This window comes from Panthera tigris, chromosome B4, assembly GCF_018350195.1.
Source record: "Panthera tigris isolate Pti1 chromosome B4, P.tigris_Pti1_mat1.1, whole genome shotgun sequence".
Classification (NCBI taxonomy): Eukaryota; Metazoa; Chordata; class Mammalia; order Carnivora; family Felidae; genus Panthera; species Panthera tigris.
In genome coordinates, this window is record NC_056666.1 from 47,961,834 (window position 1) to 48,106,012 (window position 144,179).

A 144,179-nucleotide genomic window follows, 5' to 3' on the forward strand; every position below is an offset into this window, starting at 1 on the left:
TTTCCATATGGCGTAAGATTAATTATTCAAACACAGAGCAGTTGAAGAGCCCTAAGGCATTTTAATTGTCCCGAAAGAAAAGAACAAGAAAGGAAAAGATACTGAAACATGTCAGTGACTCTCGAAATAAATTTATGCAGGTCAAGGCATGGAGCCTATTATTTAAGCTATGTTTTAAGGCCTTAATTTATGGTTTGTGGAAACATAGGCCTTAAATTATGTTTAAAAATTCACTAACAGTGTGTACCAAAATTGAAAAAAAAATACATGCATAATAAAGAGACAGTTCTTATTATTCTTTAAAGAGGACCAGGAGTAAAAGGCAGACAAACAACTGAACAAATCTATGATAAAATTCACATATGCCTACAAAATGCAAAATATAGCCTGAAATATTATCTTCATATAAGGAATATAATTTTATTTATTTATTATTTTTAAAAATTCTTATTTATTTGAGAGAAAGAGAGAGAGAGAGTAGGGGAGAGGAGCAGAAAGAGAGAAAGAATCTCAAGCAGACTCAATACTCATCATAGGGCCTGACATGGAGCTTGATCCCACAACCCTGGGATAATGACCTGAGCTGAAAGCAAGAGTCAGACGCTCAACTCAGCCACCCAGGTGCCCTTAATTTATCTTTATAAAGTTCTTATGGGAAAATGAAGGCTTAGAACTCTCCACTGACTTGTCTAAACGATACCAATACCATGGGCTTACATGCCTTGGGCTTTACCTGATTAGAACGATTCTATGTGTGCATGTTTATATGTTTGTGCATATACCATTTGTACTAAATTACAGTATATTAGATTATGGATATTTAAAGAGTGAAGATTATGTTCAACTCCTGTCTGTATTGTAATGTAACACATGGCACATGGCCTGGCAAGTAGAAAGCATGTTATAATTATAATACATAAAACAAGTTAAAATAGTGACAGAGCAGTTTTTAAGCACAATAATGATAATTCATTCATTTGCTCATTTATTCTACAAATGCTTATAAACTGCCTACTCTATCTAGATACTGTATGAATTAAAATTCATCTTTTCTCAAGCAATTAGAGGGGTAGGAAGATATATAAACAAATAATTATACATACTGAGAGAAAATCTTTTACCAGTTGTATAAAAAATTATACTGTAGGAACTAATCCTAATATAATGGTAATTTTAGTTAATGTAAATGAGTCAAGCTCACCAACTAAAATACAGACTATTGAACTAGATTTTTAAAAAGAAGTCTAATATTATGTAGTCCTTACGGGAGACATTTAAGACAAAAGATACAGAGAGATTTTAAATAAAAGAATGGAAAAATTATTTCAAGCAAATCTGAACCAGGAAAAAGTGGGGTATCACTCTTAATGTATGACAAAATAGAAGTTGAGAAAAAATATCATAAAGGACACTGGAGTATGTTCTATACTGAAAAAAAAAAAAACAAAACAAAACACCAGTAGAACAGAAAAACATAACCATCATGAACATGAGCGCGCCTAACATTTCACTGCATGCACACTCAACCTGGCAACCTAGGACAAGATCAAGCAATAAGTTACAGAATTTCAGGCATAAACAAATTCTAAAACTGGATATTTAACACATACACCTTTCTTTGAAACTCAGAAACTGCTCACCAAAGAATACTTGTTTTTCTATCCTATTCTGAAAAATATTATACTTCATGACACAAAGGAAGCTTCAATAGTTCCAAAGTACCAACATTATATAGACTACATTTTCTGATTATAATCCAGTAAAATTAGAATTTAATATCAAAATGATAGCTAAAAAAAGTCAAACGTTTGGAAATTGAAAATATATTATCAAATAATCTTCAGGAAAAAAATGAAATAAAGGATTCAAGGAAATAAAGAAATGCTTAGATCTGAATAATAACACTATATATCAAGTTTTGTGAGAGCCAATCAAATTGGTGTCGAGAGGGAAATGCATAGCTTTACAGGCATTAATCAGAAAAAAAAAAAAAGAGGCTGAAAGTGAGCTAAGCATGCAGTCTGAGTTGGAAAATGAGAAAAAAAGCAAGAGAAAAACCCAAGAGAAGAAGGAACAAAACAATAAGTTATACAATAAGAAATCGATAAAATATAGAGCAAAATGTAATATAGGAGGTATTTATCCAAGCTTATTGTTTGAAAGATAAATAAGAGAAATATCTCTGCAAACACAAAAGTAGAAAACCCAAAACTGGCACGAGAAGAAATAGAAAATTTGAACAGACTATTAAACATCTAAGAAATGAAAATGGCAACCAAATATCTCCCCTCCAAAATACCCCCTGCCCAGATGGCTTTTTAGTTCAGACATACACATCCTTTGAGAAATAATTTCTGTCTTATACAAGTTGTTCTGCCAAATTTTAAGAATGTTAAAGATATATAGTTTGTTTTATGAGACTCGTAAGTTCTTCATTATAAAACCAAATTAAAAACGGCAGAAGAAAACAAAATTGTAGGTCTAGTTTATGAATGTGGATACTAGAATCTAAAATAAAATATTAGTTAACATAGTCTTAAAAAATATTAAAAAGTCTACATACTGATCAAGTAGGTTTGTACCAGGAATGCAAGCATTTTTAACATTAGAACATAAATCAATGTTATTCACCATAGTAACAGATCCAAAGACAAGAAGTGTGTAATTATCTCAACTGATGCAGAAAAGGCAGCTGGTGATGTATAGCTTTTGATTTTATATATATTTTTATACTGATTTTGTGTTTATGTATTTATAACTATAAACATGATGTAATTTACATATAATTACATATATCTTACCAAATTAGGGATATATTGGAAATTCGTTAAATTGGTAGTTATATGCCAAAAACTCACAGCAAACATTCTTCTTCTTCTTTTTTTTAATGGTTCATAGCTTTTTTTTCTTTCATGTTTATTTATTTTAGAGAGAGAGAGAGAGACAGAGCGCAAGCAGTGGAGGGGCAGAGAGAGAGGGAGACACAAAAACTGAAGCAGGCTCCAGGTTCCAAGTTGTCAGCACAAAGCCTGATGCGGGGCTCCAGCTGACAAACTATGAGATCATGACCTGAGCCGAAGTTGGACGCTTAACCAACTGAGCCACCCAGGTGCCCCCACGAAACATTCTTCTTAATGGAGAAAGTAAAAACGCACTTCCTTTAAAACTAGGGATAAGAAAAGTATGTTTACTGTTATCACTATTGTTTGTCACAGAACCGGAAGGCCTGACCTGTGTTATACAGAGAGAAAAGAAGTAAAACAAGGACTGGATGGGGAGAGAAAGATAAAGAACTTTATTTTTTTTGGAAACAATGTTACCCAAAACACATAAAAAATAATCATCCATTCAACAAACTATTAGAATCCATGAGAGGTTAGCAAACTTGCCTATCACAGATCAATTGACAAAGACAATACCATTTCTTTACATCAGAAATAACTGAAAAATATAATGAAAATGGAATACATTTCATAATACCAGCAAGAACTGCTGGATATCTTTGAATTAATATAATCAAGACTACATAGACTCTCTATGAAGAAAATGCCAACACTCTAGCAAGAGTGATGGAAGATAATCTGAATAGATGGAAATAACTTCCATGCCCATGGATAGCGTGATTTTCCGCTATAAAGATATCAGTTTTCCTGCACTTAATCTATAAAGTCAGTGCGATCCCAATAAAAATTCCAGTTGTAAATTTTGAGATGTCATAAAGATAATCTCTTAAAAATTTCACTTTTTATGTTTCACATTTAAATCTTTAATTCATCTGGGAATATTTTTGTCCTGGCTTCTTTTATGTAATAGTACATCCTTTCCTTATTGATTTGCAATGTTCTCAAGCTGCCTTCAAAGAGGAACTGTTTCTGGTTTCTGTATTGTTACATACCTGTTTTCCTTGTGCCATAACAAATCTTACAATTTCCCAAGACTTCTAATAATTCTGTTGTCTGGAAGACTAAGTTTTCTCCTTTTCTTAAAATTATTTTGGCTATGCTTGGCTTTTTGGCTTCTCATATACTCTTGATTAGCCTTGTCAAATTTTATTTAAAAAACTTTTTGGGATTTTTCTTGGAATTTTATTTAAAATGATTGAGAAATTTGAGGAGAAATGACATCTTTAGAAAATTGAATCTGTCCATCCATGGCCATGACATGTTTTAAAACTTCTTCAGTTGATTTTATATTTTTTATACAAATTTTACATTTTTTCCCGTAAAGATCTTGAACATCTTTTGTTTGATTTATTATGACTTTCAGTGTTCTTGTGAATGGCATTTAAAAGGTACACTTAAATATAATTTCTACTGGTGTATTTAGGAACACTGAGGATTTTAAAAATATCCTTTATTTTATTTTTATTTAATTTTTTAAAATGTTTATTTTTGAGAGAGAAAGAGACAGAGCATGAGCAGGGGAGGAGCAGAGAGAGAGGAAGACACAGAATCCAAAGCAGACTCCAGAAAAAAAACCTTCTTTTTATAACACGGTAATCATATTGATTATCATATTAATTAACTCCCATATTAATCTAAAAATTTGTCTATAGCTTCCTTCAATTTCTATGTAGGCAAATATAAACAGTAAATATTGACAATGCTGTTTTTGTATATTCTTTTCAAAAATATATTTTAGATTTTTTGTTTGTTTTATTGCATTGGTAGGAATAAGGTAGATAGTAGGTATCTTTTCTGTGTTTTTAACTTGCAAGGAAATGCTTCTCACGTTCCCCCTGATTATGATGTGATATATTTATAGATTTTTAAAAAATGAATATCTTTTATCTGGAGAAAATGTTCTCTTCAAATCTTAGTCTGCTAAGAGTTATTATTTTTAAAACCAAGAGGGGTCTTAAATTATACATATAAGGTTGTTTTTTCATGTGTTGCAATATCACACATTATCTTCTCATTAATCTCTCAATATGATGGGTTACAATAATAGATTTTCTAATGTTGGCCTTATGAAATTATTTTTGTTTGCTTGATGATTAAAAGGTTTAATGCCAATTAAGTTATTCCCATGATTAGTCACAGTCACCATTAATGTTTTAGATACCCACTGTTTGTTTTGACTTACACATTTGTTTTCCAATCTCCTTGCATTCAATTTCACCTCTCTTTGTACAACTTTCTGAAGTAAATACATTGCCAACAAATTACAGTATTCATCCAAAAATATATTTGTGTATTTTGTCCTTCCTCTGAAGTGATAGTTTACCTAGAAATAAAAATTTTAGTTTGAAATTTGCTTTCCTAGTACTTTCAAATGCTTTTCCATTACCTTCTGGCTTCTTCCGATACTGTTGCAAAATCTGAGGTCAGTCTAACAGTTGCCTTTTCTCATCAGTGATTTTAAGATTTTTCTTTTAATTCTTTGGTGGTCTGTGTTTCACTATGACATGGGTATCTGTGTTTATGTTTCTATTTACATGGCTCAGGACTGCGCTTTGGCCATGTAATGAATTCATGCTTTTCTTCAATTCAGGCATTTTCAAAGACGTTATTTCTTCACATACTGCCTCTGTCTCACTTTCGTTCACGCCTCTTTCTTCAACTTTTACTAACTGGTGTTGGACATGCTCAATTTATCCTCCATGTGTCTTAATACTCTTTCATACCAAATTCTTAGTAGTTTGCTAAAATATTTTACTGAATTCTTTACTGAATTCTAAGTAGCTTACTAAAATATTTCCCCCTATTCACTAATGTCTTCTTCTTTTTTAGTGAATTTTTTAATGTTTATTTATTTTTGAGAGAGAGAAAGAGACAGAGTGCAAGCAGAGGAGGAGTAGAAAGAGAGGGAGACACAGAATCTGAAGCAGGCTCCAGGCTCAGAGCTGTCAGCACAGAGCCTGACGTGGGGCTCGAACTCACCAACAGCAAGATCATGACCTGAGCCGAAGTGGGCCGCTTAAGCGACTGAGCCACCCAGGCGCCCCTCTTCTTGATTCTTATGTCTGTTGATGAGTTCCCTCATATATTTTGTCTCTTTGAATAATGAGTTTACCTTGTTTGGGCTACTCTTTGTAGGAATCCTAATCAGCCAAGTCATTAGATTATCTTTCCAGAATTGTTTTAGTTTCTATGCAGTTGCCCAAGGGGGCAGAATTTTGTGCTAATTCATCAACTTGAGAGTTCTTAGATACAAAGGTAGTATACATTTAGAGTTCAAACCCATCTTCAGAGTAGACCTAACTTTTTGATTTCTCATGGGAGACATCTTTTGGATATAAACCCAGATACCAACAAGCATCCACGTAATCCCTCTATGCTACTGCATGAATTTCTTTCTGGTCATTTATTGACTCATTTATTCAACAGTATTTGTCGCATACTAACTGTGTGCTACATACAGTCCTAGATGCTGTCTACTCTCAGTACAAAGATGTCCCTGATATACTTTTCAAAACAAACAAACAAACAAACAAACCCAGAATACAGGGGTGCCTGGGTGGCTCAGTTGGCTAAGCATCCAACTTTTGACTTCGGCTCACATCACGATCTCATGGTTCATGAGATTGAGTCCCACGATAGGCTCTTTGCCGATGGCCTGGAGTCTGCTTGAGATTCACACTCTCCCTCTATCTGCCCCTCCTCTGCTCTGTCTCTCTCTCTCTCTCAAAATAAATACGTTAAGAAAAAAAAAAAGAATGTAAAATGGTTCAGTTAGTCACTCAAATGTCACAGTAGCAGAAATGTAGGCAGTCCTGCATTTGAAGGCAGTAGAGCCTCATCAGGAGTTAGCCAGGTCCAATCTGTGCCAGGGCATAGACACTGCACTTCCTACTTCAGATTCTAGAGCCAGGAAGCTTTGCTGATTTGTTTTCACAACTTCTCAATGGAAAGAATGAGATATTGGCATGAGTCACCATGGTCAGTCTGTGCTGCTCATGTTTCTAGCCTCTGAAAAGCCTCAAAGCTCAATCAAGCCTAGAAAAATGGCCCCAACACTCTCACCTAGCTCATAGATCTGCCATAGTGGGGTTTCAACATTTAGGCTGCTTAGAATATATAAAAAAGGCAGAACAGGTATTAGAGGCTCATTCTTCACTGAGGTGGTGAAATGGGGTGAATACAACCAAAGATTAATTAATCACATCCTTCCTTTGTCTACTGGTTGTTAGTTTTACCCCTTATTAAAATAGCAACAGCAACAACAGAGGTTTACGGAGATGCATTCAACGTCTGTAATAATGTAACCACATATCTCACAGCCACTTCCTTTATTTTATTTATTATTATTTTCTATTCTCAAGTTAGTTAACATACAGTGTAGTCTTGGCTTCAGGAGTAGAATCTAGTGGTTCATCTCTTACATATGACACCCAGTGCTCATCCCGAAAAGTGCCCTCCTTAATGCCCGTCACCCATGTAACCACCCTCCACAATGAACCCTCATTTTGTTCTCTGTATTTACGAGTCTCTTATGGTTTGCCTCCTTCTCTGTTTTTATCTTATGTTTCCTTCACTTCCCCTGTGTTCTTCTGTTCAGCTTCTCAGATTCCACATATGAGTGAAATCGTCTGCTATCTCTCTCTGACTGACTTATTCACTTAGCGTAATACCCTCCAGTTCCATCCACGTGGTTGCAAATTCCCACAGCCACTTCCTATGCCCAGTGCTCTCTCCAGAGCTACCTTTCCAGATATTCATTTCCACTTTCCAGTCATACATGTTATTCTGAGACACTGACCACCCTCACACATTTATACTGATTTGTAATTATAGACATAATTTCCTTCTTCCCTGGGGCACAAATTCATTTTTGTGGCATGAGTTATTTCTTTCAAATTGATTCGTTAAAATTTTTTGTTTTAATGTAACATTCACTTTAATTCATTGTTCACACCATCCATTTGTCAAGCTAATACTATGTGTAGGTACTAGCAGCAGAGGAGACAAATAATAAACTAATAAAAATAAGTAAATAATTTGATATAAGATAGGGGTAAATGCTAAGAAGAAATGGAAAGATTATAGGAATTGCTTGGAGGGCCTGTACCTGTACTGCAAGATGTGAAGCTCATTTGCTCATTTTTTAAAAATTCTGTTGAAAAATTTTTTTAATGTTTATTTTGTAAGAGAGAGATAGAGCATAAGCAGGAGAGGGGCAGAGAGAGAGGGAGACAGATAATCCCAAGCAGGCTCTGCACTGTCCACGCAGAGCCCAACGCAGGGCTCAACCTGTGAAGACCATGACCTGAGCCGAAATCAAGAGTGGGACCCTTAACCTATTGAGCCCCCCCCCAGGCACCCTCACTTACTTATATTTGAATGTTCCCTTGGACCAGCCCACCCCCATCTACTCCCAACACTTGTTTATCACAGTGTGGTGCTATGCGAATGAGCAAGATGGATATATCTCCATCCTGTGGAACACACAGTCTTATTGAATGAGAGAATCACGAAAAATGCATAATTATAAACTTCAATAAATGTTATGAAGGAAAAGTATTTCAAGTTAAGAAACTACATGACAATGGATCTAGAGGTTGATTTAAGAGGTTAGGAAAAATTTCTTGAATAAGAATGTTTGGTCTGCAATTTGAAGAATAAATAAATAAAAGGGGCAGTAAAAATAGGAAGAGAAAAACTGAACTACAGTAACTATATACATTGTAAGGTGGAATGAGGCTTTGTGCATCCAAAGGCATAAGATCTTAGGTGTTCTCCTTGCACACACGCACACCCAAATGTAGCTATGTTAGGGGATGGATGAGTTAATTGACTATGGTAATCATTTCACAATGCATATTTAAGTCATTATTTTGCACACATTAAAAACACATTGTACAGCCTAAATAAATACAAATTTTATTTGTCTGTCACGCCTCAATAAAACTGGAAAAAAAAGACATAAGTCTTGGGAATTAGGCAGGACCATGTGAAAATGCCAAAGGTCTAACATTTAAAAAATTTTTTTTTAATGTTTACATATTATTGAGAGACAGAGACAGAGTATGAGCAGAGGAGGGGCCGAGAGACAGGGAGATGGGGAGACACAGAATCTGAGGCAGGCTCCAGGCTCTGAGCTGTCAGCACAGAGCCTGACGTGGGGCTCGAATTCACAAACCGAGAGTGAACTCACAAACCGAGAGATCATGACCTGAGCCGAAGTCGGACGCTTAACCGACTGAGCCACCCAGGCGCCCCTAACACTTTTAAATCTTAAAACTAATTGAAAACCACTGAAGAAGTTTAAGAAGGAGAAGGAAGACATAATAAAATACTGTTTTAAAAACATGAGTCTGGCTGCCGTATAGAGAATAGATTGAGAAGGGTCAAGAATTAATTCAGGAAGATCTATTTGGAAGACCATTGTAGAAACTCAGTGCTGGGTGATGGTAGCTTAATATAAGATGCCGTTGGAAAGAGGGAAAGGAGGAGGGACATAGAAGTTACTTAGAAGGTAATGTTGAACCAATAAATGTAGAGGCAAAGGCGTGCGTCAAAGACGCACGCCTTTGTTTCTAGATTATACAATTGTTGCTGATCTGGAGCAGTTCACAGTTTTAGGGAGAAATGAGAATGAATTGAGATGTTTTTGTGATATCTAGATAGAGATGTAGAGCATGTGGTTGGTGTTCAGTGTCTGATCTGAGCCGGAAATGCAAATTTGGGAGTCAAGAGCCCATTCAAATAAAACACGTGTATTTTTCAAAGTAAATGAAAATATACCTTTCCCTAAATGGGTTCCCACCTGTCTTCCTCCATAAAATGAGCTGCTTTGTACTCAGGGATGGAGGAAGGAGATGAGTCTTTTTTTTTTTTTTTTTTTTGCTTACTATTTCCTAACTCCTTCATGAGTTATAATAATAAAACCAAACAATAAATGTATTGCACAATATCAACAAAATAGAGTTATAGAGAGAGAGTTTAAACACACAAGTTCATTGGGATGATTTGCTCAGAGTAGGCGATCGATACATATTTGTTATTTGACCAAGTCACACTAAAAATATTGCTAAATCACTTTTTAAATGATGGCTTACAATTGGGTTTGTTGTAAAAAACATGAATATGGCCATAAATACTCCCCTTTAAGAAGACAAGAGAAAGCCCTTCCCACTCTGGAGATGCTGACTTTGGCTGCCTAGTTCAGTGACCTGACATAACATCAGACCCAAAGTTTCAGTCTGTCACTTAGCCTTTGGTGGACCATGGGCCTGCTCAGCTAATATAATTTGGCAAACACAAAGTGTTTTATGAGAGAGGCAGTGTGGAAAGAACTCTACAATTTGCAAAAGATTTTGCCAACGTTTTTAACCACTCGTCTTCCCAAATGCTCTCCCTCAGTCAAATTAATTTACAAATATTTTGTATTTTCCATGTCTTTTTCCATTCCCTCTCTAGGGACCAAGTACTTGGCATTAATTTGGGCTATAATAGCCTCATGGGATCAGGCTGAGTAATCATCTGGAGGGACCAGAAAAAGACACTATGTAAGGGCCAAGTTCAAATTACTATCAAGGAAAGGGGAGCAAGAGATAGCACCAGAGGAACAACGTTAAATGTTGGGTCCTAAGGTAGAGTTCCAGGCTGTACATGGAAAATGTACCAAGAAGTTAAGAGATTAGCTTCCCAGGTCTCTGAGCCTAGGATACAAGAATATTAAAAAAGGCCCCGAATGTAGCTCTGAATAAAGTAGGGTTGTCAGAAGTTTCTTCCACTGGCTCTGGGAAGTAGGTGTTTAAAGGCTCAGGATTATCTCAGACACCTGTGTCCCTTTGCCCCACACCACTCCCCTATTTTAGAATGCTTTCCTCTCTGTCTACTTAAATCCTGCTTGTTTCTTTTGGACCAGCTCAATTCCCATGTCATGTGTCACCACTGATACAGTATTTATTTGGCCTGAGACTAACTGAGCAAAATCTATTTCCTAATAAAAATGCCCAGTCATTGTAGTATGTTTGTTTTAGGAGGTAAATTTTGCAGCCTTTAACATCTTTAAGCATTTTTCTCTCTTTTCTCCAATATTTTCAAGAAGTTTTTCTGAATTTTTTTCTGAGTTTAGTCCTTTTAAACCCTTCTGAGAGTAATAACCATGTTTTACTTATATTGCTTTATGTACTTTATAATAATAATGATAATAAGGGCTACTGGTTGGCTCAATGGATAGAGCATATGACTTTTGATCTCGCAGTCATGGTTTTGAGCCCCACATTGGGTGTAGAGATTTTTTAAAATGATAGTAATGATAAGAAAAATAATATCTATTATATATCAAGTACCAATTATATTCTAGATATTTCACCTACATTATTTCTAATTTTCATAAAAACCTTTCCAGGTATGTATGTTACACCCATTTCGGGTTTAAAAAGGTTAACCTGCTCAAAGATGGAACCAGTGAATGCTGGAGTTGAGACTAAAACTCAGATTTGGTTTCCATCACTCCAGGCTCCCTTTGAATATCTGTTGAGTTGGTTAATCTGAATTGGTTGCACAGTTTATGTTACCTATCTTCTGGAGCTTCTGTGGCCATTCTTAGAGCCATTGCACATGGGAACCAGAGAAAGAGAGAGAAATAGATAGATAGATAGATCGGTAGGTAGCTAATAGCTAGGTGGCTATTGGAAAGGAGGAGGCCCACATTTTATGTCTCCTCATTTCACATGGGAAAAGCTCCAGGTTCTTTATTGGTTTTTGGTTTTCATCTTTTTTGTTTGTTTGTTTTTGCCTTCACTGTTCTTTTTTTCTTTCTTATTCACAAACTTTTTTTTAAAGTTTATTCATTTTGAAAGAGAAAAAGTGTGCACACAAGCAGGAGAGGGGCAGAGAGAGAAAGGAGGAGAGAGAAAATCGCAAGCAGGCTCTGTGCTGACAGTGTGGAGCCTGACACAGGGCTCAAACCCACGAACTGTGAGATAATGACCTGAGACAAAATCAAGAGTCTGACGCTTAACCGAATGAGCCACCCAGGTGCCACACACCATTCACTAAAAAAAAAAAAAAAAAAAAAAAAAGAGTTTTCTTATATCATACTTCAACACTTCTTCCCACGTCCCTGATTTAATTTTCCATCAGTAAAATGTCTAATTTATATGTATAATTTTCCAAAAGCTTTTTAGGTAAATAGATAAATTCCAAAAAGTTTATTTGTTCAGCAGGGGCTAATTTGTATGGTCTTCTTGTGTGTGTGGGGTGTGTGTATATATATATATATATATATACATACACACACACACGTATATATGTGTGTATATATATATGCATATATATGTGTATATACATATATATATACACACATACATATATATACACACACATATATATATATATATATATACATATATATATGGTTTTGAAGTTTTTAAGAGGAGAAAATCTAGAGGTTCCAACAAATTTATTCTTGGAGGCAACCAAGCTAGTTTTCTAAACTAAAAAGACAAATTCTGTGGATTCTCTTTCTGACTTGTCACTGTTCTACGCTCGTACATTTTCAGATTACCATAGACATGGTGGTGGAAAGAAATGTAGAAAACAGGTTTTTGGATGTATCCCAGAGATCTCTAAACTATGTTTCAATTTTCTGTGTATGCTATATGCTTTTAAAGGAAAGTTAGTAAATTAATAGTGGCAATAAGATGTGATCAATGCTGTATTGGTTAAGGCCAGTATCATGCACTCAGATTGCCCAGAGGCCCAAGGGGACCTCTAAAGAGACCCATTTGAGTAGGGCCCTTGGTGGCTAATGACAGGCTTCCAACTAGGGAAGGTGCAGCAGATATTCTGTGTAGAAATAGTTGGTACCTTAGTACAAACTAGAAGAGAAAAGGAAAAACAAAGAAAGCTTGTGAAGTGTGCGTCTGCCCCCTTTGGGATATTCCTCGGGGATAGTAATTGATGCTCACTCTGTTGCCAAGTGATGTTCCAAGTCCTTAATTTGTGCCATTTCATCTGATCTTCACAATAAACCTACAAGGTTAGTGCTGTTATTATTCCCATTTTGCGCTGTAGGAGACGCAGAGGAATTAAGAAACTTGGAGAAGTTCACACAGTTAATAAGTTGTAGAATCAGACTGTCTGACCCCAGAGCCCATGTGCCTAACTGTCATGATACATTGCCTTCCACCAGGCTCTTCCAGATATTTGTTTCAAATGAAGAACTAGAAATAATTATTAGTGTGGTTTCTTTGGCAAGTCCCTTGTGAACTTCACTGATCACAAACCCCTATATTTTAATAGCACTTCACATAATCTCCTGAGGAGAAAAGGAAGAGGCAGATTCGAGAGGAAAGGAAAATCTCTAAAAGGTGGAAGAGAGAGAACTGAAAGCAATCTCAATCCTGGGTCGCGTTACAGAATCGAGTGCCCTGTTGGAACAGGAAGTGATGAAGACCACCATCCTTAATTAAAGCTAGAAGGGCAGTGAGTGCCAAAAAATAGACTGCAAGATGCAGATAAAAATGGGTCTCCCTCACTGGGATTCATGTGCTAACTTTTATAAACGGAAGATAAAAGATCCTACCAGGGTTCAGAGAATTCATCTTTTATCGTGTCCAAATTGTATTATTGTTAGCTTCTGTTAAGAATTCCTTGTATTGGGGTGCCTGTGTGGCTCAGTCGGTTAAGCGTCCGACTTCGGCTCAGGTCGTGATCTCGCAGTCCGTGAGTTCCAGCCCCGCGTCGGACTCTGTGCTGACAGCTCAAAGCCTGGAGCCTGTTTCAGATTCTGTGTCTCCCTCTCTCTCTGCCCCTCCCCTATTCACGCTCTGTCTCTCTCTGTCCCAAAAGTAAATAAACGCTAAAAAAAAAAAGAATTCCTTGTATTGTTGGTGATATTATTCATGAAGGGGTTGAAATGTTCTTCAAGGATCTGGAGCAATAATCAGATAGTGGAGCCCCATATTCTGAGGGCTTTGGGGAGCAGATTTGTGAGAAAAGAGTGAAAAGGAAGAAAGAGGGAGGATGTTTATTTTTAATAAAGAGACCCTGCCCAAACTTCCTGAACTCAAACCAGTCTAGACTTGTTTTTTCCATTTTACACAATGTCCGCAACAACAGAATAAATTTATTAAAACCAAACAAACTGGGGGTTGAGCTTTGGCACTGAAAGCCAGACAGAAATAGAATCAGCCGCTTTTGAGTTGAGTCTAATGGCTGATTTACAAACCAGTGGGAGATGTAGGCTGTGTTGGCCTTAACTGAACCAAAGTTATTTTCATTATGAGGAGACAATGGGGAGGTAGAATGTCTGGCCTGGCGCCCAGGACGTGAGCTAGTCAGTTCTGCCCTCCTTTTCCTTCAATTTTCAAAACCCAAAATGTCGGAGTTGAAAAGAACCTTTACAGTCATTTCCTTCATCCCCTTATTTTGTGTGGAGGAAATTGAGACTTGGAGAAGTCAGATGTCCTCCTGTGCCCATGACAGAAGTACATTCGAACCACGTATGCCTGTGCTGTCGGACGGCACCTACAGATGAGGAGATTCCATTCTTGGCTCTTCTGGGCTGGGAAAATAAATGTGGAGACATTTCAGTCTGCACACCCTTGACCATAAACTCACAGAGCCAAGTCTACCAATTAGATTAACTGTGTGTTGGAGGATTGCACAGCTCTCTCCCTTTCTTAGCCATTGAGGCTGAAGTGTTTCAGCATCAGGGACGTGTGTGTGTGTGTGTGTGTGTGTGTGTGTGTGTGTGTTTGTAGAGCGCTTGTTCAGAGGAGTTTCTGGGTCCAGGCCAAAATCAGTGTGTGTTTTTACATCTCAGAGTGCTTTCCATTCCTCACTTCATTTTATCTTTGCTATGTATTTGTGAGGAGATAGAAAGTTAAAATTAACTCAATTTCACATGTTAATGGAGTGGGAAAGTGATGGGAATGGGAAAATAAGACAGTCACATTCCCAGGGGGACGTGCTAAAGTTAATGGAGAAATCGGAACTGTTTCAGCTTTCCTAATGGTAGGGCCACACTGTCCCCGCTCCTTCCATTAGTATGAATTAGACCAGTTGTACAATAAATGGACGCTGGAAAGTGCAGGTGCTCCTACGTCCGTTAGTTAATTTTCTTCAACACGTTGGGTCAATTTTGAAGAGATGTATGGCATTTGGAATCCTAAGAGTCACTTTTTTCTGGATGCCTTTATTTTAAAATCTAAATCTTCACGTCTAAAGAGGCAGATCCTTTGACAGTCCTCTTTGTGATGAACAGTACTCCATACCTTTCTCCTCTTATGGAAAATCATTTTACTATGACAGATGATAAAAGACGAGATGCCTTAAATAAATGAAACCTCATAATAGTCTCTTAAGTGCAGAGCAGAGAAATAACAGATGGAAAAGATAGTTGCTTAGAGAAGTGACTTTTTCCTTAGATTTCCCATTCACTTAAAATTTTTTCTCTTTCCTACAACTATGGCCACTTCTCTCCGACCTTAGAGGCTTGATCTCTCTAGAGGGAGAAAAAAATGAAATCTTTTATCTTGATGGATTTCTTAGTATCTGTTTAAGGGATGTGTCCTTTACAGAATCACGGTCAAGAATTCTTAGAAGTGCGTGAGAAATTAATATTAGCTCCACAAACACAACAGCCTTTGCTGTGGTTTGGGTTCTGTTGTTTTTGGTGACTAATAACTGTAACTGATATATGGCCTATTCCAAATGCATCTCTTTTAAGATCCTGCTGGATGGTTATCACAGCTTTCCTCATTGACTCATTAGTCATCTAGCGACAAAGTCCTTTTAAGTTTATTCTTAAAATGTCTATCTCTTACTGGGAATTGAAAACATTGTGCTTAAAAACAGACATTTGAGAACTATGTGGAAATTGTGTTTCGTGACTTGAGCTTTTCAGAAATTGTTATGCTAAGATACTAATATATACTTAAAATCACACAGATTGGAAAATGGTGAATTTCTCCTTCAGGAAACCCTGATGAACTTGAATATTCTATAATTTAGCAAATTGGAAAATAAGAAGGTGGAAGGAGAACTAGAAGGTCATAAGCTGATGACAGTTCTAAAACTGTAGCCCTAAGTAAATTGCCATTTTAACACTTGGTGTGGCTTCCATAATTATATCCAGCCTTAACCTCACTGGCTACCATTCTTTCCCAAACACGAGCTGACCCCAAGGGAGCAGAGGTTCTTTGACCCTTGGCCCTCACCTTACACATCAACATCACATTATTGGTCACTACCATTCTTGCATTTCACAGTCATGTAAATACGTACCTTACCACAAACCACCTGCCTGCTGTGAACACCTAATATTTCCCTTTATTGACTGACTAGCTTCTTCCATCTCCAGCCCTGGCATATCATTTGTGGTGTGAAAGGAAAGAAGCATGTGGCGTGAACAGAATGAGTCAGTCCAAGAGAGGCTGCAGGTCTAAGGAATTAGATCACAAGTAATTATTTCCTACCTTCATTCTGTGGCATCGTTGCCAAAGTGTGGTGGAGTGAGGGTTACTCTTTCTGTGGTATATTTGCCAAAGTGTGGGGGAGTGCCCTTGGGGAGCAGTGAGATTCTTATGATCCTGATGTAGAGTGTAGAGATTTCAGGACAGCGCCAAAACTTTCGATATACTGTTCAGTGTATACCACTTCCCTCCAGATACTTCCTTCCCTGACCACACTCCTTTGTACTCAGCCTTGATACTATAACTCCGCCTGATTCAATGTCTGCCCCATCCAGTGACCTGGAGCAACACCCTAGGATGAGGTAAGGATAGAGGAAGGAGTAAAGACAGAGGCCATGAGTTTGTAGGAAAGCAATAAAGGATGGACTACTGGGTGGTAATTATTAGCAAGAAGGTTGATGTGCCAGAGGAAGTGAGCGGCACTCCAAGTGCCAAGCGGCACTTGGAGATAGCAAGATAAGGTACTATCAACTTTGGATAAAAAAGGAAGATATGTAGCAAGAAATATGATTGGGTGCACAAAATTTAGTTGGTACAAATAAGCATCACGGTCACAATTTAGAGTTAAGCCTAACATCAATTTTTGCACAGTCACTAATTACTGTTCAAGTTTTCACTTTCTCTTTGCTGATATGCATTATGACCACCATCATCAAAATATTTGAATATCTACTAAGTATATTAGAAATTCAGACCACCTCTCAAATTCCCAGTGAACTTCGGGTGTGTCCTGTAACCCATCTGGGGAACCAGATGGTGAGGATGGGAAGAGGTGAAGTTAACATTGTGCTTTGGGTGTCTCATCTGTTTTCTGGTCCATCTTCATGTCATGGCAGAGGTACTCAATCAATATTTGATGAAGGGATGAATGAGTGAGTGATCATGTTGTACTGCCGCTGGAAGCCTACTCTAATCCTTTTAGTGAAGACAACATGGTCATATGTTCTGCCCCAACCCTGATTCAGTGAAGGTACTACGTATTTTATTTGATAAATAAATCCATTCTTTTGCATTGCATTGGTTCAGTGATTATGGTAATCTGAAAGAAAACACTGTTCCATCTACTACAGTAGGTACTATGGTGAGCCACACAGATCACCCCCAACTTCTTTAGATCAGACACACTCTTCACCTATGTCTTAGTCTGTTTGGGATGTCATAATAAAATATCACAGACTGAGTGACTTATAAACAAGTGAAATTTATTTCTCACAGTTGTGTAGACTGTAAGTTCAAGATCAGGGAGCCGTCATGGTCACGTGAGGCCCCTTTTCTGGGTTGCAGACTTCTAATTGTATTTTCACATGGGAGAAAAGGAAGGAATCTCTCTGGAGTCTCTTTTATAAAACACTCATTCCGTTCATGAGGGCTTCACTGTCCTGACCTAATCACTTCTCAAAGACCCCCCATCTCCTACTAACATCATATTAGGCATTATGATTTAATAAATGCATTTTGGGGACACACAAACATTCAGACCATGACCCCCCCAGCTGCTGGTTGTATCGATTCAGCTCTTAGCTGAATCCCACTCACCGACCTCCAACACAGAGATTTCCCTCTGCTAAGGTGAGCTGCCTTTCCTGTGATCACACACCTTTCCTGTGTGCAGCCTGCATCAAACGATCACTGTGAGGGTATAAAGGCCTGGCCGCACTCTCCAGTTTTAGACAACTCTGCAAGTACATCCCAGCACTAAATATGCCCATGAGTTAATCTGAGCCCTTGTTGTGACTGTGTCATAGCCCAACTTTTCCTTCTGCCCAATCCTACATTCCTCATTTCCCCACAGGTCCCTAGGGTACTCTCCAATAAACTTCCTGCAAGGAAATTTAGTCTCAGAGTCTTCTTCTTGGGAAACATAACCTCTAACACAACATGTTTTTTAATTTCAAAATTCTTACGTCACCACTGCTAGAATTATGTCAGATCTTTTCTATTTTTTTCTTCCTCAAGCCTAGGCTAACACCATATGTTCCCATATTAAGACCAGTGGGCTTAATGTAGAATTGTATCCTGCTATTAAGACTTGGTGGAACCAAAATAACAAGTGGATGTGGATGAGGATGTGGAGAAAAAAGAATGCTCTTGCACTGTCAGTGGGAATGTGAATTGGTGTGGTCACTAAGGAAAACAGTATGGAGGTTCCTCAAAAAATTAAAAATAGAACTACCATACAATCTAGCAATTCCACTTTTAGGTATTAATCCGAAGAAAACCAAAACACTAATTTGAAAAGACAAATGAACCCCTATATTCACTGCAGCATTATTTGCAATAGCCATGATATGGAAGCAACCCAAGTGTCCATTGGTAGGTAAATGCATAAAGAAGATGTGATATATATAAAATGGAATATTACTCAGCCATGAAAAAGAAAGAAATATTGCCATTTACAACAGCATGGTTGGACCTAACGACTATTAATTACATAAGTGAAATAGACAGAAAGACAAATACCATTCAATTTCACTTACCTACATATAAAGGATGGAGTAGATTGGGAGACAAGGTAGATGAAGGAGATTACGAGGTACAGTCTTTCAGTTATAAAATAAGTAAGATATGGGATGTAAGGTATAGCACAGGGAATGCAGTTAATAATATTGTAATAACTCTTTATGGTGACAAATGATAACTAGACTTCTTGCAGTGACCATAATGTATATAAAGATCAAATCATTATGCCATATACCTAAAACTAACACAATATTTTATGTCAATTGTTCTTCAATTAAAAAAAAGACTAGTGTAACTAACTGTTTGGATAATGAAGCATTCAAGTTTGGATTCCACACTTTTCATAACCTATAGAAGTAACTTAACTCCTTCGCCCTTCACTGTCCCCTCCTTACCTTCACTCCTGGTGTAACTCAGACGTTTCATTGTCAAGCCCATGGAAGCAATGACAGAATGGAAAGAAAAGAGGGAGACACTGGGCTATCGTGGAAATGATTTGAAGGGTGGGGACTCCCCTTCAAACTTACAGGGGTAGAATTTTAAAATTCATTTGTTTGATTTCTAGAGTACTTTTTCTCCAAAGGTTCAAAACTCAAAACAGGTTTTTAATTAAGTTCTTCCTTTTTCTAAGCTCTAGAAATGTAAAAGTACTGTAATTAGGAGCATGGGTCAGATACATCGCACTCCCTGTTTTATTTTTCTTTGCTTAGAAAACCAGATACTTTCAGAAAGGTAAAATAAATAAATAGGGCTGGTTCCAAACGCATTGTGAAATAGTTTGTCCATGATGAGCCTCTTCCCTTTTGCGGCAGACTATTTTTCTTTGTGGCTACTCTTCCCCTAACATTGAGACTTCTTGGTTTATTGCCAGTCTCCTGTCCTTCTCCTTCTCCTCCCTCTCCTGGCCATGACCTACAGTCAGTCTGATGGCCTCCCTGCTACCTGTTGTTACTATAACTGAAACGTCCCTATTGTACAGCTAACTTTTCTCTCTTAGGAAGCAATTTTGCTTGGCACACTTAGTAAGTATTTAAATAGCTGGGTGAGACTATGAATCAATAAACTGCTCCTCACAATACACCACTTAGCACCCACCCTGCCCCCATCCACTCAAGGTAAACATGTATAAACAGGGGCCTGAAAGAAAACAACATGCCTTCCCTTGTAGCAGGATCAAACTAGGTGAGTTGGGAGAGGAGTCCTATGACAGATGAATGTTAGAGTATTGTGTTAACCATGTGCTTCTGATGTTTTGATGTGACGTCTGGGGCCTTGCTGACCCTGGAGAGACTGCTCCTCATAAGGCTAGCTAATTCGCAGAGATGGTGAACAACTCACCCAGGGCTGTCTTTCATATGCAAACCAACCAAGCCAGAGACCATACCCTCCCAAACCTGCTTTAACTGAGCTCTCACTGGGCTCTCACACTCTGATCCACCATTCACCTGCTCTCATCACCTCAGGACCAGATTCCGGACGGCTAGGGACAGATGACATTATTCAAAGCAGCCAATCTTAAGCCTGCTTACCTGGCCTTGACTGTTCCTTCCCACACAAAGCACAATAAAGGCTATTGCCTATATTTTCCCCTTGGTCCCTCTGCCTCCTGACCAGCCCTGGTCCTTCCCCATGGTATGGCATGTTCCCCCCTCTCGGAAACCATAACAAACTATCTTTTCAATGTCAATTGTCTCCTGGTCTGTTGGCTTCACCATGCCTGAGCAACAATAAAACCTACATTTTATTATTTATTTATTTATTTATTTAATTTTATTTTTTTTTGAGACAGAGAGGGAGGGAGAAAGAATCCCAAGCAGGCTCCACACTGTCAGTACAGAACCCGATGTGGGGTTCGAACTCAAGGAACCGTGAGATCATGACCTGAGCTGGAACTAAGAGTCCGATGCTTAACTGACTGAGCCACCCAGGTGCTCCCCAAATCTATATTTTAAAATAGTTATTTCAAATACTTCTCTAATCTCACGTGTGAGGCCTCCCATGCTAATTCTTTTAAGACTCCGAAGGAAGTCTCTCCTTTTTTAAAAGTTCAGACGATTGGAGAAATAGCTGTTTTCCAGAGAAGGCAGCGTAGTATTCTGTTAAAAAACAAAAGCAATGACACACTTTACCTCATACGTATTATCAGCTTGGGGTCTCAAAAAATCCTGTGAATTATTGTATTGCCCTCAATGAACTGAAATTTAAAGATAGGGTTTTCCAAGGTCACAGAGTCCCATACACAGAAGACATGAGACTCACACACCAATTTTCCTGGCATTCCTTCAGTCATGCCCTGTTTCTCTACTTCTTCTATCAAAGTCTTCTATCTTCTACTCTTCCGGTCCAAGGCGCTTCGGGAGCCGCGGGCTTTGGTGCAGATATGGCCAAGTCCAAGAACCACACCACGCACAACCAGTCACGGAAATGGCACAGAAATGGCATCAAGAAGCCCCAGTCACAAAGATACGAATCTCTTAAGGGGGTAGACCCCAAGTTCCTGAGGAACATGCGCTTTGCCAAGAAGCACAACAAGAAGGGCCTGAAGAAGATGCAGGCCAACAACGCCAAGGCCATGAGTGCACGTGCCGAGGCTATCAAGGCCCTTGTCAAGCCCAAGGAGGTCAAGCCCAAGATCCCAAAGGGTGGCAGCCGCAAGCTCAATCGACTTGCCTACATCGCTCACCCCAAGCTCGGGAAACGTGCTCGTGCCCGCATTGCCAAGGGTCTCAGGCTCTGCCGGCCAAAGGCCAAGGCCAAGGCTCAAACCAAGGCCCAGGCTGCAGCTGCAACTCCTGAGCCTGCTGCAGCTCAGGCTCAGGCTCCCAAAGGTGCCCAGGCCCCCACAAAGGCACCAGTGTAGAGGTTTCCATCTGCCAGTGTGAGGGTAGAAGGACTGGTGTGACCCCTGGGCTTCTATCTGCATGGGGCTGGTGTCCTCCTGTGCTATTTGTACAAATAAACCTGCGGCAGGATCTGTCAAAAAAAAAAAAAAAAAAAAAGGCTTCTATCTTCTAGTATCTTTTTACAAAGTTCTATTGTATGGCATCACCACTTCCTTCAAACTTTAAACGAAAGTATGGCAATTTCTTGCCAGCTAGGGCTAAAGAATGAGTCCATCATGAAAAGTAGCTAACATATATCTAGATGTTTCAACAATAACATGACCTTGGGGAAAGAATGCAGAGTCTTAGGAAGATATTATCCAGAGACAGAGAAGATCTAGAAACTGTAGAACTTTATAATACTAAGTCTGATATTTAATGAATGAATGAGAAATTTTAGAAATTTCTTCTTTCTGAAAGAGTTCCCTTCTTTGGTCATGAGTTGCCAGAGCTACAAAAACCAGATTGGCTGTGACACAGACAGGCAAAAATCTCTCACAGTTCTGGAAAACCATAAACTGAAGGAACAATTCAATACAATAAAGATAAAAGATAAGCATTAAAAGACAATATATAATAAAATTTCTGTCGCATGTCATCAAGCAGCAAAATGCACTATAAAGATGCGGTCAGTGTTGACCAATGTGGAATATTGGGTGAATTCATGGGAATTTATCTTTTGACATTTACCAAATTCTCACAGTGGTTTGGAATCTGCTATTTTTTAAGCAAAAAAAGAAGGAAATTTGAGAAAGAGGGAAGAGGGAAAAATAATAAAGCCAATTAAGTGCCTTGGAAATAAAGCAAATTAGCTGAAGAGTTGGATTGTAGGTAGGGAGAAAACAAGACTGGATAAGGAGGTTAAGAACACCCAGTAAGAATTGGAGGTGCCACTTGGAGATGGTGATTGGCAGCTATTAAGAATTTCCATGGATTGCAGGTAAGAAGAAACGGGTTTGTGTGGCCAGAGGATTTCAGCTGAATATCAGGAAGAATTTCCTGACTGTAGACGTCAAGAGCTCTGGTTTACAAGATCAAAGAGAGGCTTCTGGGATGTGCCTACCCTAGGAATATATTTTAGCCTCGAGAGAGAAGATGGGGTGGTTTCCTCCCCATGGGTGAACTGGACGGCCTCCTCACAATCCTTCAGTCTCATGTTGCTGAGGGAGCATGCCATACACTGCTGCTTTCATAGCGTCCTTGCCAGCTGTCCACTCCCAGCTCAGAGGCTGTGGAGTTTTCCCCACAGAAAGAAACAACTAAGTCTTTCACTCCCTGTTCCGCACTTGGACCAATCCTTAAGGTGCACACTGTGGTTTTTCAACTCTTCGGCACTTAGGCCCTTTCCTTCTGAGCCAAGGGCCTCCTGGGAACAATGCAGCATCTGTGTGTTGACAGTAACAGCCTGTAGGCCAGAGACACTCAGCCAAACTCTCCCTCTGTTTCACATGGGCTGGATTGAACACCTTACCTGCAATAATCCACTCCTAGTCAGCCCGCGCCCAGAGCCAAGTAACCCCCTCCTTACCTATTCCCCAACCTTTTACATAATTCGACTCCTAGCTCTTTTGCCACATTTACACCAATCCTCATGGAGGATGGTCTCTACCCACTCTCCATCCCACCCACCAAGTTAACAATAACACATTAGTGGCTCATGGCCGGACGCTAAACAGTGGACACCGAAGGGTGAGGTGCCTACTGCTTAATTGGGCATCTGGGTATTTACAAAAGGTTTGGCCTGCAAAGAGATGCCAGTCTTTTCTTATAACATTATTGCTTTTTATTTATTATGCGGTTGTTGATTTACATGGGGAGTTAGGAATGCTACACAAGCATAGAGTTTTTACATAGTCTGTTTCTGCTGAGTTTAGAGACTTGGAAACACCGGTTGACCCCGGCAAAAACGCAGTTCTGCAAAGGTGTTTAAAACTTCCTTTTGTTCTCGGCTGGGAGTTAGACAGGGACTTGTGCTCATGAGGAAGGTAGAGTTTCAACCCTTAACCACTAAAGAGCAGAAACTATGTTGCATGTACGTCCTGTGCAGTGTAAAGATTCAATATTAAATGACAAATCAGAATATCCTCCCTCCAGGAATGCCTTTCCTTCAAAGAAATATCACAATATTTCTCTTAAAGGCTCCATTCAGTGATGTGTGTTGCTGTGTATGGGACTACACAGTATGAATGCGTAGAAGAAGATCGGATGGGTAGTGAGAGAGTGTAGACAATTTAAAAGAAAGGATAAGGAGAGTAAATGAGATTTTAAGGAACAAAATGGAGGTGTGTGTGTGTGTGTGTGTGTGTGTGTGTGTGTGTTTAAGGCCTGTTCATCCTGTTGGTTAGCATCTCTGAAGTTTGAGTTGCCCTTTTGTTATATCGTGTAAATTCTTAGTAGTATTCGGGAGTATCAGGGAGAGCTCAGAGTTCCACCTTTGGAGTCTTTTCTTCTGATTCATGATTTTCTCTCTGAAAAACATCACAACACTATTATTTAGATTTGGGGCTCTTGGTTTTGAGAGATTAGCAAAATGAGTTATGTAATGACTCCTGGAAGACCTAAATCCATCTTTAAGTTTTATTTCACGAACTCTTATATATGGGAATCTTATTTATTTCCCATTACTAATGCAAACAGAATGGTAAAACCCCAAATTCAGCTCCTTTTCATGTGCAAGACATCTTCCAAAGATGCATATGTAGTTCTATTCTCACGATTCTATCCTAACAAGCCTCCTGATCCTGTCCACCATATCCTCATGTACTTTTGCTCTTAGTCAAATCCAGTAGAGCTTAAAGAATTTTTATTCAATAGGAAATGAGAAGACACAGAGAGTGACACTCAACTTGCTCTTCCTGAAGTCTCCCACTTACCAGCCGTTTCCCTCCCAGGAATCCATCACAAAAGTTCTGCACATTCTCCACTGAAATTTCCGCTCTGGGTAGTGTATCCCACTCCTCATCTAGAGTCCGGTAAATTGCCAAAGCGGGCACTTGAGACTCCTTTAGTTTGAAAAATGAGATCACCTTCCCATTGGCCTTCACACCACTGTCCACCAGAACAAAAAGAATCTGCAGTTGGAGAGGTTTGAAAGGGAAACATCTATCTGAGGTCCGGAAGAGAAAGAGACTTTTCACGATTGTTGCAGGTTATACTGATTGAACTTATGGTCTGTGCCATCCAATTGAATGGATTGCTTCTTATTTTTCACTGCTTTGGTATTTTACCCCTTTGATCAAGTTTATTTAATTTTAAGAACAGAGAATTGGAAGCAACTTTAGTGATTAGCTAAATAAGCAAGGATAGCCTAATGGTTAAAAGCAGATGATACATTTTAAGTTTTGTGTCTGGTACTTTCTAGCTGTGTGACTTTGACACATTACTCAGCCTTTCTGAGGCTCAGTGTTCTCATCGGCAAGATAGGCTTTTGTTGGGGGAGATTAAATGAGAGGATCCATCTAGTATTTTCAGTACAGTTTTTAGCATGTGATAAATGCTTGATAAATGTCAACTATTTTATATTATTAAATCAAACCTTCTACCCAAAGTAGAAATATTTAGAATATTCTTGTTAGAGGATCGTCTACATTTAGAAACACTGAAAACTGCCAGTGTTAGGGAAACAACCACCAGAAAGTCAACTTATGTTACTACCAGACAGATGTCAGTATTGAAAATGTCTCTAGTTTAATGCAGTAGCCTTGAAGTGGTTGAAGTTTTACTATTTCAGTCATACCAAACAGAACTGTACAAAGTAGAGAGGGGACAGAAATAAACATTTATGGGACATCTAGTAGGCCCCAGGTATGATAGGTGCTTTATATGGGAAATAAGTCCTGAGTTTAAACTTTAAGAGGCAATGGCAAAGAATAAATAAATTGTGACTAAAAAGTGATTTTTATTTTCAGCATCTTTGGGTCTCTATTTTCTTCACTTTTCAATACAGAAAAAAAATAGACTTCCCCCCAAGGGAAGATATGGTTATATAGGTCTTTAATAGTATGAAATACACCTTTAACTTAATTTAATGTATTTTTTTTTGAATTTGCAAGCAAAAAGGTTTATCCTTATTGCTTCATTTTATTCATATTGAAAATATTTGTACCTTTTTTAAGTTTTAATTTTTTTATTTTTAGGAAACCCATTCATCAGCCTTCTTTGTTTGTTGTTTGTTTGTTCTTGTTTTTCAGGAGTAGAATTCAGTGATTCACCACTTACATACAACACCCAGTGCCCATCACAAGTGCCCTCTTTAGTACTCACCACCCATCTAGCCCACCTCCCACCCACCTCACTCTGGCAACCCATAGTTTGCTCTCTATCATTAAGAGTCTTTTGTGGTTTGTTTCCCTGTCATCTCTTTTATTCCCTCCTTCCCATATACCCATCTGTTTTGTTTCTTAAATTCCACATATGAGTGAAATCATATGGTATTTGTCTTTTTCTGACTGACTTATTTCACTTAGCATAATATGCTCAAGCTCCATCCACATCATTGCAAATGGCAAGATTTCATTCTTTTTGATGACTAACATTCCATTATATATATATATATATATATATATATATATATATATATATATATATAAATTCACATTTCCTTTATCCATTGATCAGTCGATGGACATTTGGGCTCTCTCCATAGGTTGGCTATTGTAGATAATGCTGCTATAAACATTAGGGTGCATTACCCCTAATTAATCTGTATTTTTGTATCTTTTGGGTAAATACCTAATACAGCGATCGCAACATCTTTAATTTTAAAAAGGAGTAATGTGACTTATTATGTCCCAGTTCTTAATTCAAGATCTCTTAATCATACTCACTTTCCTTATTTATCTAACCTCCCTGGACCCATCTGCTTTTTTTAGTGTCCTAGTACTGAGTATTCAAAAGGGTATCTGCCATTCCAGACTTACCTTCCCCTGGAAGAGCTTGGCAGCATTTTGGTATCTATGCATGCTTTCCTCATACTCTGGGGAGGCCTTGTTCATCATCAGTAGAAGATGAATCTGAATCATGCTATTAAATAGGCCAATCGCAGTCTGGCAAATTGAAGTGTATTATAGTTAAATGGAATAGACAAGGAACAACAACAACAAACCATTAGTGGCAACCCAGTAAATAGGTAGGCTGAAATATAAATGAGAACTATCCACCCATAACACAAATGATAACTAGCCTCCATCTCGGCCCTCCATAATTCTCCCCTTGGGCAGTCATGCAACTGTGTAGATCCCTATCATCCATGATGAAAAAGGCTGAACTGAGCAACCATTGGGATATTGCAGAAATGACAGAGTGTGACTTCCAAGGTTAAGTCATAAAAAACATAGGGGCATCTGCCTTCTCTCTTCTATCACTCATGCTGGGGAAAGCCAGTCCCAGTGTTGGACACACAAGTAGCCTTATGAAGAGATTCACACAGCACAAAATGAAGGCCTTCTACTAATAGCCAGCACTGACTTGCCAGCTATGTGAAGCAGATCCTATAGCCCTAGTCCAACCCTCAGATGACTGACTACCTCTCTGACCAATGACTACAACCTCACAAGAACCCCCAGATCAAAAGCACCTCGCCTAGCCTCTCCCAAATTAACCCACAGAAACCGTGTGAGATAATCAAACTTTACTGTTTAAAAAAGCTGATAAATTTTGGGGTAATCTGTTATACATCAATAGACAACGAATATATCATGTGACTTATCAGTTACTTCTTCTCAGTCCCTTTCCATGTCGCAAGAGCAGTCAGATACACTTTTGAATGCTTATTATGTGCTGGACACTGTTTCCAGGTCTTTACATATAATAACCAACTTGATCCTCAAAGTTTCAGTTTTATACATGAGGGAATTAAGGCATAAACTCTCCCAAAGTTACATAAATTGTGGACTGGGATTCACACCAGGCAGTCTGGCTCCAGAGTCCATGCTCTTTATTTTTTAATTTTTTAGAGAGATAGAAAGCAAGAGGGGAGGGTGAGTTGGGGAGAGAACTTAAGCAGCTGCATGCTCAGTGTGGAGCCCGAACACAGGGCTTCATCCCGTGACTCTGGGATCATAACCTGAGCCAAAATCAAGAGTCAGAAGCTCAACCAACTGAGCCACTCAAGCACCCCAGAGGCCATGCCCTTAACCATCAGGTTGTCCTGCTTTATACATAGTTAATTGCAAAACCCCATCTAAACCAACTCAAATGAAAGCCATTTGCCTGAAACCTCAGCAATAAGATAAGCTCTTCAGGAGGCCAGAAGCATTGGCCCTTTTTTGCTGATTAGAGATGGTGATTTCCCATGAAGTTGTCAGTGACGGAGGGGAGTAGTACAGCCATGAGCCAGAGTGAGGAGAAGAGAGAGCTTGAAACTATGGCACTGGCTCTCTTCACTTTTTTTTTTTTCTTTTCCTGAAACCGTGCTCCAAGAGTCTCTTTTAAATAAATCCTATCCCTTTTCACCACTCCCGCTTAAATACAGAAAGCATTTCTATAAAACTAGCATGTGTACATGAAGCGAGAGTATGGTGGATGAATGAACTGTAAGACAGAGTCCCAGGATGCTGAGAAGGGGAGCCAGCTAGGTCGGATTCTTCTGGAAGCTACACACTACTCCGTAGAGATTTTCCAGCAGTATTGGCCAAGTAGGCAAGGAGTGTTCAATGAGCTCTTTTCCAAAACTTTCTTCCTGGAATTAATTAATTTATATTTTAGAGAGAGAGAGAGAGAATGAGCAGGGGAAAGGGGCAGAAGGAGAGAGAGAGAATCTTAAGCAAGCTCCACACTTAGCATGGAACCTGACGCAGGGCTTAATCCCATGACCCTGGATCATGACCTGAAGGTTGCTCGACCAGCTGAGCCACCCAGGCGCCCCTCTACCTGGAGTTTAAAGCCAGTTCTTAGATTTTAAATTTGGGAGACTGGATGTTAAATAAGAGTCTCTTGTTTTACTAGATCCTGCTACCTAAACTTAAAGCATACATGTATCCTCCTAGAGCTGAGTTGGAGAATAATTTGGGGGAAGTCAAGAAATCAAAGCTAAAGAGTCAAAAAGTACAGCTGTCTTACTTTTTGGGTATACCCAGCTGTCTTGGGTATATCAGAAGTGATTAATTTAATCTTAACAGACAGTCTGATTTTCCACCTTGAAGCTAAGTATCAAGTGTGGGCATTAAACGTATACAGCTGGCTTAATACATGATTGTGAGTTTCAGCCTCCTCATTGATACTGGTGCAAACCTCTGCATCCACAGCAGATGAGAAATAGCTATAGTAGAGGAGGCAGGTCTCCAAATGAGAAAAATATCACCTTTGGGAAATGTAGAAGTCACAACAAAAGGTGAACTTGCTTTTCTAAAGAAATTCTTACCTAATTTCTTCTTGATGTGATTTGCCTTCACTACTAATGTGGAATTTAAAGTAATATGTCATTACTTTGTAAGATAAGAGATGAACTCGGCACAAGAACTCAGGAAGGCCAGTCCTTGTTTAGTTAGCCCGCAGAACTCCAGGACCCTGGGGCCATAAACCTAGGGACTCTAAGATCATCTTTTCTTTTCCCACAAGCACTCCCGACCTCTACAAATATAATCATGAGAATGATGATGGTCTAGGAGAAAACTGCCTTTTTGATTATTGCTGCCAACACCCCTGGGGTGCGTGTGTTTGGAATCTTAACAAAGGTGGAAATGGAGTCACCACTCTATGAAGACAAACGTGGTGTGAAAGATGGACAGGAATTTAGTCAACAGGAAAAGGGGTGTTTCCTATTGAAGGCTGTGTGGGGCAATGGAAAAACCACAGGATTCTGTCAGACTAGTCATGAAAAAAAAAGCAGGGACAAGTGCAGAGAGCTGTTTCGGAAGCTCAAATTGCTAGTCATATGGCCTTGAGGAACTTCCCTTTTCTGAACTCTCTTTTCTTTCCTGTGAAATGGGAGTAGACAATATGAGCTAATCCATCAGGAGTTAAAATTTCTGCCTTCAGTTCTACCTTTCTGACTTAGTGACCTTGAATAAGTCACTTGGATCTTAAATGTGCTCCTTGATAAAATGGGCATAGTAATTTTCTCTCTTTGGCCTCAAAAAATCAATGTGAACATTAAGTGAGAAAACGGATGTGAATTGGCTTTGTGAGTTCTAAAAACCATGATGTGCTCTAAAGTACTGTTATTAGAGAATGCACAGCATTTCAGAACTGATGAGATCACTGGAAATTAATACTCTATCACCTTATGTTCTACACCAGGGAAAAGAAAAGACAGGACATAGAAAGTAATCAATTCACTGTGTACGCTGTAGAATGTTAGACAACCAAAAGATGATCAGAATGGGTGGGCTGATGCCTTCACCCAGGTGGCATGCAGTGTGCAACACCATAAGATAAATCTAGAAAGAAAGCTACATCACCATGAGGGTCTAGGCATGTGTAGGGGGTGCCAGACCAAGAATTGTTAGTTACAGGTCCACAAGGAGGAAGGACGAAGTTTTAAAAACTTTTGTAGAAATTTTACATTGCTGTAACATCCAAGTATGTGATCAGTGGGCTTTATTTTTTAATACTTAATTTTTCCATTAAATTGTATTTTGCAAGCGGATTGGTCACTGATGCCTTTGGAAAAGTGGATCTTCAGCATCGATTACAATTTTGTTTGAGAAGTGTGGTCTAGAGTGTTGCTTAGATGAGTTGCTTTTAATGAACACTCTCAGACAGCAAAGCTCAAAAGTGTTTGACTCGGTCACCTTGACTCTACATTTTGGCTCTCTTCCTTACTAGTCGTCTGATGAGTGTTTAAGTTTTCTAACTCTGTTTCTTTCTTTGTTGAGGAGGGACAAGTCTATCATACTTAAAGGGTTGGAGTAAAGTTTGCAACATAAACAGCTGAGTGTTCAGTTAATATCAGTTACTGTTATTATTGGTCAAAGGATTAAAACTCCTGGAAGGAGAGATCTCTGTATGGAGACAAGTACCCTCCCTGACATAGGGACTTAAGGTTCTGGAGCCAAGGACTATTGTTTACCGCAGGGTTGTACTCTGTCACCAAGTGGAGGCTGTTGATCTCAATGAAGCGGCTTAATTTGGTGGCATCAATGCTTTCAATGTCTTTGCTCTCTAAGTCCAATTGTTCGTTATCCACCTGGGTAACACAAAAAGGATAAAATTGTCACTGTTCTGATTTCTGGACTATCTACCACGTGTCAGGCACTAAAACTCAAAAGACATAAAGGGAAATAAGAAATATTCTCCACCTTCAAAGAACACACTGTCCTGTGGGATACAGAAATGTCATCACAGGGGAATCATGGGCCCATATATCACCTAAAGGAAGAGCAGAGAGGTTTCCAGGAGGAAGTAAGTCTTGAAAAATAGCTAAAATTTGGTTAGATGAATGAGGATGGGGAGAGAGTTTTAATTCAAAAAACAGTATTTACAATGGACAAAAAGATGAGAGATCCTATGTTCTGGAAGCTGCAGTTAGTTTGTCGTAACTATAACAGTAATTCTAGTTAAGTATGAGTAGCAGAGGGACAAGGTTAGTGGGGTAGGCTGGGGCAAACTTCTGAAGGGCCTTGAAGTCAAGCTAAATAGATTACACTCTAAGAACCTGAAGTCAAGGGTTTACATTTACATAATCAGATTTATGTATGTACCCTTTTAATGTGAAATAATATGCACATACAGAGAAAAGCATGAAACATAAAATGTAAAACTCAGTTTTTAAAAAATTATCACAGAGCAAACAACTGTGGAGCCACCACTTGGATAAAGAAGTAGAATATTGCCAGAACTCCTGATGCCTTCTGTCTTCCCTTCTAATCCATAATTTTCCCTTGTCTTTTTTTTGCCAAAGTTGACCATTACCTGACTTTTATGGTGGGCATTTTCATCCTTTTCTTTATAGCTTTAGATGCACTTAAAGATGCACTTTTTAATCCTATGGTTTAGTTTTCTTTTTTAAAACTTCATGAAAATAGAAATTAACAGTATATTTTATGTACACATATCTCATTTCTTTGCTTAACATTCTGTATATAGTCATTCATGTCATCACATTTAGCTGAAATTTGCTCATTTTCCTTGGCATATAATACTCCATTGTATAAATATGCAAAACTTACTCATTTTACACTGATGGATATTTAGATTATTTCCAGTTTCTGATTATTAAAATAATGCTGCAGTGAACACTCTTGTTCATGGGACATAATCGTTGTCCATATACCTTGGATTGGGATTTTTCATTAGAGAGTGTGTGTATTTTCAACTAACAACAACTGCCAAGCTATTGGGGCATCTGGGTGGCTCAGTTGGTTAAGCATTGAACTCTTGGTTTTGGCCCAGTCATGATCTCATGGTCATAGATCCAGCCCCATGTTGGGCTCTGTGCTTGGGATACTTTTTCTCCCCCTCTCTCTGCCCTTCCCATACTCACACACACACACAGTCTCTCTCTCAAAATGGATAAATAAACTTAAAAAAATGCCAAACTATTTTCTAAAGTAGATAATAATTTATGCTTACACCTATATTGTTTGAAAGCTCCCATTGGTCCAACACTTGGTATTACCAGCCTTTATAATTTTATTCATTCTGGTGAATGTGTGGTAATGTCTTATTGTGGCTTTAATTGCAGTTCCCTGAGTAACCCCTTGTATGTCCTCTTTTACGAAGTGTCAATTCAAATCATTTGCTTATTGTTCTATTGAGCTATCTTTCTTTCACTGGTTTGAAGATGCTTTTATACGCTTTGTTATGTGAGCCTTTTGATGCTTCTGTATGGCATACCTTCCTTCACAGGGACCTTCCCTTTTGTTGGCTATTGCTCATGAACGGAAGGTAATTTCAATGTAGTTGAGGTTATCAATATTTTCCTTGGTAACTAGTGTGTATTTTTGTTTTGTTTTGTTTAAAAATCTTTGCACCAAAGTCATGAAGAAATTCTCTTATCTCCCATAAACATTATTATTTTATCTTTCACAATAGATCTAAGATCTACCTGGAACTTATTTCTCTCACTTTAAAATGGATGCTTAGATCCTTGATTTTTATCATCATCCTTCTCTAAAATATATATTAAAATCTACACATTTCCTCCTTACCGGGCTATAAATGTATCCATAAATTTTATATGTAGATTTCATTATCATTCAATCCAAATGTTTTCCAATTTCTCTTCTTATTTCTTCTCTAACCTATTGGCTCTTAAGAACTTAATTTAATCTTGTATTGATATGAATCAATATTAATCTTGTAATCAGTATTAACCTTGTAGCTTAATTTCTACATTTTATTTATATCATTTGTCAACTTCTGCATGTGTTATATATGTCCTTAAAATTATGTATAATCTGCAGTTTTTAATATAGTATTCTGTATAAACTAATGACTCACTTGGTTAATTTTATAATTCAAATTTTCTATATTCTTATTGAATTTTTTAACCAATTTATTTTATCAAGAGAGTAATATTAAAATCTCTGGGGTGCCTGGGTGGCTCAGTCTGTTAAGCGACTGACTTTTGGTTTTGCCTCAGGTCGTGATCTCACAGTTCCTGAGTTCGAGCCCTGAGTCAGGCTCTGGAAGCCAATTCGCAGGCTGCTTAATATTCTTTCTCTTCCCCTCTCTCTTTGTCCTTCCCCCACTCCCAAATAAATAAATTAACTTTAGGGGAAAAAAGTATTAAAATCTCCCAACATGATTGTGAATTTAACAATTTTTTCTTATAACTCTGTTAGATTTGCTTATATATTCTTAGGCCATGTATTAGACTCTATCCTTTTACTTTCAATCTATCTTTCTATTTTACATCTACATCTTTTGTCCCTATGTTTTAAAATATGTCCTTTGTAAAAAGCTCAGAGTTGTATTTTTTAATCCAGTCTGCCAATCCTTGTCTTTGCATTGCATTATTTTTTATAGAATGTAATTACTAATATATTTATTTCCATATGCATTTCCCATTGTTTCTGCCTGTTCCAAATCCCACTTTCTTCCATTTCTGGACTACTTTGAATTGATTGAGCACTTTATATTATTCCTTCCTTCCCTTGATTGGCTTAGAAGTTACACAAGCTACAATCATTCTTTTGAAGATAACCAGCATGCACTACACAACATGGATTCTTTAGTTGTCAGAGTCTAATTTTAACTGGCAATTTTGTCTCTTCCTGGATAATGTAGAGATTAGAACAATTTAATACAGTTTTCCTCCATCCAACTATATACCCTGACCCCACACTCAAGGCTTACAGATGATTATTATTGTGTATTATAATTTTAAATCTCATATTTTTTGGTGAGATTTCTTCATTTCTTCCTGTACTTTTGAGCTTCTATCTGGGATGTTTTGCCCTCTGTCTAGAAAGCACCTTTTACGATGAGTCAGATCTTTTGGGCGACATAATCTCTCAGTTTGGTTTCTGAAAATATCTTTATTTCAGCTTTATTTTTCAAGCCTATTTTTGCTGGAGGTAGAAGTCTATGTTCACAATTATTTTCTTTCTGTTTTTGCAAGATATAATTCTTTACATGTAACATTCCACTCTTTCCACTGAGAAGTCATCAATGAAATTTAGTATTGCCTTTTTGATGTTGCTTTGAGGGTAATCTCTTCTCTGATTTAAAATTATTCTCTTTTTTGGGGGTGCCTGGGTGGCTCAGTTGGTTGAGCGTCCGACTTCGGCTCAGGTCATGATCTCACAGTCCATGGGTTCGAGCCCCGCGTCGGGCTCTGTGCTGACAGCTCAGAGCCTGGAGCCTGCTTCAGATTCTGTGTCTCCCTCTCTCTCTCTGACCCTCCCGCATTCATGCTCTGTCTCTCTCTGTCTCAAAAATAAACAAACTTCAAAAAAAAAAATAAATAAAATTATTCTCTTTTTCTTTGAGTCAGCTATTATACTATGGCATGGCTTAGGGTAGATTATATATATGATACATAAGTATAATTATATATGTGTAGAGGTATATGTGTGTATATCTATGTGCATGGGTATGTATATATATATATATATATATATACACACATACATATACGATCATCCTAATCCAATTTCAGGGATTGAGATGATTTGTTGTAGTCCTTGGGAAGGATGATTTACTTATGGTAAATCCTTGTTCTTAGGGTACTGTTCTTTAGGGTTCAAAGTGGGGCAAAGGCTGTTTTACTAAATCTACCTCCTACTTCCTCATCTGGGCCCTGGATTTCAACATTTACTTTTCAGGTTCCTTAAGTGTCACAAAAAAGCTATTACACTTCTCAGACTCTTGACTGCTTCTTCAAAAACTAGTAAGAAGAGCCCCTAGACAAAAAGCAGTCCCAATACAGGGTTTTCCTTTTGGGGTTTTATCTTCTAGATCTTAGTCTAGTTATTTCTCTCTCTCTCTCTCTCACTCTCTCTCTCTTGCTAGTTTTCCAAAGACTCTTGCCCCCTTTACTATTTGCCTGGATTTTAAAATAAATTGTTATTGGTGAAAGGGATTATTTGGTTACCTAGTCTGTAATCCCAGATTAGCATTTTAGAGCTACCTTTCCACCATACTCAGATACATTAAAAGATAGGACTTCATACTGTCAATTCTTATCCCCAGAGTTTTCCATTCCCATCCCCCAATCTACTCCTGTCCATAAAGCACAAGATAATACTTCCATCACCCAGAGCAACTATGCCTACAGACAAATGCTAGCTTCTGAACAGTTCTGTTTCTTAAAATAGTTTGAATCACTTTTGAGATCCTTGAGCTACCAACTCTTGGACATCTCAACCCCTTTCCTTTATGTCTGCTTTCTCATATAGGTCCTACCCAATCTGCTCTTGGTCTAGATCAGAACTATCCTTTTACCCCCAAGCTCCTTTCTCTTAGTCAACCCAGCAAAGTCAGAGATAAGTGTCGTTTTAGTTTATGCAGGAAGGAATTCGTTTAAAGGTAAATTAAAGGTAAATTAAACACTAGGAATCCAAGATTGCTCATTATGCCCTTCGCATGATGACTCCCAGTTGCATATTTTTCTCTTCTTTTGTTCAAGGCAGTCTCCCATTGGTTGGTTAAAGGTAATATGCACCTTTAAGAAGTCCAAGGCACGCTATGGTTAATATTATTAATTCTGGATATATCTCCTGTAATACATTTGCAAATGAATCATTTGTTGAGTGCCTGTTGTATATTAGGCACTGAGGCACAGGAGTGCTGACATTCACTCAGATAGCGATTTAATTATTTTATGACTGTTTTGCACAACTCAAATTTAAGAAATAAATAAATGCTGAGGTACAAAAATATGTATTTCAAAATAAGAATTTTGAAAAAAATTCATCAAAACCATAGGATATTTTAATTTTTTTTTTTTTTTTTTTTTTTGACGGAGAGAGACAGAGCATGAGCAGGGGAGGGGCAGAGAGAGAGGGAGACACAGAATCAGAATCCAAAGCAGGCTCCAGGCTCTGAGCTGTTGGCACAGAGTCCGACCTGGGGCTTGAACTCATGGACCATGAGGTCATAACCCGAGCTGAGGTCAACCGCTTAACCGACTGAGCCACCCAGGTGCCCCCAAACCATAGGATATTTTAAAATGTGAAGTCGCGGGGCACCTGGGTGGCTCAGTCGGTTAAGCATCTGCCTCTTGGTTTTGGCTCAGGTCACGATGTCATGGTTTGTGAGTTTGAGCCCGGAGTTGGGCTCTGTGCTGCTGCTGGTGCACAGCCTGCTGGGATTCTCTCTTCTTCTCTCTCTCTCTGCCCCTCCCCCCTGCGCATGCTCTATCTCTCTCAAAATAAATAAAAATAAAATGTGAACTCTCTCTTTGTATATTTAATTGTTTTAATATTCACAAAGTGGAACCGAGTGGAAGGTTTGGGGCAGAAATCTAAAAGCAAAAGGAAAAGTCTTCCTAGGGGGAGTCCTGGCCCAGCCTCTCTTATCCTCCTTCCCAGGGCACTAAGAGTGACGAAAGAAAGAAAATGAGCCCACAGGATCTTTGAGGCTGCTTAAGGCCTGCTTTGCCAGCTGGCATGTGTCCTTCTAACTTAAGGCTTTGCTAATTGCAAACATCAAACTCATCATTATTATAATCACAATCAGGGTCCTTTTACTATTTCATATGTCTGACTACTTCCTGATTATTTGTCTAGGAACTCTAGCGGCTGTGCCTCACCTAACAGAGCTGTGCTGCGGTCAGGAAGCCCCTCCCTCTCTGCCCTTTTCCAGGCAGTCCTTCCCATTTCCCAGAACAGGGAGAGCAGGAAGCCCAGTTATTCCAGGTGTTTCTGGGCTTAAGGAATGCGGCTTACTGGAGGCGAAGGATGTTAAGTGGTGATAACATTCTCGAAGTAGCAGAGTTTTAATAAAAACCACTCTCCTGAAGTCTCTCCAGTTTGTAGTGCTTCTTTTAATAAAACATGGCCGACTGGGTCACTCTTTCTTAAGCTAATAAACTCTGGAACGTCATGTGTAGGGCTCCTGGAAACAATATTCGAACAGGAAATCTCCCTCTGTAAAGGGAAGTATTTGCATAATGCCCTGGACAGAAAATCTGATCCTGAAACCAAGAGCTGGGGAAAGATTTTTTAATATATTTTTTTTCCCCAGTGTTTGGAAAGAATTTTACTTGAGATATCATGTTATTTTTCTTCCCCAAGAAAGAAGTACCAGAAGAAAAACAGAAACTGTAAACCAGAAGAGTTTCCACCTTAAAATACAATTTTGAGACTCCCCAAAGAATATTTGAAGTGGATTATTTTGTTTTAGACACTACTATCATACCAAAAGATTAATCAGGGTTTTTTTTTTTTTCTGTTCATTAGTACTTCAGCAATATTCTTTTGAATTTCTATGTATTTCTTTAATTAACAACCCAGCACTTCATAAAGTATATTAAAGTTGTCTTAGTTTACACCACAGTTACAGTATTAAATATCTTGAATAACACTGAGAAATCATTTGTTAAACAAAATCCCTCATGTCCCTGGGTTTGTTTTTATAAACCATTTAGCTTGCCATATAGTTCATAAAACTATACTTTAGAAAAAAAACTTAATAATTTGACATACCTTACTTCCTGCATTTATTAGTTTATTTTTATGCACTCATTCCTTTTGATTCTCTTTGTTGGGAAAGGTGCATTCCTTTTTTTTTTTCCTTCATTTCCTTCTTTCTTTCTTTCCTTCCTCCTTTTTCTTTTCTTTTCTTTCTTTCTTTCTTTCTTTCTTTCTTTCTTTCTTTCTTTCTTTCCTTCTTTCTTTCTCTCTGAGAGAGAAGAGGAGGGGCAGAGAGAGAGAATCCCCAGTAGGCTCTGCACCGTCAGCATGGAACCCAACGTGGAACTCAATCCCATGAATTGTGAGATCATGACCTGATCCAAATTCAAGTCAGAAGCTTAACTGACCTAAACCACCCAGTGCCCCAAGGTGCTTTTAGTATAATAAGTAGCCAGCACATAACCATGTAGGGAATGGAAGAATGCTTTTACTGTGTTTCCATTACTATCCTATTGGGTCAAAGTCAGGCTAATTATATTTCTTAAAATAGAGGTGATTGAAGAAACCCAAAGCAGGATAAACATTCAAATAATATCTGAAATTCCATTTTAGAACAGGCTCATGGTTTATTCAACCCAGGATTATACCTCCATTAGGGCAACAATGAGAGCACTTGAGAGAGTGTGGAGGGTCTCCCTACAGTCACACTCACAAAAGACAAGCTGTCGTACACACTAAACAAGTTGTCATACACAACTTATTTTTGTTCCACTTAGTTCAATTCTTCCTGATCACATTTATATAGTTGTCCTGCCTGTTTTTGGAGAGTGGTGTATTCCATGAATATAACAGTTGCTGGCTTCTTATTGCTCAAACATTTCAAAGCACCCAGTCCTGTCAACTCATTGCAGTCTTACTGTGTTTTCACCCATCATTATCCCAGTTTATCTCCAAATATGTTCTTACCATTGAAAACTCTCTATGTCTAAATCCTGAGATTTCTTTGCCAAAATGTGTAGTGCCTAGAGTAAATCTGGAGAAATGATTCTAGGGTTTAAGTAGTGCAAAGGCAGGGGTGGAGGTGGGGTTGAGGAATCGTTTAGGAGCAAGTGCTCTAAATAAGTAGGCTTTAGCATGAGAGGCATTAGAATAGATAGAATCTAGGAGTAAAAACAAAGGTTTTTGTCAGGGTTAAGTACTTTGGAAAGTCACTATAGTATCACAGAAATGGCATGATTTGGAGACAGCTATGCTGGGTATGAATCAGATGTCTGTTTACTCTATAGACTTTTTCTTAATTATTTAAAAAAAATTTAACGTGTATTTATTTTTGAGAGACAGAGAGAGAGGGAGCATGAGCAGGGGAGGAGCAGAGAGAGAGGGAGACACAGAATCCGAAGCAGGATCCTGGCTCTGAGCAGTCAGCACAGAGCCTGACGTGGGGCTCAAACTCAGGAACTGTGGGATCATGATCTGAGCCGAAGTGGACGCTTAACCAACTGAGCCACCCAGGCGCCCCTACTCTATACACTTTTGACAACTGAATTGATCTCATGGAACTTTAGCTTCCTTCTTGATAATGCAGGGACCATAATAATGATTGCGTCAGATTTGTGTGAGAATTAAATGGTAGAACACTGAAAAACACCTAGCATAGTGTCTATGATAAATTAGGTACTAAAAACAAACATAAAAACAAACAGAATGAACTATACATTTAAGATGAAGGTAGGTACCAAGAAATTTGCAACAGGTCCCCATTTCCTAATTGAAAAATGCATAGTCTTGATGTTCTTTAAAAAAAAAAAAAAAGTCATCCCAAACTCCTGAATAATAATCCTGTTAAAATATGGACCAAATTTTTGAAAGTATAAACTGAGAAAAATATGTTTATCTAAAAGTTGGCGCAGCACAAGCTGAACCTCTCCCAGGCCTGCCAGTGGAGTAGGGCGGAACCGGTGTGTTTGTTTTTGGTATGGTACAGCAATAATCTCATCCACAGGGTTCCCAGGAGTTCATTCAGAGTGGGGCTGCCCTTCGCGGTAAACAACAAGCAGATGCTAAGGGAGCATGAACAGCTCTGGGAAGTCATCTACAGGGCTTCACAAAGGATAGATTGTAAGCAAAGCTAATGTGCCTATTAGGGGTTATAAAATCTGTAGAGACATTGGAAGCAACAGCACTTGTTTTTCTTTCCCACATGTGTATCTTGGTAGTACTAAGACATTTACTTATTTATTTATTTATGTATTTATTTTAGTACCAAGACTTTTAAAATCAGTTCTTTATGAGGGGCACCTGGGTGGCTCAGTCGGTTAAGTGTCCAGCTTCGGCTCAGGTCATGATCTCACAGTTGGTGGGTTCGAGCCTGGAGTCGGACAGCTCAGAGCCTGGAGCCTGCTTCGGATTCTGTGTCTCCCTCTCTCTCTGCCCCTCCCCCGACTCCCTCTCTCTCTCAAATGAATAAACATTAAAAACAAATAAAAAAAAATCGGTTCTTTATGAGACTTAAAATAACAAACTGGGAAAGAAGTACTTGTGGAGATGTAGCTGATTAGAATTTTTTTATTGAAGGTTACTACCAGTGGTCCAACAGTCACGCAAAAGGCATTAGCCTAACTTTCCGTCTTTCCTACCAAAGCTTTTCATTGGAAGAGCTTCATTTAATCCAATTTCACAATGGTGAAATGCACACCTGCAACTACTGTCCAGGTGGGAAAGAACTTGTGAAGGGACTCCGATGTGCTTTTGGAGGTGAGTCAGTTTCTCAAGTACTTCTGAGGGTCTTTGTGACCAGAGGCATATTGTGGGCTTTGGAAAACAAATGTGAACAATTCGTGGTTCCTACCCTTGAGCTGCTCATGGTCTAATGGAGTAGTAGGTGAGACAGACACAAAGATACATGACACGCACTATAAAGTGATAAATATAAATAGAGATATCAAAGTATAGAGGAATAGGCGGGCCAATTTGAAGATTCCTTGGAGGCTTTGTGTGGGATACAATGTCTGAACTCATTCACTGGAATCTGAGGAGTTAGCTGGGTGAGGCTAGGTGAAAGGGGGCATTGAGGGTGGTGGCATTTTAGGCAGAGGAACAGCCTGTGTGAGTGAAATCATGGAGTTGTATCATCAAACTGTGTATACTTGGGAAGTGAGAGGATAAAGCCTATGGTAGAAGCATGTTGGAAAAGGGACTAGAGAAGCAGATAGTGGCCAGGTCATAAAAGACTATATGTAACATTAAATATGTCAGTTTTTCATCTTGTAAGAAATGGGGAATGTTGAAGAGGTTTTAAGAAGGCAGTACCATGGCCCAATTTCCATTTGAAATACAGCACTGTGATACCAATCTAGAAACTGGATATGAAGTAACAAAGGGAGAGTAAGAAGCTATCGAAATTGTTTATGTCAAAGATGCTAAGAGACTAAATAGGAAATAAGGTAGGAAAAGTAAAGGGGAATATAGATTCAATAAGATTGGAGGTGCAATGGGCAAAAATTAGACCAAATGAACATAACCATTCAATACAGTTGTTTTAGAGGAACAAATATAATTTCGTAGGTGCAGATGATAAATTCAGTTTTGGACATGTTGGGATGGTAGTGCTTATGAGTGTATCCAAATAGTTATATACAACAAGCATTCGAATCATGAGAGAGGTCCAGGCTAGAGATAAAGCACTTCAAATCCTCAGCAGACCCATGATAGTCAACAATAAGAATTGTATTACCTAAGGAAAACTCATTCATTCATTCATTCATTCATTCATTCAACAAACACTTAATGAGCACCTGCTATATGACAGACACTTTTTTTGGGCTCTGTGGTTGAAATAATGGACAAAATAGTCTCTGCTTCTACAGAACATGAATTCTATAAACCAGATTAGAAAGAGCACTGGATCAGAAAGCAGTGTAGATGGAGGCAGAGAAGGTCTCAAGGAAACTAAGAAAAGCAGAAGAGGACCAGAAGTAGGCTCCTAGAAGTAATGGAAAGAAAGAATGTTGAAGAGACAGTCAACAATGTCAAACATGGCAGAGATGTTTACTTAAGTAAGACCTAAAGAATGCTCATTGGGTTTGGAAATATGGAAGCAATGCTGACCTCAGTAAAAGCAGTTTTGAGGGGGTGTGGGGCATAGATAAGATAGCAGTGTATTTAAGAGCTTAAAGAAAATTGGAGACACTGAATATAAAACACATTTAAAAGAGATGTGGATGAGAAGTGAAATATATAGGATGGAGGCTGCAGGGAGAAGGCCATTTGTGCAGAAATCTTGAAAACTTTATCTTTTGTCCCAATTTTGCATTTCCAGTGGATTCTGGACATCTTTATCTTGATATGCCACCAACAATACAACCTCAACAACTAACTAAAGCATCAGAAAACCCTATTTTTTGTGTATGCCCTCACTATTTCTACATACCCTGCCTTTAAACTTTGCCTCCTTTCCACAATTTTTATATTTAATCAGCAGCAGGACCTGCCTTTTCTTCACTTTCTATTGCTACCTCTGTACTGCAGACCCTCAGTACATGATTGATTTTGTCAGCCTAACCAAAGTCCTCTCTAACTTTTGTGTTCTTGCTTAACAATCCATCCCAGCCATCACTGCCAAAATCATCTTGCTAAAAACACATTCCTGTTCATGTTACTCTCCTGATCTCAAGGCTTTAAGGGTTTTCTAGTGCCAACCCAGTTAAATGCAAACCCACTAAATTGGTATTCAAGTTTCTCCATAATATGGTTTCAATCAAACTCCTCTGTCTTATATTTTTTTTCTCCAAACTTGTACCCTGAGATCCAGTCAAAGTGGCTTGATCATTGTTTCTTGAGTTTAATTTTTTCCCCACCTTGGACATGAATGCTCCTCTACTTCGTCCAAATTTTATCTACCCTTTAAATTCTAGTTCAGTCCGGTTCCTCATTAAAAAGTTTTTTTTAATGTTTATTTATTACTTTTGAGAGAGAGAGAGTGAGAGACAGAGACAGAGAGAGAGACAGAGACAGAGCAAGTGGAGAAGGGGCAGAGAGAAAAGGAGACACAGAATCTGAAGTAGGCTCCAAGATCTAAGCTGTCAGCACAGAGCTTAATGTGGGGTTTGAATTTGTGAATGCGAGATCATGACCTCAGCTGAAATCGGACACTTGACTGAGCCACCCAGGTGCCCCTCGTTCCTCATTTTTTTTTTTTTGTCAGAATTCCTGCATTGCATTTATCCTTTTAACCATTATAATACTTTATCCACAGTGATGTTTTTTGCATTGTAGATACTTATAAATTATGATTACATTCTCTACTATGTCTTAAGATCTATTGAAAGCAGGGGACATATTTAACATGTTTTTATCATCCGTATCTTGCAGATGACACAGATATTGTTTAACGCATGTTTGGTAAATGTAAGTGAACTCCCACTGATATAAAAATATAAAATTTTAGAGCTCAAAATGACCTTAGAGATGATATGGTCAAACTCTTTTATTTTATAGATGAAGGAATTAAAACTAAAAACTGTTAAGTGACTTGCCCATGTCGCATGGCTGGCCAGTGACAAAGCAGTGCTATAATCCTACCTCTTGACTCTCAGTCCAGTCTTCTTTCCAAGTCATGACAGCACCTGTTCGGGAAGCTTGAGTTGATCCACCATCTTTGTCATTATCGTCCCTGACTTAATGGTCCCTGGCACCATCATTAGTGTTAAAGTCATAGAGCCCTTCCTAGTTGCACAAATTTGTGAATCCACAACCAAAGGAAAAACTGGAAGAAGGCTCGAGCAGCCCACCCAACTTACCAGGCGGAAGAGGGAAATGGTGTTCCCAGTGATGTTGTAGTGGGCCAGAACCTCAGAATCAGTGCTGATTCCAAATGACACGGCTTGGAATTTTTGCACCATACTATGGAATAGGGACACTGCTGGGATTTCTAAATCCTGAAAACAAGAGGGGGGGAAAAAACCCACAGGGATTATTTTGGAGAGGAGACACATAGAAATAGAATAGGGAGTAGAAACGTGCTCACTCATATAAAAAAATAATAGACTTGATTTAATGTCAAGTGAAACAACATTTACCTCTAAATTTGCCGTGGTGTTGTTGAATTTTCCAGGCTTGGTGGGCTAATAGGTAACTACAAAATTGTAGCTAAGCCTGAAACTCCTGTCTGGCCTTACCATAAAATTTGCAGTTTATTAGCAGAGAAGGGCCTCAAAATCATAGATGCCTGTGGAGTTTGGCTGCACTGTCATTGATATACCCGAGGAGGCAAATGTCTTGGGAACAATTTGTGAAGGAAAGAAGGAATGCAGAAATAAATAGGTACTGTCAAAGGTCCTGAAAGGAAAAAAAAATAATAATAAAGGAAATTAAAATGGAACTTAGAGGTTTTATTAACAAAAGTTTGTGCCGGATGTGGAAGAACAATCCTCTTCCCCTGCATTGAGCCTGAGGTATTGCCCATGAAGATGCTGTTTCTGTGTTGTTCCAACTCTAGAACTCAGGCCTGCAGCAGACAGAAGGGAAACCACATCTAAGTAATGATCCAGTCCTTCTACAGCAAGCTGGCATCATTTTCCCTGCTGTCACAGGACCTTTGCCCACAGCAGCTCCAGGCAATAAACAGGAGGGAGCATATTCTTTTCTGACATCCTTCTGGGCTGGAGGAAGAGATGTGCAAAAAGAAAGAAGCTGACTAACCTTGCATCTGGGGTAATTGGAAAGGGTGTGTGGAGTTCATCCGAGGCTATGAACACTTGCTAATCTAGGCTTGCCCTTTTTTAATTCCCCTTAGAGTGGAATTACTCACGGATCAAATGACGGACGGCATCTGGTGGCTGTTTAAGTTATTGCAAATTCCTCTATTCCCACTTTCTTTGCTTCTCCCTGCCTTTCTGAAGGTGGCCGTTTCTGTCTACTGCTCAGATCTCTCATCACTGAGAAGCATACTCCCCTGTCTTCCTTCCCCACATGCATCTCACTGAAGCTATTTCCAGCTGTGTACACAGAATTGACAGGGTGATGGTGACTAATTAGTGGAAATAGATAAGAAGGTCTGCAATAAGAGTAGGGGCTTGATCTGTGAGAATAACCAGATGTTACCTTCAAAGAAAGATAAAAATGCTGGAATGGTGCCCTTTCATTTATGGCTGCTTTCATTATTCAGGCAGCCAATCTGGAAGATGGAGGCTAATACCTCAAATATTCAAAATGTCATCCTTTTTCAACATTTCAGAACAAAGAGAAGGACAAGTGAGGGACTACCTACTTGGTAAGGCTTTAGAAAGAGATTAACTATTGACTAATGTGTTCCCTGAATGATAGAGGTTGGGTTTACTCTGGTCTCTGCCTCAGCAATCCAGATACTGACTTAACATTGAAAGCATTTATAGATGAAAAGATCCAGAACTCTTTTTTGGGGGGATGGGGGGAAGAGAGGGACAGAGGGAGAGAGAGAGAGAGAGAGAGAGAGATAATCCCAAGAAGACTCCACACTCAGTGATGAAGCCCAATGAGGGGCTTGATCCCATGACCCTGGGATCATGACTTGAGCCAAAACTAAAAGTTGGATGCTCAACTGACTGAGCCACGCAGGCACCCCAAGACTCAGAAGTCTTGAATCAAGTGTGAGAAAGACATAATTCAGAGACTGGGAATGTCTTGAAATTGAGAGGTCTAGATTGATAAGCTGAAAGTGAAGTCTGTGCCCCTTGACTTCTAGTGCAGTGGCCAGCAGGTGACTCTCATGTCTGCTCTGAGGTAGAATGTTTCCGGTTCTTTGGGGGAACAGAAATGGGGTCACTGGACAAACCTGGAAGAAACCTATGACAGCCACCTCAGCAGCAGCAATGAATTCCATGGCAGCTGGGACATCTGTGAGCTGCACAGTTTCCCGGGAAGCACCAGAATCATCTAGAGAGAGAGAGAGAGAGAGAAGCAGAAGGTTTTGGGGTATCATGTGCAGAAGAAGCGGTTCTATATGCTGAGGGTATCCATACTTTTTCTCTCCAAGGCCAAGTAGATCACAGTCTCTAAGGGCACTGTCATCATTCTAAGGCTTTATTGTTTTATAAGGAAGGTGACTTCACCTCATGGTCTCTCTCTGAAGAATAATGCTAGGCTTCTCTTGCCTCTACTATGGAACACAAATCTTTATCCAGCATTTCCTAGAAGATGTTCTACATCGGGAGGAACAACACCCAGATCACTACCATATTCCCTTTCCTTCACAATACTTTTGCCCTATGGTCACCCAAGTGCTTTTTTCTTTTACCTGAGGATTCCTGAACTTCTGCAGCAACTTCTGGAGATAGTTGGCACATGAAAAGAAATAATAGAAACAGGAATCTGCATTTGTCAGCTTCCATCCTTCTTTTTCTGCTCCTGTTCCAAGCCCTGGACCTGTTATGGGAGGCCAATTCACAGCAGCCTACTCCAGTTAACTGGCCATAGTGTTGTTAGTGTTCTGGGAACTTTGCAGCTGGTTCTATGGGAACCTTCAACTTCTGAGATTAAAGACCAGGTTCAGTGACAAGATCTCAGAACATAACCGGCCAGAAGAAAGTCAAGTCTGTTCATTTATAAATTTTTTTTTTAATTTTTAATTTATTTTTGAGAAACAGAGTGAGACAAAGCGTGAGCGGGGGAGGGGCAGAGAGAGAAGGAGACACAGAATCTGAAGTAGACTCCAGGCTCTGAGCAAGCAGTCAGCACAGAGCCCGACGCAGGGCTTGAACCCACAAACTGTGAGATCATGACCTGAGTCGAAGTCGGACGCTCAACCGATTGAGCCACCCAGGTGCCCCAAGTCTGTTCATTTAGATTAAATAAAAAGGAAATATTCTCTGCAAGTATTGATCTAAATACTAGGGATACAAAGATAAGTATGATCTGATCCAGCCTTTCCCAGATTGTTAGTGTGAAAGATGAACAAATAAACAGATCATTTAAATATAAAATGGGAGGTGATTAAAAATTGAGAAACTCATAGGATACTATGAAAATACAGACTTAAGGACACTTAGCACAATCGTGGGGTTCAGTGAAGGTTTTCTTCCTACAAGGGATGCCTAAGCAGAGTTGTCTATAAATAGGATTTTTCCAGGCAACAGAGGTGGAAAGAGAGTTTCATGTAAAGAGCCCATTCATGTAAAGAGCCCAAACACGGAGATGCAAATGTAATGTGTGAGAGAATTATTAGTAATTGAATTTAGGCCAGATTGTAGGGGGCATTATACAATAAGTGTAGGATCTTATTCTCAAAGCAACTGGGATTATATTGGAAGGTCGTAAGCAGGAGAAAAGCAGTGGCTGATTTGGCCCACACGTGCCCTCTGAAATCCAAGATAGGATTCCCATAGGTAGTAAGATATATGGGTCTCAAGCTCAGGAGAAAGTTCCATATGGTACTACTATAAAATAAAATATCTCAGGACTTCTACTATTCACATTCTGAATATTCATTGCTCATTGCACTAGAACAGGGAGACTAAACATTTCCTAGTGATGTAAATACCGTCTCTACTGTGTCCAGCCCACACATATGCTCTGAGGAAACTCACAAATGTAAACAATGTAGTTATCATATTTGTTCAAAGAAAGAAGGCAGGGAAATGAGGGTCTCAGTCAGATCATACAACTGTTTTATTTATTCTCTTGTGTTGTTTACAGTGTCTCCCATAAAAGAAGAACCCCAACTGGTAGGCAACGTGATTAGGGACCTTCACTGAGCCAGCAGCAACCACAGAAGAATGCAGGGATGGGAATGAGCTACTGGAACCCAAGGCAAAGGACTATTAGTGATAGTTTGCCTATTTCCTGGCCTCTAGTTGCTCGCATGGGAAAAATAGAAGGAAATACTAAATGACCATGTATTGAAATGAAGAATTTTGAAGATCTGGCCATGATGAGGATTGGAAGGAATGGGCAGGATTAAAGTCTGGGTGTTAAGCATCTTGTGCTAGGGACCACTTTGAGAGACATTGCGGGACAAGAAGCATTGATAACAGAATGTGGGGAGTATTGGGGAAAGGACCTAGCTCTGAACAGGGAGGAGGGACAGGGTGATGAATATGACAGAGAGGGTACTTCTGAGTGGCAAGGTGGGGAAAAGGAAGGGCAGATGCACTCATTCTGTCCATTCCTTCTTAATAGACAGGTTCCACTCCCAGGTAAGGTGGTCATGCTTGTCATCGTCGGTGAAGAAGGACTTGTTGTGGTAAGTGCCTCGGGCCAGCATACCCTTGGGAGCCTCCTCAATGGGAGTCAGGAACTCATACTCCTCTGGCCGAGGCCCATAGCTGCCAACCATAAATGTCGCTTTATCCACTAGGAAGAAAGGAAAGTTCATTAGGGTAAGAGTCTGAAAGAGAAAACAAACACAGCAAACTGGAAATTTCATAGCACAGCTCACAGTGATCAACGCCAAGAGCCACAGTTTCCAATACTGGCAAAATGTCAGATTTATATGGGGCACCTTTTTAGTTTCTTTAAAATATATTTTTTTTATCGGAGTACCTTTTAATAATACAGTTTTCTTTGACCCACTCTCAGATACTATGGACAAGTAATCTTCCATGGGTGGTCCCAAGAATCAGTGTTTTAAAAAGCATCACAGCTGATACTATCAGGAGAGTTGGGAAATCTGTGCCTTAAAGCTATGGGGATCAAGACTCTTTTATGGTAGATGTAGCAGATTATACCATAAAAAAAACTCCACATTAACGGAAACCTGAGTTCTGATCTTAGCTCTGCAACTATTTAAGTCACATAACATTTCTAGGCCTCTGTTTCTTCCTATATGCAATGAACTTCTTCTAATCTACAAACTATCGTTCTATGAACATATCAAATGGGGGAGACAAGGTAACAGAGGGTGATCAGAATGAACAATACTCATGGATGGAATCATTGGATGGATGGGGAAAATCAATAATTTGGTAAAAAAAAAAAAAGTCTTCACAAATGTTGAAAATAGCCAACCCAAATTATTAACAGGTGAATAACTGGGATATATATTAAGTAGAGCATTAGAAACTGTAACTAAGGCTAGGTAGATAAACAGGCAGGCAAAGTGTAGTTAGCTGTAAAGTGTTGTGAAGAAGCTTGGAGGAACAGCTACAGACATATCATCGTCCTCTTGCCTAACTGAGGCAACATAGTCTCTATACCCAAGGAAAATAGGAAACAGAAGTATTTTTTCATGAGACTTGGTATTGGAAAGACCAGTTAAGATCTTCCAGGTCAATAACCTTCTGTGGGGTTTGAGTCATTGAGTGGTTGTCTGTGTCCTGCAAATTTATCAGACAATTCTCTCCTAATCCTTTGATGGAACTGATCTGGGCAGTACCGTCTCACACCCCTGGAAGGAGAGAGCCCCCAAGGTAAGATGGAACTGTAAAAGTACTTCCATCATCTTTCCAAGTGTCATTTCTCCCTGCCCACAATAATGGAAGGAAACTGGAGGCAGTTCCCCAAGGCATGTACAGGTTAGGTACAATTTGTCAAGAGCAGCTGCAGATCGAGTAGTGTCACATTATGTCTCAATCACAGCTTTTCTCAACTCTAGAAAGATTCTATTTCTTTGTTTAAAAAATTCAGTGCTGCTCTCTGCTCCCTTACCTCCACTCCACAGCTGCCCACATGCTACTTCCGTCTCCCATTTCCAAAAGACATGCATAACACATACCACTAGATAGATCTTTCTGGTCTTGGATTTCTCTGACACATGTATACCTGTGAACTTTTTTTTTTTTTTGAGAGTATCTTAATATACTCCATCTTTATTCAAACTTATCTTGGTTACTCTTCCCCTTTATGAATAATAAGCTTAAATTCCAGAAACTGAATGCTGAAGGTTAGTGGTGGACCCAGTCTAAACTGGATCTCTGGACGTAGGCCTTACCATTGGTGTCGAGGTCAGAGGTACATATGTGCTTTTTCCTAGGGGGAGCGCCCATAGCTTTTAATCAGATTCTTACATGAGCCTATGATTAAAATTGTTAATAAGCAGAAGATTAAGTATCAGTGGGGAGCAGAGTTTGGGACAATGTAAAGTGTGGGTTCCTTACCTTTCACCCCAGTCCGGTAGGTATGCTGAACATATTTCAGGCCTGACACAATATCTCTGTTCACCTGTAGGTGGGAAGGATCCAAGCAGTTCAGATTAAAATAGGTCTTTCATTTTCCCTCATCTTTCATGCTTATCCTACCTAGCAGTTTTCTCTGAGGACGGAAGAAGATTGAGATTTAATTCAGAATAAGTGTTACTATTATCATTTCATGTGATGGTGAGACAGAGATTGGAGAGATCACAAGACTCAACATTGCCAATCTGGTTCTAATCATGGAATACTGTGCTGTTTGGTTTGGGGGAGAGGGGTGCTTAATTAAAACATTGTCTCAGTGTTCTTCATTACATTTATCCTTCCTCCAAAGGTCCTAAGAACAGTCTTGAGCTTCCCCTCCCTGATACTACTGGCCAGAAGACTGTCCTTGTCTTAGGAAAGGCTACAAAGGTACCAATGGAAAATATTATGTGAATACCTGAAAACCCTAACCTCAGAAATGATCTATCTAGCATGAAAAACAAACAACAAGGAGAAAAGCCGTAATGGAAAATCAGATTTAAAAGATGGTTGTGCCTGTAATGTCACTGAGACTGGAGTCTAAAGATGGGGAGATGGGCCTCATGGAAACATAGGCTTACTAAACTGATAAATAATGGGTGAAATCCACTCGTGTTTGGCAAGCATTTTGGATGTCTGGTATTTTCACATGTTGTCTGAGATGTCACCACTTTCCCAAACCTTTCAGAGAAAGTTCACTAAAGTAGGATGAAAATATATATAGCCCAAGCACTTTGTTTTTCCATGATTCATTTTGCCTAGGACTGAACTGCATTGCCCATTAATTTTATACAGTGCTCATGTTTATATAAACAAATAAAGTGGACATTGCGTCATTAGCTGGAGGGCTTGGTTAATTGTTCACCAAGATGAAGAATGAAAGCATCTTCAAATAATTTCTCCCAACAGTAATTATGGCTGCCTTCCTGTTTTGGACAGAATAATTAAACCAATTTATCAGTGCTATGTTTTGTTTTATTGGCAATGAGGTAGCTCAGCCATGAACCCTAGCTTAGGTTTTAGATGGTCACTCAGTAAAATCTGTCATTCAAATCTATCAAAAGCATACAGAATGAAAACAACTCCATGGAAGAAATTGTGACAAAGTGATGCCCTAACTTTCTGATTACTCTGCCAGATGTGGCTCATACAAATAGAAAAAAGTGAATGCATTTTTCTAGAAGTCTCTAAGTTAGTCCTTTGGTCTTTGTTATGAGATGTGGTCTGGTGGTAAAAAGACTGGAAAACAGTAATGGTGATTGCTACTCACCATAAGGACTTCAGAACTGAGCCTCCTGTTTTTCTACTGCTCCATAGAGGGTTCATTTAGTATAAATATGTTTGAGATGGGTAATAGAGAAGTACGAATATTCATAGAACTCTCTTCCTCTGTCTGCATGCCTTCCCATTGTTCCTCTCCACTCCCAGAGGAAGAAGCCTTGGTGACCAGAGGACTGTGAAAGTCAGAGATACTACGTGTCCTTGGGAGCAGAAGGAAAAGGGGGAGAAACTAGAAGAACCATGCCCCCCCGGCCAGGTTTTGGGGGAAGAAAGAGAAGAACACTGAACACCATTGAAAGACAGATAATGGAATAGCTTGAGAAGGATAGGTATTATCTCTGCTTTAAACGTCTGCTAGAACTCCCCTGGGAAGCCATCTGGTCCTGGATTCTTATTTGTTGGGAGATTTTTGATAACCGATTCAATTTCTTCGCTGGTTATGGGTCTGTTCAAGCTTTCTATTTCCTCCTGATTGAGTTTTGGAAGAGTGTGGGTGTTTAGGAATTTGTCCATTTCTTCCAGGTTGTCCAATTTGTTGGCATATAATTTTTCATAGTATTCCCTGATAATTATTTGTATCTCTGAGGGATTGGTTGTAATCATTCCATTTTCATTCATGATTTTATCTATTTGGGTCATCTCCCTTTTCTTTTTGAGAAGCCTGGCTAGACGTTTGTCAATTTTGTTAATTTTTTCAAAAAACCAACTCTTGGTTTCGTTGATCTGCTCTACAGTTTTTTTAGATTCTATATTGTTTATTTCTGCTCTGATCTTTATTATTTCTCTTCTTCTGCTGGGTTTAGGCTGCCTTTGTTGTTCTGCTTCTATTTCCTTTAGGTGTGCTGTTAGATTTTGTATTTGGGATTTTTCTTGTTTCTTGAGATAGGCCTGGATTGCGATGTATTATGCAAGAGGACTTTTGGAATGTGATGCTGGTGTTATAAATGCAAACTTTCTTGGATACTTTTCAGCAGATGTCAGTAAAGACTTAAAACGCTTCTCAATTATTTCCAGTTTTGACCTGTCATTTCTTCTAACTGGAGCCCCACGCTGGGACAGGCCACAGGTTGGTTAACATTGTGTGGGTTGCACACAGAGAATGGTTTTCTCTTGCTTGAGACAATGCTAAGTATCTGAAGCGGGTGGGACCTGAAAATTCCTTTCTGTGCCCTCCTCCTGCATCACCCTAATGTGTAACCCCGACCACTGCATCCTCTTCGGCTTTCCCACCACAACAGAGGCCTATGTTCCAGACCTTTTCTTCTCATCTTACTCCCATCAAAATTTACCTTACCTCCTTCATTTGGTACAAATGGGCTTACTAAACTGACAAATTAAGGCAATAGCATTAATGATTAAAAATTCAACCGATGTGTAACCCCTTCTAAGCATATTCGGATGCAATGCCTTAGATATAATTCTAGGCATATTTAGATACAATACCAAACTCTCGGGTGCTTTGATAATGAATAATACTACACGAAACAAGCAAGTGAACCATGGCTCAGTGCATATTGTAGAGTAGGCATCAACAAGTATTTTCAGAATGAAATTATTTTGAAGCATAATTATACGTGGTACAGAGTGATTGTCCACAGACCCTGAATCAACCCTGCACTGAGGGGAAAGAAGAGCCCAGTGTGCAAACAGAGAGGGAAGATGGGGTCTTCCTTGGTGGCCCTAAAGGTCCCTGAAGGATATGGCTGAGAAGGGCAACCAAGGCAAATATAAGCAATTGAGAGCAAACAGTACATCTCTGACTTATTTGTTTTCAGTCAAGATTATTTTTCTTCTTGCTTTTGGCTGTTCAATGGGGTATGCGTTCATTCTTTATATGTCAATTCCTGTTCAGCTTTTGCTGTTACCTGTTTGCTTGCTCCACAACTATAATTGTAGTTTCCAGTTATTTGCCAAGGTCCGTACTCCTGGATTTATACAACCATTGAGCAATTAGAACTGCGGCTCTATCTGTTCCATTGTTTACTAATAATTGATTCATTCATTTATCGATTTCTCAATAAGTATTCACTAAATATCATTTACAAAGTTTTGGGTAAGATATTGGAAACAAGAGATAAGTAATCTCTCCCTTTCTCAGGGCACTTGGGCTGTACAGGGAAGAAATGCCACAAATGGTACAATACAAAATAGGGTGTGCTTCATGGACGGGAGCGTTGGGAGTTCACAGAACAGTCCTGTTGGTTATCAATGGAGAGTTCAAGGCGAGGGCTCTGGTTGGGAAAAGGCATGAAGCAAGGGTGGGCCTCAGCAGGTAGAGCTCAGAGTTGGGGAGAGGACAGTCTAGAGAGGGGAGGTCAGGGGGAAGGAAACACAAAAACTATGACAGCATGTTAATGCAAGACATTTGGGTTTTTTCCTTCTCTGATTATAGGAAGAATTTAAGCTTTATAAAAACATTCAGGGAAAGATACTCACTTTGAAGTTAATTTTGACTCTGTATTCAACACCTTCCTTTAGCACAAAAGTTTCTTTTTTGAGAGCTTCAAGATCCCCTGTAGAAGTAGATTTAGAAAGAGATTATTCTCCTCAGAAGGAGAAACACAAGAAGATGAATGATTTAAACTCCGGAGCTGTTTGCTGGGCTCATCAGAGCAGCACAGTCCTCATGGCCCTCAATTCAAAGAATATTTGAGACTAGTTGCTACACACACACACACACACACACGCACACACACACTTGAAAAGCTGAAATCTTATAGCTAGATATGGAAGAAATGTGATAGTACTTTTCCCCCAAGTTTGATGACAACCCTAAAATATATAAGGTATTAACAGCAGTGAGTTGTGTGTGACGATGTCTTTTCTTTTTCTTCTTTAATGTTTATTTATTTTTGAGAGAGAGAGAGAGAGAGAGAGAAAGAGAAAGTATTAGTGGGGGAGGGGCAGAGAGAGAGAGAGAGGGAGATCCAGAATCTGAAGCAGGCTCCAGGCTCCGAGCTGCCAGCACAAAGCCTAATGCGGGGCTCAAACCCACAAACTGTGAGATCATGACCTGAGCTGAAGCCGGACGCTTAACCAACTGAGCCACCCAGGTGCCCCTGACAATGTCTTTTCTAATTGTCAATAATAAAAACAAGTTTTAATCAGTGATCCTAGAGGAACATCTGAATGATCTTGCTATTTTCTCTATTGAAAATGATATCACATATGTGGCCAAACAAAAAGATGATTAAAGAATATGCCCTTACCTCTCAAATAGATAAATATAAGAAAAATATTATATGGTAGTACCACCTAATTGTTTTTGTAGATTTGGTGATGTTTATGGCATTTTCTAGCTTTAAAAAAATTTACTTCTCTTGTTTTCCCTTTTATCATTCTAGATATATATTCACTTTGTACTTAATTTTGCTTTTGCATTTGTAATTGCATATTATTTTCCTTAAGGAGAGTACCTTAAGTAATAAAAGCTTCAGGACCCATAAAACCAGGATCTGACTCTAATTCCTGTACTTTAGGTATGGAGATAATCACTCTCTGTTCTTCTCCCAATGTGATCCTGTGTCATCTGACCTTCAGGGGTAAGTGTGTGTTTGTGTGTGTGTTTTGCTGTTTTGCATAGCTCTGTGCATGTGCTTCACACCATGTAGTATATATATATATGTGTGTGTGTGTGCATTTATATAGTATATATATATATATATATATATACACACACACACACACACACACACAGTTTTGTATATATACTATATATATATAATGTATATTGTACATATTTACACATATACACACACACACACTGTTTTCTATATATACTGTATATTATGGGTATTATATATATGTGTGTGTGTGTGTGTGTGTGTTTATACTGGGATTCACCTCAATAGCCTTTTTGTGACAGAAAGCCAAACTTAGACATCCCAATGCTAGGAAAGTGAAAGAAACTGAGTTTTCCCTGCAATACCATCAGGCCCTTAGATTTCCTCAGAGCTAATTCAGACCCCATCTAACAAATTGACAGCTGTACCTGGTAACATTACCCAATTTCACACAGGAAGAGGCCCGAGTCCTGGTGAGAAAGAAAGAGAGAGAGAGATTCTCCTAGAGAGATGCTAGAATGTGGGGGTAGCTGAACTTGTGTCTGCTGTAATGATTTCAGTTGAAGGGGAAGTGTGTCTTCTCAGCCTCTGATTTCCTCCCTCAGACAAGCCCATATAAGGCAAAGAGTGGATATGTCCTGTGAGAAGGGAGCCACCTGGCCGCTGAGCCTACTGTTCTAGTCATGCTTTGCTCTGTCTCATGAGTCCACCTTTTGAATCTAGTAATTTTATTTTTTGCTGAAGATCTACCTCGGACACCCTCAACCTCCTGGCTCTTCCCTCTCTACCCTGGGATGCACACGTCACCCATAATACCTGACTTCTCAGCCTGTCTTTATTGCCTCAAGATTTAAGTTCCAGGAAAGGACTTGACCCTTGTCACAATAAGGGGAAAAGAAATAACATCTTAATTGGTACATCTTTAGTGGGGGAAGTTGCTTATACAAGAATCAGAGCTTTAGGCTAAAATAGTATGTAACAGTAGAATTTCCAGCACTATTTAAAAGATTTTAGGGGTGTCTGGGTGGCTCAGTTGGGTAAGCGTCTGACTTCAGCTCAAGTCATGATCTCATGATTCGTTGGTTTGAGCCCTGCATCAGGCTCTGTGTTGACAGTTCAGAGCCTGGAGCCTGCTTTGGATTCTGTGTCTCCCTCTCTCTCTGTCTGCCCATCTCCTGCTTTTGCTCTGTCTGTCTGTCTCTCTCTCTCAAAAATAAACATTAAAAATTTTTTACAAATTAATAAAAGATTTTAGATTGCTTCTTGCCTTCAAGTAAGGTCTCTAGGTGATGTAAGATGAATATTTTCTCTGATGTTTAGAATGTGTAAATATTACATTTCAGAAGCATACAGCTTGCTTCTTAATATTTCCATCATCAGTCGCTTTATATGGATAGTAATTCCCCTGGTACTGTGTAGAGATAAAATTCTGAAGTAATTATGATACAAGTAAATACATCCAATGCTTATGACTGCACTCCCTCCAATTAATTAGAGACAGAGATTGAGCTTTTCATTAAGCATGGTAAATACTGCACTCTGAGAGCAATGATTTGTGAACCGATGCCAGCATACATGTGTCTGGCATTCACCTTGCTGGCATTTCCTTTTGCTGGGAGAGGGGGCAGAGACTAAGTGTTCCCTGAGATATCGCTAGACGCCTTTGAACAGAACAGATGTGTCCACTTACCAGTGAGGTCCATGGTGATTGGTCCTGGGGCACTGTCACAAACCAGGCTAAGCCGGGTGACCTTGACATTGGGGGCTGTTGGGTCTGCAGGATTCAGAAAAGAATGTAATTTTAGGGAAGAGAACATGTGGGTACAGTGTGTGTACATTTCAAGTAGGAGAGAAGGAATATAAAAAGAAAAGTGATATCTCTAATGTGGAGCGAATATACAGATGAAAGCGACAGATTCACTATGTTGGCCTTAATGGCCTCAGAAACTCGAGCAGGACTATTTCTGTGTCAAGCTTTTGGAGGCCCATCTTAGTTATCAACAGCAAACATTTCCTGAGTGGCTGTGGGTAAGTTCCTCTGCTAGATGGGCAGTGTCCATCTATATCCAATTCTTCTGTTGTGTATGTGGAAGAGATGAACGGTTAAGTAAGGAGTAAGGAAGAGAAAGAGAAGAAGGAAAGAAAATGTGAGAGAATGGAGAGAATGCCATCCGAGTGGTAGTCTGAAGTTCTTTCTAGATCTTCCTTATGTGTAATTTTTGCCTATTTCAATGCCAACTTGCACTTTATCTCCAAAAAGGACTTAATCCTGCAGTTGTCACTTTATGCAGCATACATAGATCGTGCCTCACTCACTGAGCCCTGGAAACACTTGGTATTCTTTCTTTTGCACCTGCTCCTGTGTTGCCAAAATGTATGCCTGATCGGGGCCCTCCCACCTCCCCCCATCCCCCTGTACACACACACCTGCCACCACAGGGCCGTCCCCCAGGAGTGTTTTCTTGTACTTGATTAGGCTTTCATCATCCTTGTCCATCTCCTGGAGCTCTTTCAGCGACTTCTGAGGTGGAGGCTTGTAATTGAGCTTGCTGTCCAGCTCATCAACATCTTCCTCCAGGTGTGCTTCTGGGTCCTTTTCAGTCATTTTAATCTATTTTAGAGACAGAGAGGACGATAGTCCATTAGCCAAAAGTCCACAGATATGGAAAATGTTTGTGGGGCTACTGGTAACACCATCCTTGCCCTAATGGACTTTTGTCATTGTCACGGATTTTCCAGGATATTGTTTCCTAATTTAATCTCATATTTTTACGCGATGAGAAGATAATGCATTTGGTCTTTTCTCGGATCTTCCTGAATTTCTCTGCACTGTGACAAATGTCTCCTGTTCACCGAATAAAACTGACAAGAAAGAAATAGCTCACTTGTGAATAATGTGTAAGCGAAGCAACATAACACAGGCAGCCCCAAATAATGAGCAGAGAGCCCCAGTTCAAATAATTATAGAAATGACCACAGTTCTCTAAATCCAGCCACCACCCCTCCAGTGTCAAAGCTCTTAACGTTGTACAGTCTCGGTTATGATGGTTTCAAAACACAGGGAGCCAAAGAAAGAGTTGGCATCTTCCCATTAATTGAATCTCTCCCTGAACTCCTGCAATACTTCAAAGGTAAGTCATGCAACGTTGTAGACCCCTATGATACCTGCCTGAGGTGTGGGAATGGTTCCCATCCAACACTCCTTGAGGGCAGGAACCAGGTTCTGTGTTTCTCTTGAATCTCCCATAATAATTGAATAGTGGAGGCATTTTATAAACATCCATTGTTTGATTTGTTTGGTTCTATAGCTAAAGATCTTCTGTTCTTTTGAAATGACATAAAATAACAAAATTAAATTCCTCCAGACGAAATGGTAAGGATTAGTATGTCTTTACTTTTACCTTCCATTGATCTCCCCTTTCTGGATCCCCTTCCCTTTTACTACCTCCCCTACCCAGATTTCTAGTGACTTTATGCGCTAAGGCCTCATCTGGGCATACTCTGGAGTCTGTCTTCTTCCATTATCACATTATAATCTACCTTTACTTGCTGTGTATTAAAATAGTGAGGGGAGATTCTTTTTTTTTTTAATTGATTTATTTATTTTGAGAAAGAGAGAGAGGCAGAGAGAGAGAAGGAGAGAGAGAATCCCAAGCAGGCTCTGCACCACCAGTGCAGATTGGGTCAAACTCGCGGAACCATGAGATCATGACCTGAGCCAAAATCAAGAGTCAAACGCCCAAATGACTGAGCCACCCAGGTGCCCTGAGGCATGATTCTAATTAAATTATTCACACTTAATTGTTAGTGACTGAATAATAGATTTTTTAAAAATTACCCATTTTAGGGCATGTGTAGTCAGAGATTTTCAGAGCAGAAAGGAAACTTAGAGGTGATATATTCCAACCCCTCATTGAATCATTGAAAAAATGGAAAGTCAGAGGTTAAGAGAAATGCTCAAATTCCTATAGCTGGAACTGCAGTGTCCTAATAAAGAGGAAGAAGTCTGTGCTGGAAGAATTTCAGACCCATGGCTGGCAACAATGGAGCTATTTGGGGGAAACACAGGAGGTATTTGGGTAAGGAGATAATTTCCTGATTTCCTTCAGTCCTCCCCCAAGAGTATGTCTCTTCCCTGCCATGTTAAAGGCTACATTGTTCCTGAGTGGCACAACTGTGAGACAATATCTAGCATATCTCATCTTAAATGACTCTGCAAACCTCTATAAAGTCCCCCAGGGGATGAAGCTATCTCTGGCAAAAACCAGTTATGGTTTTGAGTTTCGATGTCTCCATCATTGGCATCAGAAAGGAAAATAATTGGGAAGTGAAGCCAAACAAAAACAATTTTAAGAGAAAAGGAAGGAAAAGAAAGAGAAGAGAAAGAAACACTATCTCTTGGCTCATCGATCCTCTGCCAGCAAAATAACAAGCCAAACACTATGCGCTTGATCAAGTCTGCAAACAGCATTGCAATGCCCAGGTCCACTTCCTGTGCAGGAAGGAAACAGGCAGGCTTGTTCCTATGGCAACTCTTGCTTCAGCCCAAGATTCAGCACCACTCAAAGCTGAGCCTCTCACAGCACAATAAACATCATGACCAGCTCAACTCATATTCCAAACAACCCTCAGGGAAACTGAATGAACGGGTTAGAAAAATAATGAAGGGCGCAGTGGGTGGAGATTGTAGATTGTAGGTAGTTTGAGGACAATCATGAAGCAGTGAGATGAAGAGCAAACCAGATAAGACTAATCAGAAGAGACAGGCTCTCCTCTGATGACACCCAGGAGCCTGACTAGATACCCAGAATGGAAGTCACATAACAAACCTGTGGACAGGTCATCAGGAAGCCTATCTATAGATGAGGACATCTTGGCCCTCTTCAAAAGGCCTTTCTGGAATATATCGCTTGGCTCTAACAAATCATCTGCTTGAAGTCTGACCATCCAAAGATATCACACGTACCCACTAACTAGCCCAAGGTAATTTCCATAACCTCCAGGGAATTATTATTTTGCAGGCTGAAATCTCAATTTTGAAAGGAGAAAGAGAGGGAGAGAGAGAGAGAGAGAAGAAGGGAGAGACAAAGGCAAAGACCTGATCTCAGACAGGTTTGACAACCTCTGTGTGATCATTGGCAAGTCAATTTATCTGTCCTCTAGATCTTGATATTCTTACTAGTAAATCTGAGACTTATGTCAAGTCTAAATTTGCTTGATTCACTGCAAGCAGGTATACAATAATTGCTTCACAAAAATGAAACAAATTTGTTTAAAAGACATGTAAGAGCAGAGGATAGCATGAGGTTACTGTATAAAATTGCTGTAGTAAAGAGGAGAAAATTCAGGACCACATCAAAATAATTTGTTTGTTTGTTTTTTAATGTTTATTTATTTTTTGAGAGAGAGATTGACAGAGTGTGAGGAGGGGACAGGCAGAGAGAGAAAGACACAGAATCCGAAGCAGGCTCCAGGCTCTGAGCTGTCAGCACAGAACCTGATGCAGGGCTTGAACCCACGAACTGTGAGATCATGACCTGAGCCGAAGTTGGACGCTCAACCGACTGAGTCAACCAGGCGCCCCAAAATAATTTGGTTTAATCACATAACATATAAAAAGGAAATATGAAGCTAGATGGTCCCAAACCAGTTCAATCTGGAAAGCTGAGTAGAAAAAGAACTGGAAAAGCAATTCTCAAGGAAACTTCTTTAAAACATAATGTTTGGTGAGCACCTACTATTTATAAGACACGGTGCTTTAGCACACTCATACTGGTATTTAAGTTACTCTCCAAAGTGGAGAGAGGGCTGGGGGATGGACAACCACAGTGGTTTGGTTGGTTCATCTTTTCAGAAACTGTAGGTCTCTTGACAAATCTGGTGAAAGTCACAACTTAGAAAAAAGGAATACACCTATGAGATTGTGCTTGCAACCCAGAGGCTCCTAGGCTTTACTGGAGTCCAAGATTAGAAACATGACCTTGACACTGTGACTTCTTGGAAACATGAAGCAGAGAGTTGAGTGTTAAAATGGAAGCTTGCCTGGCTGGGTCACTGATCCCACCTAGCTTTCAGCTGAGAATCATGTGTATCAAACCCCAAATGTTGGCTTATGTAGAAGCAGAAGGAGATACCGGGTAGTGTCTATATCTGAGGGAATGACACAAAGCCTGGCAGAGGAGCAAAAGTGCAAAGGGCACAGCTCTTTGGGGGAAGAGTTCTGTTCAATATACTTGATTTTGGATAATTATCTCTGCTTTGAACTAGGACTTCATCACGTGTGGATTTTGGTTCTGGCTTTGCTACTGATCAGCTGTAACACCCTGAGAAGATGTTTCAAATACTGCGGATCTTACTCTCCTTATCTTGGGGTTTGGGGGGCTGGAGCACACAACCTCTAAGTGTATCTTTCCTAAGGTCTCCATCTGTAGATTTCTCTTGCCCTGCAGTCATGTGTCCACTAAGCCACAGTCATTCAGTTACCTTATTTTACTTGTGTACCCAAGAGACTTATCTATCTCTGTTTTACTATTTCAGATTTGCATGAATTCCCAAAAGGAACTGCATTTTTCATTTCACAGTTCATCTCTGCAGAACTTCAGATCCTGCCAAAGCCTCAGCCACAATAGCTTATATAGTTTGATGATGATTTCCCAAATTATACGTGCGCATATATTTAACCACAGATATCCGTTTTCTCTTTCTATCCCCCCATTTTATGGGTGCTTGCTAAAGTGAGAATAGGCATGTCATGGAAATTCTATAGACTATCTTCAAGTATCATCTAAAGAACAACTGATTTTCGGGGTGCCTGGGTGGCTCAGTTGGTTAAGCGGCTGACTTTGGCTTAGGCCATGATCTCACGGTTTGTGGGTTCGAGCCCCTCATTGGGCTCTGTGCTGCCAGCTCCGAGCCTGGAGCCTGCTTTCGGATTCTGTGTCTCCCTCTCTCTCTGCTCCTCCCTCACTTGCGCTCTCAAAGATAAATAAATAAACATTAAAAAAAAAAAAAAAAGAAAAACCGGTTCTCTTATTGATGGTAATAATTATAATAGTTAACTTACATAATGCTAAATGCTTTCCTGAGGATTATCTCATCATCCTCATGACAGCCTTGAGGACGGGTATTATCATTCTCTTCAGGAAACTAAAGCTCAAGTAAGTAACTTGCCCAAGATGACATGCTGTATAAGGGGCCGAATTATATCTGAGCCCAGGTTGTCTGGCTTCCAGGAGCAACGATCTGTTGCTTCAGCCGTCTTTATTAAGAAGTAAAGATAAAATTATAGAACCCATTAGTCTTCTTGGGAATCTATCTTGAGGGTGCCCAGGCTGCGGTAAATGCTTCTTTGCAAAACTCTGCAGGCTTTAGCAAGGCAGGGAAGTGTCATATAAAGAAGGTTTCCATGCAACTCTGCCCAAGTCACCTGGCACAGGTCACCGAACCTCCCTGTGCTCCGGATTTTGTCCTCTGCAGAATGAAATCATTGCATTGGAAGGGTTTCTGAAACCTCTTCCTAGTACAATGAATGCTCGAACGCTCCTTAATTTACAGAAGCCTCTGAAACGAGAAAAGAGGAAGTGGAGGTGGGGTAGGGGAGAACCCAGTCCATCTGTGTAGAACATTCTGGCTGGTCTTTTCTCACCTTCCTCTGCAGCTCACCCACTGTTCCACAAAGAGCAGAGCTGGGGTTTTTTTTTTGTCGTTGTTGCTGTTTGTACGTTGTTTTGACTTTGGCTTTTTAAACAGTAAAAGTGGAATGGACAATGAACAATTACGTGTTTAACGAGGTTAGCGTGGGCTCCGTCAGGCCCTGAAGCACATACTGGTTTTGTGTGTGTGTGCTTACTACTCATTATCTTTATCTTCTATTTCACTGATGCTTCCACAGATGAGTTTTCACAGTGAAACCCTCACACCCTTATGTTTGCTACTCAGCAAAGCAGTGTAAACATGAAGGGTGTGCTGAGTTAGGAACTTAATCCTCTCAGGCTCAATAAAATGCCACATTAAATTAGGATGCTTCCTCATGGTGCAAGAATGCCATAGCACCAAAGTGGTGGTTTTGCTTGCAAATTCAGTGAAATTTCCAAGACCTCGCAAGTGAAATACCCTTAAGAATTTGCATCCACCTCGGGATAGAGCACCCTTGTCTGGTTCACTAATGCAGTTCTAAATAAGCCGAGGGCCAGAAAAGGTGAAACTCGACTTTAGATAAAACAAATCACCTCGTTATGTCAAAGAAAGGTGATCTTCAGTGCCTACTAGAATACGGACTTTGAGTCTGATGGGTCGGAGATTCAAAACGCGGTTCTGTGGGACACCTGGGTGGCTCAATGGATTGAGCATCCAAATTTGGCTCAGGTCATGGATCTCATGGTCCGTGAGTTCAAGCCCTGCATTGGGCTCTGTGCTGACAGCTCAGAGCCTGGAGCCAGCTTAAGATTCTGTATCTCCCTGCCCCCGCTTGTGTTCTCTCTCTCTCTCTCTCTCTTTCTTTTTCTCAAAAATAAATAAACATTAAAAAAGTAAAATAAAAACAAAATGTGGGTCTGCACTGAATTATTGCATGACACAAGTAAATTATCAACCTAGCTGAGCCCAAGATTTTCCACTAGTAGTGCGGGAGTAATAATCTTTCTTTATGGGGTTGAAGAATTGGAACAAAGACATGAAAAGTTCCCGGCTGTCCTGGCCAATGGTAGATGCTGAATAAAGGACCCATGCTCGTCCTCTGCTCCCTTCCCAGCGATGCCATCTGTTTTGCTGAACACTTTCAGCAAAGTGAGGTCACTGACTGCCTAGGCACCAAGTGCTTTCCCTTGGATCTGCGGTGTTGACAACGTCCACTCCTTCCTTCTTAAAAATAGATTTTGTTTCTTTGAGGCGTACGGAAGAGACAAGAAGTTCTGGGAATCGCAAGGATTGTTTATTAACTGGATCAACCTGAAAATGGGACTGTCACTATTCTATTTCTTTAAAAAAGCTTCCTCATGGGCAATTTAATTTTAGATTCTATTTATTGCTCCCTTTCATAATTGAAGCCAGAGTTCACTCTGTGAATGATGAGAACTGATAAAAGACACAGGGGCGGCCAATGGAGAAAACTTCCTTTGGCTGTGGAGCAAAACACTGTGGAGATTTAACTTCTGTTCCCAAGTTGCCAGATCCCTCACGTATCTAGACGCGCAGGCCATGAATATTATTAGATAGAAGTGGTGGGGATGAGAGAGGGAAGTACCAGATGTAGGGGGATTTCCATCAGAGAAGTACCTATGCGAGTCTGAGCATTCTCTGTCACCGTGTCCCGTCCTTTCCCTGCTGACCAGGACACGTCCCACTTTCCCCAGCTCTGGAGAGTTGGGCCATCCCTGAAGGACGGTCCACATGTCAGAGCTGGTCAAGGGTTTGGCTCTGCTTTCCTGGCTGTCTGGTGATTTGGCTTATCTGGGGGAATCCAAGGTCATCCCTCAGGACACCACAAGCTGTCTGGGTTCTGGAGTCCTCTGTGGTTTCTCAGTATTCCATAGCACCATGGCGGGATTGGTGCTTCCCAGGCTCCTCGGGGCTGCTTTCCACCATCTTAGCTCTAGGAAGAGCATCCAAGAGAGCAAAGCTGGATGAGGGGAATCGACTAAGTGCCTGAGAGTCCCTATTAGGGTCAGTAAACATTAAAATCAATCCAGAGGAGGGGACATATTACTAGATGCAGAATTCTTTAACATTTTCCTTGGTGGGAGAACCAACGCATAATTTCTTCCCTGTGTATTCACAATACATCCTTCTAACCCAGATTCATACGTGGAAGGAGAGAGGACTCAGTGGACCCATTCAACTTTTCTGGGTGTCTACCCTGTGAAGTTACTATGCTCAGTATTTTTGCAGATATTTATTTTATTTTAAAATTATTTTTAAAGGCTTATTTATTTTGGAGAGAGAGGGAGAGAGAGCGTGCACACACAGGGAAGGGGCAGAGAGGCCGGGGGCAGAGGATCTGAAGCGGGCTCTATGCTGAATCAGAGAGCCTGACATGGGTTTTGAACTCATGAATTGTGAGATCATGACCTGAGCCGAAGTAAGCCGCTTAACCAAGGGAGCCACCCAGGCACCTCTGCAAATATTTATTTTAACATTTATTTATTTGAGACAGAGAGAGAGCATGAACAGGGGAGGGTCAGAGAAAGAGGGAGACACAGAATCTGAAACAGGCTCCAGGCTCCGAGCTGTCAGCACAGAGCTCGACGCGGGCCTCGAACCCACGGACCGCAGATCATGACCTGAGCCGAAGTCGGACGCCCAACCGACTGAGCCACCCAGGCGCCCCTGCAAATATTTATTTTAAATAATCCTCAACAAAAACTTCATTAGGCCGTTATTAAGCAAAATACTACACTGCCATAACTCAATACAGTCACAGAAGTTTTAAATTAAGCATGAAAATAAGTAAAGACACTCTCTATAATCCCTTGTGCCGACAAGATCAGGCCCTCTAAGAAAGCTTTACTGACGTTTTACCAGCTCTGGCTATGGTGACCAGAGTACAGGGGACTCAGTAAGTGCTTGCTGAGGGGAAAAACATTGAAGTTTCGGGAGCAACATGAGACCCATCTCCGGGTATGCCAGTATGGACTTTAATCCAAGGTCCCTGACAACATAACACTGACCTACAAACAAGGGATTAGAGAAAATTTCTCCCATGAGACATTTCTTAAAATGCCCTTCTAAGGCATTGTAGCTGTTGGTTCTTTTTTTTTTTTTTTTTTTTTTTTTTCACACCAGTATGTGACTTTAGTCAAATAATTTAACACTTCTGAGCCTTACTGTCTCCTCTGAGTCCTCTCAGGATTCAGAGTTGAGTTTCTACCAAGAAAGCACTTGACAGATGCTGGTTCTTCTCTATCTGCTTATCTGCTTAGGTTTTCCTCCCTGGGGCTTCTCTCCCTGCTAGCTGCAGTTTGTAACATTTTGTGCTCCCAGGCCAATCTTTCTGTCAGGGTGACTTTGCTGAAAACAGAACCTCGATGCTGCTCACAGCACACTTCCCTAGGGACAGATTCATGCTCTCCCAAACAAGGAAGGACGAAATTCCAGTCCCTGGAACACTCCAGTCAGCTTTTGTACATCTGTGACATAGCTCTTCCACAAGTGCTGGGACTGTGTAGCATACATGAAGAATGAATTCTTCTCTCAGAATTCTACACATCTTACAAGAGAGCAAGATGATCTTACTACTTATGCTTGTGTCATATTTGGATTTGGGAGGGATATTTTCTTGTCCACTTAACAAAACAAAGCAATGGCAAAGATCAAGGATGTCTACCCGTGTCTGAACCTCCTGGGCCAACACCGGCCTCTTGATTTCCCTTGCTTGGTCGTTCCTGCAGTGAGGATCCAACACGCTCACCTCGATTTCAGTGGCTCTTGGTCTCCACGTGAAGGGGTGACTATGGGACCTCTCTATGAAAGCAGTCTGCCTTCCCTAAGATTTATCACACCCAGGATAAATTACCCTAGGTCTAGAGTTTAATTACAGACAAGATCTATAAGACATGCTGACTGGGGCGTCCTCTAAAGGGAAGAAAGAATTTCAGGTCATGCCTAAAACACTTCTTTCTAATGGTCTCCAAATTTAGTGGCTTCCCAGATCAGGTATCCTAACAGATCTATTTGGATTTTTGTAGAACTCTCTCTATTTTTTAATGTTTATTTATTTATTTTGAGAGCGAGAGAAAGAGAGGGAGAGAGGGAGAGTGAGAAAGAGAGAGAAAGAGAGAGAGAGAGAGAGAGAGAGAGAGAGAGAGAGAATGTGCACACATGCATGAGAGGGGGAGGGGCAGAAGGAGAAGAAGAGAGAGAATCCCAAGCAGGCTCCACACTGACAGGAGCCTGACATGGGGCTCAACCCCACACACCGTGAGATCATGACCTGATCTCAAATCAAGAGTCAGACACTTAACTGACTGAGGCATCCAGGTGCCCCAGAACCTATCTCTTAATAAATTATTTGGTGCCTTCCATGTCTGCCTTCAGTTCTCTTGAATGTAAAGAGCTATTTTTTGGCAACAATACCCGCTATCTTTCCGCCCGTCAGACTGCAGGCATTTAATAAACGGTTTCTGTTCATGGTGGAAATCTGTCTCTGCATGACTGAGAAGTAAATAACAATATGTTCTACCATACTTTCCCTTCGATTATTAAATCCCACCGTACTCCAAGGGAGGCTTTCATTATGCGTTTCCCTCCTATCCCCAGAAAAGTTCTTTAGTGGCAACGAGTTTAATGTTTGACAGCTTTGAGTCTTTATCTTTTTTGCTTTGCAATCAGTCTCTTTCAATCTACTTAAAAACAGGAAACCACACATCTCCACCCCAGCAGCAACCCATCATCTACCAGCATGTTCCACACCAGTTTGTGTCCACAGTCTTTGTGCTTCTGAACTCGGCTAGATGCCCAGTCCTACCTTGTAGGAAACCCCTCCGGGCACTCCGCAGCAGTTACACTCATAGTCCTTTCACCAGACACACAGGATTTCATCCCCAGGGCTGCAGGGCACACCCTCCCCTCCCTCGAGGGGCTCTCTCCCCTGAGTCATTGCTAACATTCCCTGCTCTGACTTCCCCATTCTCTGCAGAACTGTTCCAACAGCCTCCTTAGTACTTTCTTATCATGAAGTTTGTTTTAAAGAGGAATTGCCCTTCTAAAAAAAATAATAAACTGGAGAGGGTCGTAGCCTAGTTGAGAGATTTACCACATTTCCCTGCGCCCACCTAGAGCCTCCCGCATCCGAGGTATTTCAACTTACATTCAGTGGCTCACAGCTCTCTGGGGTGCCTCTGTCTCTTACTCTGACTTCTGAGTACTGGCAGTTAGAACAGGAAGGAAGTTAGTGAGGGGAAAAAAAAAGTGTTTTAAACCTACTAGAAGAGGAAACCCTGGGCTGTCTCAAAGTCTGTTCCTTTGGACTGCATATCTCTCGATCAGTCAACTGAACAGTGTTCTTGTCAATTAATGGGACATGTGGGAGCATGACTGCCCGTGTGAGTGTGAACTCGGGTATGCATGAGTGTCCATGCAAGGGCATCGAGGCCATAGCCTTGAGCACTACGAATAATTGTGTGGGTGTATCTAAAAATCGAGTCATTTCAGTGCATAAGCTTCTTGAGGCAAGTATCCTTGAAACCAGTGGCAATAAATTCGCACCAGTGTCACTTCATAGCACTGACGTCTCATCCTATATGGTCTCTGCCAGCTTTCTCATCAGCCAGATATCTTGAAAGTTTGCTGGCTGTGAATACAGAGTGCTAAGGAATTACGAATGTTAACTGCATATACTTGGCCCTAAACTTAAAAAATTGTCCTCATTTTTTAAGGGGTTTTGGGGGTTTTGTTGGTATAATTTCAAAATGCAGCTCTGTACTGCAGCACAATCAAATGTTCCTTGTCGTTTTGGCCAAATGTTTTAAGTAAAAAACGTAAAGCACTGCTTTTGATTAAACCTGGGAATGAAGATCACAAAATAGCATATAACTTCATTAGTTCGTTGTCTTCTACCTCAGAATTTGTGATAATTTAAGTACTGAAATTGACTTTGTACCGTATCTAGGGAATTGGTTTGTGAAGTAATTTAAATGGGAACGAGGCCATATTGAAACCATTTAAAGGAACACTTTTTAGGCATTCAAACCACATTTATTCCATACACTTCCATAGCTGCTGCCAATAAACAATGCTTATTTATACAAACATTTCAATATTCACTATTTATATCACTTCAATACGTTTAGAGCTGACTAATCAAGCAAATATATTTGAAGAAATGGACATCTATTTTGCTGTCATTTAAGCGTACTGCATTTTGCTCCCTTTAATTTGTAAACGGATGCCGCCAAACATACATTACCTTTAGTCACTGGAACTGAAACAATCGAGATGGTGGTCATTTGGTGGGAGAAAAGAGGTTAATCTAGAAAAATAGAAAAAGGACAGCAGTGTATGATTAAAATTGGCAAAAGTGCTGAAAACCAAATACAGACTTAGTGTGTAAATTTCAAAATGATGTAGAGAGAAGATAGCCCTTGAAACAAAGCATCTGACTGCATCATAAATCAAAGCAAATATTAGTCTGCAGGGAAGAGATTTTGTAGCTTAATATTCTCAAGAGGGGACACATTTGTTCTTTCAATAGCATTTGTCGAGCACCTTTTTTCTGCCAGTTGTTGTTCTAGGCACCACTGAAACATCAGTAGACAACAGACAAAAATCTCTGCTCTCTTGTGGAAATTATGTTCTAGGGGAGACAGACAATTAAAAAATAACAAGGTAGAATAAATTATTTAGAACAAGAAAGATTTAAAAATTGGGAATGGTAGATTCATAGTCTCCATGCCATACCCATTTCTCATGCTATTTGGGAAGACGTCACGAGTCAAACAGGGCTTTTTTTTTTTTTTTTTTCCTGCCAAGTCCAATGTGACTCCACAATTTTTCTTAATGCACTGCTCTAGGTATGGACATTAGAAGGTATAGACACCACTAGAAATTGTCTGTAAAATCAGTTTGTACGTGTGCAGTGTGTATGTATTTATTGGGGGAGGAGAGAGCATTCATAATTTTCATCAAATTCTCAAAAGAGTCCATGACCTCAAAAGGATTAAGAATTGCCAACTTAAAGCCTCTCTTTCTTTTTAATTTTAGAGAGAGAGAGAAAGAGAGAGAGAGAGAGAATGAGCAGGGGAGACAGGCAGAGGGAGAGAGAGAGAGAATCTTAAGCAGGCTTCGTGCTCAGCGTGGAGCCTGAGAAAGGAGCTAGATTCCACGACCCCAGGGTCATGACCTGAGCCAAAATCAAGAGTTGGATGTTCAACGGACTGAGTCACCCAGGCACCCCTAAAGCCTCTTCTTGATGATATAGCAGTGGACTTTCAGTAACTTGGGGGACAACTGTGATGTTCTCCTAAAATATCCTTTGGTATCGCAGTCAGGGCAGGGATCTATCCAAAATTCCCATTTCTCATTTTTCTTCTGTCATAGTTCATTGTTCACCTGTATTTATCGGATGGGAAAACCGATGAAGAGACTTTTCAAAGAAGCCTACGATGGGAGACACTGCTTCTAGCCCATGCTGATGAAGGTGTGTTATGCATCGAAACTTCCTTCCCCATATCTAAGCTTCCTCAGATGTAAGACGAGGCCCGTTGTGGCGGTAAGGATGCTCTCAGTCTAAGGACCTTAGCTCTGTGCTGCCAAACGAAATCAGCAGAACTTGGAAAACCGCCTAAGAATTTCTAGAAAAATGATGGAAACTTTGAGGTATTTTCCAGCTTTCCTTTGTTGTTATAAGCACCGCCTGAAAGGTAAATTCTAGGCAGATCTTCCAAGGGGCGGTGCCTTTGCCATGAGCCTAAAAAAGCAACAAAGGACTACAGACTTAAAACTTCCCCTTTTTGCACAGACGTATTTCTCTGAGGCTACAAGTAGAGACAATAGACTCTCAGAGAAGACTTTCTGCCCTGAGAGCTATCCATTTTCAAATGTGCCCACGAGGCACCAACAGCAGGCTGGGGGTAGAGCTGCAGTTCAGACAGAGGTCCTGGCTCTGTGTCTTCCCATCAGTGGATCCTTGGGCCACGGTTTTCATTTCTCTGAGCCTCAGTTTTCTCATCTGTGAAAGAGGAATGATGTCAACCTTCAGCATTGCTAGAAGGGTTGGAAATAACACGTGAGAAAGCATCCAGCAAGGTTTCCACCTCAGAAAAGTGCTCAATACTCAACAAATGGTGGAGGCTAGGAAAATCATCACCATCATCATTTCCACATTAATTTTTTATTTTTATTTTTAGAGAGAATCCGAAGCAGACTCCACGCCCGGCGCAGAGGCCGATGCGGGGCTCAATCCTATGACCCTGGGATCATGACCTGAGCTGAAATCAAGAGTCAGGCGCTTAATGACTGAGCCACCCAGGCGCCGCCCCCCCCCCCCCCACTTTACATTTTGATCCTTATTTTTGCATAACACATATCAGAATAAGTAGGAGAGGGGCATTTTCATCTAAGTACTCACAATCAGCATCCATAAATCTCAAATATAAATATCTTATATAGTAACTCCTTCTTCTTTGAAGCTTTCCAGCACCGATCCAGGACAAGTGTGTTGTATTTTTTTTTCCCCTAGAGTGTGCACTGTTTATACAATTATAATTTAGACCTTTAGTGAGCACTGCTTTGTGTTAAGCGATTATTTTCTGAGCGTTAGACTTATCTCTCCACCCAAATATAAAATGTGTGAGGAAAGGCCGGTGTCGTTCGTATCGTGTAATGCTTGGAGTGGCTCGCATAATGCTTGTCAGACTCATGCAGACTAAAATTCTTTAGTAGATATGTATATGTCTAAATTAGACAGGAATGCCTACATTATGCACCCCACTCCATCTCTTTCCTCTGGTGAGAGCGTTGCCTTGGCGAAGAAAGAATACAAATATGAGCAAGGTCGTGTGTCCACAGAGAATCGCTGAAACCAACTTCTCTGTTTCTCCCTTTCTTCTATATATACGACACAGCGAAATACATTCTGCAGGGGTTCAGAGCCTTGACGTAAAGGCTTATTTCCGAATTCGACAAGCCCTTAAGAATTCCCGACTATATCCCAGGACCTGTGCACAGGAGCAGAGATAAACACAGTCCTGAGGCACAATCCTAGACCTCATGTTACTAACAATGTAATGAGGAAGACAGAAATAAACAAATGAAATTTTTTATGTATGCTTAGGAAAAGAAATGCACATGGGGTAGTATGAGACAAGTCAGTAAGGACATCAAAGAAGGCTTCTTGGAGGAAGTGACTGCAACGCTAAATCTCAAAGGGTAGTATACATTGGTACATTGGGGAGGGTTGGAAGTGGAGGGCAAGGTAATTGAGGAAAGGGAGACCATGAGCAGTGGCGTGGCAGCCTAAAATGGTGTGGTATGTCCAGGGAATTATAAAGAAGAAGCTCAAGGTTGCTGGACTTCCAAAGTGAACATTATATAAGGATAAGAAATGTGTCTAGAGGAGGGCAGGCACAGGGTTCACATCACAGTAGATCTCTTATGCTATGCAAATAAGGAACGTAGTCTTGATCCTGTCAGTGATAATAGAGCTGTTGAGACTAAAAGAGGCGCATGAACAGTTTTGTATTTTATTCTATAGTTTATTCTGGTAGCTGTGTTGATGGATTGGATGGGAACAAAACCAGTTTAGAGACTGTTTAGGTCTGAACTAGAGCATTCACAGGAGGGATGGACAGAGGCTGTGGGATACAAGAAATACTTAGGTGAAATTGACCTTGTAATTGGAGGGTCAAGGATGAAGGTGAGGAGGAGTGAGGACTTACGGGTTTCTTGCAACAATGTCCTTGGGGGTACCATCAACTGAGATAGAAAATACAAAAGAAAAGAATAAATGTTTTGGGGGAGATTATGGCCTGAATTTGGACATATTGAGTGTTGAGTTTGAAAAACCTGTGCTATTTCTAGGAGGCGATTTTTTGACAGACAGATATATACATCTATGCCCGGATTTCAACTCTAAACTAATGATTTATACTTCATCAGGCTAGGGATAGTAGTTTAAACCAAGTTACCCAAAGTGTGGTCTGTGGATCAGCAAATTGGCATCACCCAGGAATTTGTTAGAAATGCGAATTCTTAGGTCAACTCCAGGCCTATGATATCAGAATGTCTAGGGTTGGAGTCAGGAATCTATTTTAAAAAACTCTGCAGGTAAATTGTGAAGTTTGAGAAACAGTGGTTTAAACCATAGACCCTGGATAGACCCTCAGGATGAGGTCATCCTGAAAGAGTATAAAAAGAGAAGTTGGCCACGCATAGGAAAATCCTGTTTTATGAAAGCTCTACTTTCAATATATAAGCTGCTGACTACTTCTCATCTCTTCCTCTGCTAGAAGCCTAGTCCTCCTCTCACCATGCCTGCAGTGCAAGGAAGCAACAGCTTCCTTGTAGGCGTTATTGTCTTCAAAGTAGTCAGAGTACGAAGCATACTTATGACCAGATCATTCCTTCTTTCTGAAACTTCTAGGCACATTTTACCCATTTACCCTAACATTGAAGCATTTACCATGGCCAGCAGGTTTTCTCATTGTGGTAACCACCCTCCAGGATGGCCCCGTTGATCCTGATATCAGCCCTGATCACACTGTATCAGGGTTGGTCTGTGTGACCAATACAGCATGGCGGAAGTGATGCTATATCAGTTCTGAGGCTATGTTATAAAAGACACTGTGCCTCTCTATCTCTTAGATCGCCTGTTCTGTGGGAAGCTAGGTGACATGTCGTAAGGACACTGAAGCGACATAGGAAAGACATGGTGAGAAGCTGAGGATTTCTGCTAACAGCCATGTGTGTGAGCTCTGTTGGAAGTGAACCCTCCAGCTCCAGATGACCGCAGCCCCGGCTGAAAGCTTGCCTGCCACCTCATGAAAGACTGAGCAGGAGCCAGCCAGCTCCACTCCTCCCGGATAGACCCTCAGAAACCGTGGGATATTAACAAATGTTTATTGCTATGAGTTGCCAAATTTTGAGGCAATTTTTATGTTATTAGATAACTAATGCACTCATGATCGGGCCCCTTGCACCACTCCAGACTGCTCTCCCTACTGTTTTATTCTCTGCATTCCAGTCCCTGCTCTCTTGCTAATCCTTACATCAGAAGGAGATTCCTATTTCAGCAATTACTCTCCCTGTAGGAATCCTCTTCTCCCAGATGTCCATACCTGATTCATTTCCTCATTGTGGTTTTTTTTTTAATGTTTATTTATTTTTGCATGACAGAGGGAGAAAGAGAGAGAGAGAGAGAGAGACAGAGCACAAGCAAGGGAGGGGCAGAGAGAGAGGGAGACACAGAATCTGAAGTGGGTTCCAGGCTCTGAGCTGTCAGCATAGAGCCCGATGTGGGGCTCAAACTCACAGACCGTGAGATAATGACCTGAGCTGAAGTCAGACACTGGACACTTAACCTACTGAGCCACCCAGGTACTCCTCATTGTGGTTTTAATTTGCATTTCCCTTAGGGGTGATTATGGTGAACATCTTTTTATGTGCTTATTGCCATTTGTATATTCTCTTCAGTGAAATGTTTATTTGTATTCTTTGTCCATTTTCTAATGGGAATGTTTGCCTTTTTGTTTTTTTTCGTTGTTGTTGTTTTTTAACGTTTATTTATTTTTGAGACAGAGAGAGACAGAGCATGAACAGGGGAGGGTCAGAGAGAGGGAGACACAGAATCTGAAACAGGCTCCAGGCTCTGAGCTGTCAGCACAGAGCCCGACGTGGGGCTCAAACTCATGAACCGCGAGATCACGACTTGAGCCGAAGTCGGCCGCTTAACTGACTCAGCCACCCAGGCGCCCCAATGTTTGCCTTTTGAATATTGAACTTTGAGAGTTCTTTGTGTATTCTAGATGCAAATCCTTTGTTGGGTATGTAATTTGCAAATATTTTCTCCCAGCATGTAATTTGTCTTTTTATCCTCCTATCAGAGTTTTTCACGGAGCAAAAGTTTTAAATTTTGATGATGTCACATCTATCAGTTTTTCCCGCCAAGTACTTTTGCTGGCAACTCTAAGACCTCTTTGCTTAGTCCAAGACCCTGAAGATTTTCTTCTATTTTTTTCCTAAATGTTCATAGATTTAATTGTACATTTAAGTCTGTGATACATTTTGAGATGGTTTTTAGACAAGGTGTGTGGGTTGGGTGTGGAATTTTAGGTGCATAAGGTGTGAGGTTTAGATTAAGATTCACTTTTTTTTTTGTTTCTTTATGGATGTCCATGGACAAAATATCCATGCTTAGCACCATTTGCTCAAGCTTTAGCCACTCATTCTCCAGAACCATTTGTTGGACAGGCTATCCCTTCTCCATTTAATTGCTTTTGCACCTTTGTCAAGAAGTACCTGGGCATATTTGTGTGGGTCTACACCTGGGTTCTTTACTTGGTTTCACTGATGTGTGTGTCTATCACTCTGTCAATAGCATACTGTCTTGACTACTGTAGCTATACAGTAAGCCTTAACATCAGGAAGACTGATTCCTTCCCACCGTACTTCCTTCTTTTTCAAACTTGTTTTGGCCATACATTTTGGAATAAACTTATCTATGTCTCCAGAAAACCTTGCTAAAAGTTTGATGAGAATTGCAATAAACATAGATCAGTTTAGTGAGGATTGACATCTTTACTACGTTGAGTCTTCTAATCCATAAGCGTGGTGTGTTTTTTCAACTATTTAGGTCTGCTTTGGTTTCTTTTTAATTCGATTTCGTAGTTTCTAATTATACAAATCTTGTGCATCCTTTGTTAGATTTACACCTAAGTATTTCATTGTCTTTAGAGCAGTGACAAATGACACTACTGTTTAAGTTTCAGTTTCCATTTGTTCATTGTTAAATATAAATGCAACTGATTTTTTCTGCATTAATCTAGTATGTTTCAACCTTGCTGAACTCACTTATTAATTATAGGATAGTTTTAAATACAGATTCCTTAGGATTTTCCATGTAGATAGTCATGTCATCTGTAAATAGAAAGTTCTGTTTCTTTATTTCCAAGCTGTATGCTTTCTATTTTTCTGATGCCTAATTGCATTGGCCAGAACTTTCTGTATCATGTTGAATAAGAATCATGAGAGCAGACATTCTTGACTTGTTCCTGATCTTAGAGAAAAAGCATTCAGTCTTTCACAATTAAGTATGAGGTTAACTGTAGGGGTTTTTGGTAGATGCTCTTTATGAGTTCCTATTTCTAGTTTGCAGAGAGTTGTCATAAATGGGCACAGGGTTTTGCCAAATGCATTTTCTGTGTCAATTGATATGATCATATGATTTTCCTTCTTTAGCCTGTTGATACAGTGCATTATGTTAGTTGGGTTTTAAATAGTCTTGCATACATGGAATAAATCCACTTGATCATGGGGTGCTATTTTTATGTACTTCTGTATCTGATTTGATAATATTTTGTTAAGGACTTTTACATCTAAATTCATGAGAGAGATTGATCAGTATTTTTCCTTTTTGCTATCTTTGGTTTTTGTGTTAAAAAAGTTTATGAAGGTCAAACTGGCTTCATGAAATGAGTTGATAACTGTTCCCTCTTCTCCATTTTCTGAAAGAGAGTATTGTATTTTTATTTAATAAGTTATTTTTTTAAGATTTGCACTGTTGGTCTGGAAAATGCATAATATGATGAGATATTAAGATATTAAGAGAAGGTAACTTCTTTCTTCACATTTAGGGTGTTCCTCTGTGGAGTCCACCATGTATTGATTAGAGATGGAATCTCAGACTAGAAAAATCCAAATGTGGAAGGAATGTGTCTCTGATGTCTGTCTTCCTACTCAAATGTATTTTAAGAAACACTAAAGAAGGATTAGAGATTAGCACTTGTGTAAGGAGCTTATCGGACAGCTAAAATTTTAATCACTTTCTAATTACTTAGTACCTGTCCTTTGAGTCTTTTCCTGTATATGATTAATAATACTTTCCCATCTGTCAGAAAGTATCAAGAACCAAGGATTATAGAGCTATGAAACATAATTTTTTAAAAGTATTTTATGATATTTAAGTTTTAAATTTGCATATAGCAAAACTCATTTTCTGTGGTGTGGACTTCTATGGGTTTTGACAAATGCATAGACTTATAGATCCACCACTATAATCAAGATGCCAAATAACTTCATCACCCTTTAAAATCCCTTGCATTATCCCTTTACATGCAGTCAGCTTCTCTCAACCCTTGGCAGCCACGGATTTGTTCTTCAACATTATTGCTTTGTCTTTTCTGAATGTCATTAATTAAATCAGACAGTATAGAGCCTTTCAGTTCTGAGTTCTTTCACTTAGTGAAATGTGCTTAATATTTATCTATGTTATTACATCTATCAATAATAATTCCTTTTCTTTTCCCAGCATGGTTCTTGTTGGTTTTATTTCTTATGCCTTTGAAATCTTAGTGTCCAGCACAACCAAAGTTCGTCTAGAGAAATTTCTTGGTCATCAGTCAGCTTGTTTAGTGCCATGTGACTCCATTACCTGAATGATAAGATCTTGAGATAGGCAACCAATCAAAAGTCAGTCATCACTAACCTAGCCAATGACCAATGAAGTGATCTGGTAGAATTGTTCTGTCTGACAGAGGCAGTGTGTATTTACTGCTGATAGGCCAGGCTACTCAAATCCTCTAAGACTCAGTGGCAACAGGAGGAATAGTTAGAAAGAACAGCCCCTTGGAACAGGGAACAATGGATACATTTCCTAAAGGTACAAAATGACCAGATCTTTAGAACATCACAGAGTCTGGAACACTGTTTCATTCTCCACAAGACCTTGCTGAATGTGGTGGAGGGTCCTATCTTCCACACTTCCCTTGTATCCCATACTATCTCTTTTTGTTGTTCTTTTTTTCTAGATGTTCAAAATTCTTTCTTTCTTTCTTTCTTTCTTTCTTTCTTTCTTTCTTTCTTTCTTTCTTCTTTCTCTTTCTTCTTTCATATCATGTCCATTCTGTTTTGAGAACTTCCTTTATCATTTATTTTAGTAAACGTCTTCTGGGGATAGATTGCCTTAGCCTTTCTTTATTATGATGTCTTTATTTCGTTTCATTCCTGAAGGATAAATTTCTGGACAGAGGTGACAGGTTTTTTTGTTTTTGTTTTTTGTGTTTTTTTTGGGTCAGATCTAGGAAAGTGTTGTGCTTCTTTCTTTTTGACCCATGGTTTCTGATGAGAAATCCTCTGTCATTCTATTTTTTTTTCACGTCTAGGTAAGGTGGCATATATATACATATGTATATATATGTATATATATATATATACACACACGTATACATATATACATATGTATATACATATACATACATATATACATATATATACATATGTACATATATACATATATATACATATATATATTTAAGTTGCTTTCAAAAGCAAATATATATAAATATATATATTTTTAATTGCTTTCAAAATTTGTTTTGTCTTTTGTTTCTTGAAGTTTGATTATGATGTGCTTTGGCATACATTTCTTTGGGGTTATCTCATTGGGGTTTGCTAGCTTCTTGATTCCATAGACTTATGTCTTTCACCAGATTTAGGAAATTTTTAGTCATTATTTCTTCAAGTACTTTTTTAGTCTTATCCTTTTCTCCTCTCCCAGAACTCTGATGACAAGAATATTAGATCTTTTAGTTTCCCAGGTCCCAGGTTGTCCTCCTCCTCCACCTCCACCTCCCCCTTCCTCCTCTCTTTCTTCTTCTTCTTCTTCTTCTTCTTCTTCTTCTTCTTTTCTGTTGTCAAGCCCATCCATTGAGTTTTGTATGCTGGTTGTTTTATTTTTCAGTTGTAAATTTTCATTTTGTTCTTCTTTAGATACCTTGCTATTGCTGAATAGTGATGAAAATTAAGATTCCTCATTTGGCCTCCTCTGATACCATTCTGGTAGAAAGGAAGAGGGTGCCTCATTATCACTGGTGGGAGATGAAAGTTTAATATCCCCATATGGCCTTCTCTGATACTACCCAGGTAGGGATGGGGTAGGATTACCTAATTATAGCTGGGCCAGGATGGAACTCTCTTTACTCTGCTTGTGCTGAGGGGGTTGATGTTGGCCTTTTTTTCTTCCCATGATACTGGATTTGTTGATGTTGGATTTGTTTCCACGGCATTGAGATTTTGTTCTACTTATTTTCTGCCTTACTAGATTCTCTTTCCTGGTTATTTGTCTAGAGAGAGTAGGCTTTTTGAGAGGATATATATATATATATATATATATATAATTTTTTTTGTCTGCTCCTGTTTGTGTTTCCCTAGATGCTTCCCTTGCATCTAGGTCAGAGGTCAGGATATACAGGGCAAAAAGAGAACTCAAAGAATTTGCTGCCATATTGTTCCTTGAGTCCCAAGTTGCCTATTTGATCTATCTTCTTTTGAACGTTTAAAATATTCTTATGTTTGTTCCATATGTAATATCCAGGAGTTTTAGCTGTACTTAGCAGGAGAAATGGAAAGAAGTATATCTACCCCATTCTTGTCCAGAACTGGATACAATAGAAGCTTTTAAATCTTTAAAGCAATTTAAGATTTTTCTAATCATAAACCATCGAGAGTTATATTAGAATCATTTTAAGAGAGTTTTTTCCAACTATAGACTTTGCTTTGCCCCACACATCCCACTCTTCACTCTCCATTCTCCTGGGCCTCCCCGGGAGGGAGAAGAGTCGTGGCACAACAGCCCTCATCCTCCTTCTAACATTGGGAAATCACTGGTTACAAATCCTGCTACTGATCAGTATGGTTTATCTCTCTCAGGTGTTGTTGGGATGGCAGAAACTGAGAACCTTGGCACATTATGGAATATGACATATGAGGAAACTGAGACCTGAAGAGGTGGTGATCTTGTCACATAGCAGAGATGTGGTAAAACTGGGTCTGCACATGGGTCTATAATAGTACTTTTCAGACATTAATATGCAAACAAATCATCTTGATACCTTGTAACAATGCAGCTTCTGGTTCAGTCAGTCTGGAGCGGGGCCTGAGGTCCTGCATTTCTAACAAATGCCCAGGTGGTGTGCATGCCATTACACTTGGAGTAGCAACACTCGAGAACATTCCGCTTATTGTTCTATTCACCGCCTGTATGAATTGCAGTCCTTCAACAAAGAAACAGAGAATGGGTGAGGGTTTGACAGATAAGAATCTCAATTTCCATGTGCCCAGTGTGTAAGAGTAGAGGAAGATCTCAATAGTAACGGAGACACAGAGGTGGGAGTGGAAAGACTCATCCAGACACCAAACACTCTGCCAGCTCTGTGAGGTGTCTGCTGTTTCAGAACTCCTCTAAGTTTGGTAAAGACCAGAGGAAAGCTCATCAAAATACCCTGTGAGCTGTTTAGCTGCCCCTTTAATCTGCTCGGGGCCCCTGGCTGAGAAGCTTTCCCTGCCCGAGAAGGATGAATTGACCTTCTTTCTCTATCATCTTACGGAGTGCAATTCTCTAACAAGTAATGATTTAAGGAAGGCACGTCACAATCTGCTGGCAAGGTTTTAGAGAGACCAGCAACAGGTACATCTTGGTCTATGTCTGCTTCGCTCTACTACAGTAGACAGATGGCTGAAATATGTAAGGTGTGCTCAGATTTTTTCTCCTGGATTCACTACTAACTTCGTCGGCAGTTTTGAATCAATCACTTTATTTCTCTATGATAAGTACGTCAAAAGAGCCTGATGATATTAACATTAGGCTAAGATCTATACAAACTGATGTCCAAATTAACACTAGTGGTTCAATGTAATTGAAAGACTGAAGCCAAGTGTACCAATGAATTGCAGCCTAGGTCTTGCTCCTGAAGCCTTTGGGTACGAAGATCCAGCAATCATTTCAAATAAATGCCATCAGTTAGCAGTTATTCTGTGTCTTTTTTGATTTGTGGTTCTGTCTTACTGAGGAAATATATACAGTACCTGTTAGGGAGAGATGCTGAATACTTTTCAGTGTCATGGCTCACACAATCAGCATCCCAGTGTCCCCATGGGGTGTAGGGGGACACGATGGTTGACACTCTTCTTTCCAGTTATCTAGAGTCCCAGGAGAATTATGACACGATGTGCATATGGTGGGGATTGATTTATGATTGGGGATGTGTGTGTCAGGGAAAGGGCAGGAATGGGAGGATAACAAGGACTAACGGTGGGAATGGAGGAGGCACAAACTGGAAATATACTCCTGGATATCAACACTTTGTGTGTGTGTTTGTGGATTCAATACCTATTTACTGACAGGAGAGAGCCCAAGTAAGTTTTGTGAGAGTATTCAATTGTCAGAAAACTCCTAAGCCTGTCCCAGTCTCACCCCTTGTTCTTCCAGCTTCTTTGCACCTGGGTTGGTTCTCTAAGCTCCTAACAGTGGGATTAAGAAGCATGTGGGTATTATAGGGAGATAAATCGGGGTGCAAAGATCCTTTATTCATCTCCTGTGAAGAAGGCAACTGGACAGTTTATGAGAGCAACATTCAACTCTGTGAGTATTTCTCAACTTGTGGTGTTTAGGCAGATTATAACTGAAGGGCTTTTGGTGGGGGGGGGGGTAGGGGTTGATCTGGCTCTAAAATAAAGAAATGGAAGAAGAGGACACACTGAACCTGTGGGCCTGGACTGGGGCCGGGAATGAAACTAGGAGAAAACATGAAAGAAATACACCCAAATAGCCTTATAATGTCATGTAGCAAGCTTATAAGTAAAACTTGATCGTTACAAGGTCATTGCAAAACTTGATTACTAAATTCATTTGGAAAGAACTCCAAACTGACCCTCCTTTTTTCTGTGGTTCCATGGCAAACAGTTTTCTGGGAAAGGAGGGATTTGGGGCACTAAATGACCACAGAGAAAACAGTTATTTATTCCTAGGATGTGCTTAAAAAGACCAAGGCACAAGACGGGGGACATGAGAGTGTGAGGATAAGGAGGAAGAAAGCCAAGAGCCAGCACAGGCATGACCTCGGTGCAGTGTGGGTGGCTTAGCCTTCTCTTTCTGAGGTCAAAGTGTTTGTTTGTTCCAGTCTGAAGGAAGGCACTTGTTGGATTTTTGTTTTTATCTTTTCGTGACTTTGGTTTGGGTCGTCCTTGGCTCTCCAAATTATTTGATTCTCTCTGCTTCAGCAGAACCCTTATGGGTTCAACCCCATCAGTGCAGAGAGAACACCCCTGCATCTATCTCCTCCCCAACCCTTCTCTTATAGCCCCTCAGCCTGTATCTTTGCTGAGGAGAGACCGGAAGTCTGGGGTGATAGCAGCAGCATCAGAGATCCTGACTCAAGAACCTTCTGAAACTGCTCTTCCTTAGCTGGAATTTATAAACGATCATCCTCTGTAGCTTCCTACAGCTGAGCTCCATTGCCTTGGCTCTAAAGCGACACCAACCATGGTTTCCTACCAAACTGCGCCTTGAGGTATTACTCTGCGGCATCCACTTCTTCCTGAAGAACAACGCTTCAGAACCTTCAAAAGGAGAAGAGCTAGCATCGCCTTAAAAATAGAAAGCCATTCTGCCTCACAAAGGAATGGATTGCTTGACACTTTGGGGAGGCAAAAATGTGAAACGTCCTCTTTAGGTAAAATCGAGTCTGACTCTAGATTCGGGATTATTTAGCCCGGGAGATACCCTTTTAATTCCTAGGAAAGCATGGCCAGGATAAGTTTAGCTATGGTGATATCTGTGGCAGACAATACTAACTTCCACCCAGGAAAGGGTCATATTTGTCTGCTCCTCCCAAAGGTTGAACAGGGAGAACGACAGGGCATATCTATGACAGAAACACTCTAGGGGTTAGTACTCAACCTATGTACTCCTATGTACTCAAAAATGAAATATCGTACATGAAATGCACACGAAACATAAACTTATTTTCCACAGTGCAAACCCTGAGGGTTATCTTCGTGATCCAGGGATTAACCAGGCAACTGTTATGTAACTCTTTCTGAAGAGAATTCTTTTACATAATGCATCACACCTAGCATAGACAGGAAGTCTGTACAAGTCCAGAGGTGCAACTTCAAAATTATATGTGAAAACATACAAAAGAAACTTATAAGAAAAAAGGGGACATATAATCAGGGAAAGATGGAAATCAAGTGTGATTTTTACATTCTTTGGGACTGCTGTTAGGGATGTCAAAGGAATCCAAGGAAGGTTTAAGACAGAATTTCAAGATGAGGCATAAATTAATAGTCAGGGTTTTTGAGGGATGCAGAGGATTACCCAGCAAGTGCTGAATGATGGTCACCTCTCTGGTACATGACAGGGGATCTTCAGCAGTTGGCCCAGGAGAATGAGTGTAGGAGTGCAGGGGAACCTGTGTCATAATTATAGATTTACTTGCCTGGTTTCCACTACTTATAGGAGGTCTATTGCATAGTTACTCTTTTTCTTATTTCTTATTTACTTTATGCCCTTCTATTTTCCCTATAACTCTAAAAAAGTAGTTATATTTGATTGACTCTATAGATGGAATGAGGAGCAGAGAAGTTATGCAATTTATCCGAGGTCACGTAGACGGTTTTGTGGAGCAGGGATTTGAAACTATGTCTATTTGATTCTAAAACACATTCTCTGTTTTTTAAATTAATTTATTTAGTTTTGAGAGAGAGAGAGAGAGAGAGCACAAGCAGGGGAGGGGCAGAGAGGAGCGACAGAATACCAAGCAGACTCCACGCCATCAGGGCAGAGCCTGATGTGGGGCCTGAACCCATGAACTATGAGATCATGACCTGAGCAAAGATCAAGAGTAGGACTCTTAATCGATTGTGCCACCCAGGAACCCCAAGCACATACCTTTTACATTGCACTGCCCTCAAAGTGTAATTTGACTGATTAGTTTACCTTAGGCCCTCATATTGTAGACTCACATGGTGGGATCCTAATTAGACTTGCTAGATAAAATAAAATGTTTCCAGTAAAATTAGAATTTCAGATAAACAATGAATAATTCTCTTAGTATAAGTATATACCATACAATATTTGGGATATACTTATACTAAAAATATTTGTTATTTATCTGAAATTCAAATTTAATTGGGTGCCCTGTATTTTTATTTGCTAAATCTGGTAATCCTAGTCCTAGTAAACTCTCCAGATGAGAGAAAGGAAAGTTTGTGGTATGTTAACATTTTGAAAGAATTGAGAAGTCACAAAAACTTGATCTGGGAGAAATTGTCTAGTTTTCCTCTATGACTTTGTCAGAGTTGGGATGTGTCAGTTAGCGGTGGTAAACTCTGACAATAATGTGTCTCTTGGCTGCCTACTAGCAAGTTACATGGTCCCAACCACATTCGGATGAGGCACAAACTTTGACTGTTTACTAGGGCAGAAGAGGGACCAAGCACAAGGACTGGATTCAGTGAGCAAAGGAGCTGGCAGCCTATTTCCAAAAGCCACTGAGAGCTTTGTGAGATGAAGGCCAAATGATGCCTTCTCTATGGTTTGATGGAGGAGTCACAGGGTCAGGATCTTGCAACCCAATATCCCAAGTATTAGTTCAATTTTTTCACTTATTTATTCACCCACTCGACAAATATATATGGCACACCTGCTATGCTCCAGGCACTGTTGTAGGTTCTAAGGTCACAGAAATGAATGAAAACCGAAAAAAAAAACGGGCTTATGGAACACATTCCAGTGGGGAACTTAGATAAAATCCATGGCATAAGCAAGTGATCCAGAGCCCTAGCCAGGTGCACCACCCCTCGTACCCACTCACAGATTAGTCAACGTGTTTCTATTGAAGAACTTGAGAATCAGCAGGAGAAAATGAAAATAGTAAGTGGGGAAAAGAAGATAAGGAAAACATATCTTTTGGCAAAGATAGTAATTTAACCTTATTTGAAAGTAATCAGAAAAAGTTGATGAACTCAAAGTCATACAATATAAGATTTGAGGGATGTTCAGTGTGGCAGAAAAAGAGAAAGATGGTTAGCACGGGCCAAAGAGTGTCAGGGAGAGTTGAAGCTAATAATATTAGCATAAGTCTATAATTTACAGATTATATAAATCTTCCAGGTAGCAGAGTATGAGATGGTTTTGCTCAGAATAAGTGATTAAGGCTACTGAGAAGTTGTTCAGCACTTTCTAGAATCTTCCTTCTGAGGACAGGTGTTATCAACTTTTGTGATAGAAAAGGAGAAAGGAAAAAAAGTCATCCTTTGGCCTAGCATATGTATTTTTTAATTTTATCTTTTTAACACACCTCTATTTTTACTTGAAGAATGACAATGTACATTTCTGTAGCTAAAATCAAAGTCTGTGAAAGTCACATTGGATAAGTTCCATGATTTGGATAGAAGAAAATATTGGACATTTCAGAGAAATGTGTGACTTAAGAACCTCATGTCTGGATATGGAGCTAAAGCACAAACTTCCTAGTTAGTCACCCTCCATTGATGTGTGTGTGTGTGTGTGTGTGTGTGTGTGTGTGTGAGCGCGCGTGTGTACTGGAATGGATCGGATACTATGTGGGTGTTAGTGTCCCTGGTGCAGAGCTTCCCCAGGTGCTATCCCCCAGAACTAGAGAAGTAGAAAAGTAGAGAACTAGAGAACTAGAGAAGTATCTTGATCACATGAGGATTAGACAAAATAAGGATTATAGAGAAAGAAGCCCATAAAATGTGAGTCAATAAACATCCAGAGTCGGGTTATTTTGCAGTTGGGTGGAAAAATATATAAAGTTTAAAGAATATACCAATGCTGTAAAGACTATAGTCAGCATTTAGTCCATTTCCTTGGCTTTACAGATGGTGGAACTGGTGATCACGGAGAAGTACATATCATAATAAATCAGAAAACTAATGACACATGGAAAGCTAGGGACAATTTATTGAAACAACATGTCTATTTAGATTTTGGGGGATTATTGTAGATTAAAATAGACTTTAAATCTATTCATTGTCAGTCTATGTTAAGTGCCTCCATTGATATTTCCTTGACAATCTCTTTAAAAAATGATAAGTTCTTCCCTTTTATGTCAACACAAAATCCTAAGTTTTTCTGGAGTGTCCAATGAGGGTTTAAGAAGCAATGGTCCCTGTACCCTGAAGGGCTTTCTTTTTTTTCTCCCACTGCCTAAGGAGCCTCAAAGAGAACCACCAGACACCCAAGGACATCAGAATGAGTGACAACACTGCTTTGGCTCCTCCAGCTTCAAACCAGGGTCCCACTACCCCACGCAAAGGGCCCCCCAAGTTCAAGCAGAGGCAGACTCGCCAATTCAAGAGCAAACCTCCTAAGAAAGGGGTGAAAGGGTAAGACCAAATTAAAAAGAAGACTCTATTTTTTCCCCACAACCCTGCTTTGGTTTTGAGAAATTAGTGCTCATAAACGTAAACAGACTTACAAAGACTTCCACCCTCTGCTCTATTTTCCTCTCTACCACAATCTTCGCTTAGCCCTGGAATCCCTTCTCCCTCACCAACCAGGTCTGTGGTGACATTTAGCATGGCAAATGGGGCCTATCACAGCAAACTTCGACTTGACCTTCCAGACTCTTCTTGACCACTCCTCCTCACCAGCACACCCTGTGATTTAATCTGGAATACTAAAACACTGGCCATTGCCAGAACACAGAGTTTATTCAGTTTATTTGTATGGCAACAAATGTTATGCCTTCAGTTCTTTGCTTTTTTTCTGGCCAAATTCTATTTATTCTTTAACATATGCTCATTTGTTAATTTCCTTTTGGACGCCATTACTGACTCTCTTATTAGACAAGTGTGATCATTACTTCTATGTTTGCATTTCATACATTCAGCTATCACAACTTGTATTATTTTACACTACATCTGTTTACTTACATCTGTTCTCAGGGATTGAAGTCCCTCAAAGAAAATTTATTATTTTTTCCCTAATTCCCTATGCTCAATACGATGCCTGACATATAGTAAATGCTTTGATAAATGCTTTTGGATAACTGATCAAATGGATAAATTGATCACTTTGATGACTTTCATACTGTGTTTTCATTCCAATTTCTATTTTTAAAAGTGGAACGTGACTAAATTGCGCCCATGATGGTGCTATTTGGTTCCCAGTTGTCGTAGGCTATATTCTTACAAGGGAAAAAAATCTCTCTCCAAGGGGACACACTGTCTGAAAACAGCCTGAGTGACATCGCCTTTGCTCTGGGTCAATGCAAATTAAAGGTGTTTCACAAAGACAAAAACCTAAACCTCTTCTTCCTCTTTCATCAGGAAACTCTCTATATGAGTAATTCCAAGATCTTTTCACTCTTTCAGCTAATTTTTAATTTTCCTTTTTTCCCCCAGGTTTGGAGATGACATTCCAGGCATGGAGGGGCTAGGAACAGGTGAGCCACCAAAAGATATGGACTTTCACTCGGAATTTCACTACTATACACACTTTAGGCCTCAAAGGGCTGTGAAAAGTTAAAAAAAATACCTGAGGCAGCAGATCCTTGAAGGCATAGAAATGTGGGGTTTAATTTTACCTCCTAAGTAAGTGCACGTGTGCCCAGCGAAAACACACCTACAGGAATCAAGCTAAGGCCCAGAGTTACTAAACCCTCTTCTGTTAAGCAACTCTTGAGGACATATAATGGTTGAGTTGTAGACTTTCAATGTAGAAAGATTCTCAGGGTTAGTCCATCCCAACTTCATTATTTCTTCAGAAGAGAAACCTGAGGCAGAGAAAAATTAAGGGACAATCTGAGGCCCCCGAGTGAGATATTGGAAAAAAGGGCGGGGCCTGGCAAACCACTATGTAACCAACTTCCTCTTTTTACACATCCTCTAGCACCCGGAGCAGGGCCTGCACCCTGAATGTATCCAATACGAAATTTCGGTTGACTAGAATAACTTGATTTGTTGGCTAATGAACACAAATTACCAGATATTCCTCTTAATAATATTAAACTTTATTTTTTAGGGCAGTTTTAGGCTGACAGAAAATTTAAGCAGAAAGTATGGAGCTCCTACATGCCCCCTCTGCCACCTTCCTCCTCCTGCACATAGTTCCCCCTACTATTAGCATCCTGCATGAGTGTGGCACATTTGTTACAATTGGTGAACCAGTATTGGTAACATTATTATCAACTAACACTCATAGTTTATATTAGGATTCATTCTTTGTGTTGTCCAGTTCTATGGGTTTTGACAAATGCGCAACGTTGTGTATCCACCATTACAGGTATATACAGAATATATGCTCTAAAAATCCCCTGTGTTCCATCTGTTCATCCCTCCTCCCACCTCCACAAACTCTTAACAACCACAAATCTTTTTACTCTCAAGGGTTTTGCCTTTTCCAGACTGTCATATGGTTGGAATCACACAATATACAGATTTTCCAGACTGATTTCTTTCACTTAGCAATGTTTATTCATTTAAGGTTCCTCCATGTCCTATGTGGCTTGACAGCTCATTTCTTTTTACCACTGAATAATATTTCATTGAATGGCTGTATCAGAGTTTGCTTATTTTATTGAAAGACATTTTGTTGCCTCCAAGTTTTCACAATTATGAATAATACTGCTATAAACACAATTGTGCATGTTTTTGTATGAACATGCTTTAAACTCATCCAATATTCTTTTGACAAATGATGTAATCGGCAATCAGTGTCCTTACCAGGCAATTCTCAGTGTACTAGCTTTTTGCAGTCAAGTGCCACCCCTGGGATCTCAAATTCATTTTCTAGCTCCTTTATAGAGCTCATTTCGCTGTTCTTCTAAATCAACTGCTTCTGTATTTTGGCCAGGTGTATAGAAGACCAGTAGGTTGGCTTTGGGCTTATGTTTAACTCTGCCAACATATTTGGAATACTAGAAAGAGCTTTACACTGAAGGGAGATTTGAAATCTTTGGCTTGGTTCTAGTCCCATCCTTGTAACTCTGATTTTTTTTTAATAGGTTTTTAATCTCTTTAGGTTCCAGTCAGCTTCTCTGTAATCCAGGGATAATAATATTTTATTGCCTGGAGCGAAAAATTGGATTAGTAGATGTCTTGAGATTATTTCTCAGTACGTGATTGGGCATTGTAGGCATTTCCAAATGTAAAGGAACAAAAGAGTGCATCAGAGAAGCCCAAGGAATGCATCTGAATTGGTAGGGGGTAAGAAGGCAGTGGATTTCCAGATTGTGGGGATTTAAAGTGCTTCTATTTCCCATTTTAACCCTTGGCCTGACTAGAATTCCACTTGTGTTCCTTCCGTAGTGGTTGTGCTTTGGGGAGACCCCGTTAGATCAGTGATATGCACCCCCTCAGGCTAGCTCCAGTCAAAAGCCTTTGGGTAATCGCTTCAAAGAGGTACAGAATGAAACCAGTGAAGATGCCTACTAAGTGGAGTCTGTTCTGGGGGCATCAGAACCCAATTGGTCTGATCCTTTCTGGGCTGCAGGGCCATTCTAGATAACTTCCTGGTTGCTGAGACAACAAGTAGGAGAGAGGAGTGAGGTGTCTCTGCCCAAAGGATGTCTTTCTGAGCAGAAGAGGCTCTGAAGGGTTGGGGTGGTGGTGGTGAGGCGGACTTACAAGTTCTTCTTCCCTCTTCTGCAGATATCACGGTGATTTGCCCCTGGGAGGCGTTCAGCCACCTGGAATTGCATGAGCTTGCTCAGTTTGGGATCATCTGATGCACCCGAGGTTCTGCCACTTTCAACAGCATCTGCTGTAATTTTGCTTACTTTTGCCCTATTGATCTGCCAGAGTCTTGAAATTCAGCTGTTCGGAAGTGGTTTCTTCAGCTTACACAGTCATTTCCCCCTAAATTGCTATGAAGAGTTCTCTTGGTGTGAGATTCTCTCTTGCCCTATAGTTCAGCTCAGAACAATGGATGCAAATAGACTTTTGTTAGGACATTTCAAATTTCCTATCAGCTGGTTAGAATTCAGTGATAGTTCTTGAAATTTTGTTTATCTGTTAAGTCCTTCAAATTTAGTTTTTGCCAGGCAGTCGCTACAATTAATAGTAATTTTTAAGATAACATTTTTTCACCCCCCCTTCCCCTTCTCATTTAATAAAGGAGATACTTACCTTGAATCTTATGATGAAGTCGTATTAAATGCTATATACAAATATCTGATGCCCTCTTCTGAAAGTCAGTTCAGCAAAGAGGGCACAGTCGTACAGGAAATAAACACAATGCATGTAAAAGAGCATAGGAATAAAGTCAAGTTCTGATTCCACTTTGTAACTTGTAAATCGTACATTTTCTGTGTCTAAATTTGGAGACGGAAACTCAGGAATCTGTTAACGTGAAGCTTCCTTTTAGTGTCCTGGCTCAGTTGATTGAAAATATTTATATGCTACGGAATTTAGACTCAGATGGGACAGGTAGTTGAACCCTCTGAATAAAATGATGGTTTGCTTCACCTCTGAGGTTGTGTCAAATGTAATGTGCACATAGCCATCTTTCCCCAATACTTTCACGGCAATTGTGCAATTCAATTACTGCCCCTACATGACCTGGATGCCTTGGGTACTAGCAGTATTGATTTCTTCACTTCAGTTTCATAATCTGTGGTAAAAGAATGGGGAAAATTAACTGAAAAGAAAGACAGGGTTACAGAGACAAAGAGATCTGGGTTCTAATCCTGGCTTGACCAGTACATTACTCTGCAATTTTGGACAAAAATCTTTCGGCTTGGATCTTCTGGTTTGCCTGAATTAGGCCATCTAGGTTCACGGTATTGATAATTCCACAACTTTGAGGTCTGCAGAGTGTGAGTGTGAAAATCAAAGAAGCTCAGCACTCAAGAAAATGTCTTGTGCTGCAGGCTCTGCACTGTTTTGCACAAATGACCTAGTTACCTCTGGCCAAAACATTAGAAGCCCAAGGGAGGAATCTGGATTGGTTGGGGTAAGGAGATGTCCAGACCATGGGAATTTAAAGCACTCCTATGTTTCATTTTAATTCTTGGCCTGGCTAGAAGTCCATTGCTGTTCTTCCTTAGTAGAGAAGAGGGGCACCTGGGTGGCTCAGTTGGTTGGACATCCATCTTAGGTCATGATCTCATGGTTCATGAGTTTGAGCCCCATGTTGGGCTCTATGCTGACAGCTCGGAGTCTGGAGCCTGCTTCGGATTCTGTGTCTCCCTCTCTCCCTGCTACTCTCCAGCTCATGCTCTGTCTCTCTCTGTCTCTCAGAAATAAACATTACAAATTTTTTAAAAAAAGAAAAGAAAAAGTACAGAAGAAAAAATAAAGCATAAAATCTAAGAGTTGGAACTGTGACATGCAGGAAGTACAGTGATGATGTATAGGCACTTCCCCTCCAGCAGGAAGTCCTGCTTCCACTCATGCTCCTATTTTCAAGTCAGAGACTCCACTTGATGGTCAGAGCCTCCGGGTGTGCTTGTTCATTCCCGTGCCTTTCAGGTAGGGAGGTCTGTGTTCTTCTCCAGTTCAGTGAGATTTCTCCATTGGATTACTTTGCAAATGTTTCCTAAACATTTTAAGAATGCACCCAGAGGAACATATTCAATGGTCAGGCTAGAGAAAGATCTAGAAACCATGCTGCATGAAAAATTGTTGAAGGAACTGATAATATTTAGGCTAGATGAGAAAACCATAATTGCCAGCAAATATTTGAAAAGTTGTAATGAGTGGGATGAAGCAGGTTTATTTTATGAAGTATAGCATTTAGTGGTAAGCTAGATCAGATATAATTGAAAGCCATTCAAATTCTAGAATTCTGTCCTTTCCATTTCAAATTCTATGTCTACCATTTCTATTATTCCTAATAAGAAACAAGAAAACCTTTCTCATATAAATAGCACACATATGAAAGAGAATAAAGGTAAATCATGGTCTCCGTCAAAGTCCTGGCAGCAGAAATGCCATACTCAGAGTAACTGAGGAAATTTTAACAAAGGAACTATTTAAGGCTTGGGGTGGGGAGAGTGCCTGGGTGGCTCAGTGGTCGGACTTCAGCTCATTCATGATCTCGTAGTTCATGAGTTCAAGTCCAGTGTTGGGCTCTGTGCCGACAGCTTGGAGCCTGGAGCCTGCTTCGGATTCTGTGTCTCCCCCTCTCTCTACCCCTTCCCTGATCACGCTCTGTTGTCTCTCAAAAATAAATAAACATTAAAAAAATTTTTTAAATGCTTGGAAAAGGCCTGGCTGGCTCAGTGGGTAGAACATGTGACTCTTGAGCTTGAGTTCATTAGTTCAAGTCCCACATTGGGTGTAGAGCTACCTTAAAAAAAAAAGGAGAGAGTAAGGTAAGAAGGCTTGGGAAGGGTTAAGGAATATCTAAAAAAGATAGGACAGTAACTTGGGGCTGGCTACAGTGTTGAAGCTACAATATTTCAAACCCTAGGCCTGAAGGAATCCCAGTAGGTCTTCTCTCTAAGAAAGGCCACTGAGGGGGCTGTAGAAGGACACAGCCACCTCACAGGGATCCTGTGAGTAATCAGGAGGGAGTGGGGATGAGGCTGATAAATAACCCAATGTTATTCTTCTCTCATTCTCTACTCTTCTGCGGATGCCTCCCATTAGATAAACCCAATTGGAAGTCAAAGGACAAAGGAGCCCACTGACATTGTCTAAAGTTGATTCCAACAACAGGGATCAGGTGGAGAAGGGTAGAGAGTGGAGGGGCAAATGGGAATTATCCAGCTGGGCACTGTATCAAAGAACAGAAACCATTCGTCCACCAGAGCTTGTTAGTTGGAGTTGGGAAATAAGCCTGTGTATGCGCAAAACCTAAGGTATGTGTAAACCAAAGGTGGAGGAAGGATAATGTCAGGCAGAACACAACAGAAAAAAGAGAACAATCCCAGAAGGAAGTTATCATAGCATTCCGCGATTTGGAGGATTTTTTGAAATGTTCTAACACTTTCTTGATAATAAAAACCATTGAGGATTTCTTGTTAAAAACACAAAATTTGGGCCACATTTTGGATTTTCTGAAGAAAAGTCTCCAAGGGTGAGATCTAAACATCTTTTGTTTTCAAGAAGGACTCCAGGTGATTCTCACATTTGTACCACCTTGAAAACACTGATGCCGTCCAAGCCTACGTTAGGAAATGTTAGGAATTAGAGAATTCTAATAACATCCAGGTGACTGGTTTCACTGGGCCTACTTGCCATAAAAACATATGTAAATTATGTGAGAACAGGGGCTACCATTTATGTGTTCTGACTCTTTTAGACTAATAGACATGCCTCATGACTTCAGACCTAACCCAGTTAAATGCTTCTCAAATTGTACAGAATGTCAGAGTTCAGAAGGTAAGTGTTAGACTGAGGCAGTTCCAAGAAATATTGGGCCAAATAGGCACCATTACTCCTGGGGTGGACTTCTTACCATTGTCTCACATGGCTGCCCTCTGTCTGTAGTTAATGTCACTTTCTGTCCTCATTTGTCCCCTCTGACTGGAGTAGAAGGGACCAGGGAGGGAGAGAGCTTTGTCTCAGCAGGTGGAGGCCGTGACCTTCACTTATCTGTCACCCCTTTTGTATTTGTTCCCATCAATGGGTAGAAGTTGGGGTTGATGGTGCTGGTGATGTAGGCAGCAACTCCCATTCTAGAGCTCAGGAGCGTTAGTCAGAGCAGAAAAAAGTGTGTAAGGAGGAAATGCTCTTCTGGAGGGCCCCACTGTGGGCAAATATACACAGTTGTTACTAAACAATTGAGACTGTGCAGTTGACCTCTAATATTTTTCTTTGCACCATGAGAAAAACAAGAATCACTATAAACTGAGAAAAGGATGGAGTATTTTCTCAACAACTAAAGAAGTGAAGGGAAAACACACATAGATAAGACTAATCAATAAGACTAATATCTTGCACAAGAGGAAAACCAATAACATAAGACTGGCAACACAACAACTAATATTATGAGAACAGAGATAATATGACACTGAATTTTTTTTTAAAAAGACGTATTTTATAAAAGGCTAGAGGGAAAGGCTTATTTACACAAGCCACAAAAATTGTGTATGTGTATAAACTAGCACAGTGCTTTCTGCAACTCAAAATGAAGTATTTGACTTTCTTCTTTTTCAAGGGCAGAGCCAGGCTGATGAAAACTGAAATTTAAAACCAGATTCATAAACCGATTGTGCACATCAGTCACACCATGTCCTTATGATAAAATAATCATGAGGTTAGGGTTCTGCCTGGCTGAGCTGCACAGGATCCGCTAGACATCTTCTTGGTCTCAGTGTTTGAGAATAAAGCAAAGATATTGGATTAAATAATTGCTAAGGTCGCTTGCAGCTCAAAATTCTAAAAACCAAGTAATAAATCTAAGCATATTTCAAACATGAAGAAACCGTTCTCTTTCTGGCCAGAAGTCCTAAGGCACTGTTTCCAGCTCTTTTCATGTATAACACTGCCACCTGCTGTGATGAATGAACACTTCATGAACTTGAAGACCATTTGCAATGGAAAACTTTTAAGTCCATTGAGCTAGTTCCGAATTTGTTCCCACTCATTGGCCAATTTAAAATGGACCACTTGGTTATTCATGTGTATCAAGTGCATGTTTATTCAGGCATAAGATAAACATTAAAGGAGTATACATGCGAATGAGGTAAGTTTCATTTACCCAATGCTTTCTGTCTCCCTCCTGTTCTTAGTTAATCCTTGTTATTAGTTTGTTGTACATACTTCCAGAGACAATGTTATGTGTATACATTGTTTTCTTTGCATGATGATAGCATACTGTATTCACTATTCTATACCTTGCTTTTCTACCTATCTTATCTTGGGGATTGCTTCATGTTCGTACATTTTCATACACCTCATAGGTTCCATTTATATGATTGAATTCTAATTCACTTATTTAGTCTCATACTGATGGTCATTTAGGATATGTTTAGACTCTTACGTCTTTCATTAATTGTCTGCACATGTATGACACTTTTGCACAGATTTATCTCCAGGGTAAATTCTTAGTAGTAGAATGGATAGATTCTGAAGGAAAGAGAATGCCAAATTAGCCTCCAAATAATTTGTAATTGCTAACACAAAATGCACAATTATATACACTTTCCCTAACACTCTTGTCTACACAGATTATTAAATTTTTATTTTGCCTGAGAGTGAGCAAGTTTTCATGTTTAAAAATCACTTTTGGGGTGTCTGGGTGGTTCAGTTGGTTAAGCATCAGACTTCGGCTCAGATAATGGTCTAACCGTTCAGGAGTTCGAGCCTCATGTCGGGCTCTGTGCTGACAGCTTGTAGCCTGGAGCCTGCTTTGGATTCTGTGTCTCCCTCTCTCTCTGCCCCTCCCCTGCTCATGCTCTCTCTGTCTGTCTCTATCAAAAATAAATAAACATTAAAAAATGTTCTTAAACAAATAAAAAAATCACTTTTGCATCTTTATAAATTGTCTTCTTAAGTGTTTTGCCTGTTTTCCAATAAAATGATTGATCTTTGTACTGAATTATAAGATACTGATCTCTGTTTTCCTATCAATCTATCTGAATGAAAATATTTGTCTTTATCTGTAGTAAAAACATTTTTCCTATTTGGTTTCTTAGTTTTTTATTTTCCTTTATATTATTTTTTATCAGGTAAACCTTTATTTATTTATTTATTTATTTATTATCTGTTTATATTTTGAGAGAGAGACAGGGAGAGAGTGCCCACATGCATGCAAAAGGGGGAGGGGCAGAGAGAAAGGAAGAGAGAGAATTCCAAACAGGCTTCACTCTGTCAGCACAGAGCCTAACATGAGGCTCGATCTCATGAACCCTGAGATCATGACCTGAGCAGAAATCAAGACTTGGTCACTTACCTGACTGAGTCACCAAGGCGACCCTGATTTTAATGACCTCTGTATAGTTTTGTTTTACTTAGGTTTTCCCATTCCAAATTTGCAAAAAATTTCACGTTTTCTCCCAAGTTTTTTCTTTCATGTTTTACTTTAAATCTTGGATTCATCTGAAAGTTAGTATTGTAGAATGTATTTTTTCCCAGGTAAACAGCCATATATCCTAATGGGATTTATTTATTTAACAATCCATGTTCCCATTAATTTACTGAATTTCTGTATTTATCACAGTGGCTCTATTTCTGTCATTTTATGTTGATCTATTTCTATTTTTTTTTTATAAATTTTTTTTAATGTTTATTTTTGAGACAGAGAGAGACAGAGCATGAACGGGGGAGGGTCAGAGAGAGAGGGAGACACAGAATCCGAAACAGGCTCCAGGCTCTGAGCCGTCAGCACAGAGCCCGACACGGGGCTCGAACCCACGGACCGTGAAATCATGACCTGAGCCGAAGTTGGACGCTCAACCGACTGAGCCACCCAGGCGCCCCAATGTTGATCTATTTCTAAATAGCTACCCACTTCAGAGTATGTTATAAGAACTGAGAAAACTTCCATTGCCTCATTATGATTCTTTTTCATATATTTTCTGGGTATTATTGCACATTTATTTTTTCATGTATAATTTAGAATCAGCTTGTCTAGCTCCTTCCACTCTCATCCTGTGTGTGAACCCTCCTAAAAAATTACCTTGGCATTCTTTTTATTGTGGTAAAAAACACATATAAAATTTACCCTCTTACATTTTTGTGTACAATATTGTTAACTATAAGTACAATGTTGTATAGCAGATCCCTAGAAATGGCTCACCTTGTATGACTAAAACTCTATACCTATTAAATAGCAGCCTCCCAATACCCATCCCCAACCTGACCCTGGAAACCACCATTCTATTTTGTCTTTCTGTGACTAACTTATTTAACTTAGCATAATATCCTCAAATTTCATCCATGTTGTAGCATATGAAAATATTTCATCATTTTTCATGGCTGAATAATATTTCATTGTATGTATATTCAACATTTTCTTTATTCATTCTTCTATCAATAGACATTTAGCTTCTTTCCACCTTCTAGCTATTGTGCATAATGCTTCAATAAGCATGGAGGGGTGTGCAAATGTCTCTTTGAGATGCTAATTCAAATATTTTGGATCATATGATAGGTCTGTTTATTTTTTGGGGGGCTTCCACACTTTTCCATAGGAGCTTCACCATTTTACCTTCCCACCAAAAGTGCACAAGGCTTCCAACTTCTCCACATCCTTGCAAACACTGATTTTCTGGGACATTTTTTTGTTTGTTTATTTTTTATAATGGTTATACTAACAGGTATGAAATAATATCTTATTTGTGGTTCTGATTTGCATTTCACTCATGTTTTGTGATGTTGAGTATGGTTTAGTGAGGTTTTCACATCCTGTTGGCCATTTGTTATGTTTTCTTTGGAGAAATGTCTATTCAAGTCCTTTGTCCATTTATTAATCAAGTTATTTGGGATTTCTTTTTTTTCTTTTTTTTCTTCTTCTTCTTTTTTTTTTTTTTTTTTTTTTTTTTGGTATTGAATTGTAAGAGTTCATTATGGGCATTAATCTCTTACCAGATATATGGTTTTTAAATATTTTCTCCTATTCAATAGGTTTCCTTTTCATTTTGTTGACTGTTTCCTTTGCTGTACATAAGCATTTTAGTTTGATGTAGTCCCGCTTTTCTATTTTTGTTTTTGTTGCCTGTGCTTTAGGTGTTATATCAATGAAATCATTACCAAGACCAATGTTATGAAAGATGTCATCTAGGTTTTCTTCTAGGAATATTATGGTTTTAGGTCTTTAAGTCTTGATACCCATTTTGAGTTGATTTTTATGAATGGTGAAATATAGGGTTTAATTTCATACTTTTGCATGTGGATATACAGTTTCCCCATCACCATTTGTTGAAGAGACTATCTTTCCCCATTGGGTAGTATGGCACCCTTGTTGACCATTTGACTGTATTGGTTTACTTTTGGGCATTCTATTCTGTTCCATTGATCTATATGTCTGTGGTTATGCCAATACCACACTGTTTTGATTACTGGGGTCTTGTAATATGTTTTCAAATGAGGAAGTCTTGGGTCTCCATGTTTGCCCTTTTTCAAGATCATTTTGGCTATTGGGGGACCTTTGTGATTCTAGATGCAATTAGGGATTATTTTTCATATTTATGTCAAAACACTATTGAGATTTTGGTAAAGATTGCATTTAACTTATAGATTGCTTTGGGTAGTATGTACATTTTAACAATACTAAGTCTTCCAATACATGAACATAGGATATTTAAAATTTTTTTTTTATCCATTCAATCACTCTATGTCTTTTCGCTGGAGAATGTAATCCATTTTCATTTCTGATAAGGAAGGATTTACTATTGCTCTTTTGTTAAATGTTTTTTGTCTGTCTTGTAGCTTTTTTGCCCTGTCTTCCTCTCTTGCTAATTTCTTTTTTATTTCATTGATTTTATATAGTGATATGCTTTGATTCTTTTCTTATTTATTTTTTTTTTTTGTGTATCTCATGTAAGTAATTTTTTTCTGGTTATCATACTTATAATAATCTATTTTAAGCTGATATCTTAAACTTCAATGGCATACAAATACTTTACACTTTTACTCCCCTTTTCTATGTTATTGATGTCGCAAATTACATCTTTTCATATTGTGTATCCCTGAACATATTTTTATAGTTATAGTTCTATTTTTGTATTTTAACTTCTATACCAGAATAAAGGTGATTAACATATGACCATTACAGTATTACAATATTCTTTATTTTTCTCTATATTTACTGTTATCAGTAAGGTTTATATTTTCATATGCTTTTGTGTTGCTGTTTAGTGTCTTTTTGTTTTCATTTGAAGAACTTCCCTTCTATTTCTTGAAAGGTATTGTGTCTGTTTACAAAATGTTGGACCAAATAAAGTGCTGACCTTGAGTGGAACAAGTTAGTTTTTGAAAATAAGCTGACATTTGCCAAAAGAAAAAAAAATACATATACATTTTGGTATTTTCCAAATCCTCTCAACTTGAAATTATTTTATTTATTTAGTTAGTTATTTTGGCCTGAATAATGTCATGGTGGAAGGTTGTGAGATGCAGACAAGGAAGATAATGATCAGAACAGGAAAAAGAAGCAAATGGTATGCTTTGGTTATAGCAATTCAATAGACCCTCTGATAGACATTTTTGGAGGCTTATTAGGATGAGACCCAGCCAAGACAAACTCTGGAGTCACAGAGATAAACAGCTTGCTTCTCCAAATGTATTTTCTCATCTGTAAAGTGAAGAAAGTAGCATCTGTTTCATGGGGGTATTTTTTGAAGATTATATGAGATAAGAATGTAATACCAAGCTCATAGTAAATGCTCAATGATCACAGTATAATTGCTATTGTCATTGTTATTATTATCATGAATCTCTTGCTCTCAAGATGCTTATAGCCTAGCACAGGGCACGGTTTGATATGAAATCACACTGAAGGGAGCCATCAACTACATGACAGTACTGGTAGATGTGTCTGTGGGAGATGAGTTTTGAACTTAGGAAGAGTAATAATTTAGGTGAATCTGTCCATTGCTCTCCGTTTCTATAGTCTTCTGGATCAATTATTACAACCAACTTCAAATAATCCTTCTCTTCTCACCCCTGTCCCCCAATTCATCCTTCAGATTGCAGCCATAGTGTCTGTTTTCCCAGAACTTAGAATGTAAACTCCACGAAAAAAGTGACCTTAAAGTATTATTCTTGGCTGTTTTCTCAGTGTCTGTCATGGAGTCAGGCAGACAGTAGGCACTCAATAGATATTTGTTGAATTAATGAATAAGTAATGAAGTAAAAGACTCTGGCCCTAACATTGCTATCCTAGCCTAAAGGAACCCTCTTTCATGTTGACTTTGTATTCATGAGAGCTCACTTGGCAAAACTGGCAAAATATTATGCTGATCTAGATGAGCATTGTACTCTCAGCTGAAACTTCTACATATACTCTCTCTCTTCCTAAAAATCAAGAAACATCATGAACAATGTCAGTTAAAGACATATCAACAGCACCTTGCTTGCATATCCTTCACTGGCTTACCAAATTCTATTGATTTATGTTTTTAGGAATCACCATAGAGTAAATGAATGCTTTGTTTTCAATTAGAGACCACAAAATTTTAGAGCATATTAGCTTTTGTTTTTAGCTTTATTATGTAACATTCTGTCTAGAGGTAGAGAGAAGGGCATTAGGATAATTGAAGAGTTAATTCACAAAGCCTCTGGTTTTGTCCTTTATACATCTATTATTCAAATATTTAAAAAAAATTTTTTTAGGGAGAGAGAGAGAGAGAGAGATTGTGAGTGGAGCAGAGGGATAGAGGAAGAGAGAGAGAGAATCCCAAGCAGGCTCCATGCCCAGTGTGGAGCTCAATGTGGGGCTCAATTCCACAACACTTTGGCCACGACCTGAACCAAAAGTAAGAGTCAGATGCTCAACTGACTGAACAACCCAGATGCCCCTCAACATTTTTATTAATATTTTTGAACACTTAGGAAAATATTGTGGTAGCCAATTTTGTCTCACACTTAAATATCTGATACGGCCAATTAACCTTAGTGCTGAATTATTCTCATTTTTTAAAAAAATTTTTATTAACGTTTATTCATTTTTGAGACAAAAAGAGACAGAGCATGAATGCGGGAAGGTCAGAGAGAGAGGGAGACACAGAATCTGAAACAGGCTCCAGGCTCTGAGCTGTCAGCACAGAGCCCGACGCGGGGCTCGAACTCACGGACCGCGAGATCGTGACCTGAGCCGAAGTCGGACGCCCAACCGACTGAGCCACCCAGGTGCCCCTCTCATTTTTAATTATGTGGTCCTATAGATCTTCCCTTTGAAGTGGGACAGTCTCATTTTACACATAATGTCCAGAGACCCAGGAGATAACTAATTCCTGGTTTAACACTTTAGCTCCCATTATGATCTCCAATATTTTCCCATGTTCTTCATAGCAAACACGGACAGATGAAATATATATTTTTATATACACAGATTTATATACAGATGCTATAGAAGTACTTGTATATGTAGTGTACCTATAGTACACATATGTATGTGTGTGTGGTCTCAGATGAGGCAGTAGAAAAATTGACATAGAGGTGAAAGAAGAAATGGATATTCATTTAACATGTTCTAAGTGTCTGATGACTTATTACCCCTTTTAGTTGTGAGAATAACAATGCAATATGTGCATTGTTAATAGCATTTTACACCACAGGAGAGTATGTCTTAGCAAGGTTAAAATAACAGAACTATGATTAAAATTCTGGTCTTTGAACACAAATTGAAAAGTTCTTTTCATTACACCTACTATTTGCCCAGGATGAAAAAGGACTTGAACTACATTGAACATTCAAGTATAAATTATTGTTCCATGGAAATGCAAAGAGTAGTTTGAAGGGGATGCTTGGGTGGCTCGGTTGGTTAAGCATCCTATTCTTGATTTTGGCTCAGGTCAGGATCTCATGGTTTGTGGGTTCAAGCCCAGCATCAGGCTCTGTGATGAATGTGGAGCCTGTTTAGGATTCTCTCTCTCCTCACTCTGCCCCTCCTCCACTCACACACTCTCTCTCCCTGTCTTTTCCTCTGTCTCAAAACAAATAGTAAATAAACTTAAAATAGTTTGGAGGTGTTCTAGGAATAAGATATATATGGCCTCAAGTAAAACATATTCTATTATGTGATGACATTTCTGCTTGAAGTTTGGAAAAATTTATATAAATTTAATAAACATTTTCAGTATCAACTTTTCAAAAGACTCTGTGTGTTATAGAACGAACTGTACTCCCCTCAAAAGATATGTGAAAGTCCTAATTCCCAGTGCCTGTGAGTGTGACCTTACCCGGAATTAGGGTCTTTGTAGATGTAATCAATATGAGATAATATCGGAGTAGCTTGGGACTATAATTCAATATGACCATTGTCCTAAGAAAAGGGAATTTGGGACACAGACACTGACACACAGGGAAGATGGCCCTGTGAAGATGAAGGCAGAGATTGAAGGTAGGCTTCCCGAAGCCAAGAAACAGCTGATACTGTCAGAAGCCAGATGAGGCAAGGAAGGACCCTTCCCTAGTGGCTTTGGAGGGAGCATGGACCAGCTGGTACCTTCATTTCAGACACTAGGCTTCAGAACTGTAAGAGAATAAATTTCTGTTGCTTTAGTCACCCAGTTTCTGGTACTTTGTTATGGCAGCCCTAATTGCCTTTGCTATGGCTGTATGGAAATTAATACACTGTTAGTTCTGGAAAGGAATACAGAAGCTAATTATTTATTCATTTACCAAATTTTTGAGTGCCAGCTTATGCCAGGTTCTCTTGCACGGGAAGAATATGCACTGCAGACATAATGAACAAAAACAGACATGATCCTTGCTTTTGTGGCACTTACACTCTAGTTGGGGAGAAATAAAATAAAGATGACATACAAAAAAGTAAAATTTCAACCGTGGTTAGGTTTGTAATTATCTCTAGTACTTAAAACTATAAGTATACATAATGGGGAAGTAATCAGATAAGGTTGTTGGGACAGACATTCTTGAAGAAATGACAACTGAAGTGAGATCTAAAGGAAAAAATCTCATTATCCAGATGATGGGTTAATGAGGATGTGGTGAAATATACCAGGCAGAGGGTAGAGCACATACAAAGGTCCAAGGAGGAGTGAGCTTGGCAAAGTTCAAGGACTGAAGCAGAGACCGTTGAAGCAGTAGTGTAGGGAGGCAGAAGGAACACATTGTAGGGCGAGACTGGAGAGACAGAGGGAATCAGACAATGTGTCTGGAAGGTCACGCCAAGAGTTAGACCTTTATTTATCCCTCCTAAGAGCATGTTAGAGAAAGCCAAGGTATACACGTTTAGTCCAAAGAAAAGAGCTAGTGGCTGATGGTGTGTTTGTGCCAGATTATGTCCTCGGTTCTTCCTACTCAGATTTTCCAGTGTCCTGAGACCCAGGAAGAGATGCTGTAATCAGAGACTGTGTCACTGAAATCCGGGAGGAGCACTGAGAGGACAAGGGGGCATGAGCATATTTAAAGCCTAGGCGGTTACAGCTTCAGTGGTTCGGAGAGCGTGTTCCAGGGACGCTGCACAAGAGCAACACCACAACATCTGCATCTTTGGGAGTCAGCCTTGCCCCAGAGAGCAAGAGAGAAAGAAAAAGGCGAAGAAATTGTGAAGGTCGGTTTTAAGTATCAGCTTGACAAGGCCATAGCACCTAGTTACTCAATCAAACACTAACGAATAGGCCAGGAAGAAATTTTGTAGTTGTGATTAACATCTACAATCAATCGATTTAAATAAAGGAGATTATCCTTGCTAATCTGGGTGAGCCTGATCCAATCAATTATCAAGCCTTGAAAGGAGAACTGACATTGCCCTTAAAAAAAACTTTGGCCTGTGGACTGCTGCATCAGTTTCTATCTGAGAGTTTCCAGCCTTCACTAAAGATTTCAGGCTTGCCTAGCCAGCCCCCACAACCACATACACCAATTTCTCACAACTTCTGTGTAAAAATGTATTAATGCTTAAGTCTACTCATTGTTTCTCCGCTAGGACATTGACTGATATGGACATGAAGGTGCTGAGAGGTATGGTTGATGAAGCACCTGTTGGGGATCTCAAAATTAAGTGGCGGGGTTAGGTTAGTGAGCAGCAGACCGAATTTCCCACAGGAGGAGTGGAGGTCCAAACCAGAGAAATATGGTTTTGTGATCGTTATTTTCAAAATATGTTAACATTCAGGCTGTTATGATCCGTGGCAATGTCGTTCCGTGTTATTGGACAGGTTTAATGATGGTGAAAGTGGGGGGCAGTAAGCCTGTCTCTGAATGTTATTTATGGCCTTATTGAGCTTTCCTCAAAACATTTCTCTTAGTTCTTTATGCTTTGTAATTTCTCCCAGCAAGATTAGGAGACTGCCAGCTTGTGGACATTTAGCTTCATAGTCTAGTGCTAACAAAAACAAATACATAAACAAACACATGTGCACAAATGTTCTTGAGACCTGTTAAAATGGGAACAGACTTTAAATTATTCACTGCATGACCTCATTTTACAGAAGGAAAACTTGAGGCACAGAGGATGAAGTGGTGGGTCACTCATGATATTTTCATTTGACCAATTTGATCAGCCATTTTGAAACTTTAGCTACGTGCTCCTCCAGGGCTCAAAATGGATTAAGACAGGCTAAAGGCGCAGGTTGGACAGATACGAGATTTGGGGTGAGAATAAGGATAGATGAGGTTCAGAAGAGGATGAGGCCGAGGGATGGTTCTTGACACATTGTTTTATTGTAAAATTAGTGTTAAAAATCAGTGTAAAATACATATTTGATAAAATGGAAGAGCTTGTTCTAAATAGTAAAATGCCCCTCATACCCTTTCTGTTCTCTACTTCCTAGAGGCAACTCTTTATCTGCTTCTATTTTTTATCATCTCATAGTTACCAAGATAACTTAAAATTATAGGCTTCTGTCTTTATTTAAACAATATTTAGAGACTCCTTGTGATAAAAGATGACATATTAACTCTTATCATTGGCTACTTCCCTTAGCCAATCTCATTTCCTATATTCAATACTTATTATTTTTAGATTTTCTATTCATTATCACTATTATTTCAATGATACAGTTCAGTGACGTTCCATCTTCTACCAGCTTTAGTCATTATCTTGAATCTTTGCTTATTTAGGATGACATTCCTAGGGTTTCACCCCTCTCTCCAAATTTCTTTCTTCTTTTGCCCGTTATGTCAGCCACAACTTTTCTTTTATATTCTCAGGATTTTCAATATTAACATTCTGTTCACTAGCCCTACCTGAATCTTCTATATTTTGCCTATAAATTGATTCTAAAAACAAAACTAATCAACAACAGTTACATTATTGTGACTATATAATTTCCCCCCGCCCCTCAAAGTGGGGTCAACTAGTATGCTTAGTAAACATCTCTTCTCTACTCATTCAGTGTCTACATTTCTGGACTGCTCAGGGAAACATCTTTCCAGTATAAAGGTCAAAAAGAATTTCTTCCTCTACACATCATTAGTTATTTAAGGTCCTGTAAAGTTTTTTGTTTTATTTATTTGTTTACTTGTTAATTATCTTGTTTGTTTTTTTTGTTTTGGCAAAAAAACAATATACTACATCATACTCTCATAGTTTATCTAGCTTCATGATTATTTTGTTTATTGTGTCAAGTCCTCCAACTCTGGGGGACACTTCCCTACCAGAGCCTCTATCCTATTGGGCCTATCTGGACTGGCTTGTTTCCAAGCTCGGAGCATAGCTATGTTGTTCCAGACATACTCTTTTCTACATCAAATTCGTGTTTTCCTTCCTGGAAATATTTACGATTATTTTTTGTTGGTGGTGCTCTAAAATTTACAAGGATTTTTCACTCACTCTACTCAGCAATTAGGAAATCCTTCTCTGCTGAAAATGTCTTTCCCAATTTTGGAGATTTTTTTCTGCCTGCTGTGTCTTTGGTAATATTCTTTCCCCCATTTTCTCTGTTCTCTCTCTCTGAGATTCTAAGTCAAAAGATGGTTTCTCTAGTTCTCTTATGTTTTCTGTCATATTATATTTCTCCTTTTTGTTTTGCTTATGTTTCTTGATATTTTTGTCCTTTATTTTTGCTATAGTTTTGTGGGGTTTTTTTCTATCCTATTTTCAACTTCTTTAGCAGTCTCTGCTTTGTCCTTTTTCTGCACATCCTGTTCGTGGAAGTCAAATCATTTTGTATACATGAGTTCTCTTTTATTCCCTGTGGTTATTTTGTTGTTGTTGATGATGATCTTTTTTTTTTTTTCTTTATGTTGCTGTACTTTTTCACATATCTAGTTACCTTTGGTTTGTTTCTCTATATTTAAGAATGAAGGATGGGATCTGGTAAAAGCACCTCCCCTGTTTTACTGGTTTCTAATATTGGCTTTCAGATATTAGAGTATTCCACTGAGTGGAAATTCTGAGAGGGACTTCTGTTTATAAAGGCAGAGCTTGTGCAATGGCAAGCTTAGCTTTACGATGAGAAGATGTGAGGGTGGCTGTCAGGTGTGGTTTCCCCAAAAGTCAGAGTGAGGAGACTTGACTGTGAGTGTCAACATCATACTAGAAGTCTTAGCTCCCCAGACTTGCAAATGTCAGCAATGAGAGAGAAGAAGAGAGCAAAATTTCACTGGTAACCTCTTCTCTGTCTATATTTCCAAAAATCTGTCTATTTCCAGGCTCCTAATCAGTCCCTCCCCCTGAGCTCAGAGCCCCTCTGATATTCTAGTTGGCAGATGGTGGCATCCCCCACCCCCTTCATCTTCCAACACAGCTCCCTCATGGAACATTCCAGGCCATGACTTCTTTTGCTATAGTCCATCAATAAACTCCCATCTGCGTTCTATCTTCCAAAGATTTACTAAAATCTCTTATGTATTGGTTGTTCTTGCCCTCTATCTGTACTCTTTTCTTGAGTCTGTGTGTGTATATTTCTGAAATACTTCAATCTATTCTGGGAGATATGGGACATAAAGGCATGTACCTTTGATGTTAAAATGTTGTATTTTATTAGTTCTAGTGTGTGCTTTTCTGATTCTTAAAAAAATAATCTTCCCACAATTTGTTTTTTATGATGTCGGTTTCAGGACACAGAAATTATTTCATACATATTTTGTTGAGTAAGGATCTACAAAGGAACTCGGAGATGGTTTCTGTTCCTTCCAAATAATAAATCAAGGACAGTCTGAGGCCCTCTATGCATTCTGGAACATGATATGCACTTTGGTACATAAAAATACAACGTATTGTTGCTGCCTTCTGGAACCATAAATGATAGTGGCAGGGACAAAGTTATTCAGGAAAACAAGAATCAATAAAAGACATTATATAATTAAATCCCAAATTGTATAAAATAGGCTGATTGTCTTTTAACCTCTTTCATCAAGACTGAGAGCCATGAAGACTTGAGACAGTGTGGATGCCTCCCTAGAGGAGCTAGAAGCTGAGTTGGCATAAATAGGACCATAGTTAGAGAGAGGGTGGGCAGATGGGAATGATCAAGGCACAGAGGACCCAGTGAGGGCCAGCGTATTATGGTCTAATGAATGAGACAAAACCCAATCGAATGTGTGGAATCACTTTTTTGGTCAATAAACACTAACTGAGCATCTCCTATGTGCAAGCAAGGTATTGTGTTGGGCACCAGATGGGTAAAACAGTGAAAGAAATCCTTGTCTCTTTCTGTTTATAGAAATAGATACAGCTGATGGGAGCATGAGAACATATGTTAAGACAGCTCCCAATTTAGGTCTTTCAGTCTCCTCATTTGTAAAACAAAGATGTTAGATGGGTGATAGAATCTCTAAGCCTCCTTTCAATGATTATAACTTATGCAACAATCACATTTAGAAGTACTTCAAGTTGTTGGCTTATTCTGTTTCAGATCTAGGCGTTTTCAAACTGCTGCAGATGCATGGCAAGAACAGGCAGATCATCAATATTCATTAGTTTTTCAAAGATAAATATTAGTGGATAGCAATATAATGATTAGTCTTTTCATCATTGTAATTGGTTTGATAACATTGTAACAAGGTATTAAAGCACTTACCACTAAGACAGTCTGATGGTGAAAATACAGAGGGACTGTGGATTTGGACAGGGCTAAATTTACTGTTCTTTGCTGATCAAACAGATGCAAAGGCCATTGGGGAACTAGGAAAGGGAGGGAAATCATACACAGTTTAGCAACATTGTCTACAGTGACAAGGAGCTTAATTAGAGACTTCAATATCTATTCCAGAGAAATGGAGAAGGAAATTTCTAATTTTTTTTTTTTTTTTTTTTTCATTTTGCAGGGTTGGTTAATTCTTAGCATTTGTCCTGGAGGGAAATCATCTGAAGACTGTAGAGAACACTGAGAAAATACACCTTGGTTTCTGACATCACACTCTTTCAGACCCAAAGTGCTCTGAATACATTTACATTCCCCATCCCCACAGTGTGTTTAGCAGAGAGACTATATTCCAGGATTGTGTAAATTTAACATTTGATATTACTCATTAGTGGCAAGTAACAGGAAATCTGTTGGTTTAAACCTTTTTCGAAAACCTTCACTTTTTTTCAATCATCAGACCGAAGCTGTGTAGATGCTAGTGACAGTTCCATTGCTGAAAGATGTCAGGGTTGCTAAAACATGCTAAAAGATTTTCAGGTCTTTTTTTCCCATAACTGCAAAGTGGCTGTTTCAGCACCAGCCATCACATCTATGTTCACGATAGGAAGAAGGAGACAAAAAAGCCAAAAACAGCCAGAAAATGCAACACTGATTCCTATCCCCACTCCAGCAGACTTTTCCTTACAGATCAGAACTATCACACGGCTACCTCTAAGAGAAGGAGGCCATACAGATTTCCAGCTGCTATACAAAGAGACCATGAAGATGAAGGGGTTGGGAATGCCTTTTGCGTAGCCAATCACCAATGTCTGCCCCATTATTTCATGAGTCAGCAGCATACTTTGAACAAATAAATGCTTAATATTACAGATTCCCCCCCACAACTGTGTGCCAAGATAGCTTACTGATTGATATTCATCTACTTATCCATTCAACAAATACATTACTCTGAGTCAGGCAGTAAAAAAATCTTCCTTCAGGGAGTTTCCAGATGAGACAGATAAACTAAAACAAAGGGAGAACACCTAAATCAGTTTGAAGTTGGAAGAGGCTGGGAGGAGGCATTTTGAACCAGGCACTGTCTTAAATTTGGGAAATACAAAGACAAAAGAAATTCAGTTCAGTGGAAGAAGACAGAAGAGTGGGATAAGAGATGAGATAGAGGTTCCTGTCACCTTAGTTCTTCCATTATTCAGGCCTTTGGGACCAAGGAATCATTGCTTTTCTTAATCATTTTTAAAAAATGTTTATTTATTTTTGAGAAAGAGAGAGTGCACAGAAGTAGGGGAGACCCAGAGAGAGAGAGAGAAAAAAAGATAGAATCTCCAAACCAACTGAATCACCCAGGTGACCCTTCTTAACCATTTCAAAACAGAAATGTATTAGATATTTTGTAGGTCTAGCAACTTCTACACCCCATACTCAGGCCCTTAGAAACTATATTCTTTCTGAGCTCTACAGGCTTTCTGTAGGTTTTTTGGTAGAAACACACACACACACACACACACACACACACACACACACACACACTTTCTTCTACCCTCAAGTTCTATGACCTGAAGGCCTCTTATCCTCTTTTTTCCCCTCCACATCTTCTTTCCCTTCTATATCTTTCCTTCCCTCACTGGTCACCTTAAACTCATGAAGGAGTCTCATGAATCCTTCACCTGAAGAATGCACACCTACATCTGGTATTCAGGCAATGTGACCCTATGGGCTGTTCAGATATTGATATTTCCATAACATAGGTACATAATTACTGTCCTGAGCCCCCTACATGCCCCCCACACTCCTGCACCTTAGACTCTTTTTTACACAATCCGAAGCCAACGGGTTAATACCTAAGCACTGCATGAGACCTGGATGATGTCACTTTATTGCCCGTGCCTTTTGGTTCTTAAATATGTTTAATATCTTTTCTGAGCTATTCAACAGCACATAGAGTCTGCAAAACTCAAATGCCTCCAGAGGCCAGGAGATGGTGGAAACCTGGTGCAGCAAGCTGAGTGGGACCAGAGGTTGTGCGGCACTGAGGACAGCATGCTCGGGTCAGAAGACATCTTCAAGCAGTGGACCCTGGAAAGTGAGGCCTAGTATTACCAGATTGTCAGAAAAGAAGTCAGAATATGGGTTTTAATGTTAGCTATGAGAAGCAATATGGTGAGAAGACTTTTTTTAATCCCTCGGGAAATAAAGATTGTATTTATAGCATTTTAAGTAGTGTGTATAACCTGATGTTTTATATTAAACAGAGTTTAAATTAATTAAGGATCAGTAAACGTATGCTGGAGTCTCAGTTACTCTTTCTGACACATGTTACTGTAACGACACACATGCACACTCATAGAGGTTTGATTAATATCCTCCATAATTTAATAGTCATAGTGCCTTGAAGAAGCAAAACAAATTAGAGTCCAGGCATCTGTGGTATTTATTTTGCCCAAAGTAAAAATATAGCAGAGCTGGAACAACCATTTTACCATATTTTTATCTAGGCAACTAACTATACATTAAGCTACAAACAGGTGATTTGCCACTGAAGCTTTAAAAAAAAAGGACAAGTTGAAGGGCACCTGGGTCGGTTGGGCAGCAGACTTCGGCTCAGGTCATGACCTCATGGTTCGTGAGTCCATGAGTTCGAGCCCAGCATCGGGCTGTGTGCTGATAGCTCAGAGCCTGGAACCTGGAGTTCTGTGTCTCCCTCTCTCTCTGCACCTCCCCCGGTTGTGCTCTGTCTCTCTCTCTCTCAAAAATAATAAACATTAAAAAAAAATTAAAAAGAAAAAAGGACAAGTTGCTAACTCATCTTCTCTGGGATTTCATTCTCCTGTACAATCTGTGTCCGTAACTCTTTACCAACTTTGAGGAGACCATTTCAGACACCACAGAGTATGTCTGGGATGCAAAAACATCCTCCAAGAGAGTGTCCTGCCGCCCACCCACCTCAGTGTGCTGGGCTTGAGCTGATGTGTCTGTCTTTGGTTCTTCCCAGGACGCCACAAATCTTAGGTCTTGTTTGATCAGGGAGATGATGTTAGCCAGAATGCTTAATACAAGCCCCTGACAGTTGGAATGATGGCTTATGAAAAACAGAAAGTTAATGTAAAATGTCAATCCAGGTGAACTGGAGCCATTAGTTGTTTTTCTAGAATTTTCTGTGTGTTCATCACATTAAAAAGAAGAAGTGGATTGAATACCCTTTTCCCCCATGGACCTAGCACTACCGGCCATTGGTATGTATTTGTTTCTGTCTTCCCCATTAGAATGTCAGCTCCAGAAGGACAGGGGATTTGTCTGTCTTATTCACTGTTATAACCACCCCAACACCTAGAGAAATGCCTGGAAATGGAAGGATGTCAATAAATATTTCTTGGTTAATAAATACACGAATGAATAAGTGAAGGAGATGATTATTTGTGTGCATGGATGGCTGCAAAGATCAATGGGGCATAGACAGGGGCTTTCCTACTCTAGACTCAGCGGTGCTGTTCCCTGTTTGCAAACCTCAGGTGCCAGTTGAACCATCAGCTGTGATTTGTGAATGCCTCCGTTTACTCGAAGTCGTTGCTAAGAAGATACCGTGCTGATTTATGAAGTTAGTCTCGATTCCAAACCCAGCTTTCTATCTTCAGCTTTGTGACCCAGGGCTAGGAAATATAGATTGGGCTGCCTGGAGGAGGAAGCCCTGGGGGCATGCTGTGAGGTTGGAAGGGGACTGCCTGGACGTTCCTGTTCTGGTTTCTGTCACCAGCATACCCAGCAGCAGCTGCTCTCTTTTGGCAGCCGTGACTGTTCCAGTCTGTTCTCCAGTTCCTTCTAAGCCCTCCCCGATTCTGCAGAGCTGTCTGCACCAGCCAGGCAGTGCCGTCTCCGCAGCGGTCTGGTGGGCTTTGAGGACCCGTTCTCCACCCCCAAGTTCCCCCCTCCACTGCACCTTCCCCGTGGTGCTTCCTGCTTCTGGAAGTTCTCTCTGTGTTAATCCCTTCAATGTCCCCTTTTCGCATTTTCCACCCTCTAACATTTACTTAGGTAATTGTTTAGTTGATGATAATTACTTTATACTATGTCTATCTGTTAAATGATTAGTATGCTTTCTAGTTTCCTGAACTGGACTCCAGTGGACAAAGATTCTTGTCATGTTCTTTGTCCTAAAGCTATATGTGTTTCTCCAAATTTTACATTTTTTAAAAATTTTTTTTAACGTTTATTTATTTTTGAGACAGAGAGAGACAGAGCATGAACGGGGGAGGGTCAGAGAGAGAGAGAGACACAGAATCTGAAACAGGCTCCAGGCTCTGAGCTGTCAGCACAGAGCGCGACACGGGGCTCGAACCCATGGACCGTGAGATCATGACCTGAGCCGAAGTCGGCTGCTTAACCGACTGAGCCACCCAGGCGTCCCACCAAATTTTATATTTTAAGGCTCTAATAATTCACAGACTTTCAGAGCTGCTACAATTTAATTTAATTGTAATTGCAGGATTTCTTTTAATTTAAAAGATCTTTCTGATGATGGGTATTTAACTACATAACACACATGGAAACATGTACAGAATACAAATACCATAATTCCTTTCATCAACTTTAATATATTTCAGTTGGATCAATTTTTTTTTTTTTTTTTTTTTTTTTACTCTTCAGAGCATCTCTTTTTAAAAATGCAACATAAAAAAAATAATAAAACCTGAATGGTCCATGAATTCTGAGATCATCATCTCTTTCCATGATACTGGAGGAGAGAAGAACTTCCTATAGATTTATAATCCTGTCCCAGACAGGTAAAAAAAAAATTCAGATTGAATAATTTGAGTAGTTTTCAGGAGGGCCTCATCTTGACAGACCACTTGCTTATTCCTGCCAGAGTCTGTTCATGGCAAGAAGGATGTAAATACACAGAATTTGACAACCATGTTTTAGGAAGCTATCCTTTCCTGCTGGGTTCCAAACAGCTCATTAGGAAATCCTGGGCTGCGACCAGACAAGAGACAGAAATGGCCATCTACGATGGCTGAAGTTCTGTGTAATCTCACAATTATGCCCACAGTAGGCTTTCTGTCTCTGAATTGTGACCTAAGGTCCAGCAATCCATTTGATTTTGCTGATAACAGCATTTCCTTGTATTCAGCAAAAGATGAAAACGTGATATAATGGGAACTTTCCAGCCATCAGTAGAGAGTGTTGCTTGACCTATGGAGAGGACATAAAAGTGTTCCTCTCTCTCTCACCAATTTCTGGGGCTCCTATCCGCCAAGTGCCTCTTAGGTGCAAAGCATTACTGTAGATACTTTACATGCATTTTTTTATTGGTTCCCCACAAACCTGTGTTTGTAGATGTTATGGTGACATAATTTATCACAAGTCTTGAGCCCAGAATTTAATCACCCACAATTAGAAAGTGGTGGAGCTAGCCCTTTGTCAAAACTAGGTTTAAAACCTGAAGTTTTGTCTTTTTATTTTCCTTCCTTCCACTATAACAGCTGATGTGCTCTTGTGCATAATCTTGTGGGGCATTTTTCCTATTTTCCATTAATGAAGACCACAGAGGACTTATTGTCTCTTGCAACTTCTTTTTGATTTGCATTATTTTTCCATTTCAAAAACAGATATCATGCCATCTCTTGTAATTTTCAATAGATTTTATGGCATCGGTATTGATTCCTAAAGATGCGCCTTAGAGTTTCAGATCTGAAACTATTGATTACTCAGAAATTCCTCCTTTATTTAATTTTAACGTCAACTGGGTCATTAGAACTTCAGGTTTCACATTTCCTCTGTAAGTAGTTTTCCAGCAGAAGATGGGCACTTCCTTTACTGTTTTACTAAAATTGTATAATTTTGGGGTGTTTTCTTTAGCAAACATTGAAAGAACACTTATATACATTGGGTGCTAGAGTGCAATTCTTACTGCAATCTTACCTAAGATACGTAATATTGAAAGCCCGATTTATAAATAAGATACACTGAGGCTTAGATGGTAATTGCTCAAAGTCACTAACTAGACTAGAAAGTAGTGGAGCTGTGCCTCAAAGCCAAGTTTGTCCACAGCCCATAGCCTGTCCCTTGACACACTAAAACCTATCCATGTCCACTGCATCATACCATCACCCCAAACTTGACTCAGAGTGATGGTTTACAGAGCACATGCCCGGTGCCCTGGTGGCCCTGTGTGTTCACTCCAGAGCCAATGGTCCTGTGCAATGCCTGTAGAGCAATGATCTCACCCTCTTGTAACTGACTTAATTTCTGTTGCCCCAACTTAAGGAATAAAGAGGTCTTTCCACTGTTTCATTCCAGCATTTGGCCTAATGAGGAGCCCATAGTTGTGATTTAACAAATATTTATTAAATAAATGGATGAATGATTCTAGACTTGCCAAAGACATGCTCAACTTTGCCTTGTGTGCCTATATCTACCTGGGGGAATTTCCATCTGTTTCAGCTACCATCAGATCTCCATAAACAAACACGTAGTTGTTGTTAAGTTGGTAACAGATATTTGTTGTTGACAAAGCCGATTAAGGGATGTGGAGAAATTACATCTTTGATTACCTACAAGAGCAATGGGAGATGTTCTTGAGTGGACATTTTTATCATAGTACATCGAACTGAGATTATATTGGCAGTATCATTTTTTGTTGCAAGTGGCATAAACCCAACTCACACTGGCGTAACAAAAAGTATATTTATAAAAAAAAAAGTATATTTATAACTTTTAATATATAGCTGGGAAACGGAGTGTTGGAGCTGGCTGCAGACCCTGATGGACCCCAGAGCTGAGCAGTTGTGTTTAGGTTTCTCCCCACGTTCTCCTCCCTTTCTCTTTATTTCGTTTCTCTGACCCTGACTTCGTTCTACAGAAAGGCTCTCCCCATTTGACCAAAGAGGAAAACCGGGATAGGAGGACCGTAAGTCAAAGGGTCTTAGAGTGCTCCCAGCAGGATCAGCATCACCCGTAAGCTGGTTGGAAATGCAACTTCTTGGGACCTATCCCAGACATTGACTAAGAAGCTCTGAGAGCAGGGACCAGTAATCTGCGTTTTAACAAGCTCTCAAGCTCTTGTGATACACACTGAAATTTGAGAACCACTGGAATAAAGGATGGAAACTGAGTCATGAAATACATGGGCATCACCCAGTGTTACCTTCCATGTACAGAAGTAGAGGAACACGGAGATGGCCCCGAAAGACAGATGTATGCCTGGAATTCATCTGATATACACATCACTCACTTGAGAAAAGCCTAATCAATCCACCTTAATTAGGTCTTTATCTCTATTTGGAAGAGTTTTCAAAAAGAAAAGGATTTGGCAAAAGTGTAGTAACGGATGATATTTTGGTAAATCTCACCTTTAAGACTTATGGCAGCACCGGAGGAGAGTGGGGTCCATGCCTCATCCAAGAAAGGCATTCAGAGTCAAAACCCCAGAGTTCCAGGAGAACTCTGGGAATCCTGTAGCTTCCAATTTTATTTTCTGTTAACAAAAATTTTGGCACCATTCTTTTACTGTATGGTAATTAGTAATAAAATCGTTGGATGAGAGTGGGTTGTTTGCTAATTTGGGGAGATAGCACAAAGAGGAAAAGGTCAGAGAGAATTGTGATCCTCTCTGAAACAGGTCTTGGGGAAAGGACATCCCGGTCGATGAAAACAGAAGCCACAGCTCAGAGAAGGAGAGGAAAACTGCTTGAGTTCATTGTGTTTCTAAGAATAGAGGAGCCCCCAGGGACTACAGAGGATTCCCAGGGACCTCAGTTCCCTTAGAAGTAGTAACAAGTCACTTTGGAAGGCTGTATTCTGTGCAGCTCCCCCCCCCCCCATTATCTGCAGGGGATTGGTTCTAAGACCCCCCGTACATGCCTGAAACTGTGGATAGTACTGAACCTTCTATATATGATGGTTTTTTCCTAGACATGCACAACCACGATAAAGTCTTGTTTATAAATCAAGCACAGTAAGAAATGAACAACAATAACGAATAAGTAGAAAGTATAACAATACATTAATAAAAATTATACCAATGTGGGCCTTCTCACTCACAAAATAGCTTACTGTACTGTACTTACCTTTCTTCTTCTTGTGATGACAGGAAATGATACAGTGCCTACATGATGACATGAAGTGAGGTGAGTGATACAGGCCTTGTGAGTAGCTTTAGGCTACTCTTGACCATCAGAAAGAGGATCATGTGCTTCCCAACTGTGATTGACTGCAGGTAATTGAAACCTTGGAGAGCAAAATCACGGGTAAGGGTTTCTTTTCAGGCTATAATTGCTTTTATTCTTGTTTGGTCTTTTAATTTTTTTTTCAAAGAGATTTTTCCCTCCTTTCCGGGCTAATTAGAATTTTCCTGGCTAGGGTCGTCGTAGACAGAAGGTTGTCAGAATGCCTCTTCAGGACAGTAAAACCGATGGTAGTTTGGAGTTCCTGAGCTAAAATTAAAGTATCAAGAGCCAAGAGAGAGCTAATTAATAAATCTAAATAATATAATGATTCAAAATGGAATAATCCTAATAATTATTCTAAATAAAACAATTCTAAAGAGTAAGAGTAATGTATAATGGCAAACACCATTGATCTTTTATGGTGTGCTAGATCCTTCAGTTGTATTAACCCAGTTAATGTTCCTAGCTACTGTCCATTTCAAAAATGCAAAAAAAAAAAACAAAAAAAAAACCAAACAAACAACTGATACAACTTGTGCGCCTCAGTTTTTTTTATATAAACCCATCAAGTTCTGTCCTCAGAGCTTATGCAGCTTATCATGACATAATGCTACCTCTCGAGAGAAAGTGTATATTTAATCAAGTGCGCAAATATTTAATACTCCTTAGCATTGAGAAGGCCATTGCACATAGTTTCCTTAAGAGGCCCTCTGTATGAAGATAGGATCCAACCTGCTATCCTATCCTCACCGTGACATGTTATTACAGCTAAGACATCAGAGTGTACATTAACCTCTTCTTAAGAAGCATTTCCATCAACTGACCCTATAGAGAGCTTAGTAGTGCTACCCGTAATTTATATTCTTCTTTACAATTACTTGAACTCTTTGCTATGAAGGTTAAAGACTCTTTCCCATCTCAACTATTTTTATGAGAAAATTAACTTGAAGTTAACTTAGGAAGAAACACATGAACCTGTGACTGAATAGGAGGCTGAGTAACTTACAACCTGACTTCTTGACAAAGTGACTAACATTCACGTGTTGGGTTTTATTGTAATTTGCCATAGTTCTCAAAGACTGCTCAGAATATTCAACTGTATTTTAATTTCACTGCTGGCTTAGCTGATGAATTCAGTTGTTCTTATCTGAGCAGTAGTAGAGTCTAGCAAGATCTTACATCGTTCTAAAGGAATCAATTTATAAATTTTGTTTACTTCAAGATTCTAGCTGACACATAAATTTAGCAACTACAGAATTACAGATAGCATTACAAAAAAGCTATTAGCTCTTCTCTTAGAAATAATATTTATACATGAAATATAATTACTGCCTGAAAGCGCACTGTTTCCAGAGCTAAAAGCAATAAAGCCAAAGCAATAAAGAATTTACTATTAGTTCTCCTGGGAGAAAGAGGCCACCAGCAGGATGGGAAAGAAGCTGTCGAAAGAGCTAAAGTCTTCTGCCCTCACTAGGAGATTCGTTAAAGTATTTTTCTCATTGGAATCTTTTGTTCACAGATGTTTTCCCAAACGATGCTCTCTCTTCTTTCCCCGGATAACTGGATTAAAAAAAAATTAATGAATACCACCCCAACAAGCTAGATAATATATAGACTTTGTCCTTGAAGTTTAAATTCAGTTCAGCAAATACTTATTGAGCAACTAGTTTATGCAAGATACATTTCTAGGTGTTTTGAGAGCAACCAAGGTGCATAAGGTATGATTCCTATCCTTAAGAGGCTTAAGGTTTAGAAGGGAGAGAAGCCATGCAATATTGCAGCTACTAATTCTAGCTACTTCATGCCAGGCATCGTTCTCGGGGCTTTAGACCTATGAACTCATTTTATCCTCACAGTAATTCGGCAAGAGTATGTCATCCTTAGTTGATAGGTGGAGAAACAAAGGTAGAGTATTGTTATAACTTGTCCAGTATTACACAGCAAAAAGTGAGTGGAAACTTGGGATATTAGGAGACGACATGTGTGCCTTAAAGTCATACAGTAAATCAATGTCAGAGCCTGGGCTGTAATTCACATGGAGTCCCCTGACTCTTGGCACAAGGCTCTTTTTATTAAACTACGAAGTCTTTTTGTTTTTTCCTTAATAATGAATGGGGCTAGAAGGGATTTCCACACTCCATCCAAGACTCCTGCTTGCTTATTCTGAGAAAGCAATCAACTTTAACTCCAACTTTGTTTTTCCAAAGAGCCTCGACAAGTATTCACTAAGGGCTTTATGAAACCTTAAGCAAAGCACTCTTTGTATAAATACCATTTTGAAAGAGTTTTCTGGCTAGAATTAATATAAACGCACATTGACTGTTGACTTTAGGAAGACTTTCACGTGAATATCAATTTTTGAAGTTTATTTATTTTGAAAATTCACTCATTTATCTAAAAATGTATGTTTTGGTTTAGCAAATTATAATCAAAGTTTGTTAGATATTTTTTTTATTGGGGAAACTGGTTTTATTTACATAAAATAAGCATGCTAATTTTCCTAAATGATTTTCAGGACATAGGCAGGGCTGACTATCATCAACCTGGACCTTTAGACAAAAGTGAATGGCAGGTAGTCTCACTTTAATATCATATTTTTTAAAAATGTTTATTTATTTATTTTTAGAGAGAGAGAGAGAGAGAGAGAGAGAGAGAGAGAGAGAATGGGGGAGGGGCAGAAAGATGAGGTCAGAGGATCCGAAATGTGTTCTGTGCTGACAGCAGCAAACATGATGTGGGGCTCAAACTCATGAACCGTGAGATCATGACCTGAACCAACATCGGATCCTCAACCGACTGAACCACCCAGGTGCCCCAATAATATCATATTTTTGATCTGCTTTCTCTTCAGTTCAGTTCCTGGATTGCCATATTTGTCCACCAACCACATGGGATGGCTCACTCCTATGCTTTTGGCAGCCACTGAAGCTTCATTATTTTCTATTTCATTCTCTCAGATTCTATGCTTTTTCAAGTGGCTAGGAGATAACTGCATGGATAAATCAGTTAGTGACAACGGGCATATTAGTTTCCCAAGGCTTCTATAACAAAGTGCTACAAAATGAGTGGCTTAAAACAGCAGAAATTTATTCTCTCACCATTTCAGAGGCTAGACGTCCAAAGTCAAGGTGTTGGCAGGGTTGTGCTCCCTCTGAAGGCTCTAGGGGAAGAAAACTTCCTTCTTTCTTTCGAGCTGCTGATGGCTTCTGCCAACCCTCAGTTTTCCTTGGCTTGTACCTGCATTAGTCTAGTCTCGGTCCCTTATGTCTCCTCTATGTCTCTGTGTCTGAAGCTCCACCTTTCTCTTATAAAGACACCAGTCACTGGATGGCTCACTCTAATCCAGTATGACCTCATCTTAACTAATTACTTCTCCTTACTGCCCTATTGCAAATAAGGGCACATTGTGAAGTTCCAGATGGATGTGAATTGTGGCAGACCCTATTTACCCTGCACAAAGGGGTTTAATAAGAGGAGGAAGGGGGAAAGGTCTACTCATCCAAACAAATACAGTAAAACTTTGGTTTGTGAGCATAATTCGTTTCAGAAACATGCATGTAATCCAAAGCACTTGTATATCAAAGCGGATTTCCCCATAAGAAATAATGGAAACTCATGATTTGTTCCACAACGAAAAATTTTCATATAAAAATGACTGCAGTACTATAATACAAAATAATAAATAAAATACAAAATATAAAGAAAAATAAACAAATTAACCTGCACTTACCTTTGAAAATCTTTGTGGTTGGTGTGAGGGAGGTAAGAGAGGAGAGGATTATTGTGTAGGATGATTTCCACTATCACTAATGGAATCACTGCTGTCTGTTGGTTCAATGGAATCTTTTCTTTTTGTACAACTTTAACCAGGAAGCTATCCAATGACCTAGAATGAAGCAAAGCATTCCTAAGCTGACCCTTGTATGGAAAAGCAAAGGAGTAGCCAAAGGTCCGTTGAAGTGACCAAAAAAAAAAAAAAAAATACACCAGTGCCAGTTGTGGGCACTTTCCAACGTTCTGAAAAATCACTGATTTCTGCCAAACATCACGGCCTGAGACCAAGTATCCGAGCACCCACAATCCCACAGCGAGAGAGAGAGAAGAACCATTGGCTCAGTAGTGATCATGTGACATTTGACATCAGGTGCTATTCATATTGCAAGACATAACTCACTTATCAATTTAAAATTTATTAGAAATGTTTGCTCATCTTTCAGAACACTCACAGAATAAGTTACTTGCAATCCAAGGTTTTACTGTATTGGTTTATTTTGAGAGGAATTGTAAGGTTTCATCTGTCCAGAAATTACTTTGCCTACAATTTTGTCACGGTTTTAGTTTCCCTTTATGGCTGATTAGAAATGTCCATTGACCCCCTTGCGTCAGACATCATCTCAAAAAGTCATGGTGACAAGTGCCCATGTTACTCAGGAGAAGAGGGAGGGTCATCTTTGGTCATATTAATTCATCCACTTCACTAATTATCTTCCAAAGAGCAACAGAATTAGGTATGTGTTGAAAAGAAATGATTCTTAAAAAGAAAGCAAGAAAGCCACTTGAGCATAGTGTCTTTAGTGTTAGACAAAACATTTAATTCTCAGCACTGCCATGTACTAGGTTCCTAATCATGGGCAACTCTCTTGGGCAATTCAAATTACATCCAGGGTTTGTTATTATTAGGATTAAAGAAACACATGGTAGGGGCCCCTGGCTGGCTCAGTCAGAAGAGCACACAACCCCTGGGGCGCCTGGGTAGCTCAGTTGGTTAAGCATCCGACTGACATGTTCCCATGGTTTATGAGTTCGAGCCCCACATTGGACTTCGTGCTGACAGCTCAGAGCCTGGAGCCTGTTTTGGATTCTGTGTCTCCCTCTCTCTCTGTTCCTCTCCTGCTTGCATTCTGTCTCTCTCTCGCTCTCAAAAATAAACATTAAAAAAAAAAAAAGAAGAGCACACGACCTTTGATCTTGGGGTCGTGAGTTTGAGCCTACACATTGGGTATTGGGGATTACTGAAAAACAAAACAAAAACAAAGACAAAACAAACAAACAAACAAACCCCAAAACTTACAAAAGAAAGAGACAGAGGCGCCTGGGTGGCTCAGTTGTTTAAACGTCCTACTTCGGTTCAGGTCATGATCTCGTGGTTCATGGTTTGAGCCCCATGTTGGACATATCAGCTGTGCTGACAGCTCAGAGCCTGGATTCTGCTTCAGATTCCGTGTCTCCCTCTCTCTTTGCACCTCCCCTGCTCACACTTTGTTTCTCTCTCTAAAAAATGAATAAACATTAAAAATTTTTTTAAATAGACAGTAGGTATTAAAAATAATAGCCAATATGTTTCCTACAATTAAAAAAATAATAAAAATGTCAAAAGGGAATGGGGTTGCTATGTAAGAAGATGACATCTAAAATGTATTTTACCTTTTTATTTTATTTTTTGATGAAGTTAGTCTCCTATATTCCACACCGAAGTAGGGGACAGTAGGCTACCTTAGAATGCTGAAACAAAAGATTTACTACTTACTGGGGTGGTGAAACCACCAAACTCCTCATCCTTTGTAAGCTGTGGTTCAGTTTACCCACAACTCATGTTTGACAGAGTGCCCGTGTTGGGCCTGCTAACAGCAGGAGCCCAAACACGACCCTTCCCCAACACGACACAAATTCCATCTTTCCTGCAATAATTTTTTGTGTGTACGTAGGGTAACTCTAAAGACTAAAAGGAAGTGAGAAGGGGCACCTGAGTGGCTCAGTTGGTTGAACCATTTTGGCTCAGGTCAGGATATCACAGTTGCCATATTGAGCCCTGTGTTGGGTTCAGCACTGAGGCGGAGCCTGCTTAAAATTCTCTCCCTCCCTCTCCCTCTGCTTCTCCTCCCCTGCTCATCTGCATGCACTCTCTCTCAAAAAACTTTTTTTTTTTTAAATAATAAAAGGAAGTGAGAAGACACCACTTACAACGAGCAGGTAATGTGGATAGTTGGTGTATTTCTAAGAATGCAGGCAGCTGTTCGAGACAGGATTCTGACTGCGTATATGAACCTTGGGGGTTTTATTGTTTATTTTACACCAACTGGTAGACCAATCTGTTGCTCATTGCTTCTCGGTTACTCCCATCAGTCCCTAGTTTGCAAAAGACAGTGCCTACGTGATCACTGGGCTTGCCATGGTTTAGGCCTGGGGCTGGCTTAGTCTGCAAAATCTATTAATGTGGTGATACTTCTCATAAGTAGTCATTGAACACCCAGGTTTGGTCTCTGTATTTCGGTCTCAGGGTCTTTGGTGGATTTCTTGCCCTTCCTGATCCCCTCTGCCCATTGCCACCAACACCACTACCTATCTGGCCCCACAGACCCCAGTGTTGTTGCCTGTGGTACAGTTCTGGAAGAGCTAGCTGTCTTTTTAACAAACGCTCACTAGGGAGCAGCACACTGAAAGGTTTAAAGCCATGTATACTTTTCACTGGGTGGATTCATTTAACTTTCTAAACAGTAATTTCTTATAAAGGTACAATGTATATTTTCACATGAAATTCTTATTTGAGTATTTTTCTTGGACTTTTGGGACAAAAACCGTCAGATAATGATACTTTCCTGACACTCACTGGTTATAGAAATTTAACTAGGCTCTGTGGGAAGGCAAAATAATATGGTGCTTGCTTCAGGGAGGCCAAAACACATCCTATTTTTCTCATCCTAAATGACCCCCCATTCTTCTACTGTGAGGGGAAAAAATCAAGGAAAATGTTCTATCACACAGTTCATTCCATTTCCTTCATTCTGTCCTTCTTTGAAATGTCTACCACAGCCAACAGCAAAAGATTTTCTAAGCAAAACAAAAATTTATCCTTGCCAAAGGAAAAATAAGGGTCAACCACTGGAAGAGGCTCCAATAGTGAACTGAAACTAATGCAGCCCCAAATCCCTCTTTTCTTAGCATGATCCTTGTACTTTGAATCTTGAAATGGAAGAACAAGGGGAAATTGTGCTATGTTCTATGTACTACATAGGCCAATGTCACAGATAGGATCTTATTTAAGAAAAAGAACTTCTATCACCCTTAAATACACCAAAATAATTTCCTACTTTCTCTCTCTTTCTTATAATCACAAACACTCCTCCCTACTCCCCACCCCCACACCCTTATGTAGTTGTTTCTCAAAATTGATCGTGGAAAGGAGAAACGTTAGTAGCTAGTTCAAGCCCATTTATCTCAGTAGATAAACTAACCTGCAACTAGTGGGTTACCATCAATTGGAATGCAAGTTCAAAATAAATGCAGTTTTCCATGCTTGGTGGCAACTAGAACTTACATCCTCATATAGTTCCAGTCCTATAGTACACACGGAAGGAAAGGAAGCAATGTGAGTACATATAGTGTTCTGGTAACATAAAGAAGCAGTAAGATAAAAATTGAGCATGTCTACAGCTGCAGCTGGAAAGTGGTTAAGCACATAGCATACAAAAATGTCAAGTATAAAACTGGGATCCAGAAAGTAGATAATAAAGAGTGGCCCCTGGATTTAGCTAAATGGGAAGGGAGAAATTCTTGGGATTGAGATAATTAGACTTGGAAAGTAAAATGTTTAAGGAAAATGCTCTTTCCTGAAAAATGTGTTAGAATTAAGTGATGATCACTCATTCGAATATTGTAAATACGTGTCATGAACATGAAAGTGGAGGCATAGCAGGGTCAAAAGACATCTTTGTCTTCGAGCTAGTTCCACGTGGGGCTCAAGAGGAGGTACCAAGAACGGAACTGATGTCAGAGAAGGAAGAAAGGAAGGTGTAGCTGAGAGCAAATTGTTCTTTGTCCACGAGATGGAATGGAATTTTGTACTGTTGGTTAGAAATGTACATGGCATAGGTCCCAGAATGAATTTTTTAAAGATGTCTTATTGTACAGAATGAATGGAAATTACATGACCACCTGCTCTGACAGATCCAGTAAGGCAGACTGAGGATCTCACACTCAAGTTCTCATGTCTGCAATGTGTTCCTCACCATGGGATACTACATTTAACGTATATTTTGTCTTTTGATCCTCAAGGCTGTTGCCCATCACATATTCATCTTATGTGGTTACTGGCGACTCATTTGCCAAGAGGTCACCTTCGGAAGCTGGAGACCCATTGTGGGGCAGCCTCGTAACAAACCTTCAGTGTCTCTGAAAGAGAGAATTTTGGAGTTATTGGTGTTTCTACTTTCCCCTTGTGGCAAGTTTCTGCTGTGTTGCCATGGAGCAACGCTGCAAACTGAATGTGGCTTTATGGTGTCCAGAGTTATCAGTTAACCCAATCCAAGTAGGTTATTCATCCCATGACATGACTGAAAACACCACCATACCCTTCCACTACCCCATCTCCTCTGCTGAAACCTATTACTTTCTCCAACCACCTGGTGATCAAAAGACCTGACATTGGCTCCTCCTTTGGGTAAATGCTTGTAATAGATATTGTTGTATGGGATGGGTTATTGCTCTAAGCCAAGACTTTTCAACCTTGACATTTGGGGGCACTATTAGCATTTGGCTAGGTAATTCTTTGTCTTGGGGGCTGCCCTGTGTATTGTAGGATATTTAGCAGCACTTGATCTCTACCTGTTAGATGCCAGGAGCACAAAAATAGCTCCAGACACTTCTAAAGTTCTCCCGTGGGGCAAAATCACCTGGTTGAGAACCACTGCACTGAACTATTTTTTTTTAATGTTTATTTATTTCTGAGGGGGGGAGGGGCAGAGAGAGAGAGAAGGACAGAGGGTGTCTGTTCCCCACTGACAGCAGGTTCCCCCACTGACAGCACAGAACCGATGCTGGGCTTGAACTCATGAACTGTGAGATCTTGACCTGAGCCATAGTTGGACACTTAACCGACTGAGCCACCCAGGCACCCCAACTGTACTGAACTGTTTATGTCCCGTCAGTTCCATGTGACTTGGCTCCAAGAATCTAAGAGAGCATTGACAGAATGAGAGGTTTCTGGAGCTGAGGAAAACCAGAAGTTCAGGAAGCTGTAGGAAGTGGCTACAAAGGGTAAATGTGAACTGGTTATTGTGACACAGAGGTAACTTCCAGAGAACCGCAGAAGACCGGATGAGGGGGAGGCAGGGATGAGGGGGAGAAAGAAAGCTGAAAGGAAGGTGAAATCTTGAGAACAATGTGGCTTTCCCTTTAGTGCTTACACAGATAACCAGCAGATGAAAACCACAATGGAGAGTCAGAAAACCTAGGATCCCACTTTGCTCACCTCTTGGTCTTTAAATCATGACTTTATGCTTAGTTTCCTTATCTATGAAATGGGGCTCTGTTTCCAGACCCGATTATCTCAGGTTGTCGTGTTAAAGTAATACATGAGACCATATCTTGTGATTGTGTTCTCCATAAAAGCGTCACGAATTACTATTTTTGTATGGATGTGCCTCATATGTAAGTCAGAGGCTGAGGGCATGTAACTCAAAACTACGGAGGACCTGGAGGCAGAGAGAGTCAAATCCATCCTCGGGGAGAATCATGTAGTTTAATTAAAACGCAGGCCATCCTTCATCACCTAACCCCGGGGCTCAACAGCAGTTATAAGGCATCCAAGAGTGAACAGTTATATCTGGGTAGACGGGAGAGTAAAATTCAACTCTTTGCATCTTCCATCTAAAGGAATTTCTGAGAATCTCAATGTGCAGGTATAGGTCTTCCCAAAAAGGAAATCTTATTAAATCTCAGTAATAAGATCACGATATGTCTATAAACTGCTTGTGTTCCATGGTGGAAAGAATACTTGCCTGGCAAAAACTTTTAGATATTTTCAATAACTCCCTACACAGAACAATCATGGATTTCCCCTCCCCCTCCTCCCCTTCCCCCTTATATCCTGTATGGAAGGCCAATAAACCTTTCTTAAAGCATATATATTTTTTCAGGACTGGAATTGGCTGGTAGACAACAGGGGAACAAGTGAAGCACCAGTCTGAAAACCTAAGGCAACAAGACCTTTTGGAGCTTCCTAAAAGGTTATGATGAGGATCAGCTCAAGTTTTGAGGCAAGATTTAGTGCTTATTTGCTCAACCCTAGTCAAAATAACTAAACATGTTTGCCTCAGCAGTCTAGACTTTAGCACCAGGCCAAGAGGAAAAACGACATCGACTAAGATGCACCCAGTTCTTTCGGGGATATACCACATGTGGCAGAATTCAGAAGCGTAGATATACGTACAGTGACTGGATTAGCCCCACCTCCTCTTTATGTAGAAACTTAGACATCATTTCAGAGTTTCATTTTCATTTGCAAATTTTCTGAAGACCAAGCTACACATAAAGACACGCGGAAATGTGTTTCAGGCTTTCTATATCTGAAATGCTGCTGGAGATCACAGTCGTACTAAGTTGGAAGCTGAGAGCTTAATTATAGTAAAATCTAGTAGCGTAGGAGGTAGCAGCTGAGATGCCAGACTGCCTTTCCTTTGTTTTTGGCTTTTAGGGATGGTTTCTAACCCTCTTCTTTTATATGTCTCCCCCTTTTCATTTTCCCAAACCAGACAGCTTACCCTAGGGGCACATCGTTACTGCAGCCATCTTCTAGGGGGTGATTAATAAGTAACTACAGTTTAATGATACAAGGAATAGAAGGGCTAGTAGCCAGAAAGACAAAGGTGACTTGAAGAATGTTAGGAGGTTTTAAGAAAAACAAGTGCTCTAAACTGGCATTCTATACTTCCTCTACGTCTGTCAAATTCTAGGATTCGATAAATGCATCCTCAGAACAGTACAGAGAGTAGAGCGTTGTAGCTTTTAATGATGAGGTTTTTTGAAAAAAAGCAGTAGTTTTTTGAAAAAATGCAGTAGTTTTTTGAAAAAATGCAGTAGTGCTCTCAAAATTAGCGGTTCCCTGTCATGGAATGATTTCTAATAAGAAGAATGATCTCTTCCATGTTAAGGATAGCCACAAAATGGATGGAAAAATTCTCATGATTCCTACCTAACTGGAAATTGTGTGACTTGCATGTGTTGTTGGACTCTTAGAACTTTTACAAGAAAAACACTGAAACCATGTTTGTTTGTTTGTTTTACTGTGATTTATTGTCAAGTGAGCTAACATACAGTGTATATAGTGTGCTCTTGGCTTCGGGAGTAGATTCCCAACTCATCACTTACATACAACACCCAGTGCTCATCCCAACAAGTGCCCTCCTCAATGCCCATCACCCATTTTCCTCTCTCCCCTCCTCCCCCGCATCAACCCTCAGTTTGTTCTCTGTATTTAAGAGTCTCTTATGTGTTTGCCTCTCTCTCTGTTTGAAACTATTTTTCCCCCTTCCCTTCCCCCATGGTCTTCTGTTAAGTTTCTCAAGTTCCACATATAAGTGAAAACATATGATAGCTATGTTTTAAAAATAGGTCCATTTTATGTGGTACAACATGGATGAATCTTGAGGACAATAAGGCAGTCACAGAAAGACAAATATTGTATGATTCCACTTATAAGAGGTAACTAAAGTAGCTAAATTCATAGAAACAGCGTGTATAATGGTGGTTGCCAGCAGCTGGAGGGAGGGAGAAATAGTTTCTCTTCAGTGGGTAAAGTTTCAGTTTTGCAAGGTGAGAAAGTTCCAAAGATCTAATGCACAACAATGTAAGTGTACTTAATAGTATAATAGGGAATAGTACAATAGGGAACTATATAGTTAAAAAATGGCTATGATGGTAAGTTTTATGTTACATTTTTTACAATTAAAAATTTTAAAGTATTTAAATTTTATTTTAAGCTACTTTGCAAACAGCAAGACTTTGCTCTAAAATATTGGCAAGAATTATTGAGTAGGAACACAGAATGTAGACAGTGTAGCTGAGTGTGGTTGTGTTAGTCTGTCAGATAAGCTTTCAGATCAGAGTGAGGATCACTAAATGTTAAGTACAGTTGACAAGAAAGAACAACAATTCTTTGCTCATTGCCTGTTACATGACCTAGGAAAAGATATATTGTGTAATCACTCAATAAGTATTTACTGAACAGTGAGAAGAACAAATCTTTTTGCTAGGTGGTAGGGATTCAGCAATGCATAAGACTGACTTACATTTCACACCTCAATCTATTGCAAATTCCTCCTTGTTGAAGTTGTCAATGACCTTCTGGTAACCAAATACATTAGAAGCATGTTTCATAGAGCCTCATTGATTAGTTCCTCCTTCTTAAAACTTTTTTCTCTATTGGCTTCCATGACATCACCCTTACCTGGCTCTTTTTCCACTGGAGCTGCTTCCTCTGGCTGTTCCTATGAATATTAGTATTCTTCAGGGTTTGATCTTATTTCCCCCCCCCCCTTTCTTCTCTATGCATACTCCCTAGGAAATCTCATCAACTAACTTATGACCCCAAATCTTATCTCCAGCTCAAATATCTTTTTCTGGACTCCAAAGTATGACATCTTACATGGTACTAGATAGTTCTACTTGAATGTCCCAATGACATTCATTTGAACAATCTCCTTTTAATTATTCAACAGATTCATTAGTTCCCACCCACCTAGCCTTGACTTTCCTTAATTCATCCAACATATTGTTTTCAGAAGGACTTCAGTACATGTTGAGGAGGAAGAATTTCCTTTGTCCTTCAAGGTCCTTCTATTGGACTTCTGCCCTTCGTGGTCCTTCTAGCAGGATTAAGAATCAAACGGACAAGAGACAGATTGACAGGAGAAAAGTATATTTAATTTCATGTGTGTGGGGAATCCACACAGACATGAACTTCCAGAGACAGTCAGGCAACATGAGGTACATGTGTCATCCTGAACTAAGGAGAAGGATGTAGAAGTCTGGGACTTCAGAGGGAAAGAATGCGACTCACAGGAAAATGAAAAAGAGTAAATGTTTGGTACACAAATGTTTGTTGGGCCATTCAGAAACAATGGAACATAGATGATTTGACCAAAGAGCCTTTGCTACGTTCCTCCCTGTCTACCACACCTAGTTCATATTATAGTGTAGTTATCTACTGCGATTGCTCTCTTCCTGGAGCAAGTCCTCTATCTAAATTCTTTTTAGGCAGTTGAGACCTGATTATCTCATTTCACTGGTTTGGGAAAATGAAAAGGAGAAGTATAAAAAAGCAAAGAGCTTTTCCTGAATCTGCTGGATTTTGATAACTTAAAAAAATTTTTTTAATGTTTATTTATTTTTGAGAGAGAGAGAGACAGAGTGTGAGCAGAGGAGGGGCAAAAAGAGAGGGAGATACAGATTTTGAAGCAGGCTCTAGGCTCTGAGCTGTCAGCACAGAGCCTGATACAGGGCTTGAATTCACAAACATGAGCCGAGGTCTGATGCTTAACCGACTGAGCCACCCAGACGCCCCTGGGTTTTGATTACTTTTAACTCAAAAATGATCTTCATGCTCAAGTGGGTCATCTCAGGGCAGCCTGCCTTTGGCCCCTACACACACCGTCTCATTATGTTGTTTTTCTTTGCAAAATTCTTGAGTGGATCCTTATTACCTGTAAGGTAAAATCTTTACACTTTTTCAATATCTTTTTTGCTTTTTTGCTTTTGCTTCTTCTCAAGCACCACCTCTTATTTATATAATCTCTGCATCCTATTCTCAAGCACATTGCTCTTTAATTGAGACTCTCTCATGCTTGCTTTCACTTTGGTGCCATTGTATATTATTTCCTTTGGCTAGAATACCCTGCTAAAAACTTGCCCAGGGAATTCTTTTATAAGAGAATGTACTTTTTGTACCCATATGGAGTCTTATTTGTAGGTGGTTCGTAACTATCGTTTTATTATTTCTTTGATTTTAAATGTACACAAGTACATGGGAACTCTATACTCTTTGCTCAATTTTCCCATAAACCTAAAACTACCTCTAAAAAAAGAAACAAAGTCGGTTATAAAAGTACACCTTAATTCCTGAAAATAGGCAGGTAATTAGTTTACTTAACCATCTATATCTGCTTTATGATGCAACTTCAAGAAACTAAAGACGATATGAATGAAACACAGGTGGATACCTTTTCTTGTCATTGATTGTTCATGCCAAGCATTACAGGGGAAGAACTGGTGATTCTCAGGATATTTATGAAAATTTTGTCTTTCTGTGGAGTAGGATAGATACTGAATCAGCCAGTTCTTCTATGCCATTGGAAGCAAGTGAATAATCTGCCGTGTTGAAAAAAATGTTTATTTATTTTTTAAAGAGAGAGAGAGGGGAGAGTCAGAGAGGGAGGGAGTGAAAGAGGATCCCAAGCAGCCTCGACACTTACAGCGGAGAGAACCCAACGTGGGGCTTGAACTCACAAACCATAAGATCATGACTTGAGCCAAAATCCAATGTTTAGCCGACTGAGCCACCCGGGGGCCCCATTATATCTGCCATTCAAAGAAAGAAAAAGTTAGTCAACAACTATACATCTTCTAAGAAGAAAATCCTAAATGACCATAACAATACTTTTGAAGAAATAGCATTAATGCTGTTGATGATGTTGATAATGATAAAAGCAGTGAACATTTGCCAAAAGCCCACTACGTGCTAGGAACTAACCATTTTGCCCACAAGGAAGGTATCATCATTCTTAGCCCCATTTTTCAGAGGAAGGCTCACAAGGTTAAATCTCTTGTTGGAGGCCACACAGCTATAAAATAAGAGTATGATGTAAAAGCCTCTTTGGTTTTATAGCTGCTACTGCCTCTAAAAAATGTAGAAACAGAGAATTTGGAATCGGGAGAAGGCTTTGGAGGGCTGACTTCTTAGAACCTGAGCCCCCACACATTTCTCGTTTCTTTACTCTTAAGTTTTCTCTCATTTCAAGGGATCTGCACCACATTAGCCAGGAAGTGTGAGAGAGACCTTTGTCAGTTATTTAAAACCCAGATTATATGAGCGCTTTACCTTCATCATCTCTACATTAAGCCACAGCAGGGGGAGAGCTACATGGAAAATGAGTATCGGTTAAGTATTCTCTGCCTTGGGCCACATCTTCCCTTTGAATTTGAAAGAGAGGAAAAATGGCAGCTCTGTTATGGCTGTGGGGAGGGAGAAAATCCTAAAAATCAAATGGCTTTGTTCGAGATTCATGCAAGACAACAAAATGAACAGACAAGTCCTTTTTGCAGCACTGAAGCTCCTTTGCTGGCTTAGGCTGAACGTGAAATGACACTGGAGCAGGATTTGTGAAAAGGGAATTGGATATCTTGATGTTCCTAACAAGATAGAACATAACCAGACCTCCACTGCTTACAAAAGCCATTCGGGGCTGGCGGAATGAGGAGAAAGCCCTGAAGGGGAAGGTGAAATGGGCAACGCAGAGACTCCTCCATCCCCCTAGCCAGTCCCAGCAGGGAAGTGGGATTTCAGAAAGAATTTTCCCTGTGAAAATGAAGGCACAAGTGTTCTGACTTCACATTCATCATGCTTTATTCTTTCCCACTTACTTTCACATTTTATCTTCATGACAAATCTGTGATGGCAGTCAGGAAAGCACTGTTATCCCTATTTATCTAAGAAAGAAATAAAAGACCCAGTGAGGTCCTGTGTCTTGGCTGAGTTCAGGGAGTTAATAAGGAACGACAATTGTACTAGAACCATGAATGTTTGGATAGGTACTGGACTCATTGCTCATAGCTGAAAGCAGATAGAATGGGAATAGAATAGGACCTCAGATCTCATATATTTTCAAGCTTTCAAGGTCCATGTAAGTGCAGAAATGTGAAATGCAGGAGGCAGAGGAAAAATGAGACCATACCAGGCCCACCAAAATTCACTGCCAGAATTTTGAAGTTATGTGTCTTGTTTAGGGTTTTTCAGAAACAGGCCCAAATACAAGGACCCAATACAAACAGACCCAATGCAAGAAGTTTGACTGGGAGGTGGTGTTCCCAAGAAAAAACCAGCTAGAGGGTGGGAAATTGAGAAAGGGAGAGAAGCCAGGCAAAAATGGGCGCTGCATGACAAGCCAATTACAACTGTTTGCTACTGGATCTTGATTCTACTGGGGAACTCCCTGGGAGCTGATGTAGAAAATGCACTTCAGAGTTTGCTCATCCAAGGGCTGTGGGTTAGGGGATGCTACAGAGATTAGTGTAAAAGGGAAACTGTTCCCTCAGCACTTGTTGCCAGGTTTGTGCAGGTTCCAGCCTGCAAAGAAAGCCTTCAGTGAGTTTAAGATTGGTTGGATTTCCACTCCAGTGATAAAATCATAAGGAGTGTGGGTGAGTGCTGACAGTCTACAGCACAGTGTCTCCAGCAAAGGTCAAGAGTGGGAGAGAAGTACTCAAAGAGTAGGCATAGAAAATTCTTATTCTGGGATAGAAAAGCACAGTATGGTAATTTATTGAGTTTTCTCAGCATCAGAGGTAATATCAGATGACCTCTTTTTCAAATTTTTAATTAACCTTTGTTGAAAGGTTTGTTGAAATTAACCTCCCTCCTCCCTCTTTCTTAACCCCTGGCAGGCACTGATCTGTTCTCCATTTCTATAATCTTGTCCTTTTAAGAATGTTATACAAATGTAATCAAATAGTATGAACCTTTTGGAATTGGATCTTTTTAAAGCAGCATAATTCTCTGGAAATCTATTCAAATTGCATGTTTCAATAGTTCATTCTTTTTCATTTCTAAGTAGAGTGAAAATGTGGTATGGAGGTAACAGTTTGTTTAACCATTCAGCTGTTGAAAGGCATCTAGAATTTTGCTAATTTCTTGCTATTATGAATACAGCTGCTATGGCCATTTGTGCATAGGTTTATCTGTGAACATAAGTTTTAATTACTCTTAAGTAAGTCGGCCCAGGAGCCAACTGTTGGATTACGTGGTGGTTTTGTGTTTGGTTTCCCCGCCTTAATTGCCAGTCTTTCAGAGTGGCTTTATCACTTTATATCCACACCAGCAACATATAGGTGATCCAGTTTCTTGGCATCCTCACTAGCATTTGGTGTCATCACTATTTTTCATTTTAGCCATTCTGATAGGTATGTAGTTATCGCTCATTGTGATTTTAATTTCTATTTCACTGATGGCTGATGATGTTGAACATATTTTCATATGCTTCTGAATATAAGGCCTATGTGGTTTAACAAATATATAGAGTCCACAATTTGTTTTTTCTGTATTTTAACAGGATATTTTGCTAAACAAAGTTCTCAATTTTGATTAAATCCAATTTATCATTTTTTCCTCTTATAAATTGTGCTTTTGGTGTGTTAAGTGTTAAGAACCCTTTGGTTCTAAATCCCCAGTATTTTATCCTATGTTCTTTTCTAAGAATTTTATAATGTTACATGAAATCCATAACCTATCTTTGTATAAGTTACATTTTGTGTAAGTTAATGTTTGTATGATGTGTGAGATATAGGTCAAGTTTCATTTTCTTTCTTTCTTTCTTTTCTTTCTTTTCTTTCTTTCTTTCTTTCTTTCTTTCTTTCTTTCTTTCTTTCTTTCTTTCTTTCGTCAATAAATACTCAATTGCTCCAGTGCCACTTATTGAAAAAGCAACGTTTCCTCCACTGAATTGCTTTTGTTCATTTGTCAAAAATTAATTGGACATATTTGTGTAGGTCAATTTCTGGGTTCTCAATTTTATTCCAGTGATCTTCATTTGTATCCTTCTGGTACTACTATACTCTCTTGATTCTTTCAGCTATGTAGGAAGCCTAGGAACATTAGGAAAAGTGATTCTTCTACTTTATTTTTAATTTTCAAAATTGTTTTGAAAAATAAAGGTCTAGGGTCGCCTGGGTGGCTCAGTCGGTTAAGCGGTCGACTTCGGCTCAGATCATGATCTCGCGGTCCGTGAGTTCGAGCCCCGCGTCGGGCTCTGTGCTGACAGTTCAGAGCCTGGAGCCTGTTTCACATTCTGTGTCTCCCTCTCTCTCTGACCCTCCCCTGTTCATGCTCTGTCTCTCTCTGTCTCAAAAATAAATAAACATTTAAAAAAATTAAAAAAAAAATAAAGGTCTAGAACGTTTACCCTTTCCATATAAAGTTTAGAATAAGTTTGACTATGTCTACATGAAACTGTCTGAAATTTTGATAGGCATTTTGATAAGCAGGCAGATAAATTTGGGGAGAATTGATGTATTTGCTATGTGGAATTTTCCAATCCATAATCATGGTATAGTCTCTCCAACTGTTTAAGTCCGATTCTTTTTCTGAGCATTTTATAATTTTTGCAAACTGATTCACTATGTTTTGTTACCTTTATACCTAACTATTCCACTTTCTTTTGAGCAACTGTAAATGGTATTGCATGCTTTATTCCAGTTTCTACTTGTTCCCGGTCAATATATAGAAAAACAGTTGATTTTTGTGTGCTGATCATGGATCCTGTCACCCTACTAAACTGTCCTAGAAGGTTTTGTTTTGTTGATTCTTTGGAATTTTCTGTATACATATGATATCATTTGCAAATAGTGGTAGTTTTCTTTCTTTCCAATTTGTAAACCTTTTGTTTCTCTTTTATGCCTTATTACTACAAAGGCAAAATTTTCCAGGTCTGTGTGGGATAAAAGTGGTGAGAATGGATAGCCTAGCCTTATTTCTGGTCTTACAGGGAAAGCATTCTTTCACTATTAAATACGACGTTAGCTGTAAGTTATTTGTAGATGCTCTTTCTGAGGTTAGAAAAGCCCTCCTTTATTCCTGGTGTACTAGGAGTTTTATTACGGATGAAAGTTGAATTATATCAAATATTTTTTCTGTGTTAATTTATATTATGTGATTTTTCTTCTTTAGTGGTTGTTATGTGAATTACATCGCTTAAATGTTGAATATTGAACCAGCACGTATACATGGAATAAATGGTACTTGGTTGTGATATACTATATCTTTTCCACGTTTGGTTAGATTGCTAAAATTTTGTTGAGTTCCAAGAACTCTGCTTCTCACTAGGATCAAAGAGTTTCAGATACTTCGAATCTATGACAAACAGATTTTTTTTTTTTCTACCAGGCCCGCACTGTCTTACTTCTGTGAAGGAGATGTGATTTTAGGGATACTGGAAAGACTCTTACCGTACCTTTTCTCAGGCTTGCTGATAATAAAAAAAATTTTTCAGAGGAAACAGATTATTTCATTCTACAGTTAGAAATAAACAGCTTAAAATGCAAAACACCTGTGGGAAAAATACATGTGCAGGTTTTGGCCTTGGGAAAAGCAGTGGTACCGACAACCTCTAATGTTGGCTATCACGAATGGCAACATGTAGAAATGTCGCATTTGCCACTCCTCCTAGCCACCCGTGATCCCTGCACTTCTTATCTCCTACTCTTTCCTACACACACTACATCAAAGCCCCATTGCCAAACCACTCCCCAAGATGTTTAAAATCACAGACACCTGTTTTTTAAAATTTTAACATGGACGTGCAACATAAATAAAACATATAGATCTGAATTGTTCTGGATTAAGTGGGATAGCTGGAGAGGAAACTCAAGCCCAACCCATTTTTCTCTGCCAACAGTTCCAAAAACACTCTCCTAACTCATTTTCCCCCGAAAAATATGTAGGATGGTTGCCTGAAGAGTGGGGAAATATTGAAGCAAGACGATTTCTTTTTGGTTAAAACTACATAGTTTTTAAAATCCAAACATGGAGGCTAATCAAAATCGCTGCTAATGTCACTCTTTCTAACTACCTTAAAGATCAAAATAAAACAGAATGTTGTGCAGGACTGAAGAAGGAGAATGTCTCTGCAGAAATTATGTTGATGTCACTGGGATGAAAGACATGCTCTATGTCCAAGTTTTGACTGCAAACAGGGAGTTCTCTCTGTGAGCCTCCAAACTCCCCCTTCCCGGCCTCTGCTGCTATCTTCCTGCACCAATGTGGATTCAGTGACTCTCAGGTCACCACAGTCTGTTTTTGGATGGGGGGGGCGGATTTTGAGGAAGTCTTGGAGCTCAAGCTTTAGTACTTGTCGCTATGTCAATACATGTAATACAAAACCTAGAAATGATGATATAACAATAGAAGTTGTGGTAGGGTGGTGAGGTTACAAGATTTTATTTCCCCATAAATTTTGAAAATAATGTTCAAATTTAGAATTTGGAGCTAAGTAAATTGTGTACTTTATAGCTTTAATAGGAAACAAAGAAGATGTAACTGGGATTTCCATTAGCCCAATGTACTGTCTTCCAGTGAGAAGGGAACACAAGACTTGTGGAGGTGGGGTCTTCTGCTCACCTCCTCATACTCTTGCCCAGCTTTCAGAGAGCAAGCACAATTAGGGCTCCACTAAATGTAAAATGAAAATTTTAATCTAGCCTCCATGGTTGTAAAAGATGTAGGAAAGAAGAGTTCTTGCATCGTGGAAGGATTCCTGTACTTTGAGGCAGGATGTTTATGTTCAATTCCTGCTCTGAGAATAACTAACCATGTGATTTTGAATAAATCACTTCATATCTCCAGCTGTTTTCTATAGGACAAAATATTTATCTCACAAGGATACATTGTTAGGTGCTTCAGAGTTGCACTGGCATCTCTCAAATTAGGGGAGAGAAATTTCCTGTATGCAACCAAACAGCTATTTACACTTGGAATTAATCTCTGGGCACTACTGATGAAAACATTTTCTACAGTGGTTCTTGAATTTGACCAAGTTTTGGGAGTTTTAAAAACAGATTTCAACCCACCCCAAACTAAGAGAATCAGCATTTCCATGGGCAAGATCCAAGACTAAATGTTTTCAAAAGTGATCTACTGTGATTTTGATAATTGCCCAGACTTGGGGAAACCTACGCTTTTCAAACTTTAAAATGCATGTGATTCACTCAGGCTTTTGTTAAAATGGAGATTCTAATTCAGGAGACCTGGGTTGGGGGCTGAGGCTCTACTCTCTAGGTAGCAAGGGTTTAGATGTCCTTTGGGTCTCCCTCTCTTTGAGAGGGCAAGTCACACATTGTCTAGGAGGTTCTCTCTAGGAAAAGGGGAAGATGATTTGAGCTCAGAGACTTCTTAGTTTGTGAGTAACTCAAATGGTTAAAAACCACATAAATTATTCCTGCCTGGACTAAAAAATAAATGGTTGAATGTGTAATTAAAATGTCAACTCTGAGAAGGCATTAAAAGAAAGGAGGCAGTGGATCAAATATCATTCCTTGTTTTTATAAGATATTTTGGGAGCTAGGGGTGGAAACCATGCTTTGTTTTGCATGCTCATGCATTGGGCAACTTGATTGTTATCTTATAACAATTTAGAATCACTTCAGACAATAGCCCAGGTAATAAAGGTCCTTTGCTATTGAAAGGCTCCCTCAAAATGAAAATTTATTGGGAAATTCCATTTTTAATCGTTCAAATTCAGACTTCTCATAAATATTGAAATGGGACCAGGAAACATTTTAAAAAATCCAAACAAATATCTAATTTTCAAAAATAAGTGAACATAGAAAGCAATCCCATTTTGTCGAGTTTGTCAGGGTCTGGGTTCTCATCCTCAACTTTGTATGTTCAGACACTGTATTATAAAAAGTTAACTATAATATCAATGTTCTTAATATACACCAAACAGCAGGCAGGTATAGCAGTTATTTCCTTGTTCTGATCAGGGTATATTTTCCTATAGGCAAACTAATGATGATGTTGCCAGGAGGCATGGTTTCAGAAGAGAGGGATCACTTACATAATCTAAATGCTTACTATTATCAAATTCTGGTAATTTGATTATTCAGTCTCCACAGTGGAATTGCATCTATGGTGGGTAAAGTGCAGGGCCCCAACCCAGATAAATGGATACTGTCACCAATGCGGTCTCTGGCCGTAATCTACCAAAATGGTGCATAGTTGCTGAATACCAGTCTGTAAGGTGGATGGGACATTTGAGTCAGTCTGCCAGAATATTCTCATCTCTGGAAAGTGAATAATAAGTCAGTGTTTCTTATTTTGTGCTTTTATTGCTGACAACCACAACCTCTCTTCCTAAAATGCACTAAATAATACTTTTTTTCTTCCTTTAGGAAAATAGAACTGACTATACTCCTCGCGAGGTTTCAGGCTCGTTTTAGTAAGCATTCCAAGACTTAATGTTTATTTTGTGATATTTATTATTTTTTCCTTTACCAGCTCCCAAACACAATTCCATTTCCTTATCCCCTCAGGAGGCACCCACTCTAGTATTTATAATATATGTTCTTCCAATCCACTTTCCATACATGTTTTAATCTTTGAAGAATGCAAGGTGGTATTTTGTCAGTTAAATATGCATATATATTTAACGCTATAAAATAAAAGTTGTAATTGCATTTTTCTTATGTTTTTCACACAACATTATGCTCTTGATGACCAACAAAGTTAAGAATTCTAGTTATGGCTTCTGACTACTACAATAGGAATTCTATTCTATGTATGAATCAGATGTTCCTTGGTCATTCCACTAGTGATAATCATGTTAGATATTTCCAACTCTGCTACCATAAGCAATACTATGTGGATATTCTGGTGCACTCAATCTTTTGATTGAGGTTTTTCATATATAGTTAGTGAATTTTAAAAATTAAAAATACCTTCCCCACTCAATCTTCTATTCATTTGCCTTGTCTAAAGTGTCCTTAATTAAAGAGAAATCTCAGTTTTGATGTAGTCAGATGTATACATTTATTTGTTAACGTCCTAAAAGTACAAACTAAAGAGGAAAAAGCAATTTGTACATTTGATTACCTCATTATTAGTTATCTCCCAGATATATATAATAAGTTACATGTATACAGAAATTCATTTATGCATTCTTTACTTGTTTTACTGGTCTATTTATTTGTTCTTATTCTAGAACTGCACAATTTTAAATATTTGGCTTTTTTTTTTTTTTTCACTTGAAGGAGGCTTGTTTATTGGACCGCAGGGGATAGTTAGTGGCCAGGGAATGCACTGAGAGGACCCAATCTCCGGGGTGCCTCCCTCGATCTTCCATAGGTGGTGACAGTTTTGCACAGTCCTTTCTATGGTGTCATCTATGGTGACTAGGGGCCGGTAGCCCATGACCTGTTTGGCTCTCTCACAGCTGTAATAGTGGAATGTGCCAACCAGTGTGACCCGCATTGGTGTGAAAGGGGGCTGGAGATGGATGACAGGGCTGATCACCGTCACCAGGAGGGACAGCAGAAGGGCCAGGTGGTAGGGCACCCAGCACAGGATGTGGTACCTGGGGGCCTTGTAGTTGAGGCCTGTCAGGATGTGGGGCAGGAATATCCAGAAAGGGATGGGTTCATCGTTGGTGATGTGAAATGCCTTCCCAATGACGGCTGCACCTTGGGAGAGGTGTTTTGCAGCCAAGATGTGTCCGTGCACCACATTCTCCACGTTCTCCACAAAGGTGAAGCCCACCAGGTCCTCCCCGTTTCCAATCACAAACTTCATGTTGCCTTTCTTGGCTGCCTCGATGAGGATGGGGACCAACTGGGGGTCTTTGGGGCCAAAAGTGACATAAGGGCCAGTGGCTATGGTTACAAATTTCCTCTCAGGATCACTGGGGTCCAGGACTGTTCTCTCCTTTAAGATTTTTGTCTCCGTGTAACAGTCAATGGGTTTCATGGCATAAGGGAGGTCTTCAATTCCATTCTTGATGTTGACACCCTCAAAGATGAACTGACACTGCTGGTTAAAAATAGTTTCTAAACCCCGGCCTCTTTGCAAGTTTTAATGACATTCTTGGTTGCAATGTAATTGACTCTGTAAGAGTTCCTTGTCGTTACTGGATGGTGGGGGTGATGCACGGTGGAAAACTCTGATTATACCTTTCAGAGCTGGGTACGGATCCTGTTGGTTGCAGAGGTCACCCGGAAAGAATTCCCCCACCCCGGGGAGTTGTCAAACCCTTGCCGCATATCAAATCCATCCATTTCATCTCCAAATATCGTTACGTTTGCGATGAAGTTTTCTCAGTGCTCAGTCAATCCTCAGCAAACCAGCCTCCATCCATAGGCGATACCCGGGGCCAGCCTCAGGGCTCCCTCAGCTTGCACCCAAACACCTGCAGGCGCCAGCGGCCATCCGTTTCTCTACGCCCCAGTGAGCCCAGTACAATGTTGCTGGAGTACAAACACCTTTGTTCTTTTTTTCAAAGTGTGTTAGTTCTGCAGGAATTTTTATTCAGTCACATTAATTTTTGAGTTAATTTATTAAGGATCTTCCTTTCAAAACTTTCTGAGGTTTTGATTGGAATTTCATGGAGTGTATAATTTATAAATTATTTTAGAGGCAAACTGCTATTAACCCATATACACATACAGACATATATGATCTTTTGTATCCTCTAACAGAATATTCAGATTTTCTCTATAAAGGTCTTATGCCATCTTTTTTAATTCCTAGGAATGGTGCAAATTTTGTGAAATATAATTTTTTATAGTTGATTATTATTGGACTAGAGAAAGAATATTAATTCTTATATGTGGCTCTTTTATTAAGTAAATTTATTGTACTTCTTATAGTTATAATATATATAGTAATTTTCTTGGGATTTCATTGTAAATGAAATCATTCATAAATAATATCTACTTGTTATTATAGTTTTTCTTTTTTGCCTTTTTTTACTGGGAAGACCTATAATACTTGGTTGAGGTACCATTTATAATGACAAAAATTCTTGTCAGTCTCCTAAACTTATGTAAAGTTTGTCTAAAACTCTTATATTAAAAATGATTGGAAAACAGCCATAAGATTAAAGAAGCTCTGTTCCATCCATAATTTTCTGATAATTTTATTATTAGTGTATTTTGAAAATTATAGCATACGTTTTTCTTTTTTTCTTTTTTATTCTGTGATGTGGCAAATTTGAGAGTTTTTTTTTTTTTTATGTTTGACCTCCTCATATTCCTGAGTGATACCTACATTACCATCATGCATTAAAAAGGGAAAACGTTGAGGTAAAGGGGATTGATCCTAGTATTACTCCTATTTTTCTGTGAGGTTGAAAATGTTCACAACCAAATTTTAAAATTTAAACTTTAAAAATTTAAATAAGAACCTGTTCAATAATCAGGAGTTAATATTTTATGTAGAACTGTTACATCTATGTGGTTTTTCTTAAATGTGTCAATATCATTAGTTATTTCTCTTTTTTCGCAGGGCCCTTCATTCTCTACAGGGTAATTTTATTTATTTAATTTTTAATATATTATAAGTTTGCTTTATTTTTTAAGGCTCAGAGGGCAATCTTATTTCCCTGAGTGCAAGCCATTATCATTTCACAGGAGTTCTCAAAATCTTATGCAAATCACACAACATGAAGAATGCCTCCCTCTTGTGCTTCTGCTTAAGGCAGAGGCTGTGAGATTTAGGGAAATATGATAAGGAAAGTGGGGTCGTTTTTTGTTTTCTTTTTTAACCTTCCCAACCTGTTTTCTAGAAACCAGATGGACATTCTAGCTTCTGGTAATTGGTCAATAGCTTGGTCAAATGAACTCTTCTAAGATGACAGTTGTGAAATCTGGACACTACATAAAGCACAATTATTGGAAGGCACCGGAAAGTGATCAAATGCAGGCTGAAGGGAATAAACCATTCAAATATGGAAAATACAACAGGTAAGTTTTGCAAATTTATAGGTTTGTGCCTGAGCACCTATCTTGCACAACTTGGGGTAGCAGACAGCCATAGTTTATTACAAAATATGTGAACCGGACCTCCAATTCAAAAAGTTAGAGAAATAACATCAATATTAACTTTATAAAGGCAGAAGTAATTACTAAAAGTAAAAATCCAATGAGTTAGAAAAAAAAATTACAAAATAAAAGAATATCATATTTGGGAAGTTATCCACAAAATAGAAAGCATTTTTGTAGTCTAGTTAAAAGAATTAGGCATAGATGCACAGATACAATAGTAAGTTGACAAAAGGGAATAAATAGCAAAGTGAAATAATTTTAAATTATCATGTAACTACTCTATAAATCTTTTGCAAATAAATGTGTAAACCTAAATGAAATGAATAAGTCTCTAGGTAACTACAGTTTATTAAAAATGCAGTTAATATAGCAGGTCCTTGCAGACCAAGTTCACTGACCCAGACGATTTCATAGGGAAATGCTCCTTAACCTTTGAAGATGTAGATAGCCCCAATGCTATTTAGGCTATTCCAGTACATAGGGAAAAAAATTCCAAATTCTTATGTAATGTAAATATAGCACTAGCATCAATATCAGATGAAAACTTGACAAAAGAATAACTAATTTTGTTTATAAATACTGATGCGGAATAGTCAATTATAAAAATCACAAAGCACACATAATTCAGTATATGTTATCTTTGGATTCAGTGAGATTTATTTCAACAATGCAAGGATGGTTTTTAATATTATGGGTTCCACTAATCTAAACTGCATATTGACATTTCTAGAAGAATTATATGGTAATCTCCATAGATTCTGAAAATGCATTTGACAAAAATCAATGTCTATTCCTGATTAAAATAAAATCGGTGGTATAAGAATAAAACAATACAACATGCATACTCTGATGCCAGCATTCTATTTAACAGGAGAGCATTAAATAACCAACATATTCCTCCTAAAGTCAGAAACAAAACAGAATTTCCTATATCATTGCTATTATTTAACATTACAAAGTATTACTAACAAAATTAGACTGTTAAAAGTTATTGAGGACTTAAGATTTGTAAAAGGAAAGGTAAAATGATCTGCATCTATAGATGATATAACAATATATCTAAAATCCCCCACATCAGTAGAAAAACTACTACAAAATAAGAGCCCTTAATAAGGTAGAAAAATATAAAAAATAATAATCTATCTATCTATCTATCCATCCATCCTTTGTATATACAGACAATATCTAGTTAGACAATATAGTTGGATAGAAGAATCCATTTACAATCATAATAAGAAAGATAAAATGAACAACCTCTTTATGAAGAAAGTTTTAAAACACTCGTGAAAAACATAAAAGTTGACTTAAACAAATATACCCTGTTCCTATTAAAAATTTAATATCACTTAGTTGCCAGCTCTTTCTAATTTATTTAATGTAGTTCAAATAACTATGCCAACAAGTTTTTATTTTCTGAAACCACACAGATTCAAAAGTTCATTTGGAAGAGTAAATAAACAAGAATAGCTAAAAAATACTTTGAAGGAGACTAGTTCCATGTTCCCTGTTCCATGTTAAAACCTAATATAAAGCCTCTATAATTAAGGGAGTGTGATATTATTGAATAAATAGGAAAACTAATGGAATAAGGTAAAGAAATTTAAAAAAATAGACCATGAAAATAGTAATTCTGCAAATGATACGATAAATTTGGAAATTCAAATTCATGGATGAAAAGACAGATTTTTAATAAAAGGTTTTGGAACAACTAGTTAGTCATTTGGAAGAAGGCAAAATTCTATCCAGATCTTATATTATAAACTAAGAAATATTCCAGAAAGATTAGCACCATACAAATGGAATTGTACCATGCCTAGAGGAAATCATTTGTGAAGTCCTTTTTCTCGACAAGGTATAGGGAAAAACTTCTTAATTATGACTCAGAATTCAAAAGCAATAAATGTAGATACATTTGGTCATATTAAAACAAAACCAAACTTCTTCATGGCAAATACCAAAAGGACAAATGACACACTGGGAAAAACCTGTTGTAAAACCCTAATATGTAATAACCTCTAAACATTGATAAATTTTTGATTTTTAAAACTGGACAGAAATACAGACAGTTCTCAAAAAAGAATGACAATGACCCTGACGAACGATGAATATGAAAAAGCTTTGCTCAGTCTTTCTCATAATAAGAGAAATGCAAATGAAAACCCCAGTGACATACTGTTTCTTGCCATCAGTTTCACGGCCCACTTTGTTGGTGTGACTGTTAGAAGACAGGCACACTCACGCTTTGCTAGTGAAAGTGCAAAGTAGAGCAGCTCTTACAGGAGAGAATTTGACCACAGTTAGTAAAATTCCCGCTAAAATTGCTCCTTTGACTTAGGAATCTCACTTTTGGAATCTATCATAAACACAAATTCGCAAAAATAAAAAGTGACATATGTACAAGGTTATTCATTGAGGCATTATTCGTAACAGTGAAAGACTCAAAACAACTCGCATGGTTTTCCATAGGCAACTGGTTGCATAACTATAGCACAATCCCACCATGAAAACTATGCAGTGGTAGAAAGGAATAAAGGTATTAGAACGATCTTTATACATTAAAGTATAGTTACCTCCAAAATATATTGTTAAGTGAAAAAACAAAAAAAAACCCAAAATATAGAAGAGGGTATATAGCATGCTAGCTTTTGTATTAGAAAGAGAAAAAGGGAAAATTATTTGGAATCTTTCCTTGCAAAAGGAAACAATGAAGGGAGTGTAGAGTTAATGCAGGAATTCTTTGAAATACCTCACTGACTTTTGAACTTGGAATTATGTAAATATTTTACATCTTAAAATAACTAAGTAATGAAGAAAAATAATCCTTTGGTATTGTTGAAAATTGAAAACAACAGAAACAAATGAACATTACCACGTACTAACTTGGTGGAAAAACCTTACAAAGGAAATATTTATTCTGCTTGACCTTGCAACACAGTACTATAACTGTAAATCCTCAGCTCTGTATAACTTCAGGACTAAAAACTGAAAGAAATCTTAAACTTCATTGAATACTTTTATTGCGGATTAAAAAAACTCAATTCATTTGAAAGTATTATATGCATACCATATGTATACATGAATAAAGTACAGAATTATATTAATATTGTTAGGAGATGTTCAGATAGCTAGCATTTTATATTCACAGGGAGAGTGTGAAGGGGACCAGCTACCAAGAGGCAGTGCAATACAGAGAAATACCAGCACTCTAGGCAGAAATTAACCCTAGAAACCAGGCCAAAGCTGGTCTCAACAGGCCAGATAATTGGAGGCAGGAAGATAATGTTGGCAAACTTAATATGAGGCTTGGTGCTTGTTTGAGTATTTCAGGATAAGATGAAATCATCAAATAGTTGCATGTTCAATTTATTTATTTATTTATTTATTTAAAAAATTTTTTTTACATTTACTTATTTTTGAGAGATAGAGAGAGACAGAGCACAAGTGGGGGAGGGGCAGAGATAGAAGGAGACAGAATCCGAAGCAGGTTCCAGGCTCCGAGCTGTCAGCACAGAGCTGGATGCCGGGCTCAAATTCACGAACTGTGAGATCATGACCTTAGCCAAAGTCGGACGCTTAACCAACTGAGCCACCCAGGAGCCCCGTATATTCAATTTGTAATTGAAGCAAGTTACAATTGTTTCTTATATTTATTCAATGAAACAAAAACATTTATGACTGCTATCCATTACGATAATTTATTATATATTGAAATACATGACACATTTATTTC

General features: G+C 39.2%; 4 protein-coding genes and 1 pseudogene across 6 annotated transcripts; 2 read left to right on the forward strand and 3 right to left on the reverse strand.

Moving 5' to 3' along the window:
- The first annotated feature begins 21,143 nt into the window (after nucleotides 1-21,143).
- On the forward strand, nucleotides 21,144-21,804 carry LOC102964807 (60S ribosomal protein L29). The gene has a single exon (XM_042991827.1). It carries the CDS (start codon nucleotides 21,213-21,215, stop codon nucleotides 21,690-21,692), a length of 480 nt encoding a protein of 159 aa, XP_042847761.1. The 5' UTR covers nucleotides 21,144-21,212; the 3' UTR covers nucleotides 21,693-21,804.
- Nucleotides 21,805-21,906: 102 nt separating this feature from the next.
- Nucleotides 21,907-46,314, reverse strand: ERP27 (endoplasmic reticulum protein 27). Of its 3 annotated transcripts, XM_007082761.3 has the most exons (7): nucleotides 45,949-46,314; nucleotides 45,487-45,587; nucleotides 43,475-43,612; nucleotides 30,725-30,841; nucleotides 26,634-26,759; nucleotides 24,588-24,785; nucleotides 21,907-24,182 (listed from the first exon to the last, which is right to left on the reverse strand). In XM_007082761.3, exons 1-7 carry the CDS (start codon nucleotides 46,040-46,042, stop codon nucleotides 24,135-24,137), a joined length of 822 nt encoding a protein of 273 aa, XP_007082823.2. In that variant the 5' UTR covers nucleotides 46,043-46,314; the 3' UTR covers nucleotides 21,907-24,134. The 3 variants fall into 3 exon arrangements, with proteins under 3 accessions (XP_007082823.2, XP_042847759.1, XP_042847760.1); XM_042991825.1 differs by having other exon boundaries at nucleotides 21,907-24,785; XM_042991826.1 differs by having other exon boundaries at nucleotides 21,907-24,785; nucleotides 43,475-44,012; nucleotides 45,487-46,041.
- Nucleotides 46,315-47,294: 980 nt separating this feature from the next.
- Nucleotides 47,295-67,546, reverse strand: ARHGDIB (Rho GDP dissociation inhibitor beta). Its single transcript, XM_007082762.3, has 6 exons — nucleotides 67,448-67,546; nucleotides 57,073-57,256; nucleotides 56,336-56,419; nucleotides 53,519-53,595; nucleotides 49,745-49,808; nucleotides 47,295-48,002 (listed from the first exon to the last, which is right to left on the reverse strand). Exons 2-6 carry the CDS (start codon nucleotides 57,248-57,250, stop codon nucleotides 47,803-47,805), a joined length of 603 nt encoding a protein of 200 aa, XP_007082824.1. The 5' UTR covers nucleotides 57,251-57,256; nucleotides 67,448-67,546; the 3' UTR covers nucleotides 47,295-47,802.
- A 17,802-nt stretch (nucleotides 67,547-85,348) lies between these two features.
- On the forward strand, nucleotides 85,349-89,271 carry PDE6H (phosphodiesterase 6H). The gene is made up of 3 exons (XM_007082763.3): nucleotides 85,349-85,482; nucleotides 86,503-86,543; nucleotides 88,750-89,271. Exons 1-3 carry the CDS (start codon nucleotides 85,349-85,351, stop codon nucleotides 88,824-88,826), a joined length of 252 nt encoding a protein of 83 aa, XP_007082825.1. The 3' UTR covers nucleotides 88,827-89,271.
- Nucleotides 89,272-137,609: 48,338 nt separating this feature from the next.
- Nucleotides 137,610-138,682, reverse strand: LOC102964524 (annotated as a pseudogene).
- Between the last annotated feature and the right edge of the window lie 5,497 nt (nucleotides 138,683-144,179).

Bases quoted from the DNA above. Each gene is read 5' to 3' on its own strand.
- PDE6H (XM_007082763.3), top strand. From the start codon at position 85,349: ATGAGTGACAACACTGCTTTGGCTCCTCCAGCTTCAAACCAGGGTCCC. The intron at 85,483-86,502 runs GTAAGACCAAAT...TTTTTCCCCCAG, and splicing joins CCTAAGAAAGGGGTGAAAGG to GTTTGGAGATGACATTCCAG. The intron at 86,544-88,749 runs GTGAGCCACCAA...CCTCTTCTGCAG, and splicing joins CATGGAGGGGCTAGGAACAG to ATATCACGGTGATTTGCCCC.
- ARHGDIB (XM_007082762.3), bottom strand. From the start codon at position 57,250: ATGACTGAAAAGGACCCAGAAGCACACCTGGAGGAAGATGTTGATGAG. The intron at 56,420-57,072 runs GTGTGTGTGTAC...TGAATCCTGCAG, and splicing joins GGACGGCCCTGTGGTGGCAG to ACCCAACAGCCCCCAATGTC. The intron at 48,003-49,744 runs GTAAGGAACCCA...CTTTCTTCCTAG, and splicing joins CTACCGGACTGGGGTGAAAG to TGGATAAAGCGACATTTATG.
- LOC102964807 (XM_042991827.1), top strand. From the start codon at position 21,213: ATGGCCAAGTCCAAGAACCACACCACGCACAACCAGTCACGGAAATGG.
- ERP27 (XM_042991825.1), bottom strand. From the start codon at position 46,042: ATGGAAGCTGACAAATGCAGATTCCTGTTTCTATTATTTCTTTTCATG. The intron at 45,588-45,948 runs GTAAAAGAAAAA...CTCTCTCTCTAG, and splicing joins AGAAGTTCAGGAATCCTCAG to ATGATTCTGGTGCTTCCCGG. The intron at 30,842-43,474 runs GTAAGTTGGGTG...TGTGTTACCCAG, and splicing joins CCATTTCCCTCTTCCGCCTG to GTGGATAACGAACAATTGGA.